The following is a 124971-nucleotide window of genomic DNA, read 5'->3' as shown; positions in this document are numbered from 1 at the left end:
TCTTATTAGCCCACATGTGATCATCAAAGATGTAACCCTGAGGAATAAGCCCTACGCAGGAGGGCTCCAATTTAGTCCTTTTCTTTCCTGCAAATACTGAATAAGAATAATCTTCTATCTCATGGAAGTGTAGAACAATCTGTTGGCTGTTGCCACTCTTTTTGGAACCAACTAACACCATAAATCAACTAGAATACATCTTAAAAAGGAAGTGAAAGGGAAGTGAAAGGAAGTCTTTTTTCCCAGGGCAATGAATTTCTATTACATAAGAATTGTTTAACTTTGACCATTGAGTTACTAAATATATCATAATGCAGAACTCAAAGTGCATGCAAGAAAGCAGGAAAGGACTCTCTGGCCACTTGGAAATACTTAGACATTCTACCTTCACCGTCCCATTTCACTCCCCACCCCTCTCCTCCTTTCCACTCCCTAACTTCACCCATCAGCTTCCTTCTCTTGCTCCTCCTGTTTTCCATCATCCCACCTCCCCAAACAATTATAAACTGACTGTAATTTCAGAGGATTCAAATAGCTGCAAAGAATTTTGTTTTCTTTTACAATTTTATTTCTCTACCCAAATGTGAACATTTTATCTCACTCATAGATTATTTCTAGTAAAAATACCTACATATTTACATGTACCTGCATCTTCTACATTAATGTCATTGTTACTGTTCAGTTGTTAAGTCATATCAGATGTTTTGCAACCCCATGGACTGCAGCGTGCCAAGCTTGCCTGTCCTTCACTATGTTCCAGAGTTTGCTCAAACTCATGTTCATTGAGCGGTGATGCCATCAACCATCTCATCCTCTGTTGCCCCCTTCTTTTCCTGCCCTCAATTAATAGTTTGATTTTAAAATTATCTTTAGACAATATTAAAGTTCATGAAAAATCAATAAATTCTTTTTTCTAAACTGTGTCTTTTTAGCCCTATGGGTAAAAAATATAGTAAATTCATTTTCAGCAACTGCCTTTCAAAATCTTCAGAATTCTATCATAACTGTCAGGCATCCACATGGGGAGACCTTAGTTTTCCAGAATCAGACTTGGCAGTCCTAATGATTGGCTTGGATGCCACAAAAGAAACATTCCTGACCGAGATCACACAGGGAGAAATGCTCCATCTAACTCCCTAGATTTAATCTTCACAAAGATTCAAATTATCTTGACTCCAGATAAGTCCTCTTGGAAACAAGACACAACAGATGAACCATTAGCAGATTAAACCCACCTCCAAGATAATAATTATCTCCCATTTAATTTGCCTTCCTTTTAGGTAGGATCTGTCCAGACTAAATTAGAAGTTCTCTCTGAAAAGCTGAAAAAATGGATTTATCAAAAAAAATTAGAAAGTTAATTTGATATTAAAAAGCATCAATAGACTCTATAATGCAGAAGGTAACCATCCCATGCAAGTCAGACCTTCTCTGACCATCCTGCCTACTTACAGGTGGGGGAATCTGAAAGCATGCAGAGACACTAATATCTACACCACCTGTGGATGAACTAGGGTTATTAGTCCGCAGAAGCAAAGCCCAGAGGCCAGGCGGGGAGAGTGGGGCATGAGGGTGAGTTCAGATATTCAAAGGTTTGTCACATTGTAGAGCAAGTCTGTGCAGCCTGATGGGGTAAAATGGAACAAATGTGTGGGAAGAGATAACAACCGAACCATTGTAAAGGGGAACTCTGAACAACCAGAAATGCCCAAGCATGAATTAGGCTGTTTTGAATGGTAATGAGTTCCTGTAGTCAGAGGTTTCAAGTCTTTGATAGTTTCATTCAATATTCTACATTCCTTTTATCAGATACTTACTCTGAAGGCTCAACATAGGCTGCTGCTGCTGCTGCTAAGTCGCTTCAGTCGTGTCCGACTCTGTGCGACCCCATAGACGGCAGCCCATCAGGCTTCCCCATCCCTGGGATTCTCCAGGCAAGAACACTGGAGTAGGTTGCCACTTCCTTCTCCAGTGCATGAAAGTGAAAAGTGAAAGTGAAGTTGCTCAGTCATGTCCAACTCTAGCGACCCCATGGACTGCAGCCTACCAGGCTCCTCCGTCCATGGGATTGTCTAGGTAAAAGTACTGGAGTGGGGTGCCATTGCCTTCTCCACAACACAGGCTACACACAGGTAAATTAAATAACCGTGGTTCCTGCGCTCATCCAACAGAGAAGACTCAAACATACATCTAAGGCAGGACCTGTGAATTTTTTCCTAACCTCAAGAAACTATGAAGTAAAATCCATATTTTTTCCTACATTTGAAGAGCCCCAGATATGTTTTTATTCTTACCAAGAATGAGCCAACCAGATTGATAACACTTAGTTATGAAACAGCTGAAGGCTAGCATAAAGAGTATTTGGGATACTATTGGGATCAAGCCACTGAAGTTATAGCTGTTGGTCTCCAAATTGCATTAATAAAGGAACCTCAAGTCTATTTTCCTAAAGTGAATTATTTAGAATCATCCTGTTGCTCTTGCAACAGGTTTCATGGTTAGAAGATATTGAGTTGGCCAAAAAGTTTGTTCAGATTTTCTGAATAACTTTTTGGCCAACCCAAAAGTTTTCCTTTGGAAAAATGGAATAACAGTATTTCATAATTAAGAAAGAAACACAAGGCTGGTATATATTGAAAAAGGTTTTTTTTTTTTAATGGTTAACATTAAAAACATTAGTCTCAGAATTAAATCCCTTAATGAACAAAGCTGGTTAAGTATTTATAATCTATCCTTTCCTATTAATGTTAGTTATTGAAGTTCATTTCTAATTATTTACCTAATCAGCACATTCCAGGACATGATTAGTTTACCTTAATCTGAATTTAACAACTATGATCTTAGACTTGGATCACATGATAGCTTGGAAAAATGACCTTTTGTAGCTAAAAGGCACCTTAGAGTTTGCATAGATTGTCAGGAGGCAGAGGACAGAAACTCTAGGGAAATTCCAGGGGGTTAGACTCACTGAACCTCCCAGCATGGCTCCAGGCAACAGAGTACTCACAAATATGCCTTCATGGAAAATATTCTGGCACTAACAAAAGCTCATTTCTTTAAAAAAAAAAAAAAAACACTTTATTTTTATTGCTAAGACTAATCGCCAATACTTCTAAAAGCGAGCTATGTGTTAATCAAAGCTAGAATGCAGAAGAGAATAAGAAAAAACAAAACAACGTCAGGGACTGAAAAGTCAAAAGCAGCAGGAGAGAGCCTGCTATCTCAGTTTCTAGAATGAGAAGGAGTGTTTTATGGAAACTTCTGGATTTAGGTCTACTTTATTTCTACTTAAACAGGAGAACGGGCTTCCCTGGTGCCTTGGTGGTAAAGAATCTGTCTGCCAATACAGGAGATGCAAGAGACACAGGTTCAATGCCTGGGTCAGGAAGATCCCCTGGAGAAGGAAATGGCAACCCACTCCAGTATTCTTGCCTAGAGAATCCGCATGGACAGAGGAGCCTGGCGGGCTACAATCCATGGAGTCTCAAAGAGCTGGACACAACCCAGTGCACACGCACACATTGCAGAACTGAACAATGTCTATGTATCTCACTTCATGGGAATATTCACACATTTAGCTAAAGAAATATTATTGTGTTGAATTACAAGCTGGTGATATCATATAACATGCAACATATGTCATATTACCTTCCTAAAATCCAAAAATCTCTCTGAATTCCAAAACACACCTGTCCCCAGGAATTTTGGATATAGGTTTGTGAGATCGGTAATAGAGACGAAATTAGTTCCAGAGGTTTTTTTTCAAAATTTTATACAGGATTGTGGCTAATAGGGAGAGGCCATGTATAGAAAATTAGAAGTCCTCATAATTGAGTGGAAAGTGCTCGGAATTTAATGGAAAGTGAGTACCTCTATAGAGCTTGACTTAGGGTAGAGTGTCTCCCAAATCCCTGGAGAAGACAGTGTGTACCCCTTAACAGCCAGTTCCTTGTCTTTCTGGATGCCTGTGTGCATGCTCAGTCGCTTCAGTCATGTCTGACTCTTTGCAACCCTATGAACTGTAGCTCACCAGGCTCCTCTGTCCACAGGGTTTTCTAGGCAAGGATACTGGAGTGGGTTGCCCAGCCCTCCTCCAAGGGATCTTCCTGGCCCAGGGACTGAATCTGCATCTCCTGTAGTTCCTATGTTGCAGGCAGACTCTTAACCTCTGAGCCACCTGGGAAACCCTATCTCTCTAGATTCCTTTGACAAATATTCACCCAGGGAGGAAACTACATGGAGAGAAACCTGTTCTTGAAGTCAGTGCAGAATTCCCTGTGGGATAAAATATCTCATCACTGTACAAATTTTAAAGTGATGATTTGATTCCTGAGCTAACCCCCCAAAAGTTTGCTCCTAACATAGCAAAAGCAGTAGAATTTGTAATATGGGATAAGCTCACTTTTAAGAATGAATCTATGGATCTGAGTTTTTTTCACAGTACTGTTTAATATGAAAAAAATGTATTCTGCATCCCAAATAATGATATGCAAAATGTCATTTAGAACACAATGCATTTCTACATTGGATGTTGCCTGTGATATGTAGTGTTTTCCTAATTGTCATCATTCATTGTTCAAGAAATATTTACCGAGCACTATTCATAGGTACTGGAAATAGAGAGTTCAACAAGAGACAATGAACCAGCCCTCATACAGTTTAGATGCTAGGGAGAGAGACAGTAGGAAAAAACGTGAAAGTAAGCTTATCTTTTTTTTCTTTTTTGATTGAAGAAAAGTTGATTTACAATGCTGTGCCAATCTCTGCTATACAGCAAAGTGATCAGTTACACACACACATACATTCTTTTTTTTAATATTCTTTTCCATTATGGTTTATCCCAGGAGATGGATACAATTCCCTGTGCTTTATAGTATTCAATTGGACCTTACTGTTTATCCATTCTTAATGTAATAATTTGCATCTACCAACCCCAAACTCCAAGTCCATCCCTCTGGCTCTCCCCTCTCTCCCCTGACAATCACAGGTCTGATCTCTATGTCTATGAGTCTGCTTCTATTTTATAGAAAGGTTCATTTGTGCCATACTTTAGATTCCACATATAAGTGATATTATATAGTGTTTGTCTTTCTCTTTCTGATTTTCTTCACTCAGTATGATAATCTCTAGTTGCATCCATGTTGCTGCAAATGGCATCATTTTGTTCTTTTTATGGCTGAGTAGTATTCCATTGTATATATGTACCACATTTGCTTTACCCATTAGTCTATTGGTGGACGTTGAGGGTGTTTCCATGTTTTGGCTATTGTGAATAGTGCTGCTATGAACAGAGGGGTGCATGTATCTTTTTGAATTACAGTTTTGTCCATGTATGTATCCAGGAGTGGGATTGCTGCTTCATACGGTAACTCTGTTTTTAGTTTTCTGAGCAACCTCCCATACTGTTTTCCATAGTGGCTATACCAACTTACATTCCCATCAACATTGTAGGGGGGTTCTTTTTCTCCACATCTTCTCCAGCGTTTGTTATTTAGGCTTTTTAATGATGGCTATTCTGACTGGTGTGAGGTAGTAACTCAGTGTAATTTTGATTTGCATTTCTCTAATAATCAGCAATGTTGAACATCATTTCAAGTGCTTACTGGCCATTTGTATTTCTTCTTTGGATAAATGTCTATTAAGTCCTGTCCATTTTTCAATTGTTTGGTTTTTTGTTATTGAGTTGTACAATTTGTATATTTTGGAGATTAAGCCCCTGTCAGTCACATCACTTGCAAATATTTTTCCCCATTCTGTAGATTTTCTTTTTTTTTTCCCAATGGTTTTCTTTGCTGTGCAAAATCTTCTAAGTTTGATTAATTCCCACTAGTTTATTTTTGTTTTTGTTTCTATTGCCTTGGGAGACTGACCTAAGAAAATCTCGGTACAATTTATGTCAGAGAATGTTTTGCTTATGCTCTCTTCTTGAAGTAAACTCATCTTAATGTAAAATTAAGTACTCATAAAGTTACATTTCTCCTGTAATTTATACATAAAAACACTTGCATGATGAGTTTTACCTTATTTAAAAGCAATTTCAGATTTCCTGATACTGAGTTTGACACATTCAAAGATTCACACTGAATAACTCAAAAGTCTCCAAACCTTGCAGAGAAGGCAATGGCACCCCACTCCAGTGCTCTTGCCTGGAAAATCCCATGGATGAAGGAGACTGGTAGGCTGCAGTCCATGGGGTCATGAAGAGCCGGACACGACTGAGCGACTTCACTTTCACTTTTCACTTTCATGCATTGGAGAAGGAAATGGCAACCCACTCCAGTATTCTTGCCTGGAGAATCCCAGGGATGGGGGAGCCTGGTGGGCTGCCGTCTATGGGGTCGCACAGAGTCGGACACGACCAAAGCGACTTGGCAGCTGCAGTAGCAGCTCCAAACCTTCACAAAGGCCAGGGAGGCTTTCTAAATACATGTATTCATCCTCCGGGTTTTGCTATTAAGGAAGAGGTTATCTGGAAGGAACAACTTACACAGTGGAATAATAGCGTCATTTTTCCAAAACTCAGAGACATTGAACAATATTTGAATCTTAAGACAATCGTGCTGAATTTGTCATTAAACACACACACACACACAACTTTGCCAAAAAAGGATGGAATGCTAATGTTTGATTGTGGTAGTCCACATTTTTAGAAACATTCCATATATTATACTTTGGAAAACAATAGTTTCGTGCTACTGAAATGCCGAGTTAAATTTTCTGAGTGGAAATCAAAAAACAACAGCGACCTCCCTGAAATCAGGAAATCTCAGGATTCCACAGTCTCGACACGACCCAAGGAAATGAAGCCTTGGACTTTTCTGTGATGGGAATACTTGATAGAGAGTGTAGTGTGAAGGGAGGCAAAAAGAGATAAAGACCTTACTTTTCCTCCTGGCAGCTTGAAGGTGGAGTTAAAGAAACAGTGCTGGTGGAAATGCGAAGCTATAGGCAGACAGCACATGCTGGGATTCCTTGCTTGTTACACTAATCCAGTTTGCATCAACCACATAACACCAAGGACAGAAAGGCAACACATGCTTGATGTTAATCCCCTAAAGGAACAACAGAGAAATAACTAATTCCTGAATTGAATCATGAGCAAATGCAACTACCCCTGTACTTTTAGATTTCTGAAAGCAATGAGGAATTCTTGGGATAAATGCTAACTGAGAAATCTTATAATCAGAGTTGTCAAGAATAGCAGGATAATGTTTGGATTCTGCACTTGATGGAGTTGTTAACTAGTGATATTTGGAAGATTTGAAAACTCGTTAGTTAGGTAAATGAAATCAGTTCAATAGGTCTTTGTTCTGTGTCTGGAATTCGTTTTTTGTTTCTTTTTTAAATTTTTTGTTGCACCCCTCCACTTCTAACATGTGGGACCTTAGTTCTTTGACCAGGGATCAAAGCTGCAACCCTTGTATTGGAAGGCAAAGTCTTAACCACCAGACTGCTGAGGAACTCCCGTATCTAGAATTGTTAAACATCAATCTTAGCACTGAAGGGAGAATTACCAAGATGTGCCAGACCCGTCTCAATCCCACTGGAAAGGCGAGCCTACACACATGTAACCATAAATCAAGAGAGAAATATTATGCTACATAACAACAAAAATGAATCACTGATATTCATGAGACACTTATTACATACCATACCCCATTTTAAAGGGCTATCCGTGTTTTTTTGTTTGTTTATTTTTCTGATAGAGGCAGATTCTGTGTCCCCAGGGCCCTTAAATTTCTATAGCGTCTGCTGCTAGTAGGCTTCCAGAGGGAAAGAGAAAGGGAAAGTATGATCTGATGCAATGAACATTTTAATCACATGATAATATGTTGCTGCTGCTGCTGCTGCTAAGTCGCTTCAGTCATGTCCGACTCTGTGCAGCCCCATAGACGGCAGCCCACCAGCCTCCCCCGTCCCTGGGATTCTCCAGGCAAGAATACTGGAGTGGGTTGCCATTTCCTTCTCAATGCATGAAAGTGAAAAGTGAAAGTGAAGTCACTCAGTCATATTGTTTCACTTGTAAATAAAGCCCATGAGGCATATCACGAACATCAATCTACTTGTTTTTTTCCACTGTTAGTCAATGGTCTAGAAGAAAGGTCCTGTATATAGAGACTGACCAGAAATATCCTGAAATATATGAAGTAAGCTTTTACTGTGGCAATGAATAAGAACAAAATTTCAGTGTCTCTAACAAAGTTTCTTGCTCACTACACATGTCCAACATAGGTTTATTGGGGGAAAGGCTATCCATGTTTTAATACATTAAGTTTAATCCATGTTTTATTAATACATTTAATTATCACAACCACTCTATGAGACAGATACTATTATTTTCTTCTTTTTCACAATGAAGACACTGAAGCTCAGAGAGGTTAAGTAACTTAATCATAGTCATGCAGCTGTACACGGTAGAGAGGGGATTTAAACTCAGGCTCCAAAAGTCATTCTTTCATACCATAAAATATATGCAAATGATTTTAATTCTGATTAGGGTAGGTTAGTGAGGCAGGATGAGGTAGGGAGATGAGAGAAGTAGAGGGAGCTTCCAAAAAGAAATAACAATTGAGCTGTGTGCTGTCCAGGTAGACAAAATATAACCTCCTTAGACCCAGTTCCTTACCTCCAAACAAGTGGGACTGATGAGATTATCTCTAAAATCCCTTTGAATCTTTTAATCACTTCAGAATCCACCTCTTGTGACACTACTGGAGATAACACAAAAGGAATAAGCTTCAGAAATCAACACAACCGAATTATTAGCTGTGTGCTCTCTGGAGAGTTGTTTATTTTTCTGAACCTTAGTGTTTTTTCATTGATGCAATAAGAAAATCCTCATAGGGTTGTTGTGAAGATTAGCTATCTACGCACTGTGTTGGGCACATAGTAGGCACTCAGGTAATTTTTGTCTCTCTTTTCCCTTAGCTGTGTTTATTATTCTTAGTCACTCAGTTGTGTCCGACTCTTTGCGACCCCATGGACTGTAGCCCACCAGGCTCCTCTGTCAATAGAATTTTCTAGGCAAGAAACTGGAGTGGGTTGCCATGCCCTCCTCCAGGGGATCTTTTCAACACAAGGATCAAACCCTCATCTCTTGGGTCTCCTTCGTTGGCAGGCAGGTTCTTTACCACTGTGCCACCTGAGAAACCCCTTCCCCCTTACTTTTTCTTTAACTGTATATAATTAAAGTTCTTGAACTGACCTAAATCTTAGATCACTGTGGGGCTACACAATAGTAGGGTACCATTTGGAGGCAGATAGTAAAGTAAAAGAGGATATTTGAGGGCATCGAATATTTTCTAAAATATATGTTAGATCTAATTTGCAGTGCATTTGTTTGGGGAAGGAAATGGCTACCCACTCTAGCATTCTTGCCTAGAGAATTCCATGGACAGAGGATCCTGGTAGGCTATAGTCCATGAGATTTCAAAAACTCAGAGTCGACTGAGAGACTTTCACTTTCACTTTCTTCAAACGCTGTTTGCTTATTTTGCTGTTTTTGTTTCTATAACTCAGCTGACTTATTAAACCATCACATGATAAACTGGAAATCAAGAGTTGAAGCTACAGACTATTTATAAGCTGTGACTGATATGGCTCAGGAAGCTTTCAGTAGATACTGCATGGGTTGTGCAAAAGGTTCATAGTTAAGAGTTTTAAATTTTGTAATGTCACATACTGAAGTAAACATGTGAATGGAAGTAAGAAGAAAAAGTCCTATCCAAAAACTCTTTTGTCATAATTTGAACTTTTATTATCAAAGATGGGGATAATAAGATATACATCCATAGAAAAGAGTAAGAAACAAAGATCATATTGATACTCAAGAGAAAAAAATAGATATAAAAAACTTTATTTATGTAGGTGTTTTGTTTCTTCTCTCTGTTACTTTATTAACCAGAATACATTTTTTTTAACTAGCTCTGACTAAAGAGATTTGAGGCTTTTCATTTTACTTCTTTTAATTGAGGTTTACCTTATATATACATTTGTGCTTCCCGGGTGACTCAGATGGTAAAGAATCTGCTGCAATGCAGAAGACCCAGGTTCGATCCCTGGGTCGGGAAGAATCCCTGGAGAAGGGAACGGCTTCCAACTCCAATATTATTGCCTGGAGAATTCCATGGTCAGAGGAGGCTGGCGGGCTATCTGGGGTCACAAAGAGTCAGACACAACCTGAGTGATTTTCCTTATTTCATTATACACATTAAAATGCACAAATTTTGGCAGTACACTCAAAAACTTTTACATAGGCATATGCCCATGTAACCACACTCAAATATATATATAGAACATTTCTAGTGCCCTTGAAAGTTCTCTACCCCCTTCTTAGTCCATACCCACAAGGTAACTACTATTCACATTTTAAACAAAGCAGGTAACAAAAATAGAAAATGATAAATGAAAAAGTAAAGGAATCCTAAACCTGATATTTTTTTTTCTGTTCTAAGAGTTTTTCTTTACAGAACTTACATTGGTGGTTTAGTAACCATTAGATACCCAAGGTTCTAAAGAATTAGCTCATTAAGTGGTAAACTAAAAACCACAGCCTGGTTAACAGAGGCAACAGACTTCAAATTCTTTCCGTAAAAGAGTCAAGTGGCCCAGTTCTTTCTTCTGAAGACACATGATAAAAGAAAGCATCTGGAGAATTAAATTGGATTGTCTACAACTTCAGTATCAACATAAGTACAACTCAATTAGGTCTAAGCAAAAAGTCTGCATTGTGTTTAGCAAAGTCAAGATAAGTAATAACAATGAGACACTTAGACCCAAACTCTCGGTTGGATCATGAAGCTATCAACTCAGTGAACAATTTGAAACTAATGGAGCATAAACTTTGGGTTGTTTTTCAAGTAATTGTGGTAATTTGACGTTCTTGCATACACCGATTTTCACCCCAGCATTCCATACTTCCAGGTTATTAAATAAATTTGGGGGTACAGTGAGTGACAGAGGGTACTCTACTGAGCAGCAAGACAATAAGATCCAAGAGTCTGGTCCATGAGATGCCTAGCCTAACAACTGAACTGACATGATATTTCACTTTGGCCAGTACTATATGTTAGCTATCAATAAATTATCCAAATAGGCACACCTTTTGAGAGTAAAAGGGCCCACTATCATAATTATGCCAAACAGTAGAATAAATCAGGACTAACCCAAGCAAACCAGGATATACAGTCACCTTAGCTATCACAAGCCTCCAATCCATAAAAGTTCATACTGATTAACTCTCGATTCCAACGATTCGTTTACTAGTTAAGCTAAAGCTTTTACAGTGGCAAAGACATCTGGGGGTGGGGGGGGGAAGCAAAGGATGACCCAGAGATTATAGCTGAGTTCCAGCAAGTTAAACATATCGAAGCCACTGATACAAGGATGCAGCCTTGGCTTCTGACATGAGGAAAACAACCTGAAGAGGGTCGAGGACTCAGAGGAAGAGAAGTTACATGTATAGCTTTTGTAAATCTGTCTAGCATGTGACATAATACTCCACACACTGTCTTTAAATACTGAGAGCTGATGAACTAAGGGAGGGCAGTACCCTCATTTGTTAAGATATTATCTTGCTCAGTAGTAATAAGGATCATCAGTAGTTTATACAACTTGAGTGCTTACTAAGTACCTGGCAATGTGTGCTAATTCCTTTCTATATATTTGGTCTTTAAATTCCCCAATGAGCCTTCAAGATAATTTAACTTCTGTTCCCATTCTTTCCCCACAGATAAGGAAATTGAGGCTTAGAGGAGGTTAAGGCATTGGTCCAGGATGTACGGTGCATACTAGGAGTCTAAGATCTGTCTGACTCTTAGCTGTGCTCTGGTTTTACACTACATCCACCCCTCCTGAAAGTGAAAATGATAGTCATTGAGTCATGTCCAACTATTTGCAACCCCATAGACTGTAACCCATCAGGCACCTCTGTCTTTGGAATTCTCCAGGCAACAATACTGGTGTGGGTAGCCATTCCCTTCTCCACCCCTCCTAGGGCTCTTTAATTGGGGATAAACTCATTCAACTAGCTCAAACAAGGGATATGTTTACTGACAGGATAGCATGGGAAAACACTTAGATATCAAGGGCAGAAAAGCAAATACTGTAGGAACACCTGGGGCAGGCAACTGAGAAGCTAGGAACCAAAACCATTCCCAACAGCTCTCATCCCCTGTTTCTCTGCAGTGTCTACTACAATTTTTTACAATATATATTTGAAACCTGGGGACTTGGGATTCTATACCACCAAGCATTTCCAATGTCTAAATCTCCCTCTACTATATGTCATTTTTAAAAAAACACATTTTTTGATACAAAGGATGAACTTTTCATTTTGTTGACTACTGCTCAAACTAAAAATTTAATTCTGATTTTAATTAGCCTGTGATCTTAACATATGGGAAAACATTCTCTTTTCATCTGGTTTGCTTTTAAAAGTAGAAACGAATGCAAAGAAGCACAAAGTCCTACAGGAAGGAGGTCAGGGCCCTAGCTTCCCACAGGAAATAGATTTCCATGATTACTCTCTCCTCATGACAGAGTAAAATATTAATTTATTTAAAATTGGCATTTTGCAATGGGTAAATGCAACATTTCTGTGTAAAAGGTGTTTTGTTTTGTTTTTTTCCTCATTCTTACAGTCAATCTATGTAAAGCAGAAAGTGATGAAGCTATAACTGTGAGATATAGGGTCCTTCCCTTAAGGCCAGTGTTGTTACTTCAATGCCATGTTCCATGAATAGATCCACATTCCAGCTCCAAGCACAGTGCTTGGACTAGAGCCCAGTCCTCCTGACTTCCAGCCTAGAGCCATTTCAACAAGTTGTGCAGATGTCTGGGGATGGAGGAGGGGGTGGCTGGTGTATGACCCAAAAAACAAGAACCTGAAGACTCAAATGTCCATCTCCTGCCCCTCCCATGAGTTTACATCATGATGTTACTTGATCCAAGTGTCTTGTTGTGATATATGAAGGTGAGTTTTTGACTAAGGTTTTGTATGTGTATGTTTTGTAAATATCTGTATAATGAACTTTCCCATTGCACTGCAAACTCACAGCAAGCAGACTGTGTGACTACGTGTGTGCTCAGTCCTGTCCGACTCTTTGGAACCCCATGGACTGTAGTCTACCAGGATCCTCTGTCTGTGGGATTCTCCAGGCAAGAATACCAGAGTGGGTTGCCATTTCCTTCTCCAGGGGAACTTCCTGACCCAGAGATCGAACCCACATCTCTTGCGTCTCCTGCATTGGCAGGAGGATTCTTTACTGCTGAGCCATCAGGGAAACCACACTCAGAATATAGCCTTGCACATAAAAGGCATCAAAAAGTGTTGATTGGAGGGAAGGGAAAAGGAAAGGAGGAAGAAAGGAAGGGAAAAAGGAAGGACAGATAGACTGCACAATTTGCCTCAATGTAGGTTCTGTTTATGAATCAACCAAAAAGTAAAAGCAAAGTAAACTTGAGAGATAAATAAATTTAATTTGCCTGAGGTGTTTTTTGTTTTCCTCTCCCATGTTCCTTCTTTGTCAGGTTATTTGTTAGACAAATTTTTTAAAATAAATAGTGCTACATGGAGAACAGATTGGAAGAAGAGATAACAAAATGCTAACAGGAATTGTCAAAAAAAAAAAATGAAGGTATGTAAAAAAAGAATGAAAAGCCATTAAAAGTCTATGATATTGGTGACATTAAGAAAAAATGCAACTTGAAGAAACTAATAATAATTAAATGTTACCTGGCTTTGAAACAGTGTGCTGACTGTGCTACATAGACCGCCTTGTCAAACATTTCATAGGGAGGGAAACAGAACATGCCAATCCAGGGTGCAAGGAAAGAGAAAGGCCAGTCCGCATACTGATGGCATGATCATTAGTTCCCAAAACAAGGAAAGGAAGTAGCTGTATGAATGTTTCTCTACGAAAATAGGATTGATTCCATCACTTTAAATTGTTGCCTGTGGGTTATAAACAGTAATTCTTGGACTTCCTCCTGAGCTAGACCATCTGGGAGTCATGTGACCTCTCTGACCTGTTTGAAGCACTTGTACTCAGCTAGCAGACAAGTAAGAAGTAGCACAGGCCTAAGGTTTTCCTTCCTAAATTGGGAGGGAGGATTTAGAAAGGATTTAAGTTCTATTTCTTTTCATGCACTCTTTTTTTACCCCCTGCAAATTGAAAAAAAAAAAAAAAAAGACTGATATTATTCAACATCAACATCTCAGGAGAGCTGGAGTGTGGTTGAGAACCACTGGCTGGAAACAGTCATTCAATGATTCATTCATTCATTCAGCAGGTATTTATTGAGCATCTAACATGAACCAGGCACTGTGAATACAGTGGCTAACACAACAGACAAGTCTTTTATTTTTGAAAAGATTTCATTCAGGCAGGAGAGGACAGATAATAAACAAATGGGCAGAGAAGATAATATCTCTATGAGACCATCTCCCTCCAACCTTCTCTTCCCTCCTTTTACTCCAGGTGAGGTGTAGAACAGTGACCTTCTTGCCCATCCTCAAATATGCCAAGCTTAGTCCCACCTGGAGGCCTTTCCCCATGCCCTTCCCTGTGGCTGGTAAGCTTTGCCCCCAGATATCATATAGCTTCTGTCTTCCCCTCCTTCAAGTCTCAGCAGAGATGTCACCTGTTACAGAGGCTTCCTTGATCTTCCTATGTAAAACAGTCTTTGATCTCTTCCACTAGAATGTAAGCAGTATGGGTTTTTCTTATTTTGCCTATGTCCATATCTCTCAAATTTAGAACAGTGCTGTTAGAAATGCCCATTTACCCACATGCCCAATGACAATGTCTCTAGCCTCAGAGGACCTAATCTCTTATCTGCACTGTAGTAGCTGGTCTCCAAAGTTGGCCCACAGTGAACTGCACTCCTGGTATTCACACCTTGGGTAATTCTTTTGCCTTGAACCTGAGCTGTCACTGTGCCTCATCTGTGACCAACAGAATGCAGCAGAGGTGACACCTGTTGTCCCAGGCTATCGCATAGGAAGCCTTGCAGATTCCATCTCGGTATCATGGAACACATATTCTGGAGGAAGCCAACCCCCAAGTTAAAAAGTCCAGTTATACTGGGACTTGCATGTGTAAGAAAGCCCTATCTAGCCACGTGGAGGGCCATGCAGAGAGACTCAAATGTTCAGCTAGTCCCCAGCCAGTTCACCTATCTCAGTTGAAGCATGGATATGAGTGCGCACATCCATCAGCTGAACCTTCAAATGGCTCCATCCCTGGGGCCATCCGACTGCAGCTGCATGAGAGGCCCCACATGGGAACTAGCCAGCTGAGCTCCATCAGTACCCTGAACCATAAGAGAAAATAATACATATTGTTTTAAGCCACCAAGCTTTGAGGTGGTTAGTCATGCAGCAATAACTGCAGATAACTGTGAAATGCAGCCACCAAAGCTAGCTCCTGGTGGCTCAGTGGTAAAAAATCCACCTGTCAGTGCAGGAGACAAGGGTTCAATCCCTGATCTGGGACAATCCCACAAGCCGTGGGGCAGCTAAGCCCATGTGCCACAAATATTGAGCCTGTGCGCCACAACTCCTGAAGCCCATGCGCTCTAGAGCCTGTGCTCCACAACAAGAGTAGCCACCACGGTGAGAAGTCTGTGTACGGTAACTAGAGAGCAGCCCCCACCCACCACAGCTAGAGAAAACTTTGTGCAGCAATGAAGACCCAGCCCAGACAAAATTAATAGAGAAAAATTTTGAATTATATAAAAAAAGATCGCTCTAGATTCATACATTATGTTCCCTGTAAGCATAACATATGTCTAAGGGTCCTTGGGCTTTGCCCACCCCCCACTCTTTAATAAGGCAGGTGTCTCTGCAATTAACAAGCTTTGTTTGCACCGTTCAGTCTCTTATTCTCCTTTATAAGCACCCACTGGAAGTCACAAAAGCTGGTTCTTCATCCTCATGGGACCACTGTAATTCTGGGTAAGTCACTAAACTCTAGTTTAGTTCAGTTCAGTTCAATCACTCAGTCATGTCCAACTCTTTGCAACCCCGTGGACTGCAGCATGCCAGGCCTCCCTGTCCATCACCAACTCCCAGAACTTACTCAAACTCATGTCCCTTGAGTCGGTGATACCATCCAACCATCTCATCCACTGTCATCCCCTTCTCCCACCTTCAATCTTTCCCAGCATCAGGGTCTTTTTAAATGAGTCAGTTCTTCACATCAAGTGGCCAAAGTATTGGAGTTTCCGCTTCAGCATCAGTTCTTCCAATGAATATTCAGGACTGATTTCCTTTAGGATGGACAGGTTGGCTCTCCTTGCTGTTCAAGGGACTCTCAAGAGTGTTCTCCAACACCACAGTTCAAAAGCATCAATTCTTCAGCGCTCAGCCTTCTTCACAGTCCAACTCTCACATCCATACATGACTACTGGAAAAACTATAGCCTTGACTAGATGGACCTTTGTTGGCAAAGTAATGTCTCTGCTTTTTAATATGCTGTCTAGGTTGGTCATAGCTTTTCTTCCAAGGAGCAAGCATCTTTTAATTTCATGGTGACAGTCACCATCTGCAGTGATTTTGGAGCCCATAAAAATAAACTCTGTCACTGTTTCTATTGTTTCCCCATCTTTTTGCCATGAAGTGATAGGACCAGATGCCATGATCTTAGTTTTCTGAATGTTGAGTTTTAAGCCAACTTTTTCACTCTCCTCTTATATGAAAAATCATAGTAGGGGTTTGATTTTTTAACTCTGGGTAGTGTGTGATACACAACCCTTTCCCCCCTCCCTCCAACTGAAACTAACACAAAAAAGAAATCAATGAAAGAGATACAGGTGGAAGAGTTCTGTTGGAAGCAGGACAGGCTATGTATTGGTGTAGTGGTCAGAAGTAGAGACTGGAGTCAGAAGACCTAAGCTCAAATGCCAGCTCCTCCCCTAACCATTCCACCAGAACCTTATAGTGTGAAAAGCACTATACCGGGTGGTCTCAGAGGCCTCCCCACTTTACATGTTGTGGTTTTTAACATTTATCACACAGAAAATAGACACAGAACTTCAGGGTAGATTTTAATTCATTGTTTATATGGTGTTACTTTATTTTTTATTTATATAAGAATTTATTTATTATTACTTGTTTATGTGGCTGTACTGGGTCTTAGTTGCAGCATATGGAATCTTTCAGTCGCAGCGTTCAGAATGTTTTGTTGTGGCAAGTGGAATCTAGTTCCCTGACCAGTATCAGACCTTGACCCCCTGCATAAGAGTGCAGTCTTAGTCACTAGATCACTGGGGAAGACCCCTCCTTTTTTTTTCAATTTAAAAACAGAGTAAGTACTGAGCTGGAAGAGTTTTGTTATTGCTTCTGCTTTCTTTTAGAAACAGATTTATACTAGTTTTTCCCAACCACTATCTGCCCCTAGAGCAGTAAGCCCTTATGATCTTGCCTGTTCATTTCAATACAGGTGCTAAACTTAGTTCTTGCCTCCTCCTTAGAGAAAGAAATCGAGTATTTCAAATTTCCCCATCTGCAGAATAACTTGGCTTGGGAAATACTGGCTTGAAATCATTCTATTTGATTTTTTAAATTAATTCATTCATTTATTTTTGGTTCCACTGGGTCTTCATTGCCGTATGCAGGCTTTCTCTAGTTGCAGTGAGAAAGGGGGCTGTTCCTTGTCGTGGTTCACAGACTTCTCATTGCTGTGGCTTCCATCATGGAGCAAGGCTATCAGCACACAGGCTTCAGGAGTTTTAGCATTCTGGCTCAGTAGCTGCAGCTCTTGGACTGTCGAGCTCAGGCTCAGCAGCTGTGGCACAAAGGCTTTTGTTGCTCTTTGGCATGTTCTTCCCAGGCCAGGGATCAAATGTGTGTTCCCTGCATTGGCAGGTGGATTTCTATTCACTGTACCACCAGGGAAGTCCCATTCTATTTGATTTTTTAAATATTTTCAAAGGCCTCTACAGTAGGAGACTTCATAGCCTACTATATATATTCCTACTCCAACATTTAATGAGTGTATTCATTAGGAAACTTTCCTTCATTTTTGACAAAAATCACTCAGTAGAGGTCCCCTTCACATAATGCTTCTCAACTTTCATATAAGTTTTTTTAAAGTCATATAATTAAGTTTTTCAGTGTCACTGTACTACTACTGCTAAGTCACTTCAGTCATGTCGGACTCCGTGCGACCCCAGAGACAGCAGCCCACCAGGCTCCCCCGTCCCTGGGATTCTCCAGGCAAGAACACTGGAGTGGGTGCCATTTCCTTCTCCAATGCATGAAAGTGAAAAGTGAAAGTGAAGTCGATCAGTCGTGTCCAACTCTTAGCGACCCCATGGACTGCAGCCCACCAGGCTCCTCCGTCCATGGGATTCTCCAGGCAAGAGGACTGGAGTGGGGTGCCATTGCCTTCTCCGGTCACTGTACTAGCGCTCCTCTGAACTCTCTCAATCTTTTCCCATTTTCTCCTCTGCATAGTGACCTTAAATTGAAAACAGGAATGGTCTGAAGAGAGTTCCTAAAATTATTTTACTTGTGATGTATATTAAATAATATGCATAGTTAAATTATTACAGCACTTCCAGGTTGCATATTGATAAGAGCATCAACATCTTCTAAGACATACGTCATCAGACATTATGCATAAAATTACAGGATTGTGATGACACTTTACATGTGCTAATATTGGCTAATAATTACATACCCTGCCCTGTGTTGTAAATTACATAACTACTTGACCATATATTGCAACCAAATAGCCACTCAAATCTCCAAACTCATATTTGAACTCTGCCCCAAGACTACGGACAGATGTCCAGTGTATCTGATCATGTTAAAAGCAGACCACAATCTGATCAATATTTTACTGAAGAAAAACTGCACAACTTGAAAGTTTCGAGTTGAGCTTTATTTGAGGATCTTACTGAGGACTATGTCCCAGGAGACAGTCTCTCATAGCAAAGAGGTAGAGGAGGCAACAGAGGAGCCAGGTTATATACGAGTTTTTTGCTGGGGGAAAAAAAAATATGCGGTCAAATGTCAAAAAGTCACTGCTAATCACAAAGAATAGACCTCTCAATGTTTTTAATGTTTTTCTATATGCAGGAAGATATAAGACTCAGCTCATTACAATTATTCCTTAGATATGTATGCATCTTAACTATCTAGTATCTAGGACCAGTATCCAAAGTACAAAAAATCTTCCTGGCTCTCTCTATCCTGAATTCCCCTCAGGGTGCACCATCGATGGGTACCTGGAGTGGCTAATGGCTTGATCCTTGTAGAAAAGAAATGATGGGCAACATACTTTGTTTAGGAAATGTCAGGCAATGTTCTCTGTTCACAATATTCTAAGCTATTGAATGGAAACCCCTATATCCTGAAAGGTGATGGGTTAGATATTTTCTGCTAGAACTGCTTCAACACCTGGAAAAAGTATCAGCTAGAATTTTTCTTTGATATCAGAAAGAAGAAATTTTGTTCCCAGAGGCTTGTAGGAAGGAAAATAGAGGGTAGAGCTTTTTTTCCACTGGTGTGAAATCAAAAAGTATCCCCACAATGTATTTTAGACATAATCTTATGTCTATTTTATCACACTATAATTAAGTTTCCCCTATTGTTTCACTGCTGTGCATGCTCAGTCGCTCAGTTGTGTCGACTCTTTGCAAGCCCTTGGACTGTAGCCCACCAGGCTCCTTTGTCTATGGAATCTCCCAGGCAAGAATACTGGAATGAGTTGCCATTTCCTTCTCCAGGACATCTTCCTGATCCAGGAATCAAACCTGGGTCTCCTGCATTGGCAGGAGGATTCTTTACCACTGAGCCACCAGGGAAGCCTTATTGTAGAACAGCTCAAATTATGAAGCTGTCTGACAGCATCTTTTACACTTAATCAAATGCCACTAAGTAAAATAATGTCATTTACTAGCTCCTTTCTTTCTTTTTTTAAAATTCATTTGGCTTCACCAGGTCTTAGTTGCAGCACACAGGATCTTTGTTGTAGGATCCAGGATCTGGTTGCCTGATCAGAGATCAAACCCAGGCCCCTCACACTGAGAGGAGGGAGTCTTAGCCACTGGACCACCAGGGAAGTCCCCCTAGCTCCTTTCTAATTCCTCCCCACTCTATCAACTATTTTCCCCACCTGCTGCTCCTCAAATCCCTCCCTTACCCCTACCTTTCTCTCCCTTTCTCACTTAAGATCACACTTCTGGAATTCCTCATCTCAGGCACTGAGGAACACATTTCAGGGCAACTCAGTACTCAGTTCAACTGTAAGCCTGTGTGGGGAAGCTATGAACACTTGCCCTTACTCATGCATCAGAAGAAATCTGACCATGGTTTCTAGAACCTAATACTACCAAAAGACCCAGCATTTCACTCCTAGGTATATACCCAAAAGAATTAAAAGTAGGAACTCAAACAAATATTTGTACATCAGTGTTCATTCCAGAATTATTCACAATAGCCAAAAGGTAGAAACAATCCAAGTGTTCCAGGGATGAATGAATAAACAAGTGTGGAATATGCATATACAATCAAATATTATTTAACAACAACAAAAAAGAGAATAAAATACTAATAAATGCTACAACTTGGATGGACCTGGAAACATTATGCTTCATGAAATAAAGCAGACACAGAAGGAAAAATGTTGTCTGATTCCACTTTCATGAAGGCCCCAGAATAGAGAAATTCATAGTGACAGAAAATAGAATAGACATTACCAAGGCCTGGGAGAAGGTGGGATGGAGGAATTATTGTTGAATAGATATAGTTATGTTGGGGTGATTTTTTTAAGTTTTGAGTCTAGATGGTGGCGATGGTTACATACATCATGAATGTAATGTCCCTAAATTGTACACTTACCAATGCTTAAAATATTATGTTACATAGCTTTAACAGCAATACAAAAAATTACTTAGGGGGCCGAAAAGTCATTTCTGATCTGAATCCTGCAGTGAGGGTGGCTTGAAGTACACCTGAGTTTTAATGAGAGAGTCACTACCCAGAGTTTGGGATGGTGATAACCTCCTCTATATTCTAAATCCACACTCATCCCAAGTATAATGGTGAACTAGAGAAGGGACCGGGAGCCTGAAGGCATGAGTAATATCTCCAAGCCTCTGGGTCACCCAGAGCCTTCCCCACCCTGCACAGCGAGGCTCGTGCAGAGGAAAAAAAAAAACAGGGAGAGAGAGAGATCTGACCAAGCCAACTCAAATGGAATTTCTGTAAACTTTTTTCTCTTACTTACTTTTCAAGTGTCATGAGAGTCATTTTTGGAGCAAGAAGGTCACAAAATGATGCTTTTGTCCTCTCAGCTACTAAACATAGAGGGAACAGGAAAACTTCGGAAAGGACTTTCACTTTCAAAATGTTTGAGGTTATTTAGAAGGATAGGTTTTGGTTTTTTTATACACACATTGTTGACCGAAAAAAGTGCACAACCTAAAAGTTGAGAATTATATTGTATTCCATGGAATGGGAGACAGTTTCTCAGATTGCTCTGAGGCACTGTTCCAAAGAGGTAAGGGGGGAGCCAGGTTATAGTTTTCGCAAAAAAACAAAAACAAAGCCCTAACAACACAGGTAGTTGAACCAAAAGATTACTGTTAAAGAAAGCCAGAAACTTCAAATTAATAAATTTAGCATTTTTCTATGTAAGGGAAGATGCAAGAATCTGGGTTTATTGAAATAATACCTTTGATGTGCACATTAACTGTCTAGGGCCAGTATCCTGTTTTTCTCCATCGTGAATCCCCTCAGGGTGCACAGTTGTGGGTAGCTCCTGTGGCTTGTTGGCAGGCAACATTTTTCCTCCACAAATAAATGCTATGGTTGCCTATTCTTTGTAATTGTTCTTAAATCTAAAATCATTTTTAAAAGAAAAATGGAAAGCAGCCCCAGAGCATAGAGTCAGTCCTTTTTTTTTTTCCCAGCCATAAAGTTAAACCTCCAACAATAAGGTTTTATATTAGTTTTTCTTAATCCTAACTACTCTGTAGTAAATCAGAAATCTACCAACACATACCTTATTTGCTATTGTAGGGGAGCAAAATTTGCCATTCCGAAATGTATCCATTTGGCATGCAGATTATTTCAAGCTAAAAATAATCAAGGCTCAAAAGATTGGAGAAGAATCTTTGACCTCTCCTCTAACTGCCAAAGAAAATTTAGCTAGACCTGATCCAGGAAGGGACTTGTCACTGTAGATTACTACAGTATGATACAAACTAGGCGTGTACACAGGGAGGAACCTAAGCAGAGTCTGTTTGTTAAAATTCCTCTCTGTGTTCCATTGTTTCTGTATGGCCCAGCAAACATTTTATCAAACATTTGCTCATTTTCATCTTTTTGTGAATGGCCTTCCTTCCCTTTTGTGGATAAGAATGTTGCCTGCCGTATTAGTAAACAACAGATATTACAGACCCATCAAGTCATCAACCACATGGCACCCACAACTGTGCACCCTGATGGGATTTAGGATGGAAAAAAGGACACTGGCCCTAGACAGTTAAGGTGGATATCAAGGAACAATTTCAATAAATACAGAGTCTTGCATCTCCCCACAGTCAGTTCAGTCAGTTCAGTCGCTCAGTCGTGTCCGACTCTTTGTGACCCCATGAATTGCAGCACACCAGGCCTCCCTGTCCATCACCAACTCCCGGAGTTTACCCAAACTCATGTCCATCGAGTCAGTGATGCCATCGAGTCTGTGATGCTATCCAGCCATCTCATCCTCTGTCGTCCCCTGCTCCTCCTAGAAAAGTGCTAAATTCATTAACTGAGATGTCTGTTTTTTCTTTGCTTGCTAAGGCACTTCAGTTGTGTCCAACTCTTTGCCACTTTATCAACTGTAGCCCGACAGGCTCCTCTGTCCATGGCATTCTCTAGGCAAGAATACTGAAGTACATTGCCATGGCCTCCTCCAGGGGATCTTCCCAACCCAGGGATAGAAGCCACCTCTCTTATGTTTCCTGCATTGGCAGGTGGGTTCTTTACCACTAGTGCCACCTGGGAAGCTCAATTATTCTTTGATTAATAGTCATCTTTTAAGGTTTTTGTTGCCAAAACTCCTATATATCCTGGCTCTTCCCTTACTTCAGGTCAGTCTTTTAGTACCATCCAAAAGGCTGTCTGTTGGGCTTAAGTCTGTCAAATAAAACATAATTCTCAACTTTTAGGTTGGGCAGGGGTTTTTTTGTTTTTTTGTTTTTTTCAGTTGACACTTTGAAGTCCCGAATCCCTGCCTGCCCCATTCTCTTTTCTCAGGTGGCTCATAAGCCTCAATTGCCTGACTTGTCCTTGGGTCTCATATGTTTGGGCAGTTCCCTGAACGCAGGTAATTAAATTTGATCTTATCCTGTTAATCTATCTCACTTCGGTGTAATTCTTCAACTAGCCAGAAGAACCTAGAAGGGCAGAGGAAAGTTTTTTCTTTCCTCTCTCTACTAAGTGGATGTTTAGAATAATGCCTGGAACATGGTAGCTCTGAGTAAGTGGATGCTCCAAACACAAAACTTCAGACAGAATCAGCAAGATGGGGAAGAAGAGGCATTCGTTTCATTGGCTGGGCGCATAGTAGGCAAGTTGCTGGTGAGATTGTGATGGCTGCTTCTCCATCCTCCCCTCTGCCCTCATCAACTAGGAAGGGTTAACCAGGCAACCAGCTCATATCACCTCTGCTGCAGGACCGATCTATTGCTTAAGCTCTGTCAGGCAGTCCTCAAGAAGGCTACACCCTGCTTGAATAATATGGGCTGGGGAACAGGCCAGCCTACCCAGCGCATCCGTGCGCGATAAGCCCTATGGTTTCCTGTATCTACAGCTGGTTGCCCACTGTTCAACCTCCGTAGTTACAGTCTAAATAGGAGAAGAAAAAAAAAAAGGCCCAGTTTCCTAGGAGGCTACTTATAGGGCGCCGGGTTAGGCAAATGTTTCACCTGCTTGGCCAATTAGCTTCCTCTCCCAGAAAGACGAGTTCTACAGGTTTCCTTTTTCTCTTCCTCTGCCTCCTGGGTTGGGAGGAGAAGCTGTCACTTCGCTTCGACCCTCCCCTTCCCTCCCTCCCGGTTCGGCCCCTCTCGCCCGGACCAATCGCGCCGGCCCGAACGTGTCCAGGTTGGCGGCCCCCGGCGCGGGCGGCCCGGATGCACCGAGCGGCCCAGGGCGCGGGGAGGGCGCGGCGGGCTCGCGGGGCCTGCAACCCGGACGGTGGGAGCCGGGGAAGCGGGGAGGAGGAGACGGTGTGAAGGTGCCCTCCGGACGTGGCCCTGATGACCGAACTACAGCAAGATGTGGACGACACAAAGTCTGCCAAAGTGCTCGGGAAGAGGGAGAGCAAAGTTGGCTCAGCCCAGTAAGTATCCTCCGGTGGACCCAGCCGGGGCGGGAGGACGCGCGCTGCCCAAACTTCTCCGCCAGGGGCGAGTTGGAAGTGGACATGGCTTTCTGGAGCTTTAAACGTGGACAGACTTGTGCTTGAACTCTTAATGTGGCGCCCGGCCTTTTTTTTTTTTTTTCTTTTTGCCCCCGATTCTATAGTAGAGAAAAGGCATGGCAGAGTTTTGTGGAATGCACTGCAGCATGCATACCCGCGGGGCTGGGAATTATTTGAGCCGAAAGCACCGTTGGTGTTTTATAAATCCCGAGGGAGGTCTGGGGCGAACTTGCAGATTTCCAAGCCGAGAAACAGCGCTTCACATTTATTCTAATTGTCTTACTTAAGGACGCGTGTGGAGATGCCGCTGTCCCGTAGATGGCATCTTATCAGTAGCTTCACAACGATGCGTATTTTGTCATTCTGATTCGGACGTGAGGGTGTTTTTCCCTCATCCCCTTCCCTGTTTACCCTCTAGAGACCACAAAAATAGTGGAAAACATGAAACATGTTTTATTCCCCCCCCCTCAAAGACTGCCTGCCTTTGTTGGATACTTAACACAAACTTGTTACACAGTTTTTAAAAGTGTATAAAAAGGGAGGATGCGGGGGTGGGATGGGGAAGCACAAGGAAAGTATAACAAAATAAAACACAACAAATATTGGACGGTGACTGTCCTCTTAAAGGACTCTTGTGGGTAATAGGATTTGCACATTGTTTGACCTATAAACTCTTCTGGTTTAAGAAACTCAAATATTTAATCACAAGGATTGGCTTCGTGTAACATTTATCGCATGTACTTAAAAAAAAAAATCCAGAATTATGGTTGTTGTATGATTGTTATTCCTAAACTCTTCTTTTAAAAAGGAGAAGAATCTTTATTTGCTTATTTTCTACATCACTATAACATTAAGTAGGAGTAAAGTAAATATCTAAATAAGCCCAGTTTTACTTTTTATGGTACCAAGCTGTTGGGTATCTAAAATGCTTTATTGATAGTAATATAAAAAGATGATACACTTTTTAATAGTAAAGATTCAATCAAAAAAAAAAAAGAGAAAAGATTAAAAAAAATCCAATCCCCATCATTCATTATTTCAGCATTTACTGGTTTTTTAAAAACACAGCCTGGTTCAACATAAAGATGTGCATTTGCGAAAGCATATTCCACCTATTTATTTGAAGTTTGAGCTGACCTTTTAGAAAAAAGAATAGCTTTTATTCACTGCTTTGATTTGTGGTTTCAAAAGCTTTGGTCACATTCTCTTCCAGTGTCTGCTTTCTTTGGCTTCTCTTACATTTTCCCTCCATCTTCGTCAACATAAGCTGATGTTCTTTCCTTTCTACTGATTGAAAAAAGATGATTGAGGGAAAAATTCCTATAGGTATAACTCTCACAACATATTCTTGTTTCCTCGCCCCCAAATAAAATCCATATTTTATACTAATAATTCAAACCCAAGAAAAAGATGAACTAGCAAATGATGTAGATTTCCTTTGTACTTAATCATTCTTTTATAAACTTTACTTCCCTGAATAAGAGGTTTCACCATTTCATAGATGTCTGGGGTGGTAATGGGCACAGGGAAGACTGGAACTCTAAACGCCTAGTTCAGAACTCATCCAAAGGCAGTATTTATTTCCAGCTACACAAGGCAGAATGAGTCAAGTCTACCCCACAGATCTTAAGTTTTAAGTTATCACATTCCTAGTCCTTTAGGTACTCAGTCAATGAGCTCATTTTGATTGATTGCAAACGTCTATTATAGACTAAATGTCTGCTATTTAGACTAATTTAGTTAAACTAAAACTCTTTAGATATTGAGAAAATAATTACGTAGAATATAGGCACCACAGCAGTAAAGCTTAAGGCCCCAAACGGCCAGCCCCTTCCTTTGAAGCCCATTCCATTTCACAAATTCATTTCAGTTCTATAAATATTGGAATATTTACTGTTTCTTCAATAACGGTGGGGAATACAAGAATGAATGTGATTCGGTATCCATCCTTCTGTACCTCCAAGAGTAGCGTTGAGGGGAGGCACACATGTGTATTACCATTAAACGCAAAAGAATCTATAAAAAGTTTGGCCTACAACTGAATCTTCTCCACAGTTCGGATGTTTATCCATTTGGCAGTCCTTGGTTTATTGGGGTCTTGGTTTGCTTTTCCCAACAAAATGGTAATTCCTAGATCCATTGAAGTCACTTCTGATTCAGTCTAAGATTTTAGACACCATTTTATTCTGAGCTCTTAACCTCTTGCTTTGGTAACAGAATAAATGTCATTTAAAGACACAGGTAGATATATTATCACAGTGATATTGCTGTGATAATTCCATATTTGAAGTCATGGTGACATTTTTATGCTTGGAAACTCAAGTCAAACTTCTCTGTTTTGAATTTCCTGTTTTAGATTAATTATCACTAAACTCCCAAGTTGTTGAAACCTGGGTGTCCCAAGGGACATTTTCTTCAAGCGTGTTAGAATGGCTTGCTCCCTCCCCAGTCTCTACATCTGTAACTTCACCCACATGAGCCTCATCACCTAAGACCTTAGCCTCTTAATTAATAATAGATGCCAATTATGGAGAATGCCTGCTATGTTACAGACCATGTGCTCAAAACTTTGCATTCATTTTCATACAAATTCAGATCGACACTATGATTATGGCCATTTTTAAGTAGTAACATTGAAACTCTAAGAAGTAACTCGGCAGGCAGAGACACAGTTAATAAGAGAACAGCTCATTTCAAGTCCAGGACTCCTCTAAGTCTAGAGCCTGAACTTGCATCTTTATCTCTACTCCTATACTGCGGAAACTTTGATGGCCCTCTATGACCTACTCTAAGAAACAGGCTCCTCTGCCAAGAATTTAAGACCGTTGATGATCTGGACACACACAGACCATTTCCTAATACACGTTTCCTAGTGCTAGTCAGCTTGCACAGAAGCTTGCACCGATTCTGCAGCCAACAATCACAGCAGCAGCTCTGTAATTCAGAGGTGATAATGCAGAAGAATAAGTAGTATTCGGTCGTAGTACTGAATCAAGCTTCCTCATCCTTCCCGCCTCCTCAGCTCTATTACTTTGCTCAAGCAGTGTGCTCTCTTCTTTCTTAAGATACTTCTGTAAATCAGCTCAAGCTTTCCTTCATTTAAAGCCTCTCCTATCACTGGCCACACTCTCCTCTTTCTTACCAGTGCTCACTTTGTATGTATGTGGTCAGCCCAGAGATGTGAGCTGCTACTGTTATTGATTTTTATTAATAGTTAATGTTTACATAATATTTAGTATGTACAGAGTACTGCTTTGTTAACATATATTAATTCAGACACTAGTCCAGTGTACCTTAGTTAACTGTCCCCAAATAAATTGCAAAGTCCAGTCACATTTTTTTTGTATTGAATTTCTCAAAGAACTTGGCCAATAATCACTTTCAGTAACTATCTGTTGATGAACTGTGAAGGCTAAGACCCATCCCACCTACTTAAGGTATGTAATATGCTTATAGCTGACTTTCAGTTTGACTATCTCAAGGGAAATTATACTTTTAATCAAATTTTCTGTCAGTAGCAGGAGAATTTTTAGATGCCTTTACTTGCCTGCGGAGAAGGCAATGGCACCCCACTCCAGTACTCTTGCCTGGAAAATCCCGTGGACGGAGGAGCCTGGTAGGCTGCAGTCCATGGGGTCGTTAAGAGTCGGACACGACTGAGAGTCTTAAGTTTCACTTTTCACTTTCATGCATTGGAGAAGGAAATGGCAACCCACTCCAGTGTTCTTGCCTGGAGAATCCCTGGTGGGCTGCCGTCTGTGGGGTCGCACAGAGTTGGACACGATTGAAGCAATTTAGCAGCCGTAGCAGCAATTACTTGCCTGAGAGCTGTGGCTTATTTATTCATCTTTGTGCTAGAAGTGAGACTGCATATTTGCTTACCACCAAAGTACATATTTGACTTAAAAAATAACACCCCTCCCCTTTTTTTAACCAAGAATTGGTAGTTTTCGCTGCATATTTCTTTTTGAGAGCCTAGTTTTTCTCTGCTTTATCTTTTTCATTCTTGATTTTGTTCATGTTCACAATACACAGATATTTCTAACATAGACTAACTTTTTTAGATACACTTTTATGTCTTAAAGTCTCTGATGGATCCAATTTAGTAATGGCCTAGTTACTTTTAATGAATTTCAAAAAGTATCTAAAACTAATACATAATTCTGGGCAGTTGATTCATATTTCAAATAATGAATTATATCACATATAACATATACTTGTGATACAATTTGGTTTTTTAATACTAATTTTTTTAGTACACAGCTGTTGATTTATTTTTGGCTGCACTGGGTCTTTGTTGCTGCGTGCAGGCTTTCTCTAGTTATGGCGTGCAGGGGCTACTCCCTAGTTGCAATGTTCAGGCTTCTCATTGCAGTAGTGGTTTCTCTCGTTGCAGAGCACAGGCTCTCAAGCAGCGGGCTTAGCTGTGCCTTGGCATGCCCACATGAGCAGGGATCTAACCTGTGTCCCCTGCATTGACAGGTGAATTCTTAAATACTGGACCACCAGGGAATTCCCTGCAGTTTGAATTTCAAACATTTAAGCTTTAATACCTTAGGACATAATAATTCTAGAAATTTATTCAGTTTCTTATATGTGGAGAAAGAGAAGGTAAATGAAAGAAAAAGTGAATTTGCTCAGTCGTGTCTGACTCTTTGCGACCCTGTGGACTGTAGCCTACCAGGCTCCTCCATCCACGGGATTCTCCAGGCGAGAATACTGGAGTGGGTTGCCATTTCCTTCTCCAGGGGATCTTCCCCACCCAGGAATTGAACCTGGATCTCCCGCATTGCAGGAAGACTCTTTAACCTCTGAGCCACCAGGGAAGCATGCAATATAAGCATTTTTACCTTCAAAGGAAGTTCTCTGGGATTATCAAGAAATAATAATTATTTGCGAGATATACTTTAACTTTAAATAGTGAATTCAAATAAAAATAAATTACCTGTAGTGAAGGTATTTATCTTCCAATTACATTGTCCTTGTGGGTACTTGACAAACAGAAGGGTTGCAGTTGGAGCTTGATCTTGCATTGGAAGCAAGAGGAGTAAAGATGAATACTTATTGAATGTAGCTTGATTTCTTAGTGCTTTCTTAACTCCAGACTTTGAAAGTGCCTATTTAGTAAGAAAATCTCTATAATTTTCTGTATATTATATATCTTCCCATAGGTGTGTATATTTTTTTTCTTTTTTAATTCTAATTTTCAGGTAACTCTGACAGGATATCCATGGTACTTTTTAATATAAACTTCTGGATAAGAGGAAAAAATTATAACATACTAGAAAATATTTAAATTGTATTAAGGTACAGTGCTTAATTGAGGAGTTTGAAAAAATGGAGAAAAATAAACAGTGTTCTAGTTTGAACTGTTTTGAAAAGAAATTTAATGACCCAAATCAGCTCCATGGCTAAATGTCATTAGAAATTGCTAATTTGTCAAGGCAATACAGAAAAAGATTAAGAAAGCAGGCTCTAGAAAACGAGGATTTGAAATATGACTTTCTTGTCTTCTAGGAATGTGACCCTTTAGGTGTTACTTAGCACCTCCAAGCTTTGTTATATAAAGAATAATAAAGTCAGCTGTGGAAATTCCCTGGCAGTCCCGTGGTTGAAACTCCAATCTTCCACTGCCCCAGAGCACAGGTTCAGTCCTCAGTCAGGAAACATCCAGCAAACCCCATGGCACGGCAAAAAATAAATAAAGTCAGCTGTTTCATATAGGTTTGCTTTGAGGTTTAACTGGGAAACGTCAGAAACTTATTTCATCTAGTTCCTGAAATGGTTGTGAGTGAGAGTGAAGTCGCTCCGTCGTGTCCAACTGTTTGCGACCCTGTGGACTGTAGCCCACCAGCCTCCTCTGTCCATGGGATTCTCCTGAAATGGTTAGTGTTCCAGAAACCATGTGGTAGTGCTTGCTGTTGAAGGTCTGGGACATGCTGTGGGGTGGGGAAGAAGAGTGACATAAAATGTACTTAAACAAAATAGTTGAAATTCAAAAGGCCTAGTTCTAACAGTCACAGGTACCAGTGTCCTGTTAAGTAAGCCTCTGTTCCATCAACTAGACTTATCTGGTACTCATGATAGCCACTAAACATTTCCACGAATCCAACTTGGCAGCTTGGTCCTTACTTTATGCTAAAAGGATCCCATGCCATAACTCTTCAGTGGCCTGCCACCTCATTTCCATGTTGCTTACTGATTTGGTGTTCTCCCATCTACTATCAGGGCTTCCCAGATGGCTCAGGGGTCAAAAATTCCGCCTGCCAATGAAGGATACACAAGAGACGCGGGTTTGATCCCTGGGTTAAGAAGATTCCTTGGAGAAGGAAGTGGAAACCCACGCCAATATTCTTGCCATGGCGTCATAGAATTGGACAAGACTGAGTGCACACACACGCACACGGCTATTATCAGTGCATTTCTCTCTGACCCGTTGATTATACATCCTGCGTCCTGGTTCTGAGCTTTTCTGCATGGCTCCTCATCTTTTTTCCTTTGATAAGCAAGCAATATTAATAGATTTATTATTATAGGACACTTGTAAGAGATGCTGGTGGGGAAGCTCTGCCTCGTGGCTCCTCATCTTTAAACTGCTGAGTTGTTTCCATTAGCTAAATTTTCAGCAGACTTGTCCTTTAGCATCTTCCTAATTCTTTAAGTGCCCAGCTTTAGGCATTTTACACATTTTCAAGTGCCATAAAGCACAGGTCCTCCAGAGAAATTCCTCCACTGCCACTTGAATGACTTAAAGTGACTTCTTACTCCTTAAAGAAAAGAGGATATTTTTATCTATGCCTAAATTTGATTATTTACCCTTAGAAGAGAAGCAGAACCAACTTAAACTCCAGTCCCTAATTTATTAATAAACTCATATGTTCTCATTGGTCACTCCACACATACCAGAGGTTCCCACATTCACGATGGGACACGATGACCAAAGATGCTGGTGATTTTTAACAGCTTTATTGAGGCATATTTTACACATCATAAAATTTACCTGTGTCAAGTAGACAATTCAGTGACTTTTAATAACTTTACTGAGTGGTGCACCGTCACTAAAACCAGGTTTTAGAACATTTTCACACACTTCCCCTTTAAGAGCTATTGGGCCCATTTATACTAACACCCATTAGCATGACATAAATTGCAATTTAAAAAATAGTCAAAGTTCATCCCCAGCCCCACTATTTTCTCTCTCTAAATTTCCTGTTTCTGAGCTTTTCATACAAATAGAGTCACATATAATATGTGATCTCTCGTATCTGCTTCTTTCACTTAATATCCTGTTTTTGAGGTTCATCCATGAAGTAGCATGTGTCAGTGGCCCATTCCTTTTCCTTCCCGAATAGTATTCCACTATGTGGATAGACCATTTGTCTGTATGTCCACCTGTTCATGAACATAATGTGTAATGCTGCCTTGAATACGTGTGTGAAAGTTTTTTTGTGGATATATGTTTTCATTTCTCTCAAGCATGTACCTAGGAATGTGACTACTGGATCATATTGTAACTCTGTGTTTTAACTTTTTGAGGAACTGGCAGACTGTTTTCCGAAGCAGCCACACCATGTTACATGCTCACTAGCAGTGTATGAGGGCCCGTGGTTAGATTTAAGAGAAAGTGCTTTCACATAGCAGGGAAACAAGACTGTAAGCACCTTAAAGATATGTCAGTACCTTACACTTAATAACATAACAGGTATCTGTTGCATTGTTAATTGAGTGACATTAATACTTATGATTTTGAAAACTTCCCCCAAACGACAATGTTAAAAAGTTAACTCAGGCTGTCATACTTGGGACCTGTTTTTGCAGTCTCCTAAAATTTTGCATGTAACATTTATTACTGGATTATTTTTAATGATGAAATTTACAAAGAAGAGATTTTTAAACAAGACTATAGTGTTCTCCCATACATGCTAACATATTTAAAAGCTAAAAAATTAAAACAGTATAGATAGGTATAAAATGAAAGTATTCCTCCTCTCTTCTACCTGACCGTTCCTGTTCCTTGTCTCAAAGGTAACCACTTGCCAAGGGTTCAGGTTTTGTTTGTTTTTTTTTTAATAATGTATTTTATTTATTTATTTGGCTGTTCTGCTGGCTCTTGGTTGCGGCACTTGAGATCACTGATCGTTCTGGCGGGCAAGATCTTTTAGTTGCAACATACAGGCTCTCTTTTTTAGTTGGGGCCTCAGAATCTTTAGTTTCGGCATGTGGGATCTAATTCCTTGACCAGGGATCGAACCTGTTCCCCTTGCACTGGAAACACGGAGTCTTAGCCTCTGGACCACCAGAGAAGTCCCTTTGGATTTTGTTCTTATGCTATTGTCATTTAAAGCCAGAGTCAAGTTTTTTTTGTTGATTTTTCTTTTTCTTTAGAATATCCACCTCCCAGTATGACTCTAAGCGTGCTGTACTTGGCACAATGAAGCACCTCGTGAGGTTGTCAGGAGGATTAAGTGTGATCCTACAGTATCTGGACTGTACACTGTAAGAGAGCTAAATAAACAGCAGCCGTTATTCTCATGAACAACTTTTCCCAAACTTCTTTGCAGAATAATTAATTATCTAGGTGACCTGGGCTTCTCTGGTGGCTCAGAGGTAAAGAACCCGCCTGCCAATGCAGGAGACACAGGTTCCATCCCTGGGTTGGGAAGATCCCCTGCAGAAGGAAATGGCACCCCCACTCTGGTATTCTTGCCTGGGAAATCCCATGGACAGAGGGACCTGGCAGGCTACAATCCATGAGGTCGAAAAGAGTCAGACACAGCTTAGCGACTGAGCATGAGCAAGATGACATACAGAGTTTAAATATTGATGAATAAATAAATCCATGAGAACAGAGGTTTGCCTTAGCCAGGTAGACTTGGAGTGTTAGAATGAAGAGTTGATGTCCTACTGACCCATCCTCAAGTTACCAGTTCATCTTCTAATCTTTTCTTTGCCTCTGGCCTACCTGGATGAGCCTAGAAAGACTTCTGGTCAAATGAAGCAGCAAGAAATCTGGACTACCTCGTGAACAACTAGATAAAAGTCACAGTAGTGACAAGACCTGAGCAAAGCAGAGACCGGAAATGGATAAATGGAAATGTGACATTGGAGGCAATGAGTAAGCAGATGGGGAGAGAATAGAAGAGCTTTAGAAAGACGAGAGGAAGATTGAGTCATACTGAAAAGATGAAAAAACAAATGGTACTTCACCACTGACCTGCCTAATCTCCCCCTTCTCTCCTGGAAGATGCTCCTCCTTGTCTCTCCCTGTGCTGCTCTGTGTCTTGTCACTGAAGCGGGGTGGCTGACATGCCTCTCCTTCCCTAATGGAGATGCTAATCTCTGTACAAGTGTTGGCGTTTTCTTAAAGTCCGTGTATGTCAGGTTTATGATTATATCCATGTTTATTACCTTCTAGATTTTTCAAATTGTGTCTTGCATCCTGTTCAATGAGTTAAAAAATGGGAAGAACTCAGAATACTCTAATTTTTGTGTCTTTTACTGTTAAGGATTATTATCTGAAAACAGTTATCTTATGATCCTACAGATTATTTTGAAACATCTAATGTGTAGAGCCATGAAAGCTGCATTGTGAGTTGAGTTGCCATATGTCAACAGTGAAGGAAAACTATTCATCATGACAACTTTTATTATCACTGTACTGTTTCTGTAATTCATAAGAAAATGGTTCCTCATTTGATCTTAACAACTTAAATGTTTGTATAACATGTAAGGTGGTCCTCTGAGAGCCTATGCAAACTGTCAAGAATGTTTTTTCCCCTCCCTCTTCCCCTTCAGCTCATCTGAAGTTGAACTAGTTTTGACATGAACCTGGTAGATAGCTTATATTTTTTCCTGATTTGATCAGAATCTTTTCTGAAATTTTTGTATGCAAAGAATCACAACACATTTTCTAAATTCAAATTCTGAAATCACCAAATGTCATTTTTCAACAGAACCTGAGATGAGAGAGTAATAAATGGTATATGAGCTAGGAGAAAGGCAATATTCTACGTTGATAAGGACCAGAGAGATTTGCTTATGTTGTCAGCTGACATTTATTAAGGAGTTCTGTGTATTGGGCACTGTGCTGAGTGGCATGCCAGTCACCAAGATGAAGATGGGGCCCGTGCCCATACGAAAAAGAGTAAAGGAGAGGAAGATTTTTTTTGAGATTTCTTTCAAAGAAGAAACTAGGTAGCTCCAGAAAATGTATATCAAATATAGCAGCTGATATATTTAGATGAGATGAGATAATATCATTGTTATATGCTAGACCCTTTTCAAAGTACTTGTATATATATACATGTACAAAGGAAGGGACAGTTACCATCACATTTTTATGCATAACAGAGGCACAGTGACTTGCCCAAGTTTATAATAGCTGTTGAAATGTTGGAGCCAGAATTCAAATATAGGCAGTCTAATCTGAGCCAGGCTCCTAAAATCATTCATTCTACAGGCTCAATAGAGTTGGGAAGAGCAAAAAATGCAGAAGACAAAGTGGCTTCCATTAGGTATCTGTGCAGCCCAGTTTAGGTTTCTTAACTTTTATAGGTCTGCTTTCTCAACTATAAAACCAAGACTCATTTCCTTTCTTCCTCATTTCCTTCCTTTCTCCAGTTCTAACACTGAAAGGATTCCTAATGGTCTTTTAGAGGACAGAGTAGAGAGAGCACCTGTAGCTGCCAGTTGGGAGCCAGTGCTCCGTGCGCTGTTAGACACAGGTGCCTTTCTGGATTCTTTTGTCTCCATCTGAGCTCACACCTGACTATGTAGACCTGAAACTTTATAGTTTCAGTTCCAGCTTCACATGGTGATTTGCATAGCAGTCATTCAGATTCTGATTTTTAAAAACCATGGTTAAGTTCTTCTTTGCAGAAGTACATAGTGTTTCTGTAATGTGCCCGATTTTGTTTTTAAAACCATGTGAATTTTTTTAAGTAATTGCTGAAGGCACCAAGAACTTTTGTAAAAATTCTGCAATTGCACAGAATCTTTTTGAAATTCTTGCGAAGTTACTTTCAGAGCCTGGAGCTCATTCTTTGAATAGTCATAAGGTTGGCAAATCCTCTTTCTTTGAAAATGAATTCAATTTTGGGAAACAGCCTGAAACCAAATTTGGGGAATAAGAATAGTTTAAACACCTTTAAACCAGTCTATGGATAAGATCATTTTTGATCCAAAAAGATGTGACTATAAAATAATAAGTCGGAATTTCTGATGAGACTTACAAACCAATTTCTACACCCAATTTAGGCTTATTTGTAACCTCATTATGAAAACAGTAAAATGTTCTACTTATTGTTCTGTTCTAAAATCTTTTTCAGTGTATATAATCTACCCATGTAGGTGTTGGGCCTGTGATAGGCATTTAAAAATACTTTGAGGATACAAATGTAACAGGCGATGACTTTTTTCTTGAGGAGTATGCCCTACATATGAATAATGGAAAACAGCTTTTGAAAAACATTTCCGTGAGTTTAGACAGTGACATAAGCGAAAGGCTCAGTTATCACAATCATCTTGTTCTCTCTTCTGCTTCATTATACACTGTGGGGATTTGTATACACATTATATTTTCTCAGGTCCACTCCCCATATCCTCAGTTTATACCAGATGGACTTTCCCACTGGTGTATTCAAGGCATGACTCATGCCTTTCCCATATGATAGCAATCAATTAGCTATGAAGCTTGTGAGGCTTTCCGTTTTTCTGTTCTTGTTTTTTTTCCATTCTAATTGTTACCTGCTAGTTAATATCTGTGAGCTGACTGGTCTACTACCTACCAGTCCTGGAGCCTACTTAAAAACAAGCATATTTTGTTATTCCCTTTTCTTGCTTTTGAGTTGGAATGGATTCCTTATCATAGCATATCTCAGATCTGATTTGAATCTCGTGTTGTTTGGTAACTTCTATGTAACATATCTCTACTGTTCTCTAATTCAGAGTAATTAAGCAAGCATTTCTTTTTTTTTTTTAATTGGAGGCTAATTACTTTACAATATTGTGGTGGTTTTGGCCATACATGCACATGTATCAGCCATGGGTGTACATGTGTTCCCTATCCTGAAACCCTCCCCCACCTCCCTCCCCATCCCATCCCTCAGGGTCATCCCAGTGCACCAGCCCTGAGCACCCTGCCTCATGCATCGAACCTGGACTGGCGATCTATTTTACATATGATAATATACATGTTTCAGTGCTATTCTCTCAAATCATCCCACCCTTACTTTCTCCCACAGAGTCCAACAGTCTGTTCTTTACATCTGTGTCTCTTCTGCTGTCTCGCATGTAGGGTCATCATTACCATCTTTCTAAATTCCATATATATGTGTTAATATACTGTATTGGTGTTTTTCTTTCTGGCTTATTACACTCTGTATAATAGGCTCCAGTTTCATCTACCTTATTAGAACTGATTCAAATGTGTTCTTTTTAATAGCTGAGTAATATTCCATTGTGTATATGTACCACAGCTTTCTTATCCATTTGTCTGCTGATGGACATCTAGGTTGCTTCCATGTCCTGGCTATTATAAACAGTGCTGCGATGAACATTGGGGTACACGTGTCTCTTTCCCTTCTGGTTTCCTCGGTGTGTATGCCTAGCAGTGGGATTGCTGGGTCGTATGGCAGTTTTATTTCCAGTTTTTTAAGGAATCTCCACACTGTTCTCCATAGTGGCTGTACTAGTTTGCATTCCCACCAATAGTGTAAGAGGGTTCCTTTTTCTCCACACCCTCTCCAGCATTTATTGTTTGTAGACTTTTTGATAGCAGCCATTCCGACCGGCGTGAGATGGGACCTCGTTTTTAATCATGTACTCTGTACTGGGAATGCATGACTGAGTGAGATGTAGACAGTGCATCTGAGTGAGAGTTTTAGGAGCTCTCAGTCTGGTGAGAGGAGCATGGAACACACATACACACACCCCACACACACAAGCAATACTGTGTGATAAAAATTCCACAATAATTCTCAAATGCTAATAGAAATGGTATAGCTCATTACCTCCAAATAGCTCCCTTAGAGACTTTGAGTGTCATGTGCCAGACATAGATTTGTCAAGGCATTGGGGGCACCACAGTAAGGAGACTTCCATCTCACTTCTATGCCTGGCTTCTGAAAAGTTTGTGGGTTTTGTTTCTGGCTTTTTTTTTTTTTTTTTTTTGAGGTGAGCTAAGTGCTGGTGTCTAAAGTGCAGCTGATGGGTAAGAAAGAATTTGTCCTCAGCTAAGGGAAAAATTATTCCAGGTGAGGGGTGAACAAGGACAGGCTTGGAAGTTCAAATGTGTGTTTTTGATGAATCCTTAGGGTCTGCTGTGGCTGGACTGTTGACTGGTCGGGGCAGGAAAGCAGAACTGGGGAGGACCTGGAGCCCCCATTTACCAATAGAATTCCCCTGCTTGGCTCTCTGTGCTTCGCTTCTGGCTTTGGCTATACTGTTGATTCTTTGGAACTTTGGGGAAGCTGTTTTCTTTGGTCTTCAATTAACTCCTCTATAAAGAGAGAGGGCTGAGTGACCTGATTTGTTCAATCCCTTCCAACCTGAAGCATATGAATTCTTTGAAGAAACTGCCCTACTTCTCTGCGCTCTTCTGGAGCCTTTGTGTGAAGAATTCTATCAGACTGAACACACTGAGGAAAGTGTTTTGAATAAGAATAGAATCCTCGCTTTCTTACTTGGTTTGGCCTCTTTTTTTTTTTTTTTTCCTTCTTTTTGGTTAACTTATACTTGGCTAAGGCAGACTGCTGCTGGAACATACCTCAAGTCCCCTCCCACATATTTATAGATACACATCAGCATCCATATCGCTTTTGGACAACACTGGCTTGCCCTTTGGCTACAGGTGACAGGACCACAATGCCTTCTGAACAACTTGTAGTAGAAAGGTCTAAGCAAGTAACAATGTAAAACCTACAATACAAATGGGGAGCAAATTCATTGCCAGTGGAACTGCAGGTTTCTCTGGTCTACTTCAAATCTGAAAGTAATCATATACTACACTTGAATACAAAAGACAATTTAAAGTTAAAAAGCCCTTTCCTTAGATATGATGTCAAGGATACTAGCTTATCCTTTCCAATTAGTAAGTATTAACAGCATTTTAATTGGAAAGGGTAAGCTGGTGTCCTTGACTTGGTATCTGAGTCAGGAAGATCCCTTGGAGAAGGGAATGGCAACCCACTCCTGTATTCTTGCCTGAGAATTCCATGGACAGAGGAGCTTGGCGGGCTACAGTCCATGGGGTCCCAGAGTCGGAGACAACTGACTAACACACACACGTACACACACACAGCACTTTAACACACTTTGTATCCTTTAAAGTACTTTTATTTGTAGCAGTAGTTGGAATTTAGCACAGTTTTTGTGTTAAGTGCTTGACACTATCCTCAAGCACTATAGTGTGTTATAGGAATATTAGGATATAGTAGATGTGGACCTTGCCCTCAAGAACATCACAGCAGATTTCACTATAACTTGAGCAGTATGTTACCATGATGCTAAAGACCAACTTCAGCCTATTGTGATAAATAAGAATATTGTATGGGCATTTTAAGAGAATAGTGGAGAACCAACCAGCCCAGTGCAGGGATTGTATAAAAGCCTTCTTAGAAGAAATGATGATACCCAAATTTTGAAGGAGGAATAGGAGTTAGTTAGCTAAAAAAAAAAATTAGGTCATTTATTCCAAACAGAATGGCCTAGATGAATGCAGAGTAATGTGAAACAGTCTGGTGATTATGGGGAACTAATATTACTAGAACATAAAAATATATTCAGTGGCAGTACCTGGGCAGACGCAATGGACTGAAGGAAGGTCACAGAGGATGACCTTGTATGCCATGAGAAGGAGCTTGGACTTACCTATAAGACAAGGGAGTCACTGAAAGGTTCACACGGGTATGTGATAAAGTCAAGTTTTAGTTTTTCAGGTCCAGTAGCAAGGTTTAAAGTAGACTTGATGGAGAACAAAATAGGAAGCAAGGATTAGCTGTCTGTGAAACAATCCAAATGAGATTGATTTAGTAGGAAAATGGGAGAACAGGTTTGAGAAATCTCAAGGAGATAAAATCGGAAGAACCAGGTGATGGATTGGATTGACAGAAGAAGGAAGGTAGAGAGACTCTTATTTTCTTTCTCCATGAAGGCTGCATGGATTGTGATGCTGTTAATTAAGCCATGGAACATAGGAAAAGGGAGATTGGGTTGGAGATTTGTTCTGTAATAAATATATTTGGTCTTTATCCCCAGTTTCTGGCACAGAGTCCCAGAATTGGAATTTCCTGATAGGAAGGAGTGTCCCTTGTAATTCATAATGATGGGTTTTGATCACACCTGAGTTTATGCTAATGAGATGGTTTAGGGCAGTACACCTAGATAGCCTCAGGGTAGGGCTGGCCACCAGCAAGGCCAGGTGGTTAGAGGTTGGGAGCTTTTGGCCCCATCCCTGGCCTCCTGGGAGGGGAGGGCACCAAGAGATTAAGTAGTATAATAAGATTTGATTCACTTGATTGGTGAACGAACACATCAAGATACTAGGAGGGCAGTGCACCCAGAGAGGACATGAAAACTCCACACACCCCCATACCCTGCCTCATGCAACTCTTCCATCTGGCTATCCTTGAGTCGTCTTGCATAATAAAGTAGTAAATGTAAGTTAAGCATTCCCCTGGGGTCTATGAGCCATTCTAGCAAAGTATCAAACCAAATGGGGGAGGAGAGAGGTAGCTTGGAAACCTCTGATTTATAGCCACTTGGCCTGGGACTTGCAGCTGACATCTGAAGCAGAGGCAGTCAAGCCCTTAACCTATGAGACTGGATCCAACTGTGGGTCGTTAGTGCCAGAATTGAACTGGACTGTTGGATATCCAGTTGGTATCTGGAGAATCAGAGAATTGGTTGTTGGGATCAGAAAATACCCAAGAAGGTCAGAGCTGGGACACAGAGCTGGGAAATGCCAGCATAGAAGTGATAGTTAAAATCCAGTGGATGGAATTTCCCAGTGGATGGAATGGATAGAATTTCCCAGTGGAGCAAAGAGGACCAAAGAGAGAACCTAGGAATGATGCTGCATTGAAATAAAGGTCAAAGAAGAGGCTGCAAAGGTGATGGAGAATAAATAGGATAGCAGAAAATGAAGCAAAGGCAAAGAAACAGAATGGTATAGAAACAGGAGGAAAAAACAACAACAAGAGAAGGAAAATCTCAAGATACAGTCAACAGTGAGAGGTGCCACCAATAGCAACATTGAGAGAACTCCTTATATGCCACCGGCATTTAGCAACGTAGAGATTGCTGGTGAACTCTGCCAGAGAAACATTAGTGAAGCAGTGGGAATGGAGGCCAGACTGTAGTAGAGTGGGTTAATGGGAAATGTGGAAACAGACCCAACATGGGTAGACTGGCTTTGACAGCCTTGGCTGAGAACTGAAGGAAAGACCGGAAGGTAACCTTAGGAAGTGAGAACTAAATAAGATTTTGGCTTTTTTGATGGAGAGCTTTGTGAGTCTGTATATAAATTAGGAGAAAGAACCAGCCAAGAGGAAAAGATGAAGATGTGGCCCAAAGACAGAATAACTGATAGAACAAGCCCAGAGGTATCAGAAAGTGGCCTTGAACAACAAGAAGAGAGAAACTTTCTTCTGAAACTGGAGGAATGTATGATGCAGTAGATGGAAGTTTAGGTGATTGTAGTCAGGGGAAGACATGCCGTTGTCTGAATACTTCAGTTTTCAGTTGACTCAGCACAGTGATAAGGTAAGCCGTTTCATCCAAAGGGATGAACTGTGTTTGGTTAGGGACTTGAGAGCCTGCAGAATGTTTGGCACACAAGTTGAGGGACTAGGAGAGAACTGGCAAGGGCCCAGCTGACAACAAATGTACCAGTCCAGCATAAGGGCTGATTTCGCCCCCCTTTAACAGTGTGCAGAGCTGGTCTTGGGGTAGTTGTGCTGAATGGCTGTGCAAAAGAATGGGCATAACTGGAAACTAAAGGTGATCAGTCGTGTGTGTGTATATATATGTGTGGTCTGAGCTGCTTCAAGAAATAAATCCAGAAGGGATTGATTCAACTAGAAGAACATGGAAATATCAAGGACTGTAGTCTGTGTGAGGCCAAAAAGTACATGAGGTGGGAACTGGAGAGATTACAGGCTGAGAGTGGAAAGTTAGAGATGTCCTAATTTCTGGATGGAACAATCTGAATAATGATGAAAGCAAGACACTGGTGGTGGTTTATTCTATTGTATTCTGTGCAGGGCTGCTCAGTTGTGTCCGACTCTCTGTAACCTGTTAGACTGTAGCCCACCAGGCTCCTCTGTCCATGGGATTTTTCAGGCCAGAGTACTTGAGTGGGTTGCTATGTCCTCCTCCAGGGGATCTTCCTGACCCAAGGATCTAGCCCACATCTCCTGCTTTGTAGGCAGATTCTTTACTACAGAGCCACCGGGAAATTGTGAAGTGAAAATAAAGGTCACTGGACTTAATGCCAAGATGTTGGATGCCATCCCTCTTGAACATTGGACTTTGAAGGATCAAGATGTCAACATTCTCAAGAAATGGAACATGGCCAGTATGTTAGAGGATGAAAGCAATAAGGAACTAGGTCAGTGTAACTCACAGGAGGTTGGATCTTCTGTATGCTGAGCACAGGTAAAAATTAATTTTAGTGTTTAAAATCAAGTAAGCTAACAAATTTAGAAACAAGAGTATTCAATAAGTTAATTATCTGAAATATTTTAAAAATTAACAGCAGAAACGAACACACCATTTAAGTCAACTATAGTGAAAGTGAAAGTTGCTCAGTTGTGTCTGACTCTTTGTGACCTCAAGGACTCTACAGTCCATGGAATTCTCCAGGCAAGAATACTGGAGTGGGTATAGTCTTTCCCTTGTCCAGGGGATCTTCCCAACCCAGGGATTGAACGCAGGTCTTCCGCATTGTAGGCAAATCTTCACGGACTGAACCACCAGGGAAGCCCAATAATACTGGCGTATTATCCCTTAATATCCCAGTAATACTGGAGCCTATACCTTCTCCAGTGGGTCTTCCTGACCCAGGAATTGAACCATAGTCTCCTGCATTGCAGGTGGACTTTTTCCAGCTGAGCCGTCAGGGAAGCCCTTTAAGTCAACTATAAGCCAATAAAATGTTTTTAAAGAATCAATTACTTTCTAAAAATGCTAATTTGAAAAGTAAACTGGAGGAAGAAAAGACCCTGAGAGCTGAAAACTCCCAGAAATAGATGTTAGGACTTAAAGTAAAACTATATACCTACTAAAGTGAAAGTGAAAGTCGCTCAGTCATGTCCAACTGTTTGCAACCCCATGGACTATACAGTCCATGGAGTTATACCTACTGAATGAGACAACTTAAACGGAGAGGTTACCTCCTTTTAAAAGGAAACCTTCACATTATAAAGATAGCTTCATTCCTTAAATTTATAAGTTCAGTACAACCAAACAGAATCTCAGTGATTCTCTTAAGAAACATTAAGGGTGGTCCAATGGCTAGACAATGCAGGGAGAAGGATTCCACCCCTGATCAGGGAATTAGATCCCACACGCAGCAACTAAGAATTTTCATGCTATAACTGAAAGACCCCCTGTGCCGCAACTAAGACCCAGCGCAGCCAAATAAGTAGTAAATGTGTTTGTTTTTTTTAAATTACAGAATGATTCTAAAATTCTTCCGAAAGGATAAGCCTGTAATAATATCCAGCCTAAATCTGCATGACAGAAGAAAGGCTCATAACTTGTCTCCCTGATGTATTGTCAAGCTATTGGATTTAAATTTACCATATTAACCCATTAACTCCTAATTCAGCTGCCTTCTTTACCTCAGTGTTTACATCAGTCATCATTTTGAAATAAGCTCCTTCAAAACCCTATTTAAGATGTAAAGAACTTTTAAACAATATCATAGCGAAAGTCACTTAGTTATGTCTGACTCTGCAACCCCATAGACTCTTAACAGTCCATGAAATTCTCCAGGCCAGAATACTGGAATAAGTAGCCTTTCCCTTGTCCAGGGGATCCTACCAACCCAGGAATCGAACCCAGGTCTCCCTCATAGCAGGTGGATTCTTTACCAGCTGAGCCACAAGGGAAGCCCAAACAACATCTATGATTATAGTAAGTTCCTCTGCATTTTCTGCCATAAGGGTGGTGTCATCTGCATATCTGAGGTTATTGATATTTCTCCTGGCAGTCTTGATTCTAGCTTGTGCTTCATCCAGCTGGCATTTCACATGATGTACTCTGCATATAAGTTAAATAAGCAGGGTGACAATATACAGGTTTGACATACTTCTTTTCCAGTTTGGAAGCAGTCCATTGTTCCATGTCTGGTTCTAACTGTTGCTTCTTGACCTGCATACAGATTTCTCAGGAGGCAGGTAAGGTGGACTGGTATTCCCATCTCTTTAAGAATTTTCCAGTTTGTTGCGATCCACACAGTCAAAGGCTTTAGCATAGTCAATGAAGCAGAAGTAGATGTTTTTCTGGAATTCTCTTGCTTTTTCTATCATCCAACAGATGTTGGCAGTTTGATCTCTGGTTCCTCTGCCTTTTCTAAATCCATCTTGAATATCTGGAAGTTCTCGGTTCACATATCTTGAAACCTAGCTTGGAGAATTTTGAGCACTACTTTGCTAGCATGTGAGATGAGTGCAATTGTGCAGTAGTTTGAACATTCTTTGGCATTGCCTTTCTTTGGGATTGGAATGAAAACTGACCTTTTCCAGTCCCATGGCCACTGCTGAGTTTTCCAAATTTGCTGGCATATTGAGTACAGCATCTTTTAGGATTTGAAATAGCTCCACTGGAATTCCATCACCCTAGCTTTGTTCATAGTGATGCTTCCTAAGACCCACTTGACTTCACATTCCAGGATGTCTGGCTCTAGGTGAATGATCACACCATCCTGATTATCTGGGTGGTGAAGATCTTTTTTGTACAGTTCTGTGTATTCTTGCAACCTTTTCTTAATCTCTTCTGCTACTGTTAGATCTATACCATTTCTGTCCTTTATTATGCCTATTTTTTCATGAAATGTTCCCTTGATATCTCTAACATCCTTGAAGAGATCTCTAGTCTTTCCCATTCTGTTGTTTTACTCTATTTCTTTGCATTGTTTAATTAGGAAGGCTTTCTTATCTCTCCTTGCTATTCTTTGGAACTCTGCATTCAGATGGGTTTATCTTTCCTTTTCTCCTTTGCTTTTTGCTTCTCCTCTTTTCTCAGCTATTTGTAAAACCTCCTCAGACAACCATTTGCCTTTTTGTATTTTGGAGGGTGGGGGGGATGGTTTTGATCACCGCCTCCTATATTGTGTTCAGTTCAGTTCAGTTCAGTCGCTCAGTCGTGTCTGAACCTTTGCAACCCCATGAATCACAGCACACCAGGCCTCCCTGTCCATCACCAACTCCTGGAGTTCACCCAGACTCATGTCCATTGAGTCAGTGATGCCATCCAGCCATCTCATCCTCTGTCGTCGCCTTCTCCTCCTGCCCTCAATCCCTCCCAGCATCAGAGTCTTTTCCAATGAGTCAACTCTTCAAATGAGGTGGCCAAAGTACTGGAGTTTCAGTTTTAGCATTATTCCTTCCAAAGAAATCCCAGGGCTGATCTCCAGAATGGACTGGTTAGATCTCCTTGCAGTCCAAGGGACTCTCAAGAGTCTTCTCCAACACCACAGTTCAAAAGCATCAATTCTTCAGCGCTCAGCCTTCTTCACAATCCAACTTTCACATCCATACATGACCTCAGGAAAAACCATAGCCTTGACTAGACGGACCTTAGTTGGCAAAGTAATGTCTCTGCTTTTGAATATGCTATCTAGGTTGGTCATAATTTTTCTTCCAAGGAGTAAGCATCTTTTAATTTCATGGCTGAACTCACCATCTGCAGTGATTTCGGAGCCCCCAAAAAAGCCTGACACTGTTTCCACTGTTTCCCCATCTATTTCCCATGAAGTGATGGGACCAGATGCCATGATCTTCGTTTTCTGAATGTTGAACTTTAAGCAAACTTTTTCACTCTCCACTTTCACTTTCATCAAGAGGCTTTTGAGTTCCTCTTTACTTTCTGCCATAAGAGTGGTGTCATCTGCATATCTGAGGTTATTGGTATTTCTCCCGGCAATCAATTCCAGCTTGTGCTTCTTCCAGCTCAGCGTTTCTCATGATGTACTCTGCATATAAGTTAAAGAAGCAAGGTGACAATGTACAGCCTTGACGTACTCCTTTTCCTATTTGGAACCAGTCGGTTGTTCCATGTTCAGTTCTAACTATTGCTTCCTGACCTGCATACAGGTTTCTCAAGAGGCAGATCAGGTGGTCTGGTATTCCCATCTCTTTCAGAATTTTCCACAGTTTATTGTGATCCACACAGTCAAAGGCTTTGGCATAGTCAATAAAGCAGAAATAGATGTTTTTCTGGAACTCTCTTGCTTTTTCGATCATCCAGCAGATGTTGGCAATTTGATCTCTGGTTCCTCTGCCTTTTCTAAAACCAGTTTGAACATCTGGAAGTTCACGGTTCACGTATTGCTGAAGCCTAGCTTGGAGAATTTTGAGCATTACTTTACTAGCATGTGAGATGAGTGCAATTGTGCAGTAGTTTGAGCATTCTCTGGCATTGCCTTTCTTTGGGATTTGAATGAAAACTGACCTTTTCCAGTCCTGTGGCCACTGCTGAGTTTTCTAAATTTGCTGGCATATTGAGTGCAGCACTTTCGTAGCATCATCTTTCAGGATTTGCAATAGCACCACTGGAATTCCATCACCTCCACTAGCTTTGTTCGTAGTGATGCTTCCTAAGGCCCACTTGACTTCACATTCCAGGATGTCTGGCTCTAGGTGAGTGATCATACCGTCATGATTATCTTGGTCGTGAAGATCTTTTTTGTACAGTTCTTCTGTGTATTCTTGCCACCTCTTCTTAATATCTTCTGCTTCTGTTAGGTCCATACCATTACTGTCCTTTATCGAGCCCATCTTTGCATGAAATGTTCCCTTGGTATCTCTAATTTTCTTGAAGAGATCTCTAGTCTTTCCCAATCTGTTGTTTTCCTCTATTTCTTTGCATTGATCGCTGAGGAAGTGTTTCTTATCTCTCCTTGCTATTCTTTGGAACTCTGCATTCAGATGCTTATATCTTTCCTTTTCTCCTTTGCTTTTTGCTTCTCTTCTTTTCAAAGCTATTTGTAAGGACTCCCCAGACAGCCATTTTGCTTTTTTGCATTTCTTTTCCATGGGAATGGTCTTGATCCCTGTCTCCTGTACAATGTCACGAACCTCAGTCCATAGTTCATCAGGCACTCTATCTATCAGATCTAGGCCCTTAAATCTATTTCTCACCTCCACTGTATAATGGTTAGGGATTTGATTTAGGTCATACCTGAATGGTCTAGTGGTTTTCCCTACTTTCTTCAATTTAAGTCTGAATGGTAATAAGGAGTTCATAATCTGAGCCACAGTCAGCTCCTGGTCTTGTTTTTGCTGACTGTATAAAGCTTCTCCATCTTTGGCTGCAAAGAATATAATCAATCTGATTTCAGTGTTGACCATCTGGTGATGTCCACATGTAGAGTCTTCTCTTGTGTTTTTGGAAGAGGGTGTTTGTTATGACCAGTGCATTTTCTTGGCAAAACTCTATTAGTTTTTGCCCTGCCTCATTCCGTATTCCAAGGCCAAATTTGCCTGTGACTCCAGGTGTTTCTTGACTTCCTACTTTTGCATTCCATTCCCCTATAATGAAAAGGACATCTTTTTTGGGTGTTAGTTCTAAAAGGTTTTGTAGGTCTTCATAGAACCATTCAACTTCAGCTTCTTCAGCGTTACTGGTTGGGGCATAGACTTGGATTACTGTGGTATTGAATGGTTTGCCTTGGAAACTACTATGTTGCAAACCTCTGTTCGCAGACCTTCAGGCACTATGTCCGTAAGATCTAATCCTTTCAGTCTGCTTGTCACTACCGCTGTATAATCGTAAGGGATTTGATTTAGGTCATACCTGAAAGGTCTAGTGGTTTTCCCTTCTTTCTTCAGTTTAATTCTGAATTTGGCAATAAGGAGTTCGTGATCTGAGCCACAGTCAGCTCTTGGTCTTGTTTTTGTTGACTGTATGGAGCTTCTCCATCTTATTTTTGCTTTGTTTTTTTTAAAACCATAAATCAAAGCAAAAAAAAAGGAAAAGAAAAACAACCAGTAATTGTGTCTACCAAAGAGTTTTAGATAGTACATTTAACTAACATAGAAACTTCATTCCTAAAGTATAATTACACATTCTTCGGTAAGGGGGATTATTTTTTCAGAAGTACTTGTTTGTGCTGATAAATTAACCCTTCTCTTCCAGTCCTCATCATACAATTGCTGGTTTTAAAGAAAAAAAAAAAAGTCAGTTGTTTTCCACTCGGCTCAGTAATCTTGTCTTGGTTGACACTCAGCTCAGTAGTTTTAAGATTTTAATGATTATAAGACTTCAAGGGGTCTGAAGGTGGGCTAAGAATGTGCATTTTTACGTTAACGTGTGGTTAGACCCTCCCCTAACCACAGATGGGTCTGAGATAGAAGGTCCTTAGGTCCCACTTTGAGAACTGCTAAATTGTAGAATTCACAGACTGATCTTACCAGAAACTGTATGGCTCAAGCACACCTAAAATACACACCCTGGAGGAGAGAAACATTTTTTAGCCTTATTTGTCTTCTCAGTCTTGGTTTTGGTACATGTTGTTTTAGTCTGTATATTTGTGTCCCGAGCCCAGGGTTCCATTAGTTAGTTAAAAGAAAATAGGATCCAAAAAAAAAAAAAAGAAAATAGGATCCAGGCAAAACCTTAAGGGCACAGAGCCCTCCCACATCCTCTTTCACATCTCTCTTCTCTTGTGTTTCCAAAGACACCTTCTACCTAGTCACGTACTGCTGTCCCCGCGGAGAGGTTGACACAGTGATGACTTTGACCTTGCTGTGGTGGAGAGACACCCTCAGTTACTTCACATATCAGTAGGTTCATCAGTACCATTTTTCTAGATTCCACATATATATACACATATATATGTATGTGGAATTCCATATATAGATTAATATATAGATTAATCTAGATTCCATATATATATTAATATACGAAATTTGTTTTTCTCTTTCTGACTTACTTCACTCTGTATAACAAGCTCTAGGTTCATCCACCTCAGTTCAACTCAAATTCGTTCCTTTTTATGGCTGAGTTTTTTGCATTGTATATATGTACCACAACTTCTTTGTCTGTTCATCTATCAGTAGACATCTAGGTTGCTTCCGTGTCCTGACTATTGCAAATAATGCTGCAATGAACATTGGGGTGCGTGTGTCTTTTTCAATTATGGTTTCCTCAGGGTATGTGCCAAGTAGTGAGATTGCTGGGTCATAGAGTAGTTTTAGTCCTAGTTTTTTATGGAACCTACATACTGTTCTCCACAGGGGCTGTGTCAGTCTGCCTTCCCACCAACAGTGCAAAAGGGTTCCTTTTTCTTTTTGATGATGGCCATTCTGACCCGTGTGAGGTAGAATCTAAGCTTTGAGAGTGCTGCTCTTTGCACCTAGAACTCCAGATTGTGTTTCAAACCTACATCCTGCTTGCTTTTTATATGGTGCAGAACTGACACTCTTCCGTGCTCAGGAGGTGTGACCTAACCCTGTAAATTCTCAAAGGCAGAGGACCAGATGTGTGGGAAAGCCCAGAGAGTCTCCGTGCCAGGATAGCCCGAGGCTTCGCTGACACCTACTGTTGATGGGCCAGAGGAAATGGCAGCTGACTATCACATCACCAACTGTGTCTGCTCTGCTCAGGTTTCTCTTGAGGCTGTCCTTTGGATGTGAGCGGGGGAGGTTGGAGAGGGGCAGCTGCTGCATGAGGCGCAGGCAGGCTACAGGCGTGACTCCATGGTCCCACCTAGAGTTACGGTAGCTCATTCAGTTGGGTGCTCTTTGCTCATAATTACAGTCGGAAACGACTGAGCGACTTCACTTTCGTTTACGTTCATGTTAACCCATGTAACTTTGAATCTTTTTTCCTTCACCCCTAAGAAAACCTAATCTGGCCCACATATTGAGATTAGGGAATTTCATGTCTGTTTCTTACTCTCCCCAGAGTAGCCAGGGCACCTAGGCTCCCAAGAGAAAAGGTACACCTAGCAAGTAAAGATACCAAGGTGGGTTCCTTCTACTGCCAAGCTGGTGACAGCCACATGGACTCATACAAGAAATGTGAACTCTCCCAGATCCCATATTGGATGCTCAAATATCCATTTCTGTTTAGAGATTATTCAGTTCCTGCAGTCCTAAATACTGGACAGCAAGAAAAATAATTTTCTCTCTACCCTTCTGAGTTCTTAGCTATATATATATATATATATATATATATATATATATAGGTTCTGAGACACCTATAATACAAGACAGGTTAACAAGAGAAAAGCAAAGAGAAGTTTATTAACAGGTAGAATTCATGTATACCTGGGAGATTCCCCAGGGGAAAATAAGTAACTCCAGGTGGTTGTAGAATTCAGGATTAAATACCATCTTAAAAAAGAAAGAGGAGAGAGGATATAGTCCTCCTGGGGGAGAGTAAATGATTTTTAGGAAAGATGAAGGGCCCATAGAATAAAGGGGAAGAATTATAGTTGTGACAGAATTTGTCTGGGTGTGGTGTAAGCTCCTAGTCTCCTCTCTGATGAAGTCAGTCCTCCCTGGTTGATGAGACTTGGGGAGGAGATTTATGGCAATTGAGTTCCCCTGGGAGAATCTGTCTTTAGGCAGACATGAGACATTCAGAGAAAGCCCCTCCTGGCATTTGCTGTTCTTCAGGTACCTAAAAGTAGCTCAAAATTATTATATAATACCAAATTGACATCTTTTAGGGTAGCATGCTCTGCTACTCTTCCTTAATAATTCATAATGCTAGAGACTTCCCTGGCGGTCCAGTGGTTAAGACTCTGTGCTTCCATTGCAGGGGGCACAGGTTCAATCCCTAGTCAAGGAACTAAGATCCTACATGCTGAACAGCGTGGCAAAAAAAGAAAAGATAGAAAGAAATTGTCTTCCACCCTGAAATAATAAAGTGTTTATTCTAAAAAATAATAATTTGTAATGCCAAAACCTTCCCTGAAAAACAGCTAGATTTCATGTGTTTTTTGTTGATTACAATTAGTTAACTAATCCTTTTTTGAGTGTTACTGGTATTGTGTTTCTCTTTTTTGAAAAAGTGCTTATCTTTTACAGCTATGTATTAATTACAGATGTGAAGATAATGTGGCTATTTGTTGCACAAAAATATGAAGTGGGAGGAATGGGCAGAGATACAGGTGAAAAAAGATACTCATCTGAGCTATGAGTAGACAATCATTCTTCTGCCTACTATATTTCATAATATTTTCATAGTAGGTGGTTGGAAATTTTTGCAATCATTTATGAAAGTAAGTGAAAGGGTAGCTTTAATTACTCAGCTATGATGTAAATTGGGCTTAGCTGGTAAAGAATCTGCCTGCAATGCAGGAGACCCCAGTTTGATGCCTGGGTTGGGAAGATCCCCTGAGAAGGGATAGGCTACCCACTTAAGTATTCTTGGGCTTCACCGGTGGCTCAGTTGGTGAAGAATTTACCTGCAATGCAGGAGACCTGGGTTTCATCCCTGGGTTAGGAAGATCCTCTGGAGCAGGGCATGGCAACGCACTCCAGTTTTCTTGCCTGGAGAATCCCCATGGATAGAGGAGCCTGGTGGGCTGCAGTCCATGGGGTCGCAAAGAGTCGGACACGCCTGAGTGGCTAAGCACAGCACAACACATGATGGAAATTATTAACCCCAAGAAGTAGAAAGTCCGAGTTTTTCTGATGAAATCTATGCCTGATCTTCAAAAATTGGCACTATTCCTCTTGTCAGTGCCACCTAGCTTCATTTAAACTCCTTTATTTCCCCCTCCAAGGAAATGGCAACCCACTCCAGTGTTCTTGCCTAGAGAATCCCAAGGACGGGGGAGCCTGGTGGGCTGCCGTCTGTGGGGTCGCACAGAGTCGGACCTCCGCTTTTTTTTAAATGAAAACAGAATGTGTTTTCTAAAATCAAGTTTGATGTGACAGAGAGCAGCTCTGTGCAGTGCTGCTTAAACACATGCTGTGGAAGGGAGGATCTGGTGTGGAGATGAGAAAGTCAGGCTCTTATTAAGACACTGAAATATGATAAATATCCCTTGTGAAGATGCCACTCCCAGAAACCATGCATTGGGTTACTCTTAGAAAGTCACAGCATTGATTCCTCTCCTTGAGCCTTAATCCAATTCAGAGGTGCAAAATGAAGAAAAGCAATCCTGTTCTCTTTCTGTTTCTTAGAATCTGCAATAACCAAGCATTGCCCTTTAAACTCTTAAAGGAAAGCCACTTAAGGTGTAGCAGCCCCTCCCAGCTGAATGACAGCTCATTTGCCCTTCCTAAGTCTGACTCCATTACCTTTCACCCAGTTTGGGAGGAAGGAATGGTTGAAGCTTCCTCAGTGGGAATGTTTCTTCTCTGCCCCCAACATTTGCAGGTTCCGTTTGTCAGATATTTGTCTGGCAGGCTTGGAAAGGCAGGGCATGGCCCCACTGAAACTGCTCTTGATTAGTTTTAGTCTAAGTTTGCCAAATATGACCCAGCCTCCAGCAGAAAAGTTCGCTATCTTTCCCATGCCAGTTTTCCTGAGTCCAGGAATTCACAGTGGAGTATATCGCTTCTTATTGCTATTTATAAGGTCTTTGTAGTTAAAAAAGGGTTCTGGGCTAAAAATAAGATATCTGGCCTCAGTTGTGATATAAGGAACATGAAATGAATAGAGTCCCCCCTCCCCGGTCCCCACCCCATGTCCCATACAGAGATAGATAATATCCAGGCCCTGCCCTCCAGGGGTTACGGTCTAAGAGTAAAGGTGAACAAATAGTAGCCCATTCATAATTCTTAAACCCCATATTAAAGCATACAGTTCACATGGCAGTCATACCTTTTAGGGTACTGGGGAGAATCATTAAGTAAAGGAGGGTTGGTCCTCAGGGCACAGAGAGGATTGGGGAAGGCTTCCTGTAGGAGGAGACCCCAGCCAGAGCTAAATCCTGGAAGATGCCCAGTGCTTGCCAGAACCATGAAAGAAGGCTTGGGCAGCCCGAGCACAGGGCTGGACAGAACATGGCAAGAGGGTGAATGCCAGTGAGGAGGCTCCAGATTGCAGAACGCCTCCTGTATTCAACTTCAGTTTTATCCTGTAGGCGGTGGAGGTGAGGTTGGGGAGATGATGTGAATATTATAGTATATTTGGGCTTTTCAAAGATCACAGGACAATGTGATCTTCCACACAGATCAAAGGAGAAAGTGTTGGATATCATTCAGATGAGGTGGGGAAGTTTAGGGGTATGGACAGGAGACACTGAGGACCCTAGCTAACCCAGTAGTCCTGGGAAAGAGCAGGAGGGGTCATAAGTGGAATATGTTAAGGATGTAAAATCCACAGGTTTTGGTGTCTGACTAGCTTTGGTAGGAGACGGATAGTCAAAGTATTAGAACTATGGAGGTTCCAGTCACTCAGATTGTTCTTTGGTCACTCAAGGCTTTCGTCTGAGTTTCCTTGTTTGTGAAATATGGATAAGCCCTGTCTTACATACCTGGCTCGTAAGGTTGGCATGAGGACTAGTGTGGCATGATGGTGTGGGTGTGAATGTTCTTTAAGAACAATGCAATTGGAGTAGTAGTCATCTGGAAAGTCCACCAGGAGGGTGTGGCAAGGAAGAGGGGAGGGGCCGAGAATAGATGTTTTCCAAAGCAATATATGTTTTAGCGCAGGTAGAGAAAAGGCATATTTGTAGTGGGAGAGATAAAGGATAGGAAATAAGGATATCAGATGTAAGATTTATTACACTTTTACTGTTTATTTCCTTGAAAGAGGTACTCATTATTATGTATAAATTACATTAATTATAATTATAAGCATTTCTTTTCAACAGAGTTGCTAGTTCTACAATTATTCCATATTTTGATACATATATCAATTATATACTATATAATACATGTTATACAGCATATAATATGTATTCTTTTTATGATATTAATATTCTGATATATACTACTTTTATATATTATATAATTATGGAATTCCATATTGAAATAACTAAAAATGTACTCTTTTATTTTCACCATAGGGTAGCATGAACTATTCTTCCCCTAAGTATGTCTAGTTTGGAAGTGTTTTGGTTAAACCAAAGCCTGTTACAGAAAACCGTTTTCTCTAATGTAGAGTTTTCCCATTTTTTAAAAAGTGATAGTCTCTGTCTTCTTTAGAAATTGAGTCCCATTACTTTTTCATTAAGAAGAAATCCTGAGTTTCAGTAATACTGTCTAGCATTCAAGCAGAGAGAATTTTCCTCTGTGGTAATGACATCCATAAGGTCCCATGCCCATTTTCTTCACTGGGGATGATGTGGCATTTCCCAGTGACCTCTGGGAAATTCCTGTGTGCTCCATCCCGAGCTGTCCTCATACACATGTAGTTCTGCACCTTGAGATCAGAATGCAGGACAGTGAGACAGTGGTTCTGCCAGTTTTAAGTGGGGGAATCAAAGGAGAAATAAGTTTCTAGATGGCTCTCTGGTACTATTTTGGACTCTTGTGGCAACTTTTAACTCTCAACGCCTACGTACCTTGGTCTTTCAGCTCTCTCGAATTTGATCTTTTCTCCTCCTCCCCTACATGAAACTGAAAGATAGAGTTCCAGGAAATGAAGGGTATAAGAGGAAAGAAAACACTTAAGTCATCACAGGTGGCCACCAGGGTAGTAGGAGACAGCTCTTATCTCCAATGCTTCCAGTCCAAACACCTCCTGCAATAGCTAAAGGCCGGAGGAGCACAGCTGGTCTCCACAGGGACCAGGATTCCTGAAAACAAAGCAAATGTTTCTCTCTTCCCAAGTCGACTTCTAAATGGCCTTGTAGTGTTACAGTTTTCTTTAACCTTAAATGTTACTGTGCTATTCATTGGTAAAATATTCCCTTCTGGCTAAATGCATGCATTTCTGGCATGGTACGTTCTGTCTCTCTGTTGCTCTCCAGATAAAAGTTATTACTGTAGGTATGGTAACAAGAGAAAGGAAGTCTAATTCAAAAGGAATTTCCGTGAACATAAAACACTGTTCTACCAATGCGGTTTACTAAGACTCCATCCCTTTGGGGTGTCTCTCCCTCCTCTTCCTTTTCCCATTTACCACCTGGTCCTCATTCCTTCTCTTTCCTGGAAGAGTGCCTCTAAAATGGAACTCCCTAACATGATCCTCTTCCAGCACCCACATATCAGAAAATACACACCAATCTTCTTAGGAGTAGCATTTCCATAAAGCTGAGCCTCATTTCAGAAGACCGTAGCAGGGCTCTGTTAGTCTCTTGCAAACTCAGAACTCCTCTGCTCAGCTGCACCCTCATCCCTCCAGGCTTAAGGACAGCACCTCAGACACCCAGTTCTTTGTAGTCCTACTCACCTCCCAGATTCTAACACTACAGATACCTTCTCATTGGCATTCCTGATACAAAGCACTTGTTCTTTTTTTTCCTCCTTCTTTGCATACTGTAAAGTTTTTATGACTTTGCCTGCAATCCTCATCCTCCCAGTTCTTGATCCTCTGTTCCTTTAAAATGGGGTTGCAAACTGATCTGCTGTGAGAAGGATTCCACTTAATTCTGAAAAACCCAAAATAGAGGTCTTAACTTTTTTTATATATTCTGGATTTTAATGGGGTTCTTTTGACAGTGGGTTTAGTTTTCTTCTGTGTGTGCTTAATCTACAGTTCTCAAGGCAAGAATACTGAAGTGGTTTGCCATTCAGAAAACTAAGATCATGGCATCTGGTCCCATCACTTCATGGCAAATAGATGGGAAAACTGGAAACAGAAACTTTATTTTTCTGGGCTCCTAAATCACTGCAGATGGTGATTACAGCCATGAAATTAAAAGACTCTTACTCCTTGAAAGGAAAGTTATGACCAACCTAGACAGCATATTAAAAAGCAGAGATATTACATTGTCAACAAAGGTCCATCTAGTCAAGGCTGTGGTTTTTCCAGTGGTTATGTATGGACGTGAGAGTTGGACTATAAAGAAAGCTGAGCACCGAAAAATTGATGCTTCTGAACTGTGGTGTTGGAGAAGACTCTTGAGAGTCCCTTGGACTGCAAGGAGATCCAACCAGTGCATTCTAAAGGAGATCAGTCCTGGGTGTTCATTGGAAGGACTGATGTTGAAGCCGAAACTCCAATACTTTGGCCACCTGATGCAAAGAGCTGACTCATTTGAAAAGACCCTGATGCTGGGAAAGATTGAAGGTGGGAGAAGGGGACGACAGAGGATGAGATGGTTGGATGGCATCACTGACTCAATGAACATGGGTTTGGGTGGACTCCGAGAGTTGGTGATGGACAGGGAGGCCTGGTGTGCTGCGATTCATGGGGTCACAAAGAGTCAGACACGACTGAGCGACTGAACTGACTGAATCTATAGTACCTGAGTAATTTCCAATCTTATTTGATATTTATTATTTTTTGAATATTTGCAGTAATAGCTGAAAATTTGTTAATCCTGTGTTGTTGTTTAGTTGCTGAGTCGTGTGTGACCCTTTATGGCCCCACTGACTGTAGGCAGCCAGGCTCCTCTGTCCATGGGATTCTCCAGGCAAGAGTACTGGAGTGGGCTGCAATTTCCTGAATTTCATGCCCTACCTGAAATTTTCATTCTTATCTTTCTGTTTTGGTAAGTTTCTCATTACACTTTTAAAAATCTAGGTCGTTCCCAAACACTTCCTTCTGGCCAAAGCCTTAATTAAATAGATTTCCTTTAATGTATCTTAGGTATATTAAAAGTGTCAGTTGGTGGAAAAACACTTTCAAAACAAGAGTAGAGATAGAAATACAAAAAAATATTTAAAGTTCTTGCCCCTGGGAAGATTATTAGTTTGAAGGAGATATATATATTTTAGAAACTCCGTTAGCATGAGCAATGTACTATACAAAATCGTGTTTACATGCTGAGGGTATAAATAACAAAACAGAGCTATCAGCAGCATCAATCTACCTTTCCTGGAAATTGGAAAAGTCAATTGCTGTCTCCTTGATTCATTTTCTTGTCACTTTCTTTTGTTATTTTCCAGTTGTGCTTGGCCTCAAAATACCACTGTCAAGAAGTTATTTAGTTTGATTATGATTTTGCTTACAATTGTTTCTTCCAACAATGAAGACAGTCAGTTTTCATATATTTCGAATTATTACTCACCTAACTAATGATCATTTTGAAAGATAAGTTTGCACACAATGCTGAATCAATGAAAGGAAAAGATGACTTTCTTTCTCCCCTCTTCCACCTTCAGCCTGGTCCTCTTCCAACAGAATTTAAATTCACACACACACACACACAAAAAAAAAGAATTTAAATTCACACTTGGAGTTTTGTACATAGTTCTTGAGATTAAATTTAAGCTCAAGCCCCTTTTCCAATGCTGATTATTGTTCTGAACTCTATACATACTCAAAATTGTCCAGTCAATGAATATTAATTACATAATTTTTTTATGTCCAGACATTAGAGGTAAAGAGATAGGGGCTAATATCAAGAGGGACATGTCCTAGGCATGGAACAATGAATAGTTGTGGGTCATTAGGAAGGAGCAGAAAGGACAGTCTAGGCTAGACAAGCCAAGAGCCATACATAGAGGAAGGATGAAATACATAAGCAAGGCTATGGGCTTCCCTGGTGACTTAATCAATAAAGAATCTGCTTGCAATGCAGGAGACCCTAGTTCTATCTCTGGGTTGGGAAGATCCCCTGGAGAAATGAATGGCAATCCACTTCAGTATTCTTGCCTGGAGAATCCCATGGACAGAGGAACCTGGCAGGCTACAGTCCACGGGGTTGCAAGAGTCAGGCACAACTTAGCAACTAAACCACCATGGTGAGAGGACAAACATGGCTGGAATGGAGGAATCATTTTAGAAAGTAGAGAGAGACTGCAAAACTCTGGAGAGTCTTGACTCACATCCAGATGCCTCATTCTGATGCTCAATAGGAAGCTGTTGTTAGTTCTGGAACAGGGGCATGACATAATGGAGGCAGTGTCTCAGGGGGATGAATGGGGCATTGATGTCCCAGAAGACTTGGAGAGGGAGACACTGGAGTTCCCTGGAGATCGCTGTGTGTCTCCAAGGTTGTGTCTGCAGCTGCAGCTCTTCTCTACTGTTAACTTCATCTTCAAGCAGTGACAGAAGCCCTTGTGTGGCTTTTTAAAAAATAAAAACATAAGCCAGTTTGAGTTGAGCTTCTCTTCTTTCAGAATCAAAATCTTAATATCTGAACACACTTTAAAGTTATTGTGAGTCGCCTTAGGCTTTGAAAGAAAATCAAGGAAAACAGAATTCAGTTCAGTTCAATCACTCAGTCGTGTCCGACTCTTTGCGACCCCATGGACTGCAGCACCAGGCTTCCTTGTCCATCACCAACTCCCACAGCTTGCTCAAACTCATGTCCATTGAATCAGTGATGCTGTCCAACCATCTCATCCTCTGTCATCCCCTTCTCCTCCCACCTTCAATCTTTCCCAGCCCAGTATCAGGGTCTTTTCAAATGAGTCAGTTCTTCACATCAAGTGGCCAAAGTATTGGAGTTTCAGCTTCAGCATCAGTCCTTCCAATGAACATTTAGTACTGATTTCCTTTAGGCTTGACTGGTTGGATCTCCTTGCAGTCCAAGGGACTCTCAAGTGTCTTCTCCAACACCACAATTCAAAAGCATCAATTCTTTGGCGCTCAGCTTTCTTTATAGTGCAACTCTCACATCCATACATGACTACTGGAAAAACCATAGCTTTCACTAGACGGACCTTTGTTGGCAAAGTAATGTCTTTGCTTCTCAATATGCTGCCTAGGTTGGTCATAGCTTCTCTTCCAGGGAGCAAGCATCTTTTAATTTCATAGCTGCAGTCACCATCTGCAGTGATTTTGAAGCCCCAAAAAATAGTCTGTCACTGTTTCCACTGTTTTCCCATCTATTTCCCATGAAGTGATGGGACCAGATGCCATGATCTTTGTTTTCTAAATGTTGAGTTTTAAGCCAGCTTTTTCACTCTCCTCTTTCACTTTCATCAAGAGGCTCTTTAGTTCTTCTTCACTTTCTTCCATAAGGGTGGTGTCATCTGCATATCTGAGGTTATTGAGATTTCTCCCAGCAATCTTGATTCCAGGTTGTGCTTCATCCAGCCTGGCATTTCTCATGATGTACTCTGCATATAAGTTAAATAAGCAAGGTGAGAATATACAGCCTTGACATACTCCTTTTCCTATTTGGAACCAGTCTGTTGTTCCATGTCCAGTTCTAACTGTTGCTTCCTGACCTGCATACACATTTCTCAGGAGGCAGGTAAGGTGGTCTGGTATTCCCATCTCTTTCAGAATTTTCCACAGTTTATTGTGATCCACACAGTCAAAGGCTTTGGCATAGTCAATAAAGCAGAAGTAGATGTTTTTTGGAACTCTCTTGCTTTTTTGATGATCCAAAGGATCAATTTGATCTCTGGTTCCTCTGCCTTTTCTAAATCTTGTGCCTCTTGAATAGCACAAACAAAACCCTGTGTGCACCAGGACCTAGGAGAAAGGCACTGTGACCCCACAAGAGACTGACCCAGACTTCCCCATGAGTGTCCAAGAGTCGCCAGCGGAGGCGTGGGTCAGTGGTGGTCCCCCTGAGCAGGACTGGGGGCACTGAGTGCAGCAGTGCATGCCATTGTCTTCATTGCCTCCACCTGAGTTTAGCCTCAGGTCAAACAACAGGGAGGAAACACAGCCCTGCCCATCAACAGAAAATTGGATTAGATTTACGAAGTGTGGCCCCGCCCATCAGTACAAGACCCAGTTTCCCCCTCAGTCCTCCTCAATCAGGAAGCTTCCATAAGCCTCTTATCCTTATCCATCAGAGGGCAGACCAATGAAAACCACAATCACAAAAAGAAAGAAAGTGAAAGTGAAGTCCCTCAGTCATGTCTTTGCAACCCCATGGACTGTATGTAGCCTACCAGGCTCCTCCATCCGTGGAATTTTCCAGGCAAGAGTGCTGGAGTGGGTTTCCATTTCCTTCTCCAGGGGATCTTCCCAACCCAGGGATCAAACCTGGGTGTCCCGCATTGCTGGCAGACACGTTACCATCTGAGCCACCTGGGAAGCCACAATCACAGAAAACTAATCAAGCTGATGACGTGGACCGCAGCCTTACCTAACTTGGTGTAACCATGAGCCATGCCATGTAGGGCCACCCAAGACAGATTGGTCATGGTGGAGAGTTCTGTCAAAACATGGTCCACTGGAAAAGGGAGTGGCAAACCACTTCAGAATTCTTGCCTTGAGAACCCCGTGAACAGTATGAAAAGGCAAAATGATAGGAAACTGAAAGATGAACTCCCCAGGTGAGTAGGTGCCCAATATGCTACTGGAGAACAGTGGGGAAATAACTCCAGAAAGAATGAAGAGACGGAGCCAAAGGAAGAACAACACTCAGTTGTGGATGTGACTGCTGATGGAAGTAAAGTCCAATGCTGTAAAGAACAATATTGCATAGAAACTTGGAATGTTAGGTCCATGAGTCAAGGCAAATTGGAAGTGGTCAAACAGGAGATGGCAATAGTGAACGTCGACATTTTAGGAATCAGTAAACTAAAATGGACTGGAAGGGGTAGATTTAACTCAGATGACCATTATATCTACTACAGTGGGCAAGAATCCCTTAGAAGAAATAGACTAGCCTTCATAGTCAACAAGAGTCCGAAATGCAGTACTTGGATGCAATCTCAAAAATGACAGAATGATCTCTGTTCGTTTCCAAGGCAAACCATTCAGTATCACAGTAATCCAAGTCTATGCCCCAACGAGTAATGCTGAAAATTGAATTGGGAGTAGGTATAAAGGTAGGAATGAATAATGTGATTGTTCATGGAACCAGGTTATAGGGCCATGTTGGGGCCAGCTGGTGCTCTGTGCTCAGCCATTCCTCCAGCCCTGATATTGCAGCTAAGATTTAGAGCTTCCCTTATAGCTGAGTTGGTAAAGAATCTGCCTGCAATGCAGGAGACCCTGGTTCAATTTCTGGGTCTGGAAGATCCACTGGAGAACGTATAGGCTACCCACTCTAGTATTCTTGGGCATCCCTTGTGGCTCAGCTGGTAAAGAATGCACCTGCAATTCAGGAGACCTAGGTTTGACCCCTGGGTTGGGAAGATCCCCTGGAGAAGGGAAAGGCTACCCACTCCAGTGTTCTTGCCTGGAGAATTCCATGGACTGTATAGTCCTTGGGGTCACAAAGAGTCGGACACGAATGAGCATCTTTCACTTTCACTCCCTATGGAAGTGTGCTTGGGACTCAACAGAAATCATTTCCAACTGACAGAAACCTTCCTCTGCGAAGACAGTATCTTTTTGTTGTTCTGTGGGCTCTGCTGGTTTTCATATATAGTTTTTTACCTGCTACCAATATATGTCTATTATATGGCAAACTAGATTTGCAAAATCACTCCCACAAAACTATAGTTCTTCTTGTGTTCGCTGTAACTATCCCTGGTGGTGCTGATCTTCTCCACTCCCCAGATAACCTTTGGGTTGTCTTGGATGTTCCTCTTCATTGCTTGTTCTCCCACTTGATCTGGTGTTATCTCTCAATTATCTCTCCAGTGTCTGCCTCTCTGGAGGTCAAACTCCTCCCCCATCTGCCTTTCTGTGTTTTCACTGTCTCCAGCCCCCACCTGCGCCCATTCCCTGTTCTTGTACATTGATGCAAGTGTAACCCTCCATGAGCACGTGTAGCATCAGGCCCCTTGTATGTGCCAGAAGAGGTAAGCCCTGAGTAATATCTCATCTTCATCGTTTCATCCCTTCTGTCTAAAAATCTTCAATTAATCCCCACTGCCAACCAAATAGGAGAAGGCAATGGCACCCCACTCCAGTACTTTTGCCTAGAAAATCCCATGGACGTAGGAACCTGGTGGGCTGCAGTCCATGGGGTTGCTAGAGTCAGACACGACAGAGCGACTTCACTTTCACTTTTCACTTTCACGCATTGGAGAAGGAAATGGCAACCCACTCCAGTGTTCTTTCCTGGAGAATCCCAGGGACGGGGAAGCCTGGTGGGCTGCCGTCTATGGGGTCGCACAGAGTCAGACACGACTGAAGCGACTTAGCAGCAGCAGCAGCCAACCAAATAAAGTCTAAACACAGCCCTCTCTCATTAAGAACCAAACTTAACAACAGTTTAATTTGCTTCTTTCTGCTGCCTTACTCTAGAGAAAAAACAAACTGCTAAGTTTTTCATCTGCCTCCCCAATAACTTTGAACTGTGCTTGATTTTAGTGGTAGTGTTATTTCATTATGTATAAAAATGTATGCATCCTGTTCTTTCTTGCTCACTAATTCTCTACTTTCTCAACTTCCTGTTTTGATGGAACATAAGTGTCAACTCATTTATACTAACTTCCCTGCTTGCCTCTCTTCCTGCATATCACTTTCTCCTTCCTATTTTCATGCATTTGCCTCTTTAAAAAACACCCTGACCAAAATATCTTGTGAAGTTAATTTGACTCTCAACTTTTTAGAATAAGAAGTTAGGAACCTCTGCCCTTCTTTGACCTCTTTACCACTCATATTTTTTGTTTAATAATACCTTCTCTTTTTTTCTTTTCTGTTTAGAATTCCTGTTCATTTGATAAGGAAGTACCTGGCTTAAACATGTCTTGTTTTTCCCTTACATTTTCTCTTTTCAAATTTCTGTATCTTGATGCTATTTTCCAACCCTTTGATTACATAAATAGGTCTCATTCAGTTCAGTTCAGTTGCTCAGTCGTGTCCGACTCTTTGCGACCCCATGGACTGCAGCACACCAGGCCTCCCTGTCCATCAACAACTCCGGGAGTTTACTCATGCCCATTGATCGGTGATGCCATCCAAGCATCTCATCCTCTGTTATCCCTTCTCCTCCCAGCTTCAGTCTTTCCCAGCATCAGGGTCTTTTCAAATGAGTCAGCTCTTCACATCAGGTGGCCAAAGTATTGGAGTTTCAACTTCAATATCAGTCCTTCCAATGAATATTCAAAACTGATTTACTTTAGGATGGACTGGTTGGATCTTCTTGCAGTCCAGGTGACTCTCAAGAATCTTCTCCAACACTACAGTTCAAAATCATCAATTCTTCGATGCTTAGCTTTCTTTATAGTCTAACTCTCACATCCGTACGTGACTACCAGAAAAACCATAGCCTTGACTTGATGGACCTTTGTTGGCAAAGTATTTCTCTGCTTTTTAATAATAAGCTGTCTAGGTTGGTCATAACTTTCCTTCCAATGAGTAAGCATCTTTTAATTTCATGGCTGAACTCACGATCTGCACTGATTTTGAAGCTCCAAAAAATGAAGTTTGCCACTGTTTCCACTGTTTCTCCATCTATTTGCCATGAAGTGATGGGACTGGATGCCATGATCTTTGTTTTCTGAATGTTGAGCTTTAAGCCAATTTTTTCACTACTCTTTCACTTTCATCAAGAGCCTCTACTTCTTCTTCACTTTCTGCCATAAGGATGGTGTCATCTGCATATCTGAGGTTATTGAGATTTCTCCCAGCAATCTTGATTCCAGCTTGTGCTTCTTCCAGCCCAGCGTTTCTCATGATGTACTCTGCATAGAAGTTAAGTAAGCAAGGTGACAATATACAGCCTTGACGTACTCCTTTTCCTATTTGGAACCAGTCTGTTGTTCCATGTCCAGTTCTAACTGTTGCTTCCCGACCTGCATACAGGTTTCTCAGGAGGCAGATCAGGTGGTCTGGTATTCCCATCTCTTTAAGAATTTTCCACAGTTTATTGTGATCCACACAGTCAAAGGCTTTGGCATAGTCAATAAAGCAGAAGTAGATGTTTTTCTGGAACTCTCTTGCTTTTTCCATGATCCAGCAGATGTTGGCAATTTGATCTCTGGTTCCTCTGCCTTTTCTAAAACCAGCTTGAACATCTGGAAGTTCACGGTTCACGTATTGCTGAAGCCTGGGTTGGAGAATTTTGAGCATTACTTTACTAGCGTGTGAGATGAGTGCAATTGTGCAGTAGTTTGAGCATTCTCTGGCATTGCCTTTCTTTGGGATTTGAATGAAAACTGACCTTTTCCAGTCCTGTGGCCACTGCTGAGTTTTCTAAATTTGCTGGCATATTGAGTGCAGCACTTAGACAGCATCATCTTTTAGGATTTGAAATAGCTCAACTGGAATTCCATCACTTCCACTAGCTTTGTTCGTAGTGATGCTTCCTAAGGCCCACTTGACTTCACATTCCAGGATGTCTGGCTCTAGGTCAGTGATCACACCATCGTGATTATCTGGGTGGTGAAGATCTTTTTTGTACAGTTCTTCTATGTATTCTTGCCACCTCTTCTTAATACCTTCTGCTTCTGTTAGGTCCATACCATTTCTGTTCTTTATCAAGCCCATCTTTGCATGAAATGTTCCCTTGGTATCTCTAATTTTCTTGAAGCAGTCTCTAGTCTTTCCCATTCTATTGTTTTCCTCTATTTCTTTGCATTGATCACTGAGGAAGGCTTTCTTATCTCTCCTTGGTATTCTTTGGAACTCTGCATTCAAATGGGTATATCTTTCCTTTTCTCCTTTGCTTTTTGCTTCTCTTCTTTTCACAGCTATTTGTAAGGCCTCCTCAGACAACCATTTTGCTTTTTTGCATTTCTTTTTCTTGGGGATGGTCTTGATCCCTGTCCCCTGTACAATGTCATGAACCTCCGTCCATAGTTCATCAGGCACTCTGTCTATCAGATCTAGTCCCTTAAATCTATTTCTCACTTCCACTGTATAATCATAAGGGATTTGATTTAGGTCATACCTGAATGGTCTAGTGGTTTTCCCCACTTTCTTCAATTTAAGTCTGAATTTGGCATTAAGGAGTTCATGGTCTGAGCCACAGTCAGCTCCTGGTCCTGTTTTTGCTGACTGTATAGAGCTCCATCTTTGGCTGCAAAGAATATAATCAATCTGATTTTGGTGTTGACCATCTGGTGATGTCCAGGTGTAGAATCTTCTCTTGTGTTGTTGGAAGAGGGTGTTTGCTATGACTAGTGCATTCTCTTGGCAAAACTGTTAGCCTTTGACCTGCTTCATTCTGTACTCCAAGGCCAAATTTACCTTGTTACCTCAGGTGTTTCTTAAGAACGTAATATTTGAGTAATGACTTAAAGGAAAGGAGAGAGAAAATTATGTGTTGCCCTTTATGGGGACAACAGCACTCCAGGCAGAGGGAACAGCCAGTGCTCAGATTTTCTTGTGGGAGTATAAACTGGGACGGAGTTAGAGGAATCCGGAGGGGCAGAGACGGCAGATCGGGAAGTGCTTTGTCGGCTATTAAGGATTTGAGCTCAGTCCTTTTGCATAATACTATGGTCTGTTTTATGAGTTCTGTCTTCTCTCTGAAGATATTAATTAGAAGGTTTTACATTTCTGTTTTTCTTGTTTGCTTGTTTATTTTCTTCTGTTCTCTGAAGTCAGTTTTCTAGGGGTTTTACCTTCTTATTGGTTTATCCTGGTCTTTTCTTTAAGACTTCAGATTTTCTTCAAGGGTCTAGCAATCCTTTGCTGTCATTTCATGTGTAAGAATGAGGGACTGGTGGGCAGTGGAGGGTCAGATGAGGAATTAGAGCAGTTCAGTAGAACATGGATAGGGAATTGGTACTTAGCTTGGGACCACTTTGTTCAAAATGGAAAGAAGAGAAGGGATTTATTCTGGGGCTTCACCCTCCATACTAGGTACCCTGATTTCCTGCTGCTAAATTATTCATTTTTTTAAATTGACAACCTTTTGACGGTGAGGGTGGGATGATTTGGAAGAATGGCATTGAAACATGTATATTATCATATGTGAAATGAATCACCAGTTCAGGTTCAATGCATGAGACAGGGTGCTTGGGGCTGGTACACTGGGATAACCCAGAAGGATGGGATGGGGAGGGAGGTGGGAGGGGGGTTCAGGATGGGGAACACATGTACACCCATGGCGGATTCATGTCAATGTATGGCAAAACCTCTACAATATTGTAAAATAATTAGTCTCCAATTAAAATAAATAAATTTATATTAAAAAAATAAATTGACAACCTTTCTGGTTTTTTTTTTTTTTTTTTTTCTCACAGGCTGAGTAGATGACTGTCTGACATATCAGTGTTGAGGTCGGGCAGGGGGTAGTCACGAGTTGGAGGATGGGCAGAGATTTTGAGCACCTACACACACACCTTTAATTTTGTTTAATGTTTTCACACTTCTTACATCCTCCTCTTATAGCACCTTATTGGATTCTGAGAAACAGGTTGCTATTCTCTTATCTTCCACTGATGCCCAAATTCTAAAATACAACTTCCTCTGCTTTGCCGCATGAGTTCATGTTGTACTTCACTTTCATTTTCCAGATATGTGGGGAAATCATCTTCTGTGGATGGTCTCCCACCATTATTGTAAGCAGGATTATTATTTCTCGTTTTAACAGGCCTCAGAAAGGAGAGGCAAACACCTGTGCTCCTGTTCTCCATCCCGAGCTGGAAGCCTGTCAGGTTTCATCACAGGTTTTGCTGAAACCAAAGAATACTATGTTTTTGGCTTTTCTTTTTAAAATCTGCCAGTAAGCCTATCCAGAAAAAAGGAAAAGTTAACTTGTCATTAATGTTTTATTTTAACATTATGCTGACCTCTAATATCCATTTAACTTTTCTAAATGTTTATTTATATAAAAAGTCAATTCCAGGATATTGCCAAGAATTTGGTGATGCAGTTATGACCAGAATTGTTTTCCCTAAATGTTTGTATCAGCAGCCCATCAGAAAAATTGGCAAAATGTACATACAAACAGCTAATTTGCAAAACAGGAGATAAAGAACACATATGAAAATACACTCAACCATACTCATCAGAAGAGAAATGTAAATCAAATCAAAACTATAATGGGATTTTTTTTTACCTCTCACATTTGTAGAGATCAAAAATTTTAGCAGTTTAAAAAAAAAAAACTTTAACACTAGTCATTGGTAAAATTGTTATTCTCTGGGCTAGGTACCTGCTAGGCACTTTGGATTATTTTTTTAAGTTTAACACTTTGTTAGAAATGTGTAAACTCTGATACGTATTATGGGTGTGAGTCACAAAACCTTTACTAAAGGCAATTTGGCAATAACTGTAAAAATTTTTTTATTTGTGTACATTTTAACACAGCAGTTTCATTTCCAGGAAATTATCCTGTGGATGTATTCACACATAATAACATGCGAGGACATTCTTAGTAATGTTTGTATTTATGATAAGACTGAAATCACCTAAATGCCCATAAATAAGGAACTGGTTAAATTATAAGTCAGCCATTACAGTGGAACTCTATGCTGTCATTAAAAAGAATGAGGAAGCTCTATGGGTACTGATAGGAAAAGAGTACCAAGATATCGTAAGTTGAAAAAAAGGGGTCGGGGTATAGAATAGCATGCCATCACTTCTGCTTAAAACACACACACACTCGCAGGCACTCCGATTCCCTGGAAGGATACACAGGAGCTGGGAACAGTAGGTGCCTCCAGAGAGAAACAGGGTGACCATGAAACAGGGGTGGGCACAGGGGAGATTTGTTTTTCCATTTGTAACTTTGAATTGTATTGTTGTGCTTTTAGTACCTATTCAGGAATAAATATGTCAATAGATAAATACAATGTAACATTTCCAGATAAAGATATACTTACATCAGAATTGTAAATGAAAGACCATTCTTCCTGACTTATAAAATCTAGTTTGCTCCCAGCCTAGACTGAGTTTGCTTTGCACTTGGGAGAGGCTCAGAGGTCTTGGAGAGGCACTGATTTCCATCACCAGCTCCTGCATCTTGTGCACCCCATGCTGCTTTCTGCTTCCCGTTACTATGATTCTGGTTACCGTATGGCTGCTGCCCAGTGGTCCCCAGGGTCCTCCTCTGTCCCTGCAGCCCATCACTCTGCTTCCCAAGTGCTAGCCACTCGTGCCCACCTGCCACGGGGTCACCAAGCAGGCAGCATACTAGGAGCAAGTCTGAGGCTACAGATCTTGGCAAGTCCAGGGGCAGCCTACTTTTCAGCACAGGGTTTCAGTGTCACTGTGCTTTCACACACCTGACCTTAATCATGACCATCCGATTTCCAGGATTTTATTTTCTGGTGCAACATATGCTATCTTCAGGTCCCTTCTTAACCTTTGCTGGGCAAGACTGTGGTTTCGAGAAATGATAATCAGGAAGTTTTTTAAATGATAGTGGATGTAAAACTATCTCACTGGTACTACCATAAAGGTTTTAGTGACCTTTTTTATGCCCAAGCTTAGACTAATTTAACTTGAAGGGAGACAAACACAGGTGTATCACCGTAGTTAGGAAGGAACACAGCTTCCTGGACTGAACCAAAGTGAGGCACTTGTTTGCATTTATCTGAGATACAGTATAATCATTCACCTGAGACAGAACCTAATCGTCACTGAGATGTGATGGTGCCTGAGTACAACACAGCCTCAGCAGGAGAGGCAAAGAGCCTGGGAGATAGAAACGACAGGAGAGAGGTGTTGAGTTTACTCTAAACTCAGAGAGAGACTTTCCAGGAGGAATAATAGTGGACTCCACATAAAAATTCTAATTCTGAAACATTGTGAAGTCTGAATCAACTCATCATCAAACTAATGAGGAGGTCTAGGAAGTAAGGAATATCAGACTGTTGATAGGGATTGTCAACCTGTTTTTTTAATTTATAGATTGCATAATGGTGTGTGGCAGTGTATTATTGAAACCATCACTGGTTTCAACGTGGTAGCTGGTAATGCATATGCTACTGCCTAGCAGGTAAAGTCAGGCTTGGTTAGTATAAGTGTGTCTGTCTTATCTCCCAAGCATTGGCACCCTTGTCTTTCTATGGCAATTGCTCAGAAACTCCCTACTGAGAAGCTTTCAGGGCCCATAACTGATGCTTAAATTGGGTTCGAGATTGGAGAAGATTGGTGAAGATGGATCCCCTGTTCCCAGCATCTTCTCCCACTTCTCTGCTTCCTTAAAACTGAAACTCATTTATCCATCTCACCAGCAGGGCCAGCAGGGACCCATAAACAAGTGTTTGTTGAGCGAAAAGGATCATTGACTGGGCTTTTTTTTTAGTTAATTCTATAGTCAGTGTCCTTGAAAGAACCTTATCTTCTTGTTTCTGGTTTGCTTGTTTTGTTTTGTTTTTTAAAGTGATTTCCTTGTTTTCATGACTTAAGTGAGACCTGTTATTTCATCTCCCTTGTCAGTGAGAGTTCAGCTTCACTGATGGTAACTTTACAGTTTCTGAGAGGCACTGAGGAAGTGGTTTCTTTCTTCCCCTACGCCCTCCTCACTCAAGCACAGGCAAGTCTCTGTTTTTTGGATTCTAGCAGTTAGAGTCTGCTGCTGACAAGATGACCTCTGGGCTAAGGGGTGCCTCCAAGAATCATCTCACCAGTGTTAGGAATTAGCTTGCTTGAGTTTCCTTAGCATCTTTGAGTAAACAAAAACACAAATTGAATTGGCCATAGACATTACAGAATCAATAATTGTCAATCCCATATTGATCAACACCGGCAAGTGACCACAGTAAGCAAAAGGCTTCCTCTACATCTTGGCACTGGGCTCTTCTGCCCAGAGCAAGGGGCACCGTTTCTCTGGCAAGCCATGTGTCCACAGGGCTACAGTCAGACAGACAGCACCGTTTCCTGGGTGCCTTTGACTGGGCACGGCTCTTTTCTGAGTCCACAAAGGCGCTGTCCAGGATGGGCCTGAATCTGACCCTTCAGAGAACTTGGTAAACATTTGAAGGAATGCTGAAGTGGATTATTGAAGTTCCACACACACTTTGTCTCCCTACTTCAAGAGGGACTCTCCAGTGGACTTCTTTTTCTTTTTTGGTTTATTCAATTTCCTTGACTAGGTTGTGGGAACTTTTTTCCTGTGTCCACCGCACTGGCCCTCCTCCATCTTTAATGGTTCAGCATGCGGCCCTCTGACTTACTGTCCCCTCTTCTCCCTCTTTCACCAAGGTCAGACCTAGTTTTCCGGAAGCCCATTAAGCACGATTACATATTAGCACTGTCCTAGACCCTGAGGTCAGTATAAAGATCAATGAGATTTTCACTCCAGCCTGGGGCTCCCACATCACGGAACTAGTAAGAGGGCTCAGAGGATAGATAGGTGGTTGGGGGGATGGATGAATGCAAAGAAAGAAAACTTGAGTACGGCCTTCTACACAAAGGCCTCTCAGATGGACAGACCTGAGTTTGAATCACAACTCAGACAGGCCAGTTCTATGAACTGGGGCGAGTAATTCACCATGTAAGAGCCTCAGGTTCTTCCTCTGTGAAATGGGGTTAGTAATTCCCACCTAGCCTAGGTGGTGGTGTGGATTAGAGATAGTAATTGCTGAGAGAGGCACTTGGTGAAATTAGCAACCACCCAAGCCAAGTCCTATAGGTCTACAACAAAAGGTGATAAGTGACATAAATGCAAACAAAACGGGTGGGGGTTCCTGGGGGACAACTCACACCTGGCAGGAGGCCACATGTGAGCAGGTTCAGGAGGCCCTCCCAGCCTCCAGGTAATCTGCCACCTCCGTGCTGGGCAGGGCTGAGCCAGGCAGTACAGGGCTCATGGGCGACAGACCTGGGAGCCAGCGAGTCCCTGTAAAGTCGGACATTTACCTCCACATAAACCTGCAGGTGTATCTGAAGCCAGCATGACCCAGAGCTCCTCCTCCTCTGGCACCAGCGGAGGGGCCAGAATGGAGGGATGGGAAGGGCACAGCTGTCCTTGTTGACTTCAGCCTGTTGCAGGATTGAAGATCATTCCACTCTCAGAAAAGTGAGGTCACGTCATCGTCTTTCCATCCTCCCCACCCTGGATGTCTAAGGTCAAGCGTTTTCTCTTCCCCAGCTCAGAGGCTGAGAATGGTGTGGAGGAGAAGAAGAAGGTATGCAGGTCGCCAGCAGCGCTGTCTCCCACCCCGTCCAGCGAGGCCGAGTCCCAGGACCAGAAGAGAACCATTTCCCTGCGGTGAGTCCTCACATGACTCCCTCCGTTTTTTTGGCTTTTCAGAGGGAGGGGTTGCTGGAAAGAGCTGGTATGTCTAGTTTTATGGTGGTGGCTAAGACGGAAGCTCTCCTACAGGCAGGGAACACCCCTGAGAAAGGAGTGAGGTGTTTTTCCTTCCCATCCAGGCACTGGCACCTGCTTTCTCTCTGAGCTCTTCCTAGCAGTCTCTCTTCTCCTTCCCACCTCAGTCTTCTGCAAACTTTCTGCCCCTTTCTTAAGCACTGATTTTGCTACGTGATAAAGCCTGGGTGGCCCCCTCTCTGGCACAGAGTTAGAAAGCACCTGGAAAGACTGGCAGAGTTACTGATGAGGCCACCCCGGCTGAATTGTGTGCTCAGCCTATGGGTGTGCACAGCTGCCGTCTCACTTCCCTGGCAGCTGCAGAAATGAGAGGAGGGAAAAAGCCTTGCCTGGGATCCCTGGGCAGGGTGTGCACTGCCTGTTTCCGGGGACCAGTGCTGGAAACCAGGCTCAGTTTGATCGTGGGGCTGTGAGGAGAGAGGAGGTTTGAGACATGGACTTCTGCTCCCCATCACTCTCAGGGCCACCAATTATGTGCCTTTTTTCACATGGAAGAAAGAAGTAGGAATTTCAAGTTGCCTTTCTGCCCTTAAAGGAGAATGGTTAAGCCAACAATCAATCACAAGTAACTCTGGCCGTTCATCTACACCGAGTGGAGTGATAGCTCTCTTCCCCTTATTAGAACTGTCAGAATTGCTGCCTTCTACGACTTTGGGCCTCTGCTAAAGGATGATTCAATAACTCCTACTGTTCCCTTCCTTCCTGGCCACCCCAGCCCGCGTCTTCTCTGCTAATCTATTCCTCACTCAGGACCAAGCATAAGTCTTTACTGTGCCCCCTCCGTGTTCTTTTCTCTCACTCCCAATTCTCTCTCCATCTTTTTTGCAAGTCTGTTTTGGCGCATCTCACTTTCAACTGTTCTTTCTATAGCTGTTTTCCTGTCAGAGCATCCTGCCTTACTCAGCAAAGACATAAAGCCTGTTGTTTCTTGTGACTTTCGGCACCAATGACTGGCTACCACAGGTGCTCTGAAATGCACTACACGTGTAACTCCACCTTCCCCAGGCTTTACACCAGACTAATACACTCATCATCTTACACCAAGCACCGGGGCTTGTGAAACTTCTCCAAAGTGTGATCTGTGGAGTGCAGAGAGCTCTGCACTTGGTTGAAGGCTCTGCTCTCACTGTCTGGAAGTTCTGAATTTTTGAATAAAAATATTTGCACTAGGCTTCAGGTCCTGCTCATAGTCATTTGTAAGAAGTGAGAAGTTGAAAAGGCACAAAAAAATCATGTGTGTAAATGAACATCCCTCCCACCCTTACTTCAAGCCAGTGCTGTGCAGACAAACCCTTCTGCTTGTGCCACTTGAAACCAAGGGCACAGCGGCCCTTCTGTCGCATTTGCTTACAGCCCGTAGTTCTTTGAAAGGTCTGATCATTGCGTTGACGGTACCATTAGCATTTATTAATTTCAATCAATAGAGGTGATAAATTCAAATTAGTGAAAAAAAAAATTCAAATTAGTGGCTAATATAAATAATAGGTAATTTGACATTTGTAAAAAGTTTTATTTTCGAGTAGAGTACAAATGTTTACTCATAGTTGTTTTTTTTTTTTAAGTCATTCCTAAATTCTAAAGGCATTTATATCCATAAATTGGTTCAATGGCCAGTACTTGAACCCAAATCTCTGTGCCTTGAATTGAATGATAGGTATCTTGGACACAAACTACTGGGGCTGGCAGAGGCCTGGGACATTACATGGTCCATAGCCTCATAGCTGAGAAAACCAGAGCCTAAAGTCTAACTTCATTTCTATTTCTGTGTCACACCCCTCTGCCACACCAATTGCTGAAGAGTCTTCTTAAATTCACTTTGAACCAAACATTGCTTTTAACTGCACCTTGATCTAAAGAATACTGTTGTGGAATCATGAATTTCATGTGCCATGTTCCCCCCAAGAAACAGAAAAAAATCTATATAATTGTATCACCAAACTTGTTCATGCCTCATGTTTATACCTCAAAATCATGCACTCAATCCACACTGACATGGCTGTGTTTTGCTGTATGGTTGAAGATGCAAATGCTACCCAAATGGAGAAGCAGGACTGGAATCGTTTTGGAAAGAAGTCGGGGAGCTCTGACCTCTGCCCCCAAACATGGTCTTTTTTTATCATGATTTCACTTCTTTATTCCCACTCTGTGATGATCTGTCTCTCTTTTCCTCATACCCAGTTCCTGCTCATCCTGTTAGGCCAAGTATATTAAACCCATGTTGTCCTGTTGGTCTCGTCTCTTCCCTCCTGTTGGACTTATTGTCTCTGTATCTCCTCCTAATGCCTGGGATAGGCATTGTTTTGATGCTGTATCACATACTGCCTTTTTAAAGAGATGCTTGATGTGTGCGCAGGCTCCTTAAGGATAAAGACTGTCTTGTCTGTTCTGATGCATTTAACGCAGCACCTCACTGAATTAACACTTGAGAAGTATTGACAGAATTTTGAAACCAGATATTCCTGGATTGAACTATAGCTGCAGCTTCCATTATTGGCCTCCAGTACTACTCTGTATACTGCTTGACGTACTTTTGAGATGATATAATTACTTTCACAGCTCGATCAATACTTCTTTCTTCCATAAGGTATGATTTCTGCAGTTTGGGATGACTAGCTGCTGAAATCACCCTGTCACCCACATCACATGCTGGGTAAATGCTCTTAGAGTACTGAGTGATCATTGATATCTAGAAGAGAAAAACCAATGAAAGGCTTTGTTGTGAGTTGGCGTGATAATTAAGATGTAGTAATAAAATTAGTGGGTAGCATAAGAAATTTCATTTTATAGACTCCCTGGATTTTCTTTCCTCAGGTCAAAATCCAGTTTCGATGGGGTCCCTGTAGCAAATGAGAAAAACGACTGTAAAACTGAAAGCAAGAATGACTCTAAGATTGAAAGGAAAAAGTCCTCATCTTCAAGCCAGGTAATTTAGGAACGAGATGTGTATCGTCCCAGAGGGCGAAAGGGGCATTGATTTGAAGCCAGCTGGAGGAAGGAACACAAGGGCCAGGACTAATGCTGGGACACATTTAGAGAACAAGGGATTTCACAGCTGACCTTCCAGCATGTGCTGAATGGTAGTGAGTCCTGCACTGTGGCCCCATACTCTGACAAGTGCCCAGAGAGCAGGGGCCAACCCAGATTCGTGTGCCTGTCTAATAATTAGCCAAGACCAGGAGAACTGTGACATCCTTACCCTGCAGTTACAGCCTGATAAGGCATCTGTGTGAACAGAAGGCCTCCCAAGTGCACACAGAGGAGGAAAGCCTGGAACAGGGTTATGATTCTTCTCCAGAAGAATATACCCAGACAGATCTGTGGCATAGAGTATGACATACTGGGGTTTTTTGACACTTCACCCCTAAAATACTTGAATATGTGTCTCCTAACAACTAGAACAAGAAACTGTTGACTCACCTGAGAAATTTAACTAAATAGTACATTTATGAAGATATTATTAATGTAAAATCCATTTTCAGTTTCCACAGTTGTCCCAGTAGTCAATGTCTTTTACAGAGGTGTTTTTTTTTTTTCCCCACTCTCTAGAATCCAGTTGAGCCATGCATTGCATTTGTTTGTCATGTCATGTTTAATTTGGATCAGTCCCTGCCTTTTTTTAAATTTGATTTTTATCCACATTGTTGAAGATTTCATGGCCCAGGAGGATATTTTTAAATCAAGCATGCAGCCAGTACTCACTGTAGCCATTAAAAAGGAAATCTCAGCAAAGGTCTGATAGAACACCGAGCTTTGTAAATTTTTACTGGAGTATAGTTGATTTACAGTGTTGTGTTAGTCTCTGCTGAACAGCAATGTGAATCAGTTATACATATATCCACTTTTTTAGATGCTATTCCCAGATAGGCCATTACAGAGTATTGGAGTTTCCTGTGCTATCCAGTAGATTCTTATTAGTTATCTCTTTCTTTGTAATAGTGTGTAGATATCAATCCTAATCTCCCCATTTATGCCTCCCTCCCACCCCCACTTTCCCCACTGGTAACCGTAAGTTTTAGAACAATGTCTAGCTTTAATCAGAGGGAACTTTCTGGATGCCAGACGTACTCCAAGAAGCAGCATGAGCTAACCTACTTTATGTGAAGTGTTCATCCATGAATTAGTTGTCTCGAGGGGACTGTCTGTCATATGAATGACCTTTATGGGCATACTAGGACCATTTATGCCATTGAGACCACTTCTAGTTTAGATAGTAAATCATCAAGGGCCAATTTGTGGTATCTCTTTTCTGCTCATAAGATTCTGCCTGCTGGATGCTTTTGAAGAAGAGTGATCCTGTGGACAGAGGGCCTACCTCTACCTCTCAGTAGATGTGTGGAGCCAGTTAAGTCCCCAAGTGTCCCTGAGGCACAGGTCCCTGGACGGTGCAGTACGAACATCAGTTCCCAGGTTATTGTGGAGCTGGGAGTGGTGTTTTGTGAATGTCCTTTACAGGCTGTAAAGGAGAAGGCGATGGCACCCCACTCCAGTACTCTTGCCTGGAAAATCCCATGGGCGGAGGAACCTGGTAGGCTGCAGTCCATGGGGTCGCTATGAGTCAGACACGACTGAGCGACTTCACTTTCACTTTACAGGCTGTAAAGTGCTGTCTGTACATTGTTATCATAACTGGAAACAGGTGCCTTGAAAATGAAGTGATTTGTAGCATTTCAGACTCTTGGGCCTTCTACTGCCCTGGAGAGCTAAATCTTTCATGTGAACCCTGTTTGTCATCTCCCCCAACACTGGTTAAGGAAATACCTTCACCACAGTAATAGTGATAGGGACACCCCCAGTAGCAGGTCCTGGAGATGTATCACCCCATTTAAGCCCTAGGACATCCTTCTGATGCAGGTACAGAAAACTGAGGCCCAGAGAGGTTAAGTTACTAGGCCAGGATCACATACCACAGAAGAGGTGCCGCCAAGACTTAAACTCAGGGTTATCTGATACAGAGCTTTTAACCACTACCCTCTTCTGAGAGTACTCACTGGGATCTTGAGTGCCCTGGGATTCACACTACCTGGTGAGATTCTGACAGTTGTACCTCATTTCTTATTAGGGATAGCCTCGTCCAGCCACTTCTGCAGAAAGCTGCCCACCAGCTACTTCATGATTATAGATACATGTCCAGTCATCAGGTCACTAATCTTGTTGGAAAATGAAACCTTTGTGACCTCCACTGTTTTTCCCTGAAGGACTGTGTTGGAGACTGTAAGATCAGGGAGAAGGACTTCCTAAAGATTCTTTATTTAAGAGTGGGAAGACTTGTTATATAATTTCAATTGACGTTAAAGTTTGTTTATGTTTGACAAGAATGCCGAGAACAGTGACTTCTGTCTGTGTTTTGTCTTCCTTGTAGGACAAAGCAAACATGCACTTCCACAAACTGTTTCTAGATGTCCCCACGGAGGAACCTTTGAGGCAAAGTAAGTTCTGACCTGGTTGACTTCGAAAAGATGCTAATTGGTTTTGGGGGTGAAAGAGCCTGGGGACTGAATCACCAAGGGGAATAGGTTTCTGAAAGTCATGATGTGACCGTAATGCTGACCTCACTCAGCTCTCACCCAGCACCTTGAGAGATAAGAGAGTAGAATGGGGAACTGACTCCCTCCATGTGATACAGAGGTATCCCAGAGGTTTCCAGAATGTCCTCGCCTTCCATATTCGTGCTAACATGCATTGTGATTAGACTGTGCTGAGTTTTAGGATAACAAGACCAAGCAAGACCAGACTGGAAGAAAGCAACACAGACCTAGGTCGACAGACATGGTGACCCCTGCATTGTTCAGGGCTCAGCGGTCACACCTAAACACCCGGCCCAGCACGCCGTTCAGCACCTGCTTGTCTCCTTCTGGGAGCAGAGCGACCCAGGGTTCCAGTCCAGCCTCCCTCAGTACACAATGCTAAGGCAGCATGCTGGGTTCCTGCCATTGTCTCCACACAGGAAGGTGTGGTCATGTGCTCTTCCCACAGTGAGACCATCTATTTCAAAAGAGTCATTATGAGCATCCCAGGGAAGGAGGGGCAGGCAGCAGTGTCAACATGAGCACAAGCGTGACACACCTCCCCAAACGCAGGTTTTTGAAGCATCATTCTGAACCCTCATCTGCAACGACAGACTTACCTTTCTGTTTCGATGTTTATACTGAAGTTTGTAAGACTTGGAATTAACAAACTCTCATCTCCATAGCTTTATTCCACTAAAGATGACTGAAAAGCAGGGGAGAGATCTTTTGAGCATATGAGTGTGTTATCTCTGCCCATCCCTGAGTCATCAACAGATATATACAATTTTCCTCTTAAATGGAAATTGTAAATGATGTTATACCTGTGTATATCTTCCCAGGTTTTACGTGTGCTCTACAGAAAGAAATATTATACCAAGGGAAGCTCTTTGTATCAGAAAACTGGATTTGTTTTCATTCCAAGGTCTTTGGAAAAGACACTAAGGTTAGTATTTTTTTAAAAAGAAAACTAACCCTGCATTTTCTTACATATTGTTAATATTAATTGTTAAATGTAGCAATGTTTATAAATATTTGTGTCATTATGATACCTTTATACCAAGTTTCCTTTACTGTAGTCCCAAATACTACAGGTTCTAAATGCCTCTGCATGAGTGCTAAGTCTCTTCAGTCGTGTCTGACTCCTTGTGACCCCATGGACTATACAACCCAGGGATAGAACCAGTGTCTCTTCTGTCTTCTGCGTTGGCAGGCGGGTTCTTTACTACTAGAGCTGCCCAGGAAGCCCCCTAAATGCCTCTAGATGATACAAACTTCTCTTTTTCCCTAACCTGCACTCTTTTCATTCTTTTCCTTACGTACATATATCCCTCCTGAAATCCTGCCTTAAATCCTTTTTACCAAGATGTCACCAGCACACTCAAAGTTCTTCATCTGGAGAGTTTGTTTCAAAGACATACATTAAACCCAAAACAATTAAAAAAAAAAAAAATTTACACCATATTCACACAGTTACCATGAGAAATCTAGATAAACAGGCCTATAAATAAGCTACTTATTAGAGCTCCCTTTGTTGCTAGTATAAAATGAGCAGGCTTTGGAGCTTTTTGGTCCTGGTCTGGGAGTCACATACAATCTCCAGTAGACGTGGACTGACATCTTTTCCTTCTCACTAAATACAGATTTGGGGGAGCAGAGTCCCATGATACCTGAGCCATTAAGGAGAAGAGCCTGAAGGAGTTGGTAGTTTTCCCAGGGCACCGCCTTTTAAAACAAGGCCCTTGGGAGTTTGATGTAAGAAAGGGAAAAGCTCATTCCTTCCCACTGACATTCTTTCCCTTTGAGCTATGATGTCACATCACACGGTTCAGCCAGGCCAGCAGAACAAGGAGGCAGAGAAACACCTGGGGCTTGCGTGACTGTGGTGAGTTTTTAATCATTCTGATTCATGATTATGAACAAGCAACTTTTATATTCATGAAGTAGCTGATTAAAAACTCCTTTTGTTTTGACTGGTAGATATGTTTCATTTAAATACTCTTCCTAAAGCTACTGGCAGTCTTATAAATAAAGGCCACTTAACAAATACAGTGGAAATTCTATATGTTGGTGTTGAGTCAGCAGAGTAGCATCAAACATGTAATTTTTATTGTATGGAGTTGTGTTGAGATAAACATAGTTTAGATTCCCAGTATTATTTGAATCAGTATAATGGAAAGCGATTTTGAGTAATATTACACCATGTTTCTAGATTTCTGGATTATAAGCTCTTGTGCATAGAGTAGATAAGGGGACTGATTTCCGGTTCTGTGGGATAAAGATAATTCTCAGAAATAGTGAAAGCCAACACCTCTGACCAAAGCAGCAGGGATTGAAAACATTAGAGAACAAAGAATTAGCCTTTGTTAAGGGATGAGGAATTCACAAAGCCAGTAAGTGGTTTCAAGCTAATATTATTCTAGTAATGGTTTCAAAATCCCTCCTCTAGCTAAGAAAGAACTGACCAAAAAAAAAAAAAGGATTGACCTGGTTTTTTCAAGACAAGGACACATGGGATTGCTTTTGCCTGTGCTGTATCTAATCTAAGAGGGGTGGGAAGATAAGAACCACAATAGTGACTTGCACATTCCTTCCCCACTGAGGATGGTGTCATGGAAACTTGGGCTTCAGTCCTCTGGCAGAATTTGCTCCTGCCAACAGACCTTGGCCGAATGCGATTTAGCATGAACTAAAAGGAGCCAAGCAATCTGCACCAGGCAGGGGAATTTTCTAAGCACCCTACCCTGGAGAAATGTTAATAATAAAGTGTAACCTTAATTTAATCAAGACCTTTTCAGCCTGTGTGTATTTTCAGATGCTAGTAAAATTAAAGGCATGTATCACATTCCATCTAAGCTCAGAGAAATGATTCATGCTTTATTTCTCCAGTGTTATCTAGTTGTCATTTTATACTTATGAAGCAATTGATTGAAAACTCCATCTTAAGGGTGTTCCATGCCTCAGATTCTGCAAAAATCCAAATTTATGGCTCTTGTCACTGTGTATTTGTGTTGCTGCTGAGAATCGAAATTAGACTCATTGTTATATCATCATCTTTCTTGGAAGATACTAAGTTCTTTTTTCCAAAGTAATCCCAGTTTATCGCTTCTGAATTATTTCCCCAACTTCAAAAGTTTTGTGGGTAGAGTTCTTTGGTGAAATAGCTTTCTTTCCTCTAGTGTCTAATTTAGATCAGCCCCTCTTTCTTCATAATCTTCCCATCTTGGGCAGTAGAACAACTCCATCTTGTAAACCTCAGTATGAACACAAATATCCTAAATTTAAGCTTAAGAAAATTACAAGTTCAGTTTTGGTCGTTCAAGTTGGAAGTACTAGCATAAGACCCTCCTCCCCTCCAACTGACCTTGTTGATTTCTTTCAGAATATATATAGCATTTTTACAAAATGTATGTTCACGTGAGTGTGTGCACCCGTGGGTAAATTCAGGCCCTTATTACCAGGAGTGTGGGTGCCTCTGTTTTCAGGGATCAAAGTGATGTGATCCATTTTCCTTTGAGATCAAACCTGGTTGATCTCATAAAAATCAACCAGGTTTGATTAAAATATGAGGAACATCTACTATTTATGGCATCTGGTATGTTCTTGTAGTACATTGTATAAAAAAGAACCCCTATTTTGGATCAGATTGGTTCAGATTCTATCTTTGTAACTTATTTATGACCCTGAGAAAGTCATGTGTATTAGTCATTCAGTCATGTCCTACTCTTTGAGACCACAGGGACTGGAGCCCACCAGACTCCTCTGCCCATGGAAATCTCCAGACAAGAATGCTAGAGTGGGTAGCCATTCCCTTCTCCAGGAGATCTTCCTGACCCAGGGATCGAACCCAGGTCTCCTGCATTGCAGGCAGATTCTTTACAATCTGAGCCACCAGGAAAGTCCTGGTGAAAGTCATATACCTCTCTAAACAAACATCCTTATCTCTTTATATCTATATTATAGGAATGTCATAATTAAATGAAATTGTCATCTAGTGAATAGGTATTGATAATGGTAGATGCTGTAATTGTCGTTACTTCTTATTGTTTGAATCAGAAAAGAACTTAAGAGTTCTTTTATTTCACCCATCCTCTTTTTTAAGAGACAGATGAAATGAATGATATTTTTATTGAGTGCTAGGTATTTTCCATCTGTTATCTCATTTAATCCACAGAAAATCCTGGGAAGTAGGTAAGACTGTCTCTATAAGTCAGGGAACTGAGGCCAAGAAAGGACAGCTTACGAGGTTGGATCGGTCATGTAGATAGTAACAGAACTGAGAATTCAGGTCCCAGGATTCCTGTCCCCAAATGAGTCTGCTACACCAGTGCTTTCAGCCTCTTCCCCTAAAGACAGAGGAGAGCAGGGTGGTTGGAGATGAGCTCAGAGTGGGTAACCACAAGCACGTAACTTCTTTAGGGTCTTAGGATCACCTTTAAAATGACTGTACATTTTGCATTCTGTTCCCATGTCTAAAGATAAAGGTTTCCTACCAAACCCTTCAACAGACTCAATGATCCACACTTATCCTCCTGCTTTGCAAACACCAGGTTGAGACCTCGGCGACACACCCATACCACTCTTTAAGATTCCCTTTTCTTCATGGAGACTGAAAAGCCAGCTGTTGGTTTTATCTTTTCTTTTTCCTTTAACGTGAAGATTTGGAATGCTGCTCTGTGAAGCCTGAACCCATGTTAACTCAGTGATTCTTTTTCAGATCTCGATTCCAGCTTTCTCAGTAACCTTGATAAAGAAAACCAAAACTGCCCTCCTGGTGCCAAATGCCCTGATTATAGCGACAGTCACAGACAGGGTGAGTACGCGTGGGCACCCTGCTTTGTCCTGCTCTGGGTTTCATTGCCTTAGGGGCCTCTTGCCAAGTACCAAGACCCTGAACCATAAATACCATGAATTGGCCGTTACTCTAGAAGACTAATTTTTAAAATCACAGCCTTCAGACATTTATATAGTGTGGTTTCCCCTGACAAGGTGATTTATTCTAATCATTGCCTATTTTGAATTTCCTGCTGACTTCATTATACTTGCTTGACCAAGGTCCAAAAAATTAAAATTCTTTCCCAACTTCCCTTTCCCTAACATCTATCAGGTCAGGTCAGGCTAAAGGGATATATTTCATTTCTTTATTATTATTTAAAACACTACCACTGCCTTCCTTACAGGGTGAGGCAGGGTGATAGGAGGAGTCCCTGGGGTGGGGGTGGCCAGTCTCCCCATAACCTCCATTGGTGCCTTTCCAGAGCCAACCTGAAAACATAAAAGTGGGGTCTGCTATTCGGGTGCAGCTTCAGGCCCAGTCTAGGCCCTCTCTGCTTCCCTCTCTGCTTCTTTGATACAGAAGTTCTGGAGTTGTCATTGGCCTTGGGCTACCCCAGGCATGGGCAACCTGAAATATTTGCATGGAGAGCAATGTTTCTTTCATCTTGGCAAGAGAGAGGCAGTGGAATGGTTTGGTTACTCATTTTTCACTTGAAATTTTTTTTTTATCTTTTCCCTATTGTTTTTATGAAAGCATAAAAGCTAATTTCTAACCCTTCTAAATAACTTAAAGAGGGAAGGAAAGAGAAGGGAAGATTAAAAGAAGCTATTCTGATGAGCTAGGAAATATGCTGATACCTATTGTGAGATTTTTTTTTTTTTTTTTAAATACTAATGGCTAGCAAGCATCAGGTACTTCTTGCCAGACAAACACAAGATACTTTCCTTGTATGTACACATTTATTCCACACTGCCATACTATGAGGGGTAGGGACTGTTAAGAAAACAGAAACTAAGAGGCATTAAGTAAGCAATTTGCCCAGTGTCACCCACTTGGTAAGTAAAGGAGCAAAATTTGCAACTCGGTCCATCTACTGCCAGAACCCATCATGTTAACTACTTTGGAATACAGTATTTTCTTGGAAAGTATATCAAGTTCTCTCATGGGTGAGCAAGAGAGGGTAGTCACAAACTTTGGAAAGTGAGTGTGAAAAGACTGTGTGACTCGAACAGATGGAAAAAGAGTGAGCCTTTTTATTGTTAACATGTGGTTGATGGTAACATCATTTTTCCTTATGTTATTTGTCTCCAAATGACTTGTCTAGCTCTGACTTTACTTCTTTCTCATAACTTACTTATAAGCGTCCACTAGGAAATCTCCATATTTGTGCAAGAAAGAATCTGGAAGTGGCTTGAAAAAAAATGAGCCTGTTAGAGCAGCTGGGAAATTTTCAATGGAAATCTAGGTCAGAGCAGAGACAGCAGACCCTTGGGAACTGTTAAATACCTTCTCAAAAGGAGGTGGGGAGGGGCGGGAGAGAGACTTAAAAGAGGACTTGGCAAAAACACCACGGGCCTTTCTTTACTATTCAGGTCTCTTTCTGTCCAAGCTTGTCTGGGGCACCAAGGTTAGGGTATCAGAGCTTTCCTTTTGCTCTACGTTTCTCTATTATTTAAGTTGGGTTTGAGAGTTTTGTTGCTATTGTGGGAGAACATATTCACTTTATTCCAGGAATGGAATAAAAACTCAATGTGTGGGTGAGAGGAAGGAGAGTATAGACTCTATATAGAATACAGGCTACATTGTTTGAAAAAATATAGATAGATAAAAATTTTAGCTCTTACTTCTAGTCAAGCAGTATCTGTTAATAACTATTATTTTGTTTTTCAGTACATATTTGTCTCCTTACTCTCCAGAGATTCAACTTACAAACTACTGAAATCTGTGTGTGGACACTTAGAAGTGAGTATGACATCTCTGAGCCTTAATTGCTGTCTGTCTTCTGTATTTCTTAGTTTGGGAGTTGATCTGGTTTTTCCATTTTGTAAAAATAATTTTGTTTCAATAATTTCAGAATACAGGTATTGGCAATGGTCCCAGTCCATCTTCTCTTGAAAACAGTTTCCGGGCAGACCGCCCTTCATCTCTGCCTCTGGTGAGTTGCCTACATAGTGATCACAATGCAAAAGAAAGTGAGAAGGTCCCACAGTGGCACTGCTCCTTACACCATGACCAGGGTGTGGGAGGAACTTAGGACCATGGTGTCTGAGGCAGAGTTGAAGAGGGCATTTCTGTCCTGAAGAAGAGAGGACCATAGGAAGTCATAAACTTATTCAGGTAATTGAAGAGCCATCCTGCAAAAGAAAAGAAACATGTTAGTTGGCTGACTTGGCCAGTTACAGGTCCGCAAAGGTATTCATCAAATCTTGATGTATTTATCAGTGTTGTTTAGAGGGATTCACCAGTTTATTTGGGGAGGGCATGACCAGTTTATTTGGGGAGGGCATGATCCAGTCCCTCAAGTCATTGAATGTCTTCTGCGTTCAAGGCACCACGTTAGCATAGTACAGCCATAAAGACATCAGGAAAAATCAAAACTAGTTCTTACCTTCAAAGATTTTACAGCTTAGTAGATGATGAGGGATGGAGAAGGCAATGGCACCCCACTCCAGTACTCTTGCCTGGAAAATCCCACGGACAGAGGAGCCTGGTGGGCTGCAGTCCATGGGGTCACTGGGAGTCAGGCACAACTGAGCGACTTCACTTTCACTTTCCACTTTCACGCATTGGAGAAGGAAATGGCAACCCACTCCAGTGTTCTTGCCTGGAGAATCCCAGGGATGGGGGAGCCTGGTGGGCTGCCGTCTCTGGGGTCGCACAGAGTTGGACACGACTGAAGCGACTTAGCAGCAGCAGATGATGAGGGATACCCAGAAATAACTGTGGAAGAGGGATAACTAGAAATAACTGTGGAAGAAGAAAGCTGTAATGCCCAAGTGAAAGGCAGAGAGATTCTTTGATTCCCTTAGACTTTTTGACTATAGAGTAAATCTCTAATGGGAAATAGCTCCCCCCAATTTGTATAAGATTTATACCTGAGATGGTATAATATAAGCCCAAGAAGTCCCAGCCATGTTGTTCAAATGGTTATTCCCGAATTGATGATTGTTAAATGTTTTAATACCTTTGGTGAAGTGGGATGAGTCCAGAGTTTCAACATCTACACATCTTTATTTTTTTTTCAGAGCTGTTAAAAAGTACTGGGATTGAAAACATGTTCACACAAAAACTTAAACCAGAATGTTCATAGCTGTGTTATACATCACAGCCCAAAAGTACAAGCAACCCCAATACCCATCAGCTGATACATGGATAAATAAAATGTAATATATCTATATAGTGAAAATTTATTTGACCATAAAAGGAAGAACTATCAATACATAATACAGCATGGATAAATCTTGAACACATTATGCTAAGGGGAAGAAGGCAGACACAAAAGGCCACATATTGTATGATTCATTTATATGAAATGTTCAGAATAGACGAATCCATAGGGACAGAAAATGCATTAGTGGTCGCCAGGGGACGAAAGGAGGGAGAAATTGGAGTGACTGATGATGGACAAAGAGTTTCTTTTGGTGGGGAGATGGGCATATCAAGAAATAAGACAGGGGAGATGGTTGTACAATAATCTAATTATTCTGAAAACCACTACATTGTATACTTAAATTGGTGAATTTTATCTCAATTAAAAAAAAAATCTACCTTAAAAAAACAGTGAGAAATAGGATAAAACACTTATGATTTGGAATACATCAAACCTGGTTTCAAATCTTGGTTCCACCCAGCTGAGCTATACCATTGGGCAAGCTCTTTAATTACTTTGACTCAGTTTCTTCATCTGGTAAAATGCCAAGCTCCTTACATGGCTGTGAAAATTAAATGCAGTCATGAAGTCATAGGTATGGAGCTTTGCATACTGCCTGATCTATGGTAGGCATTCCATTAATACTTATTAAATTGAGGAGATTTGAATTGTTTAATTTTCCTTCCCCCATAAACTCTTGCATGAAGTTGCAATGGCTGTTGAAATGATCAAGAGACAGCTAATTGAAGGTGAAATGTTGGTAATTTGCTTACAGACCATGTTTCCTTTTCTTCACTTGGTCGCCAAATAAATTGTGAAAAGCTCGCCTAATTGTACCTTTGCCTAATTGCTTAATTGTACTTTCACCAGCACATTTTAGTGATGCCTCTTGTCTCTTCATTTCTTCAGCACTTTGGGGAACAAGTAGGGTACACAGCAAAAACATCCCACTTTTTCCCAACTCCACACTCCTGTATAACCCTTCTGTCATTTAGAAGTATGTTACTGACCCTGTTTTGATTTGTTTGAGGGAAGAAAAAAGCTAAAACTCTCCCTTCAGTGTCCAGTTTGCTTAAGCCATTTTCCCTTTTCTGTTTCCAGTACCTCTGTTAAAACTATAATTTGAAAAAACCTTTCTCTGCATTTGTTGTTGTTTAGTCACTAAGTCACATCTGACTCTTGTGATCCCACAGACTGCAGCACACCAGGCTTCCCTGTCCTTCACCATCTCCAGGAATTTGTTCAAACTCATGTCCATTGTGTCAATGATGCCATCCAACCATCTCATCCTCTGTCACCCACCTCTTTCCCAGCATCAGGGTCTTTCCCTTTGAGTCAGCTCTTCATATCAGGTGACCAGAATATTGAAGCTTCAGCATCAGTCCTTCCAATGAATGTTCAGGGTTGATTTCCTTAAGGATTGACTGGTTTGATCTCCTTGCGTTCCAAAGGACTCTGCATTTAGAACATACATTTAGAACTTTCTAGCAACTTTTTTGTTATATATAGGTATTTCAGTCACTTTTTCTCATTACAAAATGCAAATGAGACTTCTCCAGCTTTACCTGGAAGCTTTTCTGTCATCAGCATTCCAGATTTTTCCCTAGACATTTGTTGTTTGAAACAAGTTGGCCACTGTGTGTTAACAGAATTCTGACTGCCCAGAAAATCAGTAACCAGATACTCTGATCTGTTGAGGAAACCCAGTAGTATGGGGTAATCCTTCCTTATTTGTATTTTATAGGTTAGGCCTAAGTGAAAGTCCTACATGTTGAATAGAGGATAATGGGCCTCTTTGCATTTCATTATTGCCCTTCAGGATTTCAACGATGAATTCTCAGATCTGGATGGAGTGGTGCGCCGAAGAAGGCAAGACATGGAAGGATACAGTAGTTCTGGATCTCAGACCCCTGAATCTGAGAATTCTCGAGGTCTGGGAGATTTTTGTATCTTTACTGAAACTTAATTCTCCACAAAACATCCTTACCTCAACCAAAAACAAACAAAACCAACCAATAAGCAACACATCTTCTGAGCTTACAGTTAAAACGGGACTCTAAACAAAGGGTAGTTTGAAAGTTCAAGGGAAACGAATTGCTTATGTGGTAAAAACCCATTTCCCTTTATATGCATGTAACAAATGTCTCTTTGAGAATGCCCTGATGATCTAGTGGTTAAGGCTCCACAGTTTCACTGCAGAGGGCCCAGGTTCAATCCCTGGTTGGGGAACTAAAATCCCACAAGCTGTGTGGTGTGGGGAGAAAAAAAAATCATCTCTTAAATAGACGTAGTATTGGAGTGGTTGAAAGACAGAAACATGCAATATTTTCTTACCCCTTCTTTATAATGTTATTAATTATTATGGCCCAATGATCCCCGTGAGTCAGTGGGATAAGGACACACTGCCTTTGTATCGTTTTATTTCTTATTTGCTTAAACGTTTCATCCCCAAACCACTCAACCAGCTTGTGAGAAGATCCATTTATTTCCCGACCATTATGTGTATATTCAGGGATTGATTTGCTTGGTGGTTGATCCTACTTGTGTCAACGCACTGGAGGGAAAACACCCAGCCCTGTTTCATCTTGGTAGATTTCCATGTGACAGAATCCCAGACAGTTCTGAATGTCTCCAAGGGAGAAGCAAAACCAACTCGGGCAGATCCCCTTGTGAACAGAGTACCTGAGGGAAAAGCCAAGAGTCTCCCTGGGCATGGTAAGGAATGGATTATGATGGCAGGCGGTAGTGGGGGCATCTGCTTGTAACTTTAAAAGGTCCTCATGTTTCACTTTATGACTGCCTTTCCTGTTCCCTCTCCTCCCTTCCTGCTGTAGGTCTTTGCATATTAGTTCATTTATTCACTCAACAGACAGTACCCAGTTCTGTGCTTTACTGTAAGGGATGCAAAGATGAAAAGCTTCTGTAGAGGACCTTTCATCATTCTGAATACATTGAGACTATTATTCAAAAATTACCCATAAAACTAAATTACTTAATTATTATTTACTGATTATTATCATAACTGGTCACCGGTTGTCCCGGTAGGAGATCAAGGCTGGGGTCTCTATTGTTCACCAGTCACTCACTCTATCCCAAGGCTTGGCACAGAGAAGGCTCTCAACAAATATATATTGAATGAAACATGTGGGAAGGAATTGTAACCACTGATTGAAATGAAAACTGGAAGGCTTCAGGTAGTATTTTCTCTGATTCCAATTGCCTGGAAATAATTCTGTCTCTCAAGTACTTCTTCCCTATAGGGATACTGCTGCCTGAAGGAGATATGTTATCACTTCAAAACATATATTTTGTTTTCCATTCAGCAGGTCAGTCAGAAACCACTGGAATCATACCCAGAGTAAAGTCTGAGAAATGTCCAACTCTCCACCATATTCTTATATTCTATGCAATTGTGTAAGTAAATGTATTTATTGTGAATGACTTAAGACTTGTATTTTACTGTTAATGACTTAAGAAAATGATTCATTTCACTAAAGGAAAAATCTCTTCACGTTGTCAAGAGCCATGAATCTCTAATGTCTCTAATGTGACCCAGATCTTTCGGGGGGTAATTTTCATCTCCTACTTCAACTTTTTTTTCTTAAACTTAGGTCATGTTTTCATATTCATCCCTTTTTATTTAAATAAATAGCGGAGAAGGGAAGAAAAAAGAGCAAAATATGCCAGATCCAGGACTAAGTTCTGAGTAGATACTCTTAGTAGAGAAATTGTTGCCTGAAATATGATGCATCTTTGTTCTTGTTTATTTTTTCGTCTATCCAATGTCCTCTGGTTAGAAACCAAAACAACTTTAAAATGTCATCCCCTTAAAATTGGACAGCTACAAGTAAATCAATGAAGTTAGAACACACCATCTCACCATACACAAAACTAAACTCAAAATAGCTTAAAGACTTAAACATAAGACATGACACCATAAAACTCCTAGAATAAAACATGGGCAAAACATCCTTAGCAATGTTTTCTTAGGTCAGTCTCCCAAGGCAATAGAAATAATAACACAAATAAACAAATGGGACCTAGTCAAAGTTTTATAAGCTTTTCCACAGCAAAGGAAACTGTAAACAAAATTAAAACCCACAGATTGGCAAAAGTATTTGCAAATGATGTGAACAAGAAGGGCTTAATTTCCAAAATACACAAACAGTTCATCCAACCCAACAACAACAAAAAAAACCACAACGCAATTGGTAAATAGGCAGAAGACCTAAACAGATAGTTCTCCAAAGAACAGCTACATATGGCCAGGAGGCACATGAAAAGGTGTTCAGCACTGCTAATTATTAGAAAATTGCAATGCAAAACTATAGTAAAGTACCACCTCACAGCAGTCAGGATGGCCATTGTTAAAAAGCCCAGAAATGCTGGAGAGTGTGGAGAAAGGGAACCCTGCTACATTGTTGGTGGGAATGTAAACTGGTGCAATTACTGTGGAAAACAGTATGGAGTTTCCTCAGAAAACTAAAAATAGAACTACCATGTGATCCGGCAATCCCATTCGTGGGCATATCTCCAGACGAAACTATAATTCAAAAAGACACATGCACTCCTATGTTCTTAGTAGCACTATTCACAGTAGCCAAGACATTGAAGCAACCTAAATGTCCATCAACAGATGAATGTAAAAAGATATGGTGTATATACACACACAATGGAATAATAGCCATAAAAAAGAATGAAATAATACCATTTGCAGCAACATGGATGTAACTAGACATTATCATACTAAGTAAGTCAGAAAGACAAATATCATTCTGATATCATTTAAATGCAGTCTAAAATATGACACAAATGAACCTATCTGTGAAATAGAAACAGACTCATGGACACAGGGAGAAGACAATGGCACCACACTCCAGTCCTCCTGCCTGGAAAATCCCATGGATGGAGGAGCCTGGGGGGCTGCAGTCCATGGGGCCGAACAGGGTCAGACAGGACTGAGCAACTTCACTTTCACTTTCACTCTCATGCATTGGAGAAGGAAGTGGCAACCCACTCCAGTGTTCTTGCCTGGAGAATCCCAGGGACGGGGGAGCCTGGTGGGCTGCCGTCTATGGGGTCTTACAGAGTCAGACGCGACTGAACTGACTTAGCAGCAGCAGCAGCAGCATGAACACAGAACAAACTGGTAGTTTCTAAGAGAGAGAGGGTGGGGGGATGAAGTGGGAGGTTGGGGTTAGCAGATGCAAATTATATACAGTTATATAATTGTATAGGAGAAACAACAAAGTCCTACTGTATAGGACAGAGAACTATATTCAATATCCTATGATAAACCACAGAATAATACAAAAGAATGTTGAAAAAATGGAAAATATTTTAAAAGAATATTAAAAAATAGTATTAAAGACTGTTTCTAAAAATATAAATATATGTATAAGAATCACTTTGCTGTACAGCAGTAATTAACACAACACTGTAAATCAACTATACTTCAATTTTTAGAAAAGTCATCCCCTTCAATAAAAACTTAGGCATTGACTTTTTTTCACTCCCCCCTCAGCTTCCACTCTGTAACCAGTTGTTCTTCTGAAAATAGCCTGACCCAGTTCTAGGCTGTTGTTCCTCACAACCGAAGAGGATGTGCCTGGTTTGGTTTTCAGACAAAGCTGGGGATTTGTCAGTCACAAGACCAGACACTCCCTGGCCAGGACTTCCTACAGTACCTGGTGGGAGGAGGAGCCCCAGCTTGACAGTCTACATTGGCTGGCTTTGAGTAAGACTCCTAAATGGCCATTATTTGTAAATTGAGGGACTAGAGAATTAATACCCTAGTAGTAAAGTTTGGTGCAAGCATCAGTCTGTTGAAAAAAAAAAAATGACCTTTTTAAAGTCTCTGTAGCCAAGTTATTTTGGTAAATACCTTGCCTCAAATGTACAGAGTTTACATTTATTACTTTAGGAACATCAATCAGGCCCTGGCCGTTAACCGATTGATGATTTCTCTTTTATCCCTTTCCAGCATCTGTGCACTGATCATCTCGACCTTCTACATGAGATACAGAATTAATACTCTGGAGGAGCAGCTGGGGTCACTAACCTCCATTGTGGACACCCATCAGACTGAGTAAGACAGTCCCTCCAGTGCTGTCTTCTGCTTGCTTTTCACATTGGTATAATGTTTGACCTGAGCATGGCATCCTTCTGGCAAGCATTAATTGAGGATACATTCTGTATGAGACATTTTGCTAAGTGTACATGTAGAAAATAAAGAGGTAGGTGGGCCCTGGAGAAAAAAATGAATGACCTGACTCTGCATGTTTTTGAGTTGCTATAGTGTTGCCAGCAAGAAGGCAAGAAACAAGCCTAATTTTACATTATCTTGTCCTCTTATCCTAAGCTCCATTGTGACCTTGGCCCATTTATTAAAATATTCAAGTTTATCTTGGTAAAATGGCAGTGAGTCAAGTCATTCATAAAAAAGAAACAATTCAAGTAACTCAGCACATTTCATCATTTATAGCTCTTTATAGGAACTCACTTATTTACAAAACTCTTGACCACTATGCAGATCCATGTGACCAGTAATTAGCTGAATGTGTCTGTAAAGATTTTCTACCACAGTATTTTTAATAGGCCCCAACTAATTAAATCTATTGACATAGCGGTCTTTCCTATAAACCCATTTACATGAGGATTTTGACACATTCCCTAAAAAGTAAAAGCATACTGCTAGCTGAAGTTTTAAAAGTAGAGATATTTCTTTATAGAGTATGTACCATGTGCTAGAGACACTGTTGCAATAGATACTTTGACACACCCACAATGTTCTCTCATTATATCTTCACCATAACCCTATAAGATAGGTGTTATTCCCTCTTTTACAGATGAGAAAACTGAGACTCAGAGAAATAGTTTGTAAAAAAAAAAATAATAATAACAGAATCAGGATTCAGGTCTATATGACCATAGAAACTTAGTCTCCCTGTGGTTCCTTGCATGTAAGGAATAGCTGAGAAGTGAGTCACTATATTTTCATTGTGTATCAGAATCATCTGGACAGCTTATTAAATAGACTGCAGGGCCCATTCTCCAAGTTTCTGGTGCTGGTCTGGGGTCTACACTTTAAGAACTAGTATGCGATACCATTCTGGGGCCTTTCTTGACATTCTTTACAGTTACCTAAAAGTTTTGTTCTATGGCTTATGTGTATGCTGTTACACAGATTATTTTTGTACCATGGACATACATTTGAACCAATAAGAAGAAGTCTAATGAATGGTTTAGGATAGATTTATACCCTGCCCTTACTCTCTCCCATGTTGTTCAGAATGTTAATAATACACCTAGAGCTAGGAGGTGACTCTACATTACTGTAAACTGTTAGTATTAGTTCACTATCATATAAGTGATATAAGTGATTTTATTAGGAAAATGTACCTCCTGTCCTGTTATCATTTAATTAACTTGGTGACAATGAGGGGGAAATTCTATTAATGAAAGTCAAATGGAATATTTATTCTACTATTTAGTCAACCCAAGAGGAGGTAACAATCTGAAAAACAATCATTTAAAAGGAAAATCACAGAGGTCACATATGACATGAGGTCAGGGAACATCTATGATGGGAAAGTCTGTTAATAGAGTATTTAACAGAACCTGAATTTCCTCTGTATCTTACTTCATCCAGGGTGATCCATCCATGCTGCCCAGGTAGCTAAATCCACACTTGTAATCTGCTTTCATTGGTACAGAACCATTTTTTTTAATATATACATTGTACTAACTTTGTTAGTGGGTTCACAGCCTGTGGACTATCAGAATTTCATATGGATAAATCAGTACCTTGAGTCTCAGATCCCTTGTTTAGAAACCAAAAGATTTCACCAGGTACTTCCCTGGTGGTCCAGTGGCTAACACCCCACACTCCCAATGCAGGGGACTGGATTCAGTCCCTAGTCAAGGAACTAGATCCCACGTGCTGCAACTAAGACCCAGTACAGCCAAATAAATAAATAATATATATATTTTTTAAGATTTAAACTCAGTTTCCTTTCTGGGATATAAGACTTTGATACTATGGATCAAGGTTAAAGAAAAAACTGTTTCACCTCTGCTCAATGAAAAACATGTTTGCTTTCTTAACATTTAGATAATCATCAATAAGTTACCAAGTATCTATGGCACAAAAATGGATCCTATGTAAAATAAATTAGACCAGTTAATGCCATCTAAAAACTTCACAGCTTATAACAAGCACATGAAAAGATGCTCAACATCACACATTATTAGAGAAGTGCAAATCAAAACTACAATGAGCTATCACCTCACACCAGTCAGAATGGCCATCATCAACAAGTCTACAAACAATAAATGCTGGAGAAGAGGGAACACTCTTTCACTGTTGGTGGGAATGTAAATTGATACAGCCCCTATGGAAGACGGAGAAGGCAATGGCACCCCACTCCAGTACTCTTTGCTGGAAAATCCTATGGACGGAGGAGCCTGGTAGGCTGCAGTCCATGGGGTTGCTAGGAGTCGGACACGACTGAGTGACTTCACTTTCACTTTTCACTTTCATGCATTGGAGAAAGAAATGGCAACCCACTCCAGTGTTCTTGCCTGGAGAATCCCAGGGACAGGGGAGCCTGGTGGGCTGCCGTCTATGGGGTCGCACAGAGTCGGACACGACTGAAGCGACTTAGCAGTAGCAGCAGTAGTATGTGACCCAGCAATCCCACTCCTAGGCATATACCCTGAGGAAACCAAAATTGAAAATGACACATGTATCCCATTGTTCATCGCAGCACTGTTTACAACAGCTAGAACATGGAAGCAACCTAGATGTCCATGGACAGATGAATGGATAAAGAATTGTGGTACATACACACAATGGAATATTACTCAGCCATAAAAAGGAACACATTTGTGTCAGTTCTATTGAGGTGGATGAACCTAGAGCCTGTTATACAGAGAAGTAAGTCAGAAAGAGAAAGATAAATATCATATTCTACACATATATATGGAATCTAGAAAAATGGTACTGAAAAAATTATTTACAGGGCAGCAATAGAGAAACAGACAGAACAGACTTATGGACATGGGGAGAGGGGTGGAGAGGGTGAGATGTATGGAAAGACTAACGTGGAAACTTACATTACCATATGTAAATAGGTAGGCAACAGGAATTTGCTGTATGGCTCAGGAAACTCAAACAGGGGCTCTGTATCAACCTAGAGTGGATGGGGAGGGAGGGGGATATATGTGTACCTATGGCTGATTCATGCTGAGGTTTGACAAAAAACAAAATTCTGTAAAGCAACTATACTTAAATTTAAAAAAAAAAAACAAAAAAAACTTTACAGCTAAAATTAAATTACAACCAAGAAACAGAGAAAACACAAACCATGGTGCTTGACCTTAACATGAAAATCTGATCAATGGTTTTTGAGCAGCTTTCCAGGAAAATGTATACATATCTCTAAATGTCCTACAGTTTTAGCTGGTATAGGACCCCAGTGGACCCCAGAGTAAGAGCCCATGCCTTTAACACTCGAGTGGTAAATAGTGAATACATCAGTTATATTACTAGACAAGGGCAATTAACATTTATATGGCAGGTCTCAAGGAAGGAAATACAGAAGTCACATACATCAACAGAAATTTGATTACAGACAGGCTCCTCTGTCCATGGAATTCTTCGGGCAAGAACACTGGAGTGGGTTGCCATTCCCTTCTCCAGGGGATCTTCCTGACCCAGGGATCGAACCTGGGTCTGTTGCATTGCAGGCAGATTCTTTACCATTTGATCCACCAGGGAAGCCCAAACATTATGAAAGTTCTAGTGTAAACGATTGCTTCTCCCATAAACAGTACTAATATGACTGAGAAAAGCAATACTCTTTAAAAATGCGTGCCATCATGGACAGAGAGAAGGTATCAGCGGTTAATAAAAGGAGTCTAAGAAACCACATGCTGGAGAATAATTGATTCTTGTTTGGAAGCCGAGGTACAACACAGCCACTTAGACAAAAATAGCTTAAGAGATTTCCAGCTGATCTTTGTAGAATTAGTCTCCTAAACATCTAGTCTGGAGTTGTGGATTACTGCAGGGCCTTTCTGATGTTAGCAGGTTAAATGCACACTGTCTTCTATTATAACCTAGTTTTCTGTTCAAATAAATTTAAAATGTGTTCATTCCACTTGTTTCTTTGCCATTCCTGCCCACAGTAATTTTTCTCTTGGTTCTTACAGACAGACAGCACCATCTGGCCTGGGGTCACAAGTACAGTTAAACGTGGAGGCCTTGTGCCAAGAGCTTACAGCTAACATAATGAGATTAGAAAAGGTGAGTGCTTTCTTTCCTGTGTGGGGGCAGTCACTATACTTACTGCCTCAGTCAATCAGTTCAGTCGCTCAGTTGTGTCCGACGCTTTGCGACCCCATGGACAGCAGCACGCCAGGCTTCCCTGTCCATCACCAACTCCCAGAACCTACTCAAACTCATGTCCATTGAGTCAGTGATGCCATCCAACCATCTCATCCTCTGTCATCCCCTTCTCCTCTCACCCTCAATCTTTCCCAGCATCAGGGTCTTTTCAAATGAGTCAGCTCTTCGCACCAGGTGGCCAGAGTTTTGGAGTTTCAGCTTCAACATCAGTCCTTCCAATGAATATTCAGGACTGATTTCCTTTAGGATGGACTGGTTGGATCTCCTTGCAGTCCAAGGGATTCTCAAGAGTCTTCTCCAACACCACAGTTCAAAAGCATCAATTCTTCGGCGCTCAGCTTTCTTCACCATCCAACTCTCACGTCCATACATGACCACTGGAAAAACCATAGCCTTAACTAGACGGACCTTTGTTAGCAAAGTAATGTCTCTGCTTTTTAATATGCCGTCTAGATTGGTCTTACTGCTTGGTGACAGTTTTTATGCTAAGATTCCTATGAGCAATGTGTGCAACTTACGACTATTTATAACGTCAATACATGCATTTTGACCCAGAATCCTCTTTCCTGCTTCTGCTTTGGGACACAGGTTTATGTTGGTACTATAGGTCCCCCACCACCGTAGGGCAGGGGTTACACACACATGGGTGTGCAACAAGCCATTGAAATGACTAAACCTCGCCAGGGGATTTTCCACAAAGAAATAGGTTTCAGCTCATTTTCCTTGTTATTAATAGTAGATTTTGTGGTTTTCCTCCTTGGTTAGAAATTATTCTCTTGTCCTAGGCCCCAAGGATAAGTGATATCTGACATGGAGCTCCAGGGAGGGACACTGTAGGGGGAGTGTCCTGACCAGAGAGGTGGAGCCTCAGCTCCACCCAGGCTGGTTGTCACCGTACATAAAATATTTGCATTCAGTCTCTGTAGATGTCATTGTTTCCATCTGACAAAATGATCAAAGTTTCAAGTTAACTTATTCAAGGAGGCAGAGCCAGAAAGTTGACAGAGCTAGAATTTGAGCCAGGTCTGACTCCCACATTTGTCCTGAGAAGCCCTCTGCTTTACTGCTCCCCAAAAATCCAACCTTATGCTTGGGGATAAGGTCACTGAAGAGTGAGGCAAACAGGAGAAGATGGTGGGAGCCAGAAATATCCTGAAGTTAAACCTTGTTAACATTTCTTCTCTCTCCTTTCAGCATGTCTATCCCTTCCCATCTGATGCTTTGGTTTTGATCCTTATCTCAGGAAAGGTTTAGTGAATTATTCAATTCTAATTGCTGCCACAAATGCTTGGTATTTGGTGGATTTCCATAATAGTACAGTTATGCTTACTTGGGAAGAAACATAAAACACAAATGAGTCAAATTAAGTTTGTCCTGTGATACCAAATGGTATCTAGCACTTAACCACTTAAGTATGGAGAGCAAAGGTGTCCCCAGGTTTCTATTCTAAACCAAGGCATGACAGATAATTCCCACTGAATCACTGTATCAGTGGGCAGACTCAGACATTTTCTCTTTTCGATTCATAATCGAGCTAGAGAAGGTATGGAGTAGCAACCAGAACTGTTTTCCTTTCTAAAACATTAGTTGCTAGAATTGAAGATAAAATTTCTTTGATGAAATGCTTAGACATGTTTAGAGCTTCCCTGATAGCTCAGTTGGTAAAGAATCTGCCTGCAATGCAGGAGACCCCAGTTCAATTCCTGGGTCGGGAAGATCTGCTGGAGAAGGGATAGACTACCCACTCCAGTATTCTTGGGCTTCCCCTGTGGCTCAGCTGGTTAAGAATCTGCCTGCAATGCAGAAGACCGGGGTTTGATCCCTGGGTTGGGAAGATCCCCTGGACAAGGGAAAAGCTACCCACTCCAAAATTCTGGCCTGGAGAATTCCATGGACTATATCACAAAGAGTTGGACCTGACTGAGTGACTTTCACTTTAGACATGTTTGACTTCCGTGCTGACCTGGAGAATGGAGTGATAATTTTCTCTTTTGTTCATGCTGGCACATGGTGATGTTCTTTGGACTGGGAAGCATGCAGAACCCAGCCACCCTCTTGTGCATTTCTTCCCATTCTCCTGTGGATCCTGGCAGGGACAACACTTTCTGTAATGAGGGACAGGAAAGCAGGAGAGACAGCTGGCCACGTCTTGTGCAGAACCCAGCCACTCGGCTAGGGTGCCAACATAAACCTGTGTCCCAAAGCAGAAGCGGAAAGAGGGGATTTAGGGTCAAAATGCATGTGTTGACGTTACAAATAATAAGTTGCACACATTGCTCATAGGAATCTTGGCATAAAAAAGTCACCAGGGCACACCCGTGTGCTTGTTACTCAGGTTGTACCCCCCAGCCCCGCCCTCCCCAGAGGCAGGCTGGTGATGACTCAGCAGTGCATGGTGGAGGTGGGGCAGCTATGGGGAGGCAGGACCACGTCTCAGCTGTTTCCACTCAACACCAGCAACTCTCTTTTATTCTCCCGCAGGGACTGGTCATGTCTCGGCCTCCTGATCTGCCTGCTTATATCTTACCCATTTCTGTTCATGGCATCACTGCCCTTTCAGTCATTCCTGTGGGAAATGGAAGAATATTTTAACTCCTTCCTCTTTTTTTACTTGCACAAGACTTTGTTCACTAATTAGTCTATCTTCAAATGTCTCCTCAGATTCTCTAATGTAGACACCATCTTAAGCCATTCTGGCCCCCTCCCACATCCTAGACCGAGTGTGAAGTCAGATCTCATGGTTTATATTTACATTTTCCTGATTAATACTGTGGTTGAACATCATTTCATATATATATATATTCTTCTTATGGATTTCCTTTTGTAAACTGCCCATTTATCTCCTTTGTTTTACTTTTGGGGTTTTTGTCTTTGTAGGCATTTTACATATTTTGTATATCAGTTTTTTTTTGTTTGTTTGTTTGTTTTAATCATTTCTTTTTCTCGCTTCCCACTCCTGCTTTTCCATTTATCTTTGGTCCGATGGGATAGGTAGGGAAGATGTAAGACTATGGGGAATTAAGGCAGTGCCCTCTACAGGTAAAGTAGTAAATACTTATTTTCTTAGTACTGGAAGTGGCATTAATGTCAAAGCAGTACCCACTCCAGTATTCTTGCCTGGAGAGTCCTGTGGACAGAGGAGCCTTGTGGGCTGCTGTCCATGGGGTCACACAGTGTCGGACATGACTGAACCGACTTAGCATGCATGCATGCATTGGAGAAGGAAATGGCAGCCCACTCCAGTGTTCTTGCCTGGAGAATCCCAGGGATGGGGGAGCCTGGTGGGCTGCCGTCTATGGGGTCACACAGAGTCAGACATGACTGAAGCGACTTAGCAGCAGCAGCAGTGCAGAAGAAAAAGCATAAACTTTTTTATGGAGTCAGTTATTTGTTCTTTTCCCTACTGTGCCACCTACTGTGTGACTAGTCTTGTTATATAGTGTCTCTAGCCCTTACCTTTGCGTAGAAAACCTGCCTGTGTGTGTCAACGTGTGTGTGGTTAAGGTGAGCATACATGAAGTTCCTGGGACATACTTATTAGACCTCCTCCTCTCCATTTACTCTGTGGATACCAGTAGGACATCACAGAATATTCTTGCAAAAGAAGACTATGTTCTCTTTCTCTTGTTCCACAGAGTTCCCTAGTCCCTTCACAGTCTTGACCCTTAAAAACACCCTGCTCTGGATTCTTTCAAATTCGTTTACCCACACATTTACCAAACCCATTTTCAATGCCCAACACTATCCTGTGGTCTTGAGATCCACAGATAGGCAGTGTCCTGTGAAATTCTGTCTTCTGGGGAATGTTATATTGTGGTTTGTCCGATTCAGACCATCACATGGGCTTTGTCAAGGACAGTTTCCCATTGCCTCTGAATGCACTTGGGTCACACCTGGTGTGGCCAAGGTTTTTGTTCTATTTCTCTTAGTCTCTACTGACATTGTCACCTTTGTGCCATTCTTTCATTTTTTGCCCTGTCTTTTTTCATTTTAAAGTGGACTGTCAAACAGTTTTGTGCCATGATAGTGCATTTATTTGCCTGATCTAAATTTAACCCATGTGTAGCTTTTAATTCAAGGTAGAAGAGATTAATCTCAAGCATTATATGAACCACCGCAAATATGCCATTACTGTATACTCCACTCTATGGACTAACAGGAGCTTTTCTCTCTATTATTTCAAGATACAAAACAACTTACAAAAGCTGCTTGAGAATGGTGACTGAAGCTCGAGCCACACAGTACCTCGCACTTCCCTTCAAGTAGGTGCTCCCGGGGTGTTCTGGTGGAGTGCTCCCTGCTGGCCAGAGGAGCTAGCGGGCGGGCAGCCTCGCTTGCCCTTGGAGGTCTCAGGCTCAGGAAAGGGTGGAATGGGGAATAATTCTGGTTCCTGTGCAATAAAAGTTGACCTTGACTCTCTGAGGAAGTTTTCAGTGCTGCTGCCTGAAGAAAACAGACCCGTCTCTGGAGGTCTCAGAAGGGCCCGGCGGACACTTGGATGATTGTGGTTTGGCAGGTTATTGTGACTGTGTCAGCAAACATATTCCACTCCAGCCTTTTCAGTCCTACCCATCAGCCTTTTCTCTCATGTATCCACCCCCACCTTAGCCAGCCTTCAACGGAAGGGATATATCATGTGCCAACAAACTCGATGCAGTCCCTTAAAGAATTTGCCATGACTTTTCAGAAGGGCAAAAAAAAAAAAAACAACTCTGATGGACAAACTTGCTTCAAACAAGTAGCATTTGAGTTTTGGGGTTTTTTCCCTTTCTGATGTTATGTTCTGGTTTAAGTTACGTGTGTATCTTAACGTCTCAGCTGCGTATTGGCAAGAAAATCAAGCAAAGCTGATTAAACTATCCCATTTTATGTTTTGTTTTGTTCCTCTCATTAATACTTAATAGGATTAATTCTCACCCACCCCAAGGCAAGAATCTGTGAGACTTGAGACTAAAGTACTAAATTTATACTGACTTTGAAACCAAAACTAATCTTTAAACCAAAAAATATAATAGTGATTTGATACTGGATGGAAGATACTGCATTTTTAAGATTGTAGGTGGACTGTGTTTGTTTCGAAACAGGATGTCTATAATTAATGGTGAAACCCATCAGCATGATGATAACATGCTTTACTCTTTTGCTGACTAAAATATATAACTGGTAGTTTGCTAACTTCTATTTACCATATGGGTTGGCTGGTTTTTATTAATAATTATTTAGGTACCCTAAGATTTGTTAATATAAAAGATATTCTGTTTATAATGCATTTTATAATCATTTCTATGAAATGTATTTTGTTTAATCAGATAAGCTAATAAGTGAATTGGTTACATCATTTGTATTTGTTAGCCTAGTGGACAGGAATTGTGCCTGGTGCACCCCTGGCTTTTAATAAATACTCATTGGTTTAAATACCTTGCTAACACTGTCTTTTGTCAGTCTGTAAATTCTTGTAGCTAAGACTTCTTAACTGCTTTTTATCTGCTTCTCATCCCTCTCTACTACTTCCAAATCACCCATACTTTTTTCCTCCCTAGTATTCACTTGCAAAAAAATTGATTTAAGTTCTTATGTTACAACAATACAGGAGAAAGAAAATGAGCTTTGTTATCAGAACATCAATGCATGATTCCTGGATCCACATTTTCGAATTATGTGACTATAAGCAAGATATTTGGTTATTTTGCCCCATTTTGATGAGGATAAAAGTACCAAGGGAAAGTGTCATTGTGAGAATTAAATGTGATAATCTTTCTAAAGCTGATGGCCTGTGGGGCAAGACGTATACTCTTTTAATAGGAACCATATTCATTTTTTTCTTAAAATGTTTGCATATCTGACAGTCCCGTGTTATCAAAGTTCTACGTCAGTGTTTTATAGTTAAAACCATTAAAGATTCAAGAGTGTCAGCCACCTCTGGAGAGAAATTTTGCAACTGTGTGAGGAGCCTTTAAAAGTTATTTCACTAAATTAGTAAGGCTATCCAGGAATTTATCCCAAAGCAATAAGAGATTTCCTCAAAGATTTACATACAAGAATATTCTTTGAAGCCTTAAGGGCAGAACATTAGTGACATCTACTGAAAAGTAGCAGAGCACTTAAATTATGTCACTGTTTAGAATGGTGTTGTCAAAAATTGGCATAGAAAATAGCATTAAAAAAGGTAAGCATTATGGAGATAACGTGGAGATAAGAGAACTCTCCTACACTGTTGGTGGGAATGAAGATTGGTGCAGTCACTATGGAAAACAGTATGGAGATTCCTCAAAACACTAGAGCTACCGTATGATCCAGAAATCTGACTCCTGGGCATATATCCAGACAAGACTCTAATCCAAAAAGATACATGCACCCCTATGTTCGTAGCAGCACCACTCACAATAGCCAAGACATGGAAACAAGCTAAACATCCATCTACAGATGAATAGATAAAGATGTGGTCCATATATACGGCGGACTACTGCTCAGCCACAAAAAATGATGCTATTTGTGCAACATGGATGCAACTAGAGATTATCATACTAAATGAAATAACTCAGAAAAATTCCATATGATAAAAATATGACACAAATGAACCTATCTTCAAACAGACTTACATAGAGAATCTGTGATTAAAAACATACTATTTAGGTGAATAGAAATTACCAGTCTTACATATGGAAAGGAGACATGATTATTGATCTCTCAAGCTGTGTGAATGTTGAAGATATTTTCCTAAATATACACAACACTCCAAGGCATTTCCCAGCTATTCATTTATGTAGTTCTTTAAAACCATCCCTGACACATTTTTTATGTATTAAGCCTAATTTATTTAGAAAATAAAAATTATTCATACACATACATACAGATGCAGAAAGAGCAATCTTTTCAAACAATAAATGCATTCGTGTCTCTCCTCTTTTTTTTAATTGAAGTATAACTGATTTACAATGCTGTGTTTATTTCTGGTGTACAGCAAAGTGATTCAGATATATATATATACACACACACACACACACACACACATATACACACCCTTTTCATATTCTTTTCCACTCTAGGTAATTACAAGATAGAGTATAGTTCCCTGTACTATATAGTAGGACCCTGTTGTTTATCTGTTTCATATACAGTAGTTTATATATGCTAATCCCAAACTGCTAATTTATTCCTCACCAATCCCTTTTCCCTTTGTAACCATAAATTTGTTTTCTACCAGACACATTTGAGGGGGTGGGGCTGTGCTATGAGGCTTAAGGGATCTTAGTTCCCCAACCAGGGGTTGAACCCAGGCCCCCTGCAGTGGAAGCACAGAGTCCTAATCACTGGACTGCCAGAGAATTCCCCACCAGACACATTATTTAGTGCTTTTTCCTTGCCTTCTACAACTCACCCTAATTCGTAAACTCATCGAGTCAGACTGAAAATTTTCCAACCTATATGTTAATTGTGTTGTATGCTGTTTTGATTTATGTATCCTAAAATTTCAATTCGGGTGATACTTTCCTTATCTGTTTCTGGTGATCTAAAGGATGGATGGATACCTATAACATGGACACTAACATGTTATAGACAGCCCAGTGGATTCTGCTGTCAAGCATTGTTTTAAAGTCAGAATTCTACTCATCTGTAACAGTTAATACTGGCATTTGGGGGCCGTAACCTGATCTTCTTACAAAGGAGCTCAGTGATATAATACTTCTCATGCACTTCTTTTAACCCTGTCCTTGCTAATAGTGATATTACCTTTCTTGACTTTACAAAACAAAATCACAGACATTAAATGGAGCATCTTTGACCACTAGTATTTCCAGCACTTTTGTTTTTTCCAGATGCTAAGCCTTACTCAAAACAATGTACAGATTCAATGCAATCCCTATCAAAATTCCAATAGCATTTTTCACAAAAATCCTAAAATTTGTATGGAACTGCAAAAGACTCCAAATAGACAAAGCAACCAAGAGAGGAACAAAAATGGAGGCACCACACCCCCTGATTTCAGATTAAATTACAAAGCTACAGTAATCAAAATAGTATGATACCGGCATAAAAACAGACACACAGATTAATGGAACAGAATAGAGAGCCCAGAAATAAATTCACACATATATGGCCAATTATGACAAAGGAGTCAAGAATATTCAGTGGGAAAAGGACAGTATCTTCAATAAATTGTGAGCGGAAAACAAGACAGCCATAGACAAAAGAGTGAAATTACACCTCTAATACACAAAAATTCACTCAAAATGGATTCAAAACAGTTATTGTCTAAATTGACATTTTTATAAGGAAGACATACAGATGGCCAATAGGCACATGAAAAGATGTTGAATGTCACTAAACAGGAAAATGTAAATCAAAAGTATAATAAGATATCACCTCATATCTGTTAGAATGTCTATTATCAAAAAGATGAGAAATAATAAATGCTGGTGAGTTTGGAGGAAAGGGAACCAACCCTTGTGTACTGATGCTGGGAATGTAAGTTCATGCAACCAGTTTTGGAGGTTCCTCAAAAACTTAAAAATAGGACTACCATAGAATCCAACAATACTACTTCTTGGTATTTATATTAAGAAGATGAAAACACCAACTCAAAAAGGTATATTCACCCCCATGTTCACTGCAGCATAATTTACAATAGCCAAAATATGGAAACAACCCAAGTGTCTATATAAGGTAAATGGATAAAGAAAACATAGTATATGTGGTGTGTGTACACACACCCATAAAAAGAATGAAATCTTGCCATTTATGACATTATGGATGAATCTTGAGGGCCTTATACTAAGTTATATAAATCAAAGAAAAACAAATATCTATGATCTCATATATATGCAGAATCTAAAAAATAATAAACACCAAGCTCATAGAGGCAGAGAACAGTTTTCTGGTTGCCAGAGTCAGGTGGGGTGGAAGTGGTTGAAATGGGTGAAGGAGATCAAAAGGTACAAACTTTCAGTTATGATATAAGTCATGGGGATGTAATGTACATACAGCATGGTGACTATAGTTAATAATACTGTATTGAATAATTATAAGTTGCTAGAGTAGATCTTAAATTCTCATCACACAAAAAAAATCATCAACTGTGTATGGTGACTGATGTTAACTAGACATATTGTGGTGATCATTTAGCAATATATACAAGAATTGAATCATTATGTGGCATACTGAAATTAATATATGGGATATGTCAATTATATCTCAATTTTTAAAAAAGAAAAAATTTTGGTTTTAGTTACTCTTGCTAAGGCAAAATTCTTTTTCAGTGTCTGTTTTTAATCTAAATGGCTGTTCTAGGTCTTAATTCTGTCTCCTGTAGAGAATAGAGAATTCTTCCTCAAAGAATATTTTTAAAAGCCACCAAGATATATTTGCTGTTATAATGTTCGGTGAAAAAAGCTGAGTGCAAAATTATATGGCAACTTCTACATAAAAACATTCAGCTTTGTGGACAAATCCCTGGAAGGAAATAGAAAGTAATGAGAATACTTGTCTTATTACAGTGGTGGAATTGTGAATAGCCAGTAATCTCTGGACCCAAGCAGTATAGGCTCATTCTTGGTCCTGGCCAGGCAATGATCCCATTGGCCCTTCACCCTTTCTCCATACAAAGATTGTGACTGTGAACTCTATTCCTTTTTGTCTGCACATCCATGGGCCAGAGTAGGAACTAACAGAAATCTTCCCCAGGACCTAGCACTAGGGATTGCTTGCCCCTGGATGAAAGTGACCTTAGTCAGATGTCTTCAAGGCAGTAGGAGAGTAACAGTTTTGCTGGCTGCCAAAGGAATGTTTGTGCAGTTTTGTCTAACCAGCAGCATCCTAACAGCACTTCAGTTTTTTAATATTTATTTATTTTTAATTGATTAATGATTGCTTATAATATTGGTTTGATTTCTGCCATACATCAACATGAATTAACCATAGGTGTACATATGTCCCCTCCCTCTTGAACCTTCCTCCCACCTCCCACCCATTCCCACCACTCTAGGTTCTTACAGAGCCCCAGTTTGAGTTCCCTGAGTCATACAGCAAATTCTCATTGGCTATCTATTTGCATATGTTAGCGTATATGCTTCCATGCTACTCTCTGTTCATCTCACTCCCTCCCACTTCACCCCCACCCTTGTCCGTAAGTCTGTTCTCTGTCTGCATCTCTGCTGCTGCTTTGCGAACAGGTTCATCAGTACCATCCTTCTAGATTTCATATATATGCATTAATATACAATATTTGTTTTCTGATGACACGTGACTCTGTATAAAAGGCTCTAGGTCCATCCACCTCATTAGAACTGACTCAAATGTGTTTCATTTTATGGCTGAATAGCATTCCATTGTGTATATGTACCACAGCTTCTGTATCCATTCATCTGTCGATGGACATCTAGGTTGCTTCCATGTCCTAGCTATTGTAAATAGTGTTTCCAGTTTTTAATATCTTTATTGAGATATAATGTATGTATATAGTAAACTATACATGTTTAAAGTACATGTTTTAAGTATATACTTGTGAAACCATCACAGAATCAAGAAACATATCTATCACCCCCACAAGTAATTTCTCTGGGAGCACTCTCTATGCACCTCCACAGCCTCCTCCCCAGGCAACCATAGATCTGCTTTCTGTCTCTATATATTACTGTATTTTCTAGAATTTTATATAAGTGGAACCCTAGAGTCTGTACTTTTTTGTCTGGATTCTTTTATTCAAACTAATCCTTGTAAGATTTATCTACTTTTTGCATGTTTCAGTAACTCATTTCCTTTTATTATTTAATAGTATTTCACTGTATGTATAAGTAAATGTATTTACTTATATTTACTTATACATACAGTGAAATACTGTATATATCATTACTTAATACTATTTCACTGTATGTGTGAATATATATATTTATACATATAATAAAATACATATCAGATCAGATCAGATCAGTCGCTCAGTCGTGTCCGACTCTTTGCGACCCCATGAATCGCAGCACGCCAGGCCTCCCTGTCCATCACCAACTCCCGGAGTTCACTCAGACTCACGTCCATCGAGTCAGTGATGCCATCCAGCCATCTCATCCTCTGTCGTCCCCTTCTCCTCCTGCCCCCAATCCCTCCCAGCATCAGAGTCTTTTCCAATGAGTCAACTCTTCGCATGAGGTGGCCAAAGTACTGGAGTTTCAGCTTTAGCATCATTCCTTCCAAAGAAATCCCAGGGCTGATCTCCTTCAGAATGGACTGGTTGGATCTCCTTGCAGTCCAAGGGACTCTCAAGAGTCTTCTCCAACACCACAGTTCAAAAGCATCAATTCTTTGGCACTCAGCCTTCTTCACAGTCCAACTCTCACATCCATACATGACCACAGGAAAAACCATAGCCTTGACTAGACAAACCTTTGTTGGCAAAGTAATGTCTCTGCTTTTGAATATGCTATCTAAAATATATATATATATATATAATATACATATAATGAAATATATATATAACACAAATTGTTTACTCTTCAGCCTGTGGATAAACATGCAGGTTGTTTCTAATTTTAATTTATTACAAATAAAGCTGCTAAGAACATTTCTATAAAGACTCTGTGTAGATATAACCATTCACTTCTTTTGGGTAAACACCTAGGAGGGAATGGCTGGGTCATATGGCAGGTATATGTTTAACTTGTTAAGAAAGTGTCAAACTTTTTCCCAAATATGCCGCTAAACATTAGCATCAGCAAGTCATGAGAGTGCCAGCCCCTCTGCATCTTCAACAGCATTTGGCATGATCAGTCTTTGAAATTTTAGACTTTATACTATAGAAATTTTAGACTTTCTACTGTGTTGTGGTATTTCATTGTTGCTCTAATTTGCATTTCCTTAATGATTACCAATGCTGAGCATTTTTTCATGTGCCATTTGACATTATTTGTATACCTTCTTTGATAAGAAGTCTTCTACCCATTTTTTAAATTGGGATGTTTACTTATTATTAAGTTTTGAGAGTTCGTTAAATATTCTAAATAAAAGTCCTTCATCACACATGTGATTTGCAAATATTTTCTCCCAGACTGTGGCTTGTCTTTTCATTCTCTTTATGTCTCTCCAAGAAAGCTTCTCTCCTCTCCAATGCTCTGCTCTGCCAACTCTAGCCACCTGGGTTTTCTCCTACCTCCTCATTCTGCCTGGGTTCCCTTCCTGCAGCCTGAACATTCTCTCCAGGAAGTCAGCTGGAACAATCAGAGAACTCACCTCCATTGTTTCTCTTCTCTCAGGATTAACTGTCCTTTTGTACCTAATCTGTAGCATCTTGAAAACCATTGTTTATACATTTTTTCTGGATTTTTTTCATTGGGATGATATAATAAAAATCAAATGGAAATTCTTTGAAAATTCCCAGAGCAGACAAAACCAATTTAGACATAAAAGAGAAATTCAATGTAGTTTATTTTATAAGACTCAGTTGACCTGGGTCATTTCTTCTTCATGCTTCTGGAAATCATAACCAAAACTTGAAGTGTTTCCTAAGGTTGATATGAGATATATATCCTGACCAATTTTCCCTATCAGTTAGGAAAATCCTAATATGATAACCAATAACAGAAAATTAAACAGTTACTGCCTTTCCACTATTTGGAGAAGGCAATGGCACCCCACTCCAGTACTCTTGCCTGGAAAATCCCATGGACGGAGGAGTCTGGTGGGCTCCAGTCCATAGGGTCGCTAAGAGTCGGACACAACTGAGCGACTTCACTTTGACTTTCCACTTTCATGCATTGGAGAACGAAATGGCAACCCACTCCAGTATTGTTGCCTAGAGAATCCCAGGGATGGGGGAGCCTGGTGGGCTGCCGTCTATAGGGTTGCACATAGTCGGACACGACTGAAGCGACTTAGCAGTAGCAGCCTTTCCACTATGTAAGTTGCTCCATAATATACCCCTGAGCCTCGCAGCATGAGCCTTGTTCCATGTTTGGGTTGAGTGCTCCCAATTCATGGACTGTCTTTTCGGTGTGTGCACAACCAACTTCTACTAATGACCACTTCAGTGGTTCACTGATTTTACTTCAGTTGTTGCTGAACTTTTGACACACAGAGACGGCAAATCTAGTCCAGGTTACTCCGTCTTGAGTGGAAATGAAATTCCCACACCAGAGAAATTTGATCTCAAGTACTGTGAAATAGGTAGAAAGAACTGTTAACTTGAACACACCCCCACACCATATACAAAAATAAACTCAAAATGGCTTAAAGACTTGAACATAAGCACGATACCATAAAACTCCTAGAAGAGATCATAAGCAAAACATTCTCTGACGTAAATCGTAGCAATGTTTTCTTAGGTTGTCTCCCGAGGCAATAGAAATAAAAACAAAAATAAGCGAATGGGACCTAATCAAACTTATCAGCTTTTGCACAGCAAGGGAAACTATAAACAAGATGAAAGACAACGTACAGAACAGGAGAAAATATTTGCAAATGATGTGACTGACAAGGGCTTAATTTCCAAAGTATACAAACAGCTTATACGATTCAACAGCAACAACAAACAAACATCCCAATCCAAAAATAAGCAGAAGATCTAAATAGACATTTCTCCTAAAAGAAATAAAAATGGTCAGAAGGCACATGAAAAGATGCTCAGTATTGCTGAGTATTAGAGAAATTCAAATGAATACTACAGTGAGGTACCAGCTCACACTAGTCAGGATGGCCGTCATTAAGAATTCTACAAATAAATGCTGGAGAGGATGTGGAGCAAAGGGAACTCTTCAACACTGTTTCTGGGAATGTAAGTTGGTACAACAACTATGGAAAACAGCATGGAGAATAGAGTTACCATATCATCCAGCAGTCCCACTCCTGGGCATATATCCAGACAAAACTGTAATTCAAAACGATACATGCACTCCTATGTTCATAGTCAAAACATGGAAACAACCTAAATGTCCATCAACAGATGAATGGATAAAGAAGATGGGGCACATATATGCAATGGTCTACTACTAAGCCATAAAAAAGAATGAAATAATGCCTCTTGCAGCAACAAGGATGCAACTAAAGAGTATCATACTAAAAAAAAAAAAAAGTATCATACTAAGTGAAGTCAGAGAAAGACAGACATACCACATGATGCACAATATCACAAAATATGATACAAAATGAACTATCTGTGAAACAAAAACAGAATTACATATATAGAGAAGAGCCTAGCGATTGCCAAGAGGGAAGAGGTAGGGGGAGGGATGGAGTGGGAGGTTGGGGTTAGTGGATGCAAGCTATTATGTATGGAATGGATAAAAACCAAGATGCTACTGTATAGCACAGAGAGTTATATTCAGTATCCTATGATAAACCATAATAGAAGAGAATATTTTTAAAAAAGAATTATATACATGTGTAACAACCACTTTGCTGTACAACCGAAATTAACACACTGTAAATCCATTATATTTCAAAAGAATTGTTAACTTGATGATGTAACTGAGCAGGGTCCTATGAAGCCTTCTCAGAACAAACTCCAACCTCCCCATGTCCTCTGCCTGTCTCTTGTCTGTAGAAAAACCTTAACCTCGTAGGCATTCCCTGAGTTCCAAAGAGTAAATTTAATCAGAGAACTGAGAAAATGCAGAAAGGAAGGGAAAACAGTCAAGCAAGACGAAATAAAAGTTCAGCCATTAAACAAAGTCAAGGACCTTTTGTTCCTCCTCAAGGGCTATGGATGAAATTCTGAGTCATGTCCTCTGAGCTATTTTGCAGATCCTGACACCACCACCAAGTGGAAGAAGTTAACTGTATGCTGCCCACCAGCACAATAGAATCCCAATCCGTTGGAACCAGAAGGTTGATGATGTTGACTCTCAATTACCTCACCATCAGCCAATCAAAAGAATGTCCGTGAGCTGATCACACACCTCACAACCCAGTCTTTAAAAACCTTTCCCTGAAAGCCTTTAGGGACTTTGGGCCTTTTAAGTATTAGTTGCCTGGACTCCTTGCTTGGTGCAATAAAAGCTGCACTTCCCTTCACCACGACCTGGTCCATCAGTAGATTGACTTTACTGCAGCAGGCAAGTGGGCCCAAGTTTGGTTCAACAACTGTGACAGTAAAGGGAATCAGAACACAAAGACAGCATGGAAATAGCAAACCCAGGTTTGGAGGGAACAAGAGTCAGGTGGCTGAAAATATCCGAGCTTAGAAGCGGGGGACAGGCTGGGTGGAGCTGAAATTCAGCTTTCTGCAGAAGGGGCACGTCAGGGGGCAGTAATGTGTCAGAGGGGGCATAATGAGGCTAGTTCTGCAAATGCTGGATAAACTGCAAACTGGATCCACCTGCTGCTCCAGAACAAATTGCCAGTGCCAAGCCAAAGCCATGAGAATAAGATAACACTCACTGTAACAGGAAGAAGTTAAGAAACCGGAACGAGGCGCAATCCGTTCTTCCTGTCCAGCCTCACAGGCTCTCCCTAGAGCCCTATGTTAGCAGAATCTAACAGGGAGCAGCTGGCAAAACAGAAATATGGTTTGAAAAGTTGCAACTTGAGCAGCACAAAGCAGAGTGCGAAGGAAGGGCTTTAAGCTAAGAAAGAATCCCTTAATAATGGCTATAAGCCACCCCTTGGGCTAGGCAGCATCCATACACATCCCTTCTATAGACACTTGAACTCTCACATAAGAAACACAACTTTGTTTCTAACAGGATGCAACTCCACTTCATGCAAAGGAAGACAGCCTCATCCTTAACCGAAAATGATGAGAAGCAAAGTCCTGACACTGGTTGTATCCACTTCTGTGATACAGCAACTTCCACAAGCTACTTGGAGATCCAGACTACCTCCTCCGCCCAACCTCCTCCACCTCCTCCATGAGTTCCTTACTTCCCCCCTCCCAGCCCCGACCCTCCCCATGCACAGGTGTTTGGTAGTTCAAAGCCTCAGTGGTTGAGGTGCCTCAGAAATGGGCTAAGAACTCAATATGCTCCACAGTGCACGTGTCTGTGCTCAATGACAGCTCCCAACTCAATGAGTTCTTCTGGGGTGGGGAGGTGACAGTCCTCTGAAGTGTCCAGGGCCCTGTGAATCCTGCCACCTTCTCTGATCCCCACACCATCCCCTTGATGAGCCTGGGCTCTGGTCCTTGTTGAGTCCTGGTTGCACCAGCAGCTCTCAGAGAAGAGGGCTGCAGAAGAGGAGGGGCCTTGAGGTGTTGAAATTGCCAAGGGACCATCCCCCCACCCCACACCCTCACCATCCAGCTCTGCCCACCTTTAACTGTGGGAGCACCGAAGAGGCATCCAGTGCCCCTGCCAAGGCCCCCTCAGTGAGGCTGAACTTGCCCTCTTGGACTGCTTTTCCAAGGAAGAAGATGCAAGCCTCATGCCTACCCGCATCGGTGAGTTGGCATCGATGTGGACAGAGTCATACAGGCTGAATCAGGGTCTTGGGAAACAGGAGGTCAGGGAGAGGAAAAGAAGGAAAGGCCCACCCTTGCTGATCTGAGCTAAGCTTCAGGGCTTCTCACCCAGGGCTGCAGAAGGAGAAGGCAAGCCTGCAGCTCTGCAGGGTTACCAGGACGGCATGCACACGCTGACTCAGGGAGATCCCAGTGCCCCGTCCTCTGGTCTCAGGGAGGGTGTGAAGAAGGCAGCCGGCTACCTGAAGCACCGGAGGCAATCCCACACCTGCACCTGTCCCAACTCCCCCCCCAGGAAGGAGTGGCTCCTTCCCCAGGGCGCTAGCACCGCCAGCCACCTCCTTCTCTCTCCCTGGTATCTGGCCCTGTCCCCAAGTCTTGTAACTCCAGGAGACATTTCTGTATGTTACTGGACCAAGGATGAGCAAAATAAAGAATTCAAAGCTCCCCAAAGAGTTTTAATTTAAAATAAATCAAATTATTTTTCATTATCCCTCAAATTTGGTCATAGTGCCATCTGAATATTCTGCTCTCTAGTGACTAAATTGTAAAGCTAGCCTCCAACAAAACAGTGTAGAATATTAAGGGGTAGGAAAAAGAAAAAAATTGTTACTATAAACAAATATTAATACAAATCATACAAATATACACACACATACACACAGGAAACAAGAAAATAGGCATAGCTGCAATAGTCTTCATTTTTGTAACTAATCACAAAAACAAATTTATAATTTCCTTCCATCTTCCACTACCCTTTACATCTTTTCTTTGACCTCAGAAAGAACCTCAGCTGATCAGAATTCTTTACCTGGCAAGGCGACTCAAATCTTTATTCCTGAAGGGTCTGAATTCCCAGCGCCTTTCTCTATCTTTCTTCTCCCCACCACCTTTTGTTGGTAGTGGTGGTGATTGTGTTTTGGCTCAATGGCATGAACAAACCAAACTAGATATTTGGCCGTCTTAGCTTCCAATTCAATAGAAACACATTTGTCCATTCGGACAAACATTTGTCTGCTCCAAACCAGCAGAGTTCAAAACTGTAGGGTTGGGGGGCAAGAATCCCACAAGTAGATTATTATTAAATAGTAATAGTGAAAGGAAGACTTCCCTGGGGGTCCAGTGATTAGGAATCCGCCTGCCAGTGCAGGGGACATGGGTTCAATCCCTGGTCCGGGAACCACATGCTGCATGGCAACTAAGCCAGGCAACTACTGAGCCCACGTGCCCTCGAGCCTGTGCTCCTCAAGAAGAGCAGCCACCGCAGTGAGCAGCCTGAGCACTGCAACAAAGGGTAGCCACAGCTCACTACAACTAGAGAATGTCCACACACAGCAATGAAGGCTCAGTACGGCCAAAAAAAAAAAAAAAATTAATTAGTTTTGGAAAATATTGAAAGGAGATACACTTAACTCCAACCTTGACTCTTGGACCTGTGCCTATAGGAGAGGCACGCATATGTTAGTTTCTTTCTTCACCCTATGCTTTCAGGGTGTCTCTTCTAACTGGTAGCCTAACAGGCCCTTTACGAGGCCATGCCCTATCTTATTAAGCCAGCAGCTTCTGAGTGATGGAGTATGTGGCAAAAAAAAAAAAAAAGAAAGAAAAAAACAGTGGATTCTGTGGGCACTAGCCCTCTGCTGAAATTCTGTATCATGAAATGAGTTCTTGATCAGAAGCAATGTGGCATGCCGTGAAGTCACCACGATGGTGAGTAAGGCAGAAACATGGACAAGGAAGGCAGATCCATATCAAGAACACATATCTATTCCAAAGAGAAATCTTTCCCCTCCATGTTGGAAGAGATCCCAAGCAACAAACAGTCTTGCCACCAAATTGATGGCTGGTCCACAGAGGAATGACGTTATATCAAAGGTTGTTGCCAGGTTAGGCACTCAGATGGAACATCCCTGGTGAAGGGAACTTTGTGTGGTTGAATCTAGAACAAAACTTCATAACTATCAATATTCATTCTCTATTTAAAGATTAACATCAGGAGAAGGAAATGGCAACCCACTCCAGTGTTCTTGCCTGGAGAATCCCAGGGACGGGGGAGCCTGGTGGGCTGCCGTCTATGGGGTCACATAGAGTCGGACACGACTGAAGCGACTTAGCAACAGCAGCATTCTAATGTTTAATTACAGTTATCATTACCAATGCAGTGGGTACCTCGTTGGCTCATGACAGATCAACAATTATGAAAGGAAAGTCATCCTTATCTGCTTCACTGTTATCGCAATAGCTATGCTCTGTCTAAACCCTTATTTCCTTAATATTTTTCTTTACAATGACTGACTTCTTAAATGTCTACCATAATCTCATGCTAAATTAATAGCCACAAAATTATTAGTTTTTGTAACATTTTATGCAATAAATCATTATCTAATAAAAAATAAAAAATAAAAATAAAGATTAACATCTGTATGCGCTATTTTACAATAGATTAAACAAGGACTCTAGCCCTTAGTGTCGCCCTTTCAAAAAAACAGAGATAATCACAGTTTCCGGTCTGCCTCCCCACCAGCATTGGACTTGCTAAAACGCTATTTATTAAGTGGATGCCTAGTTGGGCAGTCAATCCGAGATGGTCAGCTGTCAGGGAAGTGTGAAAAAATTTTCCAGATTGCTTGGCTTTGCATGGTTCTGCTGGCTACTTCAGGAGAGAAGAGCAGTGAGTGAGCCAGCTGCATCTCTTCCATGGCACACTTCCTCATTTTCAAGGCTGTGGCAAATTTCCATTCAAGGGTTAAAGCTGCCCATGGGGAAATTAAACCATTTCTTGCTCAACAAAGAAATAAGGACAACAGCTACATGATAATGCTGGGGCTCTGACACGCTTGATCTGTATAACGTTGCGTTGGAGGGTGTGATACGCTGCTGGCTTTACAGACAAGCACATGTGACCCAATTTGTTGGCCACACAGTGATTCCAGAGAGGCAGAGTTTACTGACAGAAGAAAAATGAAGGCAGAGTACTGACTGCACAATTCAAGCCGAGTGGCTGCTGAACAGAATACAATGCTGTGTAAATCCTGAAGCCATCCCGGAGTAAAGAAAACTCAGTAACAAGGAGAAAGAAATACTAGAAATGAAATACTGGGTGATTTCCACTTGCATCTCCCCCCAAATTTAGTTACCTTTGGTAACTAAAATAGGCATGAGCTCTATTTTCTTAGTACTACTTAAGGTATGTATTTAATTTTCTTAAATTCCCTTAAACAACGTAATTCTATGGTTTTGATTTTAGGTTGCAAACATTTAAAATCTGCAGCAGTAAGTTCTCGGTTTTGCCAGTTCTTTTACTGTCATGTAACCAACGACGTTTGTATGTGGATTTCATGTTACTTTCTGTGTATTTAATCATGAAATTTAATTTTGCATACTTATTTGTAATGTTTCTTTTAAATAAAAGTGACTAATTTTGTTGATAAGAAACAGGGGGAATAAATACAGTCTCAGTCTCCATCTGGGCTCAAATTCCTCCCCATGAGCAGAATCTGACTAGCAATCTTGATAAAAGTAGCAAATAAGCTCTGGGTCACCATACACATCCTTTCTTGTCATTGTTGTTTAACTCTTAGGAATCCTTAAGAGAGGTTTTCAAGTGGATTTTTACATCCTTCTGTATGAATAATGAGTAGTATATGATATTGATGCTTTCCTCCGACACTGTTTTCTTTAATGCGAACATGAAATTCAACTTAAGGCAAGTCTGTTTTGCAGGCTTGTGACTGTATGATCTTACTGCCCAAATGGATTTTTAAATAAAGTTTTATATATATATAAAAAATAACACAGTCTATGGACTTTTTGAGGGGACTGAGCTTCCTTAAGACTCCTGATCGTTTTCCTTGTACTTTCAATATTAGTTTCAAAGAACAAATACTATGAAAACAGGTATCCAAAAATGAGATGAATTTGGCCTAAGAGGCAACTGTAAACCTTTCTGAGCAATTGATTCATTTCTCCATTTGAGGGACAGATAATTAAATTGGGTGGGAATCCACCTATGTCAAGTTGTAGTCTCTAGAAGAAGGGTTTAGTCAGGTAAGGAAAGAACATGCCTGGCTCCAGTCAGAACTAGACCCTTCCATTTCTGCATGGAGCCTAAATGAAGGTTAACAGTTTGCTAGCTTCAGATGAAGATGGCAGAGTGGGAAGATCCTGGGTTCACTTCCTCCCATGTGCACAGCAAAATTACAACTATTTACAGAGCAACTACTGATGAAAACAACCTGAAGACCAGCAGAAAACCTTCTCTACAACCAAAGACATAAGGAAGGAACCACAATGAGACGGGCAGGAGGGGTAGAGATGAGGTATAGTCAAGGTCCACATCCCTAGCCAGGCAACCCACAAACAGGAGGGTAATCCCAATTGCAGAGGTTTTCTCAAAAGAGGGTTTTGAGCCCCACATTGGGCCCCCCAGCTCAGAGTCCTGCAATAGGAAAACAAGTCCCCAGAACATCTGGCTTTGAAGGCCAGAAGTTTTGGGAGAGTCAGAGGGTTGTAGGAAATGAGCTCCATTCTTAAGGGCTCACATGAATATCTCATATGCTCAGAGACCTAACACAGAGGCAGTAATCTGAAAGGAGCCTGATCAGACCCCTTCTGAGCCTCCCAGAGTGGGAGGAGGCAAATGGGATTCCCCTTGGGACATAAATACTAACAGCAGCCATTTGAGAAGCTTGTTCTACCACAAGGACACTGGTCCTACCAAGTGCCATTTTGGAGTCCTCTCTCCAACCTGTTAGCACCAGGGCTTACCTGCCCACCAGCTGGGTCAGAACCAGTCCTGGAAACCCTAGACTGCATAGCCCCCTTACATCTGAACCCAGCCCTGTCCACCAATAGGCCAGCCCCAGCCCCAGGGTTCCCTGGGATGTGCAGCCAGCAATGCCATGACCCTACCCTACCCAACAGCAGGCCAGCAGCTTATGTATGAGGCAGGGCCTGGCAGCCAACCAGACCAGGGCCCAGCCCTACCTACCCGTGGGCCAACAGTAGTCAGCCACACCACAGCAGATGGACCCATACAGTCCGCGCAGGGGCAGCACTCAGTTCAGTTCAGTTCAGTCACTCAGTCATGTCCAATGGTTTGCGACCCCATGGACTGCAGCACGCCAGGCTTCCCTGTCTATCACCAACTGCCGGAGCTTACTCAAACTCACGTCCATTGAGTCAGCGACGCCATTCAACCATCTCATCCTCTGTCGTCCCCTTCTCCTCCCACCTGCCTTCAATCTTTCCCAGCATCAGGGTCTTTTCAAATGAGTCAGTTCTTCACATCAGGTGGCCAAAGTTTTGGAGTTTCAGCTTCAGCATTGGTCCTTTCAATGAATATTCAGGATTGATTTCCTTTAGGATGGACTGGTTGGATCTCCTTACAGTCCAAGGGACTCTCAAGAGTCTTCTCCAAAACCATAGTTCAAAAGCATCCATTCTTTGGTGCTCAGCCTTCTTAATAGTTCAACTCTCACATCCATACATGACAACTGGAAAAACCATAGCTTTGACTAAACAGACCTTGGTTGGGAAAGTAATGTCTCTGCTTTTTAATATGCTGTGTAGGTTGGTCATAACTTTTCTTCCAAGAAGCAAGCGTCTTTTCATTTCATGGCTGCAGTCACCATCTGCAGTGATTTTGGAGCCCCCAAAAATAAAGTCTCTCGCCGTTTTCATTGTTTCCCCATTTATTTGCCATGAAGTACTGGGGTTGGAAGCCACGATTTTAGTTTTCTGAATGTTGAGTTTTAAGCCAACTTTTTCACTCTCCTCTTTCACTTTTATCAAGAGGTTCTTTAGTTCTTCTTCACTTTCTGCCGTAAGAGTGGTGTCATCTGCATATCTGAGGTTATTGAGATTTCTCCTGGCAATCTTGATTCCAGCTTGTTCTTCTTCCAGCCCAGCATTTCACATGATGTACTCTGCATGTAAGTTAAATAAGCAGGGTGACAATATACAGTCTTAATATACAGAACTCCTTTCCCGATTTGGAACCAGTCTGTTGTTCCATGTCCAGTTCTAACTGTTCCTACTTGACCTGCATACAGGTTTCTCAGGAGGCAGGTAAGGTGGTCTGGTATTCCCATCTCTTTCAGAATTTTCCACAGTTTGTTGTGATCCACGCAGTCAAAGGCTTTGGCGTACTCAATAAAGCAGAAGTAGATGTTTTTCTAGAATTCTCTTGCTTTTTCGATGATCCAACAGATGTTGGCAATTTGATCTTTGGTTCCTCTGCCCTTTCTAAATCCAGCTTGCAAAATACTCCTTATTGCAAAAATCAGACTTAAATTGAAAAAAGAAGGGAAAACCACTAGACATCCAGGCATGACCTAAATCAAACCCCTTGATTATACAGTGGAAGTGACAAATATATTCAAGGGATTAGATCTGACAGACAGAGTACATGAAGACTGATGGACAGAGGTTCATGACATTGTACAGGAGACAGGGATCAAGACCATCCCCAAGAAAAGGAAATGCAAAAAGGCAAACTGGTTGTCTGAGGACACCTTACAAATAGCTGAGAAAAGAAGAGAAGTGAACGGCAAAGAAGAAAGGGAAAAATATACCCAACTGAATGCAGAGTTTCAGAGAATAACAAGGAGAGATAAGAAAGCCTTCTTAAGTAAACAATGCAAAGAAATAGAGGAAAATAATATAATGGGAAAAAATACTACAGAGCTCTTCAAGAAAATTAGAGATACCAAGTGAACATTTCAGGCAAAGATGGGCACAATAAAGGACAGAAATGGTATGGACCTAACAGAAGCAGAAGATATTAAGAAGGTGGCAAGAATACACAGAAGAACTATAATAAAAAGATCTTCATGACCCAGATAACCATGATGGTGTGGTCACTCACCTAGAGCCAAACATCCTGGAATGCAAAGTCAAGTGGGCCTTAGGAAGCATCACTACGAACAAAGCTAGTGGAGGTGATGGAATTCCAGCTGAGCTATTTCAAATCCTCAAAGATGATGCTGTTAAAGTGCTGCACTCAAAATGCCAGCAAGTTTGGAAAACTCAGCAGTGGCCACAGGACTGGAAAAGGTCAGTTCTCATTCCAATCCCAAAGACAAGCAACGCCAAAGAATGTTCAAACTACCACACAATTACACTCATCTCAAACACTAGCAAAGTAATCCTCAAAATTCTGCAAGCCAGGCTTCAATAGTATGTGAGCCATGAACTTCCAGATGTTCAAGCTGGATTTAGAATGGGGCAACTAGAGCATATAAATCTGGTAACCAGAAGGGAGTGCTGCTGGGTCCCACAGGATATCTTCTATGTAAAGCCACTTCTCTAGGGTTAGGAAACATAACTGATCCACCTAACACAGAAAAATAAAAACAGAGAAAGGCAAAATGAGATGACAAAGGAATATTCCAAACAAAGGAATAAGAAAAAGCTCAGAAAAAGAACAAAGGAAAGCAATTATAATGAAGAGATCGAGGTAATGATCATACTCAACAAACTCGGGAGAAGAATGAACGAACACAGTGAGAAGTTTAACAAAGAGTTTGAAACTAAAACGAAAAGCCAAATAGAGTTTAAGAATATTGTAACCTGGACTTCCCTGGTGGTCTAGCTGTGAAAAATCCACCTGCCTGTGCAGAGGACACAGGTTCGATCCTTGGTCCAGGAAGATTCCAGATGCCCTGGGGCAACTAAGCCTGGCGCCACAATGACTCACACCCTGTTAGTGGGAATGTAAATTAGGGTAGCCACTATAGAAAACAATATGGAGTTTCTGGAAAAAATTAGAACTACCACACAACCCAGCAATTCCACTCCTGGGTATTTTTCCAGAGAAAACAAAAACTCTAAAAAAGAAATAACACACCCCACTGAAGCTTTATTTACTAGCAAGATATGGAAGCAACCTGAGTGCCCATTGATAGATGAATGGATAAAAAAGATGGTATACACACAGATACACTGGAATATTGTCATAAAAAAAAAAAGAATGAAACCTTACCATTTGCAACAACATGTATGGAGGGTATTATGCTAAGTGAAATAAGTCAGGCAGAGAAAGCAAAATACCATATGATTTCACTTATATGTGGAACCTAAAAACAAAATAAATGAACAGCACAGCAAAAGAGTAACAGACATAGATACAAGAACAAATGAGTGGTTTACAGAGGGGAGGGAGATGGGGAAAAATGAAATAGGTGAAGCATAAATTCCAGTTATAAAATAAATGAGTCATGGAGATGTAACACCCAGCACAGGTATACAGTCATTTTGTAGTAACTTTGTGGGGTGACAGGTGGTAACTAGACTTATCACGGTGATCATTCTGTAATGCATAGAAATACTGAATCACTATGTTGTGTGCCTGGAACTAACAGAGTGTTGTAAGTCAATTATCCTTCAATTTTTTTTTTAAGTTTGCTAAATGTCATCTGGGGAAGTGGTGATGAATATGAAATAAGGATACCTGAAAAGCCTCTGAAGCTATAAAATGACATAAAAACTGTAATAAGATGATGGCACGTACAGGGCTGCCTTTTCAGAGGCGAGTAACCTGAATGGCCTGAATAGATCTGTGTGAAAGGTTGTCAGCTTTCTGTCTGGTTCTGCTCCAAGCAAATATTCCCCATGACCACGTCGGCTAGTGGGGTGTGCTGTGTGCTTAGTCACCCAGTTGGGTCCAACTCTTTGTGAATCCATGGACTGTATGTAGTCCACCAGGCTCCTCTGTCCCTGGGGATTCTCCAGGCAAGAATACTGGAGTGGGTTGTCATGCCCTCCTCCAGGGGATTTTCTCAACCCAGGGATCAAATCCTGGTTTGATACAGGTCTCCCGCATTGCAGGTGGATTCTTTACCATCTGAGCCACCAGGGAAGCCCCAACGTATAGAAACAAGAACATGGTCTTCCTAGAAAAAGAGGAGACTGTATCCATTTCTATTTTTTTTTTTATTTTAATTGGAGGCTAATTACTTTACAATATTGTAGTGGTTTTTGCCATATATTGACATGAATTCGTCATGAGTGTACATGTGTTCCCCATCCTGAACCTCCCTCCCCGCTCCCTCCCCATCCCACCCCTCAGGGTCGTCCCAGTGCACTGGCCCTGAGCACCCTGCCTCATGCATCAAGTCTGGACTGGCAATCTGTTTCACATACGATAATATACATGTTTCAATGCTATTCTCTCAAATCATCCCACCCTCGCCTTCTCCCATAGAGTCCAAAAGACTGTTCTATACATCTGTGTCTCTTTTGTGGTCTTGCATACAGGGTCATCGTTACCATCTCTCTAAATTCCATATATATGTGTTAGTATACTGTACTGGTGTTTTTCTTTCTGACTTACTTCACTCTGTATAATAGGCTCCAGTTTCATCCACCTCATCAGAACTGATTCAAATGCATTCTTTTAATGGCTGAGTAATACTCCATTGTGTATATGTACCACAGCTTTCTTATCCATTCATCTGCTGATGGACATCTAGGTTGCGTCCATGTCCTGGCTATTATAAACAGTGTTGTGCCGAACACTGGGGTACATGTGTCTCTTTCAATTCTGGTTTCCTCAGTGTGTATGCCCAGCAGTGGGATTGCTAGGTCATAAGGCAGTTCCATTTCCAGTTTTTTAAGGAATCTTCACACTGTTCTCCATAGTGGCTGTACTAGTTTGCATTCCTACCAACTGTGTAAGAGGGTTCCCCTTTCTCCACACCCTCTCCAGCATTTATTGTTTGTAGACTTTTGGATCGCAGCCATTCTGACCAGCATGAGATGGCACCTCATTGTGGTTTTGATCTGCATTTCTCTGATAATGAGTGATGGTGAGCATCTCTTCATGTGTTTGTTAGCTGTCTGTACATCTTTTTTGGAGAAATGTCTGTTTAGTTCTTTGACCCACTTTTTTAATTGGGTCGTTTATTTTTCTGGAAGTGAGCTGCAGGAGCTGCTTGTATATTTTTGAGATTAATTCTTCGTCAGTTGCTTCATCTATTATTTTCTCCCATTCTGAAGGCTGTCTTTTCACCTTGCTTATAGTTTCCTTCGTTGCGCAAAAGCTTCTTTCAACAACTCAGTGGACATGAGTTTGAGCAAATTCCGGGAAATAATGAAGGACAGAGTAGCCTGTCATCCATGGGGTCGCAAAGAGTTGGACACAACTTAGCTACTGTACAATACTATCTAGACCTTGGTTTCAGGAAGTAAGCAAGCATAGAAGTTAGTTTTTTCTTTCATGAATTTGATTTTCATTAAGCATTTCGGATCCTATGAACATTATATTTCATGTTTACCAGTATTACTTATTTACTGAAACTTGGCACCAGACAGTACAACTAGACGCTGCAATTCCCTGGTGAGACTAGTTTGAACAGCTAGGACACAAACGCTGCCTGAGTTTGAAACACGCAGCTCATTCTCCCAGGTACTTAGGTTTCATCTACCTTCAAGCTCTCCTAACTTACTCTGGCACTGGGAAAAGCACAAGCCTGCTGCAACAGAAGTGTTCTTATCTGCCTCTCTTCTCAATCTGATTCTGTGACCACAGGCCCAGTCTGAGAAGGAATTCTTTGATTATTGGGCCATTCTATTTAGCAACTCTGCATTTCCCAGGGATAACCTCACAATGGAATTAAACCCATGGCCCTTGCACCAAAACTACATGATCAATGCCAACCTCAGCATCCCAGGAAGGCAGATCCTGAAACCCCGTCAGATCTCCTGAATTAAAATTTCTGCTGATGGGTTTGAGAATCTAGTCTTCTCACTTAGAGTAAAATGGTTAAATCCAAATGCATGCTAGTTGTGAACCGTGAGTTCCTTTACATTTGCAACAGATGACAGTAAGTCTAAATATCACATTTATTAGGTAACTTAAGAATTTCATTCTCAGTCAAATGTACTAAAAAGGATCACAATATGGTGTCCCATTTGGACATAGAATTACTTTGTGCTGAAGGCTTTTGAGTCCATGAAATCTCTTATCTACCAAAAAGCAGAGTCTCCCAACAGAACTCAATTGTCATAAGTCCACTCCCTGAGAAGAACTCTAATTTAATCACACCCAAACAGACATTGTTGGATGACTAGCATTTTTCCACTTAGTCTCCTAAGTGAGCCCATTTACCTTTCCAAAACTTCATTTGTTTTCCCCTAAGTGCCTTTTCTCTCCCTCCCTTTCTCCTATTCATCTAGGTATATAAGACTCCAACTATGTAACTGCTTCTTTGGGGTTTTCACTTCTTTTCTGTGAAGTCCTTCATACATGTAAAATTATTTATATCAGTAAAAGCTGTATAGATTTTCTCCTGTGAAGCTGCCATTGATCAATTTAATTTGCAAGTCTCACAAACTGAACACAAGAGGATGGAGGAAAAGCATTTCCTCCCCTACAATCTCAAGTAAAGTCCATGGAAATTTGTGACATTCATCCCGTAGAACAAGAATAAGAAGAATTTTTTATTTTTAGATTAGAACTGGCCCAGCCAAAGGACATAGATATTCTTGATATTCCCAGGAGTTCTGGAAGAAGTGATATACCAATTTCTAATTCTAGTGACTTATGAACTCAAAAGTAGTTAGCAAGTGTCGAGACCATAGATTCTGGAACCCAAATTGCCACATTCAATTTTTTTTCCAGTGACTTACTAACACTGAGGTTTGGCAAAGTTCCCTGTCTTTCTGGCATTCATCACATTGCCTGAAATGGAGATAGTGACTCACAATTCTGCATGTTTATTGGAAGCATTCAATGAAATAATGGGCAAGAGAATCTGGGAAGAGAATCTGAGCCTCACCTTCCAGGGATAGTACATGCAAAATTCCCCCTTTATGATTATTTTTACTTGATTAAGGATCACTTGTGTTGGAACTGAGTATCTCATCATAGAATGCAATTAAGAACATATCTGAGGTTTCTCATGAGTCACAAATTATAGGAACATTGTCTTTCTCACACAAATAGTAACAGGAACTTGTTACAAAGCTCTTTTTTTATATATAATATGCCTTCAATCCACAGAAAAATCTGGCCAAAAAAGAATTTATTCCCATTATCAATATTAAAATTTTACAGATGAGGAAGCTAAATTCTGAGAAACTAAATGACTTTACTAAGGGATGAAATGGCAGGGAAACACACTTGAACCCAGATGTTCTGATTCAAAAATCCCAGCCTCTTCCTACCACAGACTCTGCCTCATGAGCTTGTCCTAAATCCACACTGTAGTGCCTTGAAAAATCTCCTAACCAGTAGAGCAGGGGAAAAAAAAAAAAAACTAACCCCAAAAGACTCTCAAAATTAAAATTATTGTAGACTTCATGTTATATCACATTTCATTAACCATAATGAGACGTCACATGTCACAAACCAGCTATTATATGGACAAGATTAATACAGCCATTCTTTAACTCAGTTTGCATTTTTTGTTAAATATAACAGTAGCTTAAGAATTTACATTTTGCCTCAAGTTATGCAAACTTTACCCAGAAATTCTGAAATAAGTTTGATTTTGATCTTGTAGAAACAACTCTCCTTTGCTTAAGGGCAAAATGTTGGGCCCATTAACCTTTCAAAACCTATTTAGTGCAACATCCTACGATTTTACTGAGACCTGAAGTTTAAGTTCAATTGTATGACCAGTATTTGCGACTATGGTGTTACCATAGTAACTTACATCATTATAAAGAAGTTTAATGCACATACAAGGCTGCTATTAAGGGGAGAACAGATTCATTACAAAAGTATCTTTGATAAGAACTAATTGAAGTCCACATAGTAATGTGAAATTATTATTCTCTGGACTTTCAGTTCAGTTCAGTTACTCAGTCGTGTCTGACTCTTTGCAACCCCGTGGACTGCAACACACCAGGCTTCCCTGTCCATCACCAACTCCCGGGGTTCACCCAAACTCACATCCATCAAATCAGTGATGCCATCCAACAATCTCATCCTCTGTCATCCCCTTCTCCTCCTGCCCCCAATCCCTCCCAGCATCAGAGTCTTTTCCAATGAGTCAGTTCTTAGCATCAGGTGGCCAAAGTTTTGGAGTTTCAGCTTTAACATCAGTCCTTCCAATGAATACCCAGGGCTGATCTCCCTTAGGATGGGCTGGTTGAATCTCCTTGCAGTCCAAGGGACTCTCAAGAGTCTTCTCCAACACCACAGTTCAAAAGCATCAATTCTTCAGTGCTCAGCTTTCTTTGTAGTCCAACTCTCACATCCATACATGACTACTGGGAAAACCTTAGCTTTGACCAGATGGGCCTTTATTGGCAAAGTAATGTCTCTGCTTTTTAATATGCTGTCTAGGTTGGTCATAGCTTTTTTTCCAAGGAGCAAGCATCTTTTCATTTCATGGCTGCAGTCACCATCTGCTATGATTTTGGAGCCAAAAAAATAAAGTCTGTCATTGTTTCCACTGTTTCCCCATCTATTTGCCATGAAGTCATGGAATCAGATGCCATGATCTTAGTTTTCTGAATGTTGAGTTTTAAGTCAACTTTTTCACTTTCCTCTTTCACTTTCATCAAGAGGTTCTTTAGTTCTTCTTTGCTTTTTGTCATAAGGGTGGTGTCATCTGCATATCTGAGGTTATTGAGATTTCTCCCAGCAATCTTGATTCCAGCTTGTGCTTCATCCAGCCCAGCATTTCTCATGAAGTACTCTGCATATAAGTTAAACAAGCAGGGTGACGATATACAGCCTTGACAGTAATGTAAATCAATTCATGTATTACAGGTATCAAACATCTCATATGAATCTAGTCCTAACACATTAAGATTTAAACACCCAGATTCTATTCCAAGCATCCAGGGCATTTTTGAGCTTAAAAACGTTTCTAC

At 41.0% G+C, this 124971-nt stretch overlaps 1 protein-coding gene, 1 long non-coding RNA gene and 1 pseudogene across 7 annotated transcripts; 2 read left to right on the top strand and 1 right to left on the bottom strand.

Annotated features, from left to right (window-relative positions):
- Window positions 1–24081: 24081 nt before the first annotated feature.
- GRAMD2B (GRAM domain containing 2B) lies at window positions 24082–100181 on the top strand. Of its 5 annotated transcripts, none has more exons than XM_055548807.1 (15): window positions 24084–24344; window positions 70465–70584; window positions 73516–73627; window positions 76064–76130; window positions 77051–77154; window positions 80926–81021; window positions 82876–82947; window positions 83060–83140; window positions 86175–86286; window positions 86948–87070; window positions 87679–87769; window positions 90339–90443; window positions 94571–94664; window positions 98951–99028; window positions 99194–100181. In XM_055548807.1, exons 1-14 carry the CDS (start codon window positions 24262–24264, stop codon window positions 98990–98992), a joined length of 1302 nt encoding a protein of 433 aa, XP_055404782.1. In that variant the 5' UTR covers window positions 24084–24261; the 3' UTR covers window positions 98993–99028; window positions 99194–100181. The 5 variants fall into 5 exon arrangements, with proteins under 5 accessions (XP_055404798.1, XP_055404782.1, XP_055404778.1 ...); XM_055548803.1 differs by having other exon boundaries at window positions 99190–100181; XM_055548815.1 differs by having other exon boundaries at window positions 87682–87769; window positions 98951–100181.
- Window positions 81933–87158, bottom strand: LOC129629056 (uncharacterized). 2 transcript variants are annotated; one of them, XR_008703062.1, is made up of 4 exons: window positions 86925–87158; window positions 85658–85810; window positions 83594–83925; window positions 81933–83339 (listed from the first exon to the last, which is right to left on the bottom strand). It is a non-coding gene; the product is annotated as an uncharacterized LOC129629056 (long non-coding RNA). The 2 variants fall into 2 exon arrangements; XR_008703061.1 differs by lacking the exon at window positions 86925–87158 and having other exon boundaries at window positions 85658–85915.
- Window positions 100182–109581: 9400 nt separating the features above from the next.
- LOC129625577 (sorting nexin-15-like) lies at window positions 109582–111469 on the top strand (annotated as a pseudogene).
- Window positions 111470–124971: the final 13502 nt, after the last annotated feature.

The sequence above is a fragment of the Bubalus kerabau genome, chromosome 1 (genome assembly GCF_029407905.1).
Source record: "Bubalus kerabau isolate K-KA32 ecotype Philippines breed swamp buffalo chromosome 1, PCC_UOA_SB_1v2, whole genome shotgun sequence".
NCBI lineage: Eukaryota > Metazoa > Chordata > Mammalia > Artiodactyla > Bovidae > Bubalus > Bubalus kerabau.
Note: the sequence above shows the minus strand (reverse complement) of the source record. Positions and strands in the feature narration are given on the sequence as shown.

What these genes read in the sequence shown, in the direction of transcription:
- GRAMD2B (XM_055548807.1), top strand. Translation starts at nt 24,262, where the DNA reads ATGACCGAACTACAGCAAGATGTGGACGACACAAAGTCTGCCAAAGTG. An exon ending in TGAATCTGAGAATTCTCGAG is followed by an intron (nt 86,287 to 86,947) that starts GTCTGGGAGATT and finishes TCATCTTGGTAG; the next exon opens with ATTTCCATGTGACAGAATCC. An exon ending in CAAGAGTCTCCCTGGGCATG is followed by an intron (nt 87,071 to 87,678) that starts GTAAGGAATGGA and finishes TTTTCCATTCAG; the next exon opens with CAGGTCAGTCAGAAACCACT.